This window comes from Myotis yumanensis, unplaced genomic scaffold, assembly GCF_028538775.1.
Source record: "Myotis yumanensis isolate MYYU_CA2020_CCGP unplaced genomic scaffold, mMyoYum1.0.hap1 SCAF_2, whole genome shotgun sequence".
NCBI lineage: Eukaryota > Metazoa > Chordata > Mammalia > Chiroptera > Vespertilionidae > Myotis > Myotis yumanensis.
This window is the reverse complement of record NW_027223753.1, coordinates 191,541,972-191,686,150: the sequence shown is the minus strand read 5'-3', so window position 1 is coordinate 191,686,150 and position 144,179 is coordinate 191,541,972. Positions and strand designations below refer to the sequence as shown.

Here is a 144,179-nt window from a genome sequence, read left to right as displayed (position 1 = left end):
GAAAAAAAAATGGAAATATAACATATCAGAAATTATAGGATGTAGCAAGAGCAATTCCAAGAGGAAACTTCATAGCATTATATGCCTACATAAAGAAAGGAAAATCTCAACTAAACAGCTTAACATTATACCTAAAGGAAATAGAAAAAGAAGAGCAACAAAAGCCCAAAGTTAGTAAAAGGAAGGAAATATACGAGAGGAAATAGAGGATAAAAAGACAATACAAAAGATCAATAAAACTAAGAGCTGATGTTTTAAGATAGAATTGATAAACTTCCACCTAGCTTCTCCAAAAATAAAAAAAAAAGGCTAAAAAAATATGTAAATGGAAGGAGAGATATTGCCAATGATACCACAGAATTACCAAGGGTCATAAGAGACTACTATGGACAGTTATACAATACTAAATTGAACAACCTAGAAGAAATGGATAAATACCTAGAAACATACAATCTCTTAAGACTGAATGAGGAAGATCCAGTAAATATGACCAGATTGATGACTAGTAAAGAGATTAAATTGGTAATAAGTAACCTCCCAACAAAAGTTCAGAAACAGATGGTTTCACTGATGAAATCTACCAGAAATTCAAGGAAAAATTCATCATTTTCAAAATCTTCCAAAAATTAGAAGAGAAGGAAACAGTGCCAGAAGAGGTCAGCATTATCCTCATAACAAAACTAAAGATACCACAAAAAACAAACAAACAAACAAACAACAACAACAAAAATATATATATAGTTCAACTAGAGGCCTGGTACATAAAATCATATACTTGGGGGGTCCCTCAGCCCGGCCTATGGCCTCTCGCAGTCCAGGAGCCCTCAGGGGATGTCTGACTGACAGGGAGCTGGCCTAAGCTGTCGGTCGGACATCCTTAGTGCTGCTGCGGAGGCGGGAGAGACTCCTGCCACCGCTGCTGCACTTGCCAGCCATGAGCCCAGCTCAGGACTTCTGGCTGAGTGGTGCTCCCTCTGTGGGAGTGCACTGACCATCAGGGGGCAGCTCCTGTGTTGAGCATCTTCCTCCTGGTGGTCAGTGCATGTCATAATGACCGGTCATTCTGCTGTTCGGTCAATTTGCATATTACCCTTTTATTACATAGGATTACCCTTATCAACATTAATGCTAAAAACCCCCCCAAAAAACACAACAAAATATAGCACACTGAATTCAACAATACATTAAAAGAATCATAGACCATGATCAAGAGGCATTTATAGATCAGGGATGAAAGCATAGTTCAACATCCACAAATCAATCAATGCAATATACTTCATTATCCAAACAAAGGACAAAAATCATCATCTCAGTAAATGCAGAACATGGAACATCCATTGTTGATGGTAAAACCTCTCAACAAAGTGAGTATAGAGGGAATATCACTCACATAGTAAAATCCATACCTGACAGTTCCACAGAGGACGACATTGTCAGTAGTGAAAAGGTTTTTCTCTAGTACCAAAAAGAAAAGGATACCCACTCTTTTCACTTTCATTCAACATCTATCTAAAAGTCTAAGCGACCGTTATGACCAGATGACCGGCCAGTAGCTATGATACACACTGACCACGAGCGGGCAGATGCTCAATGTAGGAGCTGCCCCCTGGTGGTCAGTGCGCTTCCACGGCCAACCTCTTGATCACCAGCCAGGCCGAGGGACCCCAAATTTTTGCACCGGGCCTCTAGTAAATATATAAATGGATTAAGAAATGTGACATATATACACAATGGGATATCATTTGGCCATAAAAGAGAAGAAAATCTTGCTGTTTGTAATAACATGGATGGATCTTAGGATATTATACTCTGTGAAATAAATCACACTGATAAAGACAAATACCATGTGATTTTACTTATATGTGGAATCTATAAACAGCCACAGTAGCAATAACAACAAAAAACACATAGCTAGAGAAAAAAGATTGGTGGTTGTCAAAGGCCAGGTTGAGGAAAATGGATAACGAGGGTCAAAAGGTACAAACTTCAAGTTATAAATTAAATGAGTCACTGAGATGTAATGTAGAGCCTGCTGACTAAAGTTAACAATACTGTATTGTATGTTTGTAACTTGCTAAGAGAGTAAATCTTTAAAGTTGTCATCACAAGAAAAAAACTGTCACTATATATCATGATGGATGTTTACTAAGCTTATTGTGGTGGTCATTTTGCAATATATCCACATATCAAATCATTATATTGTATACCTGAAAGTAATATAATATTATACATCTGCTATATTTCAATAAAAATTTTAAATAATTTCCGGTTTGAATTTTGAAGACCTATTTACAGAAATACAAAATATGTTTTAAAACTTATATAAAAATTATACATGAAGATCTTAAATAACTATTCTTTCAAAATATCGGATATCACTTATTTTTTAGAATGAAACAATATTTCTCTCTCCCTCTTTTCCCATATGGCCTTGAGCTAAGATGTTACAGTGTTCATTCTTTATAGCTGTGGTAATTAGGCATTATGAGGTGAAATTTTACTCAGCACGATTTGCTATCTAGAATATCTTTTGGGAAATCATTCATCCTATGCCGAGTCCAAAGGGCAGTTTGTTTCCATTTGCCTTATATCAGGTTAATGTGATGGAGAGTTAACATTTCTTTCTTTGGAGATTTTAATATATTTATTTGAAAACCAAGTTCTGTGAAAGAGCACACTAAATAGGATATATCTTCTCTTTGAGAATGCCAATGGGTACATTCAGAGACACTAATCTAGTTTGAAGATAACCAAAGTGTAAGTTTTAACATAAAGAACAATAAAAAAACCTCCTAATTCCATGTATATGAAATCTGTTTCCCCAAATACAAATACAAAGCATCTAAGCATCTTGAATATAACTAGTGCATAGAAAGGTGTATACATGTATGCACACTTATTTTTTGCAGGGCTCTCAAACTGATTATATTTCCAATATGGTTATAAATCTAACAATTTATTTATCCTGAGTATAATAGTCATATTTTTACTAATATTTACTGCAAACATTTCCATTTTTCTATGTAACAAAATAATCCTTTATCAGTTAACATGATTAATTCACTTTAGTACTCTATGAATTTTAAATAATAAAATCAAAGAAATTCTGGAAGCCTTGAGAATGGATTTTTAGTAAACAACATGGATGAATACATTGGCAAGGTTGACTTATGCCATTCAAATGCTTAGTGAGGTAGAACTGAAATGTCTTGCCTGTTCCACACACATACAAAAAGAGCCAGTTTACATTTAATAAATGAATTGTATTAGGTGAAAATCTTTAAATTTTATGAAGTAGAGGAGAATCAAATAATAGCAATATTGTTTTTTGAGTAATTTATAAACATTTACTACCTACTTTAATGTGAAAAATATACCTACAGCGATATAATTTCTTTTTCCTTCCCACTCAAACTTCTCTCCAACCTCCTACTTCCATTTCCTTTTTTTAAAAAATTGTTCAGTGAATGTACTACTTGTCAAAAATCAGTGGATTGACCATAGAGAAGAATGAAGTATTCATTTCTTTGCTTAGGTTATGTAACAGTGGAGAAGAATTCATCATTCATCTCCCTTGGGATCCTTTATGCATTCTGTGAGATATAGATTGAGGACAAAAATAAGAGTTTTCTTCTTCCCTTATATTTTCAATCCTCTATTCAAATAAGTTTCCTCACTCTTACTATAATTTCACAAAACTCCCAGATAGTCAATGAATATTTATTATATCACTAATTTAAGTAAGATGATAGCAAAGTTAAATGTACTCTATCTATGAAACCTTTCTATCCCTACTAATATTACTCCAAAATATCTTAAATATTTATTGTAGGAAAGTTTGACACACGAGTTCATAAGAATTAACCAATATATGAATGAAATATATATGTACATGTCTATATATATATATATATATATATATGTTTATATATACATATATAATAAAACAAACAAAGTCAAAATGGACTGGAATTAATTCGCTATCAAAATACTTACTACTTTATAGGAATACTTTACCCAAAATATGAAAATTTGTTACTGATAGGAATCATCAATTTTAGTTTTCTCTGCCGTGGCCCATCATCAGGTACCAAATAGCATTAATGAAAACAACAACAACAAAAAAACCCAAACCTGTTTTACTTGATACTATCTGATTTTGTCCAAATTGATGGTTTCAAATTAATGGCTCAGGATTTTGAAATATATATTTTTTTAAATCATGTACCAGAAATGGTAAGAAATACATCATTTCCCCCCCCCCCCCCCATTCCATTTTGTCAAGAACTAACTACTATTAAGGATCTAGAGTTGATACTATTTGCAAGCTAACAACTTAGTCTTTTTTAGAATTCTGGGATGAAGGCAGAGACACCATGATGGTCAGAAACAAGGGACGCTTACTCAAGGTAAAAGCAGTTGTCAAAGGAGCAGAAGTGAAGAGAGGAGGATGGAAGAAAAGTCATAAAATGAGGCAGTATTAAGTTGGTCACATTTTTAGTCCCTTAGGGTTCAATATTTCTAGGATCTTCTGAGAAGAATGAAAAATGCCTTTTAGAATTATCTCTGTGACTGAGTGACATCTCCAAGATGGCAGCGATGTCATTCCCAATTTCACTCTCCCTCAAAAGAATAACATCTATTCATAGAAAAGACATCACTGATAAAATGCTAGAACATGAGAATGAGGTGAAGTTTTCCCCTTACTCCACAGAGATGAAGACAGACCCCATTGGAAGGGTAAGATGAGCAGCAGCAGGGGAACACATTGTCCCTCCCCCACGCTGGCACTACATCAAATAGTCTCTCCTGAACCTACAGTTCCTCCAGAGGAAAAAGAGAGCCCAAGGTGCACATTCACCTCCTCAGCGGTGTGGGTCACTTCTCGGGAGTCCCCAGTCCAGTCCTGCCTTACAGGGGTTGTGGGGGAAACCCCAGGATCTGACCACTGTGAATCAGATTGTGAAGGAGAAGGAAAAACTCACAAAAAACCAGTGCTTAGACCTCCACAGTTTGAGTTCCTACCTGTAGTACCCGTATAGTAGTCCCCACCAGTGGCTTTGCTCATTTGGTTGATGGCAGTCTGACAGGGTATCCAACAGGTTTGCCTGATTTGGGACCTTAAAAGATGAGCCTTACCAGGCCTGGAGCCTGGTCAGGCCTCTCCACACACACCCTGTCCTGGCAGGGGAATTGAGTCATAGCCCCATCCAATGGTGAGTATAGCTCCCACCTCCACCAGCCAAGGGAGCCTAGCCTGAGCATCTGAATCTGAGAAGTGGCTTGGTGTGGCAGCACTTCAGCAGAGAGCATGGGTTATTGCGTGAATTCTACCAAACATTTAAAGAATTACCACTAACCCTCATCAAACTCTTCCAAAAAGTACAAGAGGAGAGAACACTCCCAAATTTATTTATGTTGCCATCATTATCCTGATATCAGTCAAAAGACCACTACCAGAAAACTACAGACTAATATCCCCAGTGAATGTAGATACCAACATTCTTAATATACCACTAAACTGAATTCAGCAGCACCTTAAAAGAATCATTTACCATGATTAACTGAGATTTAGCCCTATGTTGCCAGGATAGTTTAATATATGAAAATCAATGAATGTGATACATCAAAGAATGAAAGAAAAATTTATACAATCACCTATATGGACACACACACACAAAACCATTTGCCAAGATTCAGTATCCATTCATGATACAAGCTCTTAACAAATTGGGTATAGAAGGAATGCAGCTCAATATAATAAAGATCATATATGTTATGGTCACAGCTAACATCATATTCAATGGTGGAAGTTTGAAAGCATTTTACTAACATCAGGAACAAAACAAAGGTGTCTATACTATTCACTCCTATTCAACATACTACTAGAATTCTTAGCCAGAGCTAGTAAAAAATAAATAAATGAAGAGATAAGAATTGCAAAAGAAGTAAAATCATCTCTATTTGCACATAACATAATATTATACTTAGAAAAAATAGGGGGATAAGGACACATATGTAATACTTTAATCAATAAATAAATTTTAAAAAAGAAAATTCTAAAGACTCCAACAAAAATGATTAGATCTAATCACCATATTCTGTATAGCTGCAGGATACAAAATTAACATACAAAATTGTAGTGTTTCTATGTACTGACAACAAATATCTAAAAAAGAAAGAAAACAATACTGCTAATAATAGTATAAAAAACAAAATACTTAGAAATAAATTAAATCAAAGAGGTGAAAGATCTATACCAAGCATGTCAAACTCGCGGCTCATGGGCCGCATGCCCTTTTATTTGGCTCATGTTAGCCTTTGATCTACACTGAAACTACAAAAGCATTCATGAACGGAACCAAACAAAACACAAATAAATGGAAAGGTACCCCGGGTTCATGGATTAGAAATTTATATTGTTAAAATGTCCATACAACCTAAATCCATCCCCAGATTCAATGCAATCTCTCTCAAGATTCCAATGGCATGTTTTATGGCAGTAGAAAAAAATAATCCTAAACTTATATCCAACCACAAAGAACATTAAAATCCTGAGAAATATTACAGACAGAGGCATCACGGTTCTTGATGTCAACCTATATTATATAGTTACAGTAATCAAAACAGTACAGTAAAACAGACACAGACCAATGGAACAGAATCAGGTGCCCAGAAATAATCACATGCAAATATGGCCTACAAATATTTGACAAGAGAGCCAAAAACACTCAGTGGAGAAAAACAATATCTTCAATAAATGGTGCTGGGAAAATTGGATACTCACATGCAAATGAATGAAACCAGAACCCCATCTCATACTACTTCTCAAAATTAACTTAAAATGAATTAAAGAATTATATGTAAGACTGGAACCCACAAAAATCCTATAATAAAATAGGAAAAGAAGCTCTTGACATGGGTCTTGGCAATGATATTTTGTTCTGACTCCTAAAGCAAAGGCAACAAAATCTTAAACAGGATTGTTTCAAACTAAAATGCTTCTGTATAGTATAAGAAACAATCAGCAAAATAAAAAATATGGAAAGGGAAAATATTTGCAAACCACATTTGTAATAAGAAATTAGTATCCAAAACATTTAGAGAACTCATTCAAATCAACAGCATAATAATAATAATAGTAATAATAATCTGGTTAAAAATGGGCAAAGGATGTAAATATTTTTCTACAGAATATATGCAAATGGCCTCTAAGTATATAAAAATGTGCTCAACATCATTATGAAACTGTAAATCAAAACCACAATCAGTTATCTCCTCACACCTGTTAGAATGCCTATATTATCAAAAAGACAAGAAATAAGAAATGCTTTAGAGGATATGAAGAAAAAGAAGTCTGTGTACTTATAAATTAGTGCATTTATAAATTAATATAGTCACTCACTGTGCAAAAAAAGCATGGAGTTTCCTCAAAAATTAAAAATAGAGCTACCATATAAGCTAGCAATTCCATCTTTGTGTATATAGCTGAATGAAATTAAACACTATGTTGAAGAGCCCTCAAGTTCATTGCAGCATTATTTACAACATCCAAGACATGGAAACAACCAAAGTGTTAATAGATGAGTGGATAATGCAGTTGTGAGATATAGATAAAGATTATCTATCTATCTATCTATCTATCTATCTATCTATCTATCTATCATCTATCTACTTACCTACCTATCTACCTACTTGTCTAGCTACATCAAGCATGTCAAACTTGCAGTTCACGGGCCACATGCCTCATTTATTTGGCCTGTGTTAGCCTTTGAGTTTGACATGCTTGAATGGAATGTTATTTAGTCATAGAAAGGAAGAAAATCTTTCCATTTACAACATGAATGGACCTTGAGGTCATTATTCTAAGTGAAATAAGTCAGACAGAAAAAGACAAATACAGTATGATCTAACTTATAAGTGAACTCTAAGCATAAATGATAACCCCATACTCATAAAAAAGACATCAGAGTTGTGGTTACTACAGGCAGGGGTTAGATATTTGGGGAATTGGATAAAGGTGGCCAATGGAACAAACTTCCAGTGTTAAGTACTAGAAATGTAATGTACAACATGATGATTATAATTAACACTGCTGCATCGTATATTTGAACATAGTAAATAGATCCCAACTGCTCTTATCACAAGGGAAAATATTTTGTATCAATATGAGATGATAGATATTAACTGAACTTATTGTGGTAATCATTTCACAATATATTCAAGTCTAGTTATGATGCCATATACCTTAAATTTATACAGTGTTGCATCAATTATATCTTAATTAAATTGAAAGAAAATCTTTAAAAATATAATTATCTCTCTGAGAATGGTAAGAGAGAAGCATTTATTCACTAATTTTTCTCCTTCATTATTGGAGGGTTTCCTGAGTTAGTGTTAATGCCCCAGAACTTCCAGACAAGCTGGCCTGTAAGACAAGCTGCCTCCCACTGGCGTCCCATAAGGCAGCATTAGAGAAGCCCCAGGGACTGGAAGGGAAAGATGCATGGCTGTGCTCCAGAGGGATGCTGTCAGCATGCAGTGGCTCTTGCAGCCCTGGCTCTGGCTGCTGGTGTTACAGGTGTTCTGAGAGATATGCAGTGAGAGATACAAGGCAGTACACACGTGTAATCTAATACTAGTACATGCCATGCATCAATGTATATGTATATATGGATACATCGATGATATGCATATAGTGAAATTTAAGGAAAATATTCAGTATAGTGGAATTGGGTTTGTGGATGTATTAGTTTCCTAGGGCTGCCATAACAAAGTACTACAAACTAGGGGACAGTACTTGGCTTGTGGTGAAATACCTCCAGTCTTTGCCTCCACCTTCCCATGTTCTGTGTCTTTGTGTATTCACAAGGCCATTTTCCCTTTATGCCTCTCTCCTCTCCTTAGGAGGACACCTGTCATATTGGATCAGTGAGCATCCTACTCCAATGTGACCGCATCCTAACCAATTACATCTGTAATAACACTATTTCCAAATAAGGTCACATTCTAGGGTACTGGGGGTTAGGAATTTAACATATCTTTTGAGGGGTAATGCAATTCACCAGGTAAAAGCAGGCAAAGGAGGATTTCCATTTATTAATCTATTTTTCCTGAAGTATTTGTGTTTGCTAAGAATATTCTGGAAATCCTTGTACTTTGTCTTATCCTTATATCTGATATAAATTTCCTTTTTCACATGTTTATATATGCTATGAAATACAAATTCTCAACAGCCTAGTTCTCCTTTCTGCTAACAGTGGCTCTGACACAACCTGGCCAATAACAGAGATGTATTGACCTTTCTTTCCTCTTCCTCTTTTTTCTACTTTAAACAAAACAAAATGTCTGGGACTTCACAATATCTTTATGAGCATAAGAGAACAAGCAAGTTTATTTAAACAAACAAAAAACAAAAACAAAACAAATGTGTAGACAAAAGACCCCAATTAGTCACAGCAACCTTGAGAAAGAAGAACAAACTTGGAGGAATCACTCTAACGATATCAAACTATACTACTAGGTCATAGTAATCAAAACAGCTTTTGATGCTAAAGGCATAAAAATAAACATATAGATCAATGGAACAGAATAAAGAGTCCAGATACATGCAAAAGAAAGGAAGGAAGGAAGGAAGGAAGGAAGGAAGGAAGGAAGGAAGGAAGGAAGGAAGGAAGGAAGGGAGAAAGGGAGAGAGAGAGAAAGAGAGAAAGAGAGAAAGAGAGAGAGAAAGAGAGAAAGAGAGAAACCAGAGCTCCTTCTTATACCATACACAAAAATAAACTCAAAATGGGTTAAATACGTAAATGTTAGGCCTGAAATCATAGGACTCCTAGAAGAAAACATAAGCAGTAAAGTCTTGGACATTTTCTTCTAGCAATATTTTTTTCTGATAGATTTCCTTGGTCAAGGGAAACAAAAGAAAAATAAACAGATGGTTCTATGGGACTACAGCACATTGAAAGGCTTATGCACTGTAAAAAAAACCATCAACAAAATGGAGAGACAACCCACAGAATGGGAGAATATATTTTCCAATGATACATCTGAGAAGGGGTTAATATCAAAAAGTTATAAAGAACTCAACACCAAAACAAACAATCCAATTGAAAAATGAGCAGAGGACCTACAGATGGCCAATAGATATGAAAATATGCTCAACATCACCAATCATCATAGAAATACAAATCAAAATGACAAGGAGATACCACCTCACACTTGTTAGAATGGCTGTCATCAATAAATCAGCAAACAAGTGTTGACTAAGTTGTGGAGGAAAGGGAACCCTTGTGCACTGTTGGCAGGAATGCAGACTGGTGCGGCCACTGTGAAAAACAGTAAGGAATTACCTGAACAAAATTAGAAAATGACCCAGTGATTCCACTTCTGGGAATGTATCCAAAGAAACCCCAAATACCAATTCAAATGAATATATGCACTCCTATGTTCATTGCAGTGTTACTTATGATAGCAAAGATTTGGTAGCAACCAAAGTGCGCATCAGTCGATGAGTGAATAAAAAAGCTGTGGTACATTTACACAATTAAATAAGTACTCAGCAATAAAAAAGAGGGAAATCTTACCCTTTGCCAAGCATTGGATGGACTTGGATACCATTATGCTAAATGAAATAAGCCAGTCAGAAGTCAGAGAAAGACAAGTACAATATGATTTCTGTCATATGTGAAATCTAATGAGCAAAATAAACTAACAAACAAAATAGAAACAGACTCATAGATAGAGAACAGACTGAGAGAAGTCACAGGAGAGAGGATTTGCAGGGCTGGGTGGAAAAGCTGAAGGGATTAAGCAATAAAAAATAAAACAAAAGTGACAAAAAACTCATAGGTACAGACAACAGCATGGTGATTACCAGAGGGAAAGGGGAGTAGAGGGAGGTAGAAGAGAGTAAAGGGATAAACAATGGTGGAGACTTGACTTGGGGTGTGAACACAATACAATATACGGATGATATATTATATATTATAAAATTGTACACCTGAAACATATATAATTTTATTAACCAATGTAACCCCAATAAATAAAGAAAAAATAATACATTGGCTCTATCATAAGATTATTCTAGCAGCTGCTCAACTATAGAATTTCTTGTTACATGTGAAACAAATAAATCACTACTTTTTAAAAGTGACTCTTATTTGTATTTCTGTTACTTGGAGATAGACTCATGCCTAAATGATATATGTCTGCATGTGTTTCTGATGAATCAAATAATTTCCAAAGATATTATAGAGAAAGTTAGTGTCTCAAGTAGAGGATATCAGCAGAAAAGTATTTTTTTACTAAATGTTTTTGAAAGATATTTCAGGTAAGGAGCTATATTCCCTGATGGAGACTATAGTTTCCAGAAATCAGATGTCAATATCCAAAAAAAAACCCCAAAACAAACAAAAAAAAAACACTGTATAAAACAACAACCAAAAAACCCACAACAGGAAACAAAGCTCCACCCCACCACAAAGATTTTCGTTTTAATTATATTTTGCCTCTAAGCAGCCCCAGGAGGACAGTAATTGTATAAAATTCAATGAAAATCATCTAATAGATGTTGGATGCTAGAGGGTAGGCCTTATTTAAGTGAAAAAGTAAGTATTTTAAAGATGTGAAGTACAAGTTAATAGTCTTTGGTGCACATTACATTTTTCTGATGGAGTAAATATTAGAAAATTTTATCTGGAGTTAGCGTTTCTCAAATAAACAGTCTGTGTATATATAACTTTAAGTATTTATTTTCTCTTAATTACTTTGTACATTATTTTGATAGTTAAAGTATAATTAAGGGATTATATATCAACTTTTGAAGTTTCATTGCATTACTATGAATACTTTACCACAGTAAAAATGTGATTAGCATTAAGTGATTTTGTAAACTCTAAAATTTAGGTCCCCATTACTTATTAAATTAGATGTTATATTCTATTGATTCCAGCTTCAGAATATACTCATTCCATGCATCCCCTGGCATAGTTTAACTTTACAGAAAGTTAGCAATAGTGTCTATAAGGAAGTTTGTCTTTATGATCACTGCTGTCTCTTAATGGTGCTTTCCAGTGACCTTCCAAACCTTGACCAGGTCCCTGAAAGGTATCACAAATTCATCTGTATTTTTTTAAAAAGCGATAGAGATAGGCATTGCCCAAGTGATGGTTCTTTTTTTTTAAATTTTCTGTCTCATAGAAATAACTTCCTTTTCTTTATATAATTACATACATAATTTTGCAACAGAGCTACTTGGAAAAGAAAACAGAAAAGGCACATTTTTACTGTTTTAGGAAAATACACACAGCTATTCCCATTGTTATTATAAATAATCAAACAAAACAAATTTCTGACATAATATTTGAGATATGAAAGAACATAAATTAGATACACACTTCAAACAATTAGATAAATAGGGCTATCTTGTCTTATTAATATTTCTGTACTTTAGTCTAAAGAAAAGATCTATGGAAACAGAAGTAAATGTGCCATTGATAGCAAATTGGGAATCAAATAGTGGATATTCAAAGTTTATTTAATTCTCCTCTAAATTTTGAAATGACATTTCTAGCCTCAGTATTTTCCAAATTGTCTCTTTTCTCCCAATGATATATAGGGAACAAACATATTAGAATATAAAAATACTTAGATCACCAATTCTCTGTTTCCTTAACCTATTAATTAATTTAGTCATGCTGGAACAAATGCTTTAGTATAGATGATGTCATCAATTGTTATCTTTTTTTTAATTTTAGCATGTATACTGGTCTGTCTGGATATAGTTCACTATGATGAAGGATAAAGGGGATGAATTCTCCTTGATGAATGCTGAAGGGCATCACAATGCGTATATGATGTGGCATATGCCACCTGGCTGTGTGTCTTGGAGCATTTTGAGAAGGCTTATGTAGCCAAATCTATAAGCACACCTGCGGAGTACATGATCACATGGTAGTGAGTGACATTGAGATTCTCCCCTTAAGTCACACACACACACACACACACACACACACACACAGTTATTTCCATTGTTATTATAAATAATCCAAAACAAATTCCTTACATGACATTTTAGATATGGAAGAACATCCATTAACACATTTATACCAAAAAATTAGGTAAATCAATAAAAAGGGCTATCTTGGCCTTATTAAATTTCTGCACTGCAGTCTGAAGAATGACCAATGGAGACAGAAGTAAATATGCCATTACTTGATAACGTATTGGGGATTGAATAGTGGCTATACAAAGTTTATTTTAGCTCCTTCTAATTTGGAAATCTCATTATTTCTAGTCTCAATATTTGCCAAATTACCTCTTTTCTCCCAATGGTAAATTGGAGTAAAAATATTTACGAGAAAACCATATATAAATTTTCTTTTCCTGAAATGAGTGTTTTGTTTCTCTTTTTTCAATTCCAAAGATAAGGTGTAAGCCATAGGAAAGCATAATTATCAACAATTAATTTATTTTTCTACCTCCTATTTTGAACCAATATAAACAAATAAAACACATAGTTGATTTGAACAAGGTAATGGCAACAGGACAGATTCCAGATTACATGTGTGTTTTTTTCAGGACCCATATTGTGTGGTTGTCCTGACAAGGACTTGGTCCAGAGTTCTGCCATGGCTAGGCTGCCAGGAAAGTGGAGGAGCTGGCAAGCTTAAGAAGTAAGGGATTGCCCTAACTGGTTTGGCTCAGTGGATAGAGCATCAGCCTGCGGACTCAAGGGTCCCAGGTTCAATTCCAGTCAAGGGCATGTACCTTGGTTGTGGGCACATCCCCAGTAGCGAGTGTGCAGGAGGCAGCTGATCGATGTTTCTCTCTCATTGGTGTTTCTAACTCTCTATCCCTCTCCCTTCCTCTCTGTAAAAAATCAATAAAATATATTTTTTAAAAAATTAAAAAAAAAGAAGTAAGGGAGGTGACCCAGGCCTTTATATGGATACACAACGTAAAATAAAGCAAAGCTATTCTTTACTGCAAAAAAATTATAGTCAAATATTTAACCCTTTCACAATTTTAAAAGATGAATAACAGAACACAGTAAGATTTCTAAGTTTATTATCTATATAATTTATTATAAAAGATTTAAATTAAATGATTTTATGTATAAATTACATCTTATATAACCATTGCATATTCTTATATAGAGAAAAACCAACCACTTAAATTAAATATGTTGATTATTTTTGCCTCAAGTAAACATGCCCTATTTGGTTTACAATAAGGATATTCTTCCTTAGTATATTACATCTATTGATATAACCCAATATTTTTCTGGCCACGTTTAAAGATGACTTCATTGATCAATACTGAATTAATTTGTTAGTAAAGGGACTAAAAGACAAAACCATACATATCAACCTATTGTTTAAATTTATTAATTATTTGGTTATAATTGAAGTCCACACAAAAAAATTAGCTGTCTCTGGAAAGTTTCATATCATAACATAACATTGAGAATTTTTTTTTTAAATTAGAAAATATATTTGTGCTGGAATGACTAAAAATTGAGAACTCATATTTATTTTATATTTTTGCTCAATGCTAACTGCCACAGACACATACTTAGAAATATTTCATGATCATTAAAGCATTCAGTAGGTATGCTTAAAATTTTAAATTGCTATAGTTAAGTTCTGAGACCCAACTCAGGCAAACATGATTTTAAGATCAGGCTTTATTAGATATTATTTTTTCAGATATTGTATAACTTTCTTAAATTCTCTATGCTCCAGTGTCCTCATCCATAAAATGAGAAAATAATGGTAATTCACTAATTAGAGTTATGTTTGTTACAGGATACAGTGCATCTAAAGCACTGACTACTTGGCACAGAATGTCTAATAAATCTTATTTTATCATTTTTCGATGTTTATTTTCTATATCACCTTTTACTGTAGAATTAAAATGAGATACTGAAAATGTCACATGATGACTAACCAAAATATTATATTGGAATAAACTACTTTGGTATAGTTTCCTCTTAATATTATATTCAGTGGTTAAAATAATTTAATTGGAACCGGTCATAATTGATTGGCTTGCCAGAGTATGTACTTGTACAATTTGCTTATTGTAGCACCTGTATGTGCACATTCATAGAACATTCATCAGTGATCTACAGAGGAAATTAATTACAAATGACAAAAAAAAAATTCTAGAAGTGTTATGGATTTAGCTACAAAGAGTATAAAAAAATTTCTGTAGACATCAGAGTCACATTGCATTTTTTTTCAGAGTAACATTTAAAGCTTATTAAGGGTGATTTGGGGAAATTTAATATCTATTAAAAATACCTCTCTAAAATATTAGAAACTTGATGTATGCACATGTGCATAGAATACTATTTTCCAATTAAAAATAAGTCATGTGCACATCAATTAAGTTAAAGTTTTTCTAGAAACTTGACCCTATTGAAAAAAATAAGAAATGGTGGACCTTGAAAATGACTTCAGGTTTTCTCACTGAGCAGAATATATTCAAACACTGCTACAGTTAAATATTTTACCCTTTGTTCTCCCTGCGTGATCTACAATAATAATATCCTTCGTGTCGGTATTTACTGCTGTGTTGCTGACAATTACCTGAAAGAGAAGTTGGGATGATTACTGGGCTGGAAAAAGTTTAGCTAAATCAGAGAGCAGGTCTAATTAAGCAAGTTTATTCTAAATATATAAAAGGCTAAATTGATTTGTGCATGTGCAATACATATAAAGCTCTCCCTGGCGCCAATCGCACGCATGTGTTTCAATCTGTCATTTTTGATCGTGAATTTGGTTGACACTTCTATAATAGAGAAAGGGAAAATAGCAATATTAAAATGTTTCCTCTAATTAATTTCCTTTCAATGTGCACAAATTCGTGCATCGGGGCACCACTTACCAGTAAATCAACAAACAACAAGTGCAGGTGAGGATGTGAAGAAAAGGGAACCCTCATGCACTGTTGCTGGAAACACAGATTGATGCAGCCACTACGGAAAGCAGTATGAAGGTTTCTCAAAAAATTAAAAGTGGAACTGCCTTATGATCCAATGATTTCATCTCTAAGTATATATCAAAATAAACCCAAAACACTAATTTGAAAGAATATATTCACCCCTATGTTCACTGCAGCATTATTTATAATAGCTAAGCTATGGAAGCAACTTAAGTGCCCTGCCCATCAATAGACAAGTCAAAAAAGTGGTGGTACATATATACAATGGAATATGACTTGACCATTAAAAAGGAATAAAATTTTACCATTTATGACAGCATGGATGGATCTAGAGGGTATTATGCTAAGTGAAATATATCAATCAGAGAAAGACAAATATTATATTATTTCAATTATATGTATAATCTAAATAACAAAATAACAAAATAAATTGAAACATACTCATAGTTAATTACAGATAACAGACTGAAGGTTGCCAGAGGGGATGGGGGTTGGGGTTCGATGAAAAGGTGAAGAAATTAAGAAGTACAAATTGAGAGTTCCAAAATAGTTCCAAATTGATAGTTTTCACAGTAATGGTAGAAAATCTGTCTGAGCTTTAGGAAGATCGGGGTCTGAATATGAACATACATATCAGGTTCTAAAGTAGATTAATGAAAAGATAAATATATCTGTTAAAATGTAACAATTTTTTGAATTTTACAGATAAAGCTAAAATCTTTAAGTTCCTGGAGCATAATACTAATTTATATTATTGTTAATAATAAAAATAAAATATTACCTACACAGGAAAAAAGGACTAGAATTGAATTTCTCATTTGCAACCCTTGTAATTTGAAAAGGGTAGCATAATATTTGCTGAACACTGAGGAAAAAAATTATATAATGTATATCCTATATCTACTAACAATAGTCATGTCACAGGCAGATGTTTGATAATGTGCAATAATATAATATACTTCATCAGAGGGAGACAATGGAAAAGTATACATATACCAAGTAACATAAGATCCAAAATCAAACCCAAGCTTTAAGGACACTTGAAAGACCATGAAAATGCTAAACTATAAGAAACTTTCATCATAGGCAAGAGTTAAATATTTTAACTGGCCCAGCCAGGAATGGGAGCATTCTAAAGGCCTCATAGCAGGGGCAGGGAATAGAGGAGATTACAATTAAAGTGTTATCTTATGTCTAATCTTAGTAGGATGGGTGACACAGACCATCATGATGGGGAATCATATGCTGTAATGTGGCAATATTTATTTTATTTTTCTCATTTTCATTGAACTTATTGGGGTGACACTGGTTAACAAAAGTATATAGGTTTCAGGTGCACACTTCTACAACACATCATAGGTACACTGCACTGTGTGTTTACCACCCCAAGTCAGTCTCTGACTTCACCATTTCCCCCCTGTAACTTCCTCTACTTTCCTCCACTGCCACCTCCCCCTGGCAATCTCCATACTGTTGTCCCTGTCCATTAGTTTTTTTTCCCCTTTTTTTGTTCATTTTTCACTCAATCCCTCCTCTCCCCATCCCCATTCAGGTCCCTCACCCCAAACAGCCTGTGTTCTAAATATTTTGTCTCTATTTTACTTGTTAGTTCACTTCATTTTCTTTTCAGACAATGTAAATAACTCAGTATCTCATTATAAATGCAGGGATGGGGAATGTAATAGAATTATAGTTAGATTCTCTAAATATGTGGGAAAAGCATTAAATGAATAGCAACTTGATAAAAACATGCAAAAGAATAATGAAATATAAGAAGGTAAAGTTTAAAATAAGCAGCAAACATAAAACACAAAGGAAGAAGCATGACAAATCTATACAACCATTGCCGTATGTGTAGATATAATTATGACTCTTATGAAAGGACAGAGTTAAAAAGCATCTGTTTCAATGAGGTCTTAAGAAATAGACAAAACCAATAATAAAGGTTGAAAATGGATGTGTCAAATATGTACCGGGGGAGAAAAACAAACAGAAATGGCTTCATTAACATCAGACATGCACATGCTATAGTTTAAGGTTAGAGGTATGACACTGATGAAAAGTAAAGTGTTTTAAAATGAAACTTCAATAGGAGGGGAGTAGGCAAAGAATATGGCGATTCCCTTTGAAACTGTCAGCTGATGTTGAGAGTCCCAGAGGAGCCAATATGAATAGGGTGGAAACAGTCAAGATTATCTGCCAGTTGATATGATCAGTATGAAATCCCTGCATAAAATCACTGTAGGGATGATGCAAATGAAAAGCCAAGATACTGAGTCTGTGTGCCAAGAACATACAGAAAGCCCAGTAGACAGGATGAAAAGCTGTGCTGTCTTCAAACAGAGATGCGTACTCTTTTCACACATTAAGGAAGTCTATCTGGTTCTAAAAGGGAAGTATACAGAGTGAAGGATTATGGCATATACTTCACATGGTAAAACTTGAAATTGTATCACTCTGAAATGCTACCTGTTCTTAGTACAAAGCAGATTTTAAATCGCACCTTAGACTTCTTCCTTATCTCCGTGTGTATGTAGAGTGTACAGAGCTCCTCACTAAACAAACCAGGAGATAAAAGTCAACATAGATGACATGATGACTTGAATACACTTTAAGTGCTAGATGAGTAAAAAAGAAAAGATGATTTACAACAATAAACACTAAATCACATTGAGGAAGAGACACTTAAAAAAGAGGTTTGGTTGAATCTAGTGACATTAGCAGGACCTTGAACTCAGCTTGCCTCATGCACGCACTAAAACTATAGCTGCTTATGGAATAATTTCCTCTGCAAAAACTTCCAAAGCTAGCTCTGCAATTTCTACACACCGGGAAATTGCGGGGGGAAAATACAACACATCAAAGTGGGTAGGAGATACTGAGACAGAATCTCCATAAATCCCACTCCCGGCATAAAGACCCACAGTCCGAGGGGAACTCAAAATCTGGAGCATCTTCATAAGGACCAAAGGGTTGAAACCTACATCTGTCACCTTAACTTTTTAAGACTTGCACCTAAGTGACAAGCCCCCCAAACATCTCACTTTGAAAGCCAATGGGGCATCCTGCTAGTCTCTGACGGTGGCAGCAATCTCTGTAGTGCTGCCGGGAATGTGATAGTGATTTTGGTTTATGTTTTTCCTAGTTAGTGGCAGATCTAGTGGATTCTACTTGGCCTTTCCTACAATAATCCTCGCTTCAGAGGTCAGGAGAGCAATGTGGGGATTCTGCTAAGTGCTGGATATGTCTGTTCTAATTATGCATTCTAGAACTGGGGACATCACCACAGGGTGGGTTCCGGAATTCACTGGGCTCACTGTGAGACAGACCTGAGCTAAAAACTCCATTGATCACCTCACCTCTGTGAGTCCTACTCTGACTGGCAAGCTACAGTGATGTTTGAGGTCTTCTGGAATTCATGTCCATTCAGAGTCAGTATCCAGTATTTTCTGAAAGACTTGATTATTTCATTGTCTTTAATATAAAATTGTTGCTGATGAAAGTGGAGTTCTTTCAATATTGCAAGGAAAAACATTTCCAGGGACCCAAAAGAGAGGATGATTTATTTAGGAAACAAAATCAAAGGAATTCTCCAATGTCCCATCTCTGTCTGTCACCATGGAAAATCAGGGCCAGAAATAGAGTCACTTAGCTTGTGTTGCTGGCTGTAATCCATTGCTGTGCTGTGGTATCCAGGCTCCCGCCTGGAGCCTGCATTTGGAGTTTGTGTGACCATTGCCAGGCAGCTGCTAAGGCCACATGGCTATGGAGAGGGAATGTGCAAAAGAAGCATGGGGTGAGTGAGGAAGCAAGAGAGAAAGAGAGAGAGAGAGAGAGAGAGAGAGAGAGAGAGAGAGAGGGAGAGAGAGAGATTATTTCACCTGGAATTATGTGTTCTCAGGTTTGGGAGAAACCAGAGGCTTTTTCAAAATAACCAATCAGTTTCCCAAACTTTGGTGGGCGTGCGTTGGTGTCCACCTCCTAGCCAATGATCTTTTTCCCAGATTAGATTGACAGGCCTCTATGGTTGAACACCTTCCCCTCCGCCATTTTGAATTTATTGCTCATGTCCTTATCTCCTCCTGCTCCCCTCTCACACACACACAGTCTGGTACAGAAGGGGGTGAGGGAGGGGTGTTAATCCCCTTGGAGGGACAATGCTGCAATTTTCTAGGGTGTGAAGCTGTAGCCCTGGTGAAGCAAGCAGGCCTCTGCTTCCCAGCCAAATAGGCTCAACAATTTCTCATGCTTCCTTTGCTTCCTTTCTCATCAATAATTAGCTAATTGCAGTAACAAAATTACCCTGACAAAAGGCCATAAATCCCTTTGGGGGAGAATAGGAGAAAAATTAATATTACAAATTATTGTTTGTGCACTGGGTCCTTCCTCAAGGGCACTCAGCCTCCCCTTCATTAAAGAAGTTCTGGGTCATAAACTGGTTCAAGCCTGCGAATTGATCTAGAAGCTGTGACTCCATTTTTATAATTTAGGTTAGATTTTGCTCACTTGACTTAAAACCTTTATGCTTATGCAGATAAAGTGAGAATTTAGTAGGTTTTATATCTATTTCAGTTTAGGAACACCATGATCAACTCACTAACACCATAGGCCTGCACAAGTCATACTATTTTGATTGCTGCTTGACTCTCTTGTCCACTGCGGTAACCATGCCCACATTGCCTTTGGAGTGTGAGTGCTTCCATCTGGCCCCTGCCACCTCCAGATCCAATATACTCCCATTGCATTTATGTTTCTCAATGACTTGCTTCAGTTCCCATTGCAAGAACATCAATCAAGAAGCATTTCAAGGATGCTGGGGTTCCCGCACAAATTTATTTCTCAAAGTATTCATAAATAGTATGTCTTTGTAACCTCCCAGGGTGGGTAAGTCTTAAATGACAAAGACACTCTAACAATACAATATTCCTAAGCCTTTTTCTTTCTGTATAATTACCCTAGTCTTGGACACTTCCAGTTTGCTCATGGTGAGACATTTTTGGGTGCATGTTTTAGCCAACAAATCAAGCAAACATTTAGAGATCTTTCTAATTCTTAAGCTGCAATGTTAAGTTCAGAATTTCTGCTTTGAGAGTCATATTTATAAATTCAGTCTGATCCTTGTTAATTCCATGATTACCCCACTTAATTTGCCTCCATTCCCACACCTGTCCCCCAGATTTCTGTCTGTATGAATTAGAAAACTCAAATAATTCTTTTGGAGTGTAGCACATCTCACAGATCATACTTTTTACCTCACTCTTAGTGGCGTGCTGGGACTTGAGTCTAGCTAAAGGGCTAAAAGCAAAGTAGAGTGGCAGGGTAGGTCCTGAAGAGAATGAGCATTGTTTTGCATGGCAACTGCCTCAGGGGAGGCCATTCTAGTTTCCTCAGGCAATACACCATTTTTTAGGTGGAGGTAGAAAATGCAGTAGCACTGTGGAGAGGTCAGTATCTCTGGAGGCAGGAGGAATGTTGCTGCCACTGGGGATTGGGATGCCACTTCTACTTAAATTTGGAAGGTCATTTCTGAAGAATAATTCCACCTGGAGTGGGGAGGCTTCTTCACAGGCAAAGACTCATCAGAATTCAAGGGCTCCATGGTCCTGTCTTAATCAGAGTCTTTCCACACGTTCCCATTCCAACTTACAGAATCCCATTATTTCCTAATCCTAATCAATGTCCTCACGTTAACATTGGACACCATGCAAGACTAGGAGTTCTTTTGTATAGCCAGTGTCAGGATGGGGCTCCATGTTTGATTTTCAGCAATTGCAGCCCTATTGTTACAGGAGATAAGGCTCACCTTCTGCACACACATGAAAGCTCTTATGTCATTTATGCTAAGTTTGAGCTGAGAACTTGAATCCCTGAGCTCATACTTTTCTTTTACCAGTTTGTATAGGGGGTATTGGAGCTACCAACCAAAGTTGTTAGATTAATTAGTTTTCAAAAACTGTTCAAAGTAGCATATACATGGTCACCTAGCTCCTTGTTTCTTTTAAGTAGTTGGTTAGGAGCATCTAGTGCAGATAATTAGTATATCTCTACAAATAGTTCATAACATGGACTAACAGTTCTCTTTCTTTACTAGAAATAGAGTCATTAGGCAGGGGTGGGCAAACTTTTTGACTCGAGGGCCACAATGGGTTCTTAAACTGGACCAGTGGGCCAGAACAAAAGCATGGATGGAGTATTTGTGTGAACTAATATAAATTCAAAGTAAACATCATTACATAAAAGGGTACGGTCTTTTTATTTTTTAGTTTTATTCATTTCAAACGGGCCGGATCCGGCCCGAGGGCCGTAGTTTGCCCACAGCTGCATTAGGGTTTCTAAATCTAATGAGATTAGAGAGCCAAACATAGACACCTCAGAACCAATTCTGAGAATTTAGCCTTAAAATCGTTTCTCTCGATCTATTCTCAATACCAAACCTCTATTAATCAGAGTTCTCTGCTAAAAGAGAAGCAGTTTTATATACACACTCACATACATATACAGGAATTGGTTCCATGACTTCCCTCAAATACCAAAATTTGAAGATGCTCAAGTCTCTTACATACTAGTAAAATGGGATAATATGTACATGTAATCTATAGATATCCTCCCATATACTTTAAATCATCTCTAGATTACTTACAAAACCTAATACAATATAAATGTTATATACATAGTTGTTATACTATATTGTTTAGGAAATAAGAAAGTCTATACATTTTCAATATAAATGCAACCATTGTAAGTCTAACTACATGGAACACAACAACAACAACATGACATACTTAAAAATGTTTTTGATCATAGGTGATTTCATCCATGGATACAGAACCTACGGATATGGAACCCACAGATATGAATGGATGACTGTATATTTATAAATATAAATAGAGGGACTTATTATAAGAAACTGGCTCACATAATTATGCAGGCCGAGTAATGCCATGACCTGCAGTCTGCAAGTTGAAGACTGGAAAGTCACGGTGTTAAGTACAAGTACAAAGGTCTGAGAATCTGCCAAGTCAATAATGAAGATTCCGGGTTGTGAAGACCTTAGAATCAGGAATACCAAGGGAAGGAGAAGATGTCTCTTTTAATCAATCAGTCAAGAAGAGCTGAATTCTTTCCTCTGCCTTATTTTTTTTTCTCCCATTCAGACCTTCAAAGGATTGGAAGATGACTACTCACTTCTTGGGGGGAAATGCTTTACTGAGTCCACCAATTCAGATGCTAATTTCTTCCAGAAATACCCTCACAGACCCACCCAGAAATAAGTTTGCCAAAATATCTAGGCACCTAAGATCCATTCAAGTTGACACATAAAATTAACCATTATAGACACCAATCAAATCACTGAGGCACAACACCCACAAACTCATTGGAACACAATTACATCCCATAGGCCCCACCTCGAATATCATCAAATTGAAATTTAGGTCTTTAAAATCATGATTGGGGCGGGGGGGATTGACCCCAAACATTCAGTTAATAGTATGTGTCATCAGAAGGACATTAGGAAGTATATTTATATTGAATTCTGAGCAGAATAACTGGAAGAAAGTATCTGCCTTAGGGTAGTGATAATGATGATGAATATGTATAGATATATTCAGCAAAGGTAGGAGTTAGATTTTTATGATTCTTGGCAATTAATTGCTTTTGGGAGAAGATAGAATTAAATAAGACCCAAGTGTATGGTGCTGAAGGCATATTGCAAGGCATCATGAATAAAATATTACAGGTTATTAAATTCCTTCACTTTTGCCCATGCTTCTTTCCTAAAAGTTATGAGAGCCTGTGAGTGGGTTGTCTTTATGCTGAATGCTACAGCTCTACCACTTGTCTATTTTCTAAACTTTAATTCTGTTTTACATCTTTATATGTTAACATACTAAACAATATTTAAGATAATAAGCAACCAAAAAAGTCTCAATTTTCTTCCAGAAGAGACCATTTAGCAAGAAATAGCAGATCAAAGGAAAACATACAATGAGACAGAAAGTGTAATAGAAGTACCCATAGCTTTTTGAATTTAATTATTTTTCAATATCTCCCCCACAGAGAAAAAATGTAGACTTTGTTATCAGGGATCAACCATATTTTCAAAAGAAGTATTTTCAAGACAAAACAGGACACTAAAATGATTAAGAACCTACTTTTTGCAGAACCATATCATTTCAATCATATGTGGTATATCAAACTGAAACTCATAGACAGAATGGTAGTTACCAGAGAGAAGGGGGTATTAGAGGGTAAAGGGGATCAAATATATGGTGAGAGAAGATGATTTGACTTTAAGTTGTTGGCACAAAATGCAATATATGGATCATGTATCATAGAAATGTACACTTAAAACCTATATAATCTTATTCACCAATATAACCCCAATAAGTTAATAAAATAAAAATATATGTACTAAAAAGAATTTTAAAAACAATGTTGATAGAGTTTTCATTTATGTAAATAATCCAAATCCCGGGGAAGAAACATATTAAAATTCAAATGTAACTTTGCCTCTTTTTATTAAACACTTACCAGAGGGTAAGTCTCTCAGAAGTAATATGAAAAATACAATTTTAAGTTTTAATTCCCTCAGGTATCAAAATTTACCTACTAACTAAAAGAATTTCTGTTTCTACATCTAAAAGTTTAGAATATAGGCAATGAAATCATTAAGACAAAAAGCAATGACAAAGCCTCAGGAAAACTTTTCTAAGTATATAGCTGCAGGCTAATGCTAGTTAAACTAATTATAATAATCTTTAAGAAGTCAAGTTCTATGAAATAGAACTTCTTTCCTTTGAATATTATGAAACAATATCATCTTTGGCATAATTTGATATATTTAGGTTATATTAAGTTGCTTACTGTAAAATTTTATCAGTCATTATCATAGTTATCAATTTAAATACATCAATATTAAAAAAATTATTAAAATAACAGTAGGATTTTATCTTAAATTATTTAAAATATCAAAATATATTTGTTCCTTTTAAAGTCATGTTTTTTAATAACAGCATATGTACCTTTTTATATTTGACAACTTATATTTTTATTAGACTCAGTCTGCTAAATAAAATGAGTTACACAATATTTGAAAAAGTATTGTACAATTTAAGTCTTATAAATTTAATTTCATAAAAAAAAATAGGTGTATGCTTATATTGGCTAACCAAAAATGCTATGTTTCATCTGTAGTCTAAAATATTTTATAAAGTTATAGTTATAGCACTAAAATAATACATCACTTTTTTTACATATTTTATAGCAATTCTACATAAATAGAATTTTCACAACCACGTAAATTCTTAATCAAAAATATCCACAGACCAATTCAGAATTTAAAAAATAATTGTAAAAAATAAATCTAAGACAACACTTCTTTATTTATTGATTTGAGAGAGAAAGAGAGGGAGAAACAGACAGAAATATTAATTTGTTATTCCACCAATGCATTCATTGGTTGATTCTTGAATTGAGAATCCAAAGCTTAATTTTGGGGTATCATGTCAATTCACCAACCAACTGAGCTACCAGTCCAGGGTTAAAAAACACTTGTGACTCCACATTTATTTTTTCTTCCTTACATACAGAACTTCTGTTCACACCACAGCTCTTGCAGCTATAAAGTCACTTGATGTTAGCTAGGTACCATTTTATTACCTAAATTTTGTTTACATTAAAATGTTACAGTTTACCACTATTAAATCCATAAAATATTTATATAGTACAGCATATTGAGCCTTAGACACTTAAGCAATTAAACCACATAGAAATAGGACCAGATTCCCATTCTACATGTTCAGAATCTGGTGTTTGACTATATTCTCATTCAAAAAGCAGTTACTTTGGAGGACACTGAACGTGATGATCTGGAAGCACATTGTGAAGTTGCCTTTCTCATGTACCACCTCATTTTTCTCCAGTGTGGTCTCATAATTCTAGAATGGCAGGACTAGTTTATACAAAATGAAGACAGACAATAGACATTTACTCTGTGGTGCTATCTTACTCAAACTATGCATGCATTGTGAAATTGGACACAACCAGTCCTAAAAACTTGTCACCATCATCCTGGCTTTTCAGTTTGGGTGATCCATCAATCCTGAACCCCACTCTTATTTCTTTCACAATTATGTTAGGATCAAAGACAACCTGGACAACGACCAATGGCTATAGATACCTATGGAAATAATTTTAAGATATAATTCATAGAACTGCTGTCTTTTCATCCTTTGAAACCCATGCTCTTCTCTGTTCTCCTTGAGGCTTTAATGCAATTACAGGATTCTATTTATTTTCACAAAAATACAAGACTTTCCTTTGGAATAGCCAAAATCAGAAACATTCACACCACTGCATACTTGAAGTAAGAAAACAAACAGACGTGCCAGCATAAATTGAACCTTTTTGTTCAAAAAGTGCTCTGTTTGGGCCGACTGTGGGATTCTGCTGTTCTTCATCAGTGGTCGGCAAACTGCGGCTCAGCAAACCGCAGCTCGTGAGCCACAGGTGGCTCTTTGGCCCCTTGAGTGTGGCTCTTCCACAAAATACCGACTTCTGCACACAAAATACCGACTTCTGCACATGGGCCACGAAGTTTCAATCGCACTGTACGTGCGCACCCCCACGTGGTATTTTGTGGAAGAGCCACACTCAAGGGGCCAAAGAGCCGCATGTGGCTCGCGAGCCGCGGTTTGCCAACCACAGTTCTAAATCATACCACTTTAGAAACTTCTAAAGGTCTTCAATGTACTCTTTATAGGAATTTGGATCCAACACAACGTATATTCCAATGCAGTCACTGGATTTGGAAAAAAACACCACAAGTCCTGGACTAGGAATCTGGGCACAATAACTCAGGTCCTGATGGTCCAGGGTCTGAAGCATAGCCCACATTGTGAATGAAAAGTCTGCAGCCAGAAATCCGTGAAAGATGAGGAAGAAGAGTAAAATCAAATTCCAGCTTTTGGCGCGCACCCCAGGGGCTCTCTGGTGGTCCACAGGTAGATGAAGAGCTCCCATTAGGCCAGGCTCCGGTTGAAGGGCTCCTTGTGCTGTGTGTGTGGGAGTGGCCACCAGGGGGAGGCAGCGAGGACAGAGGTGCTTCCTGGGTTGGCTCAAGCAGTGCAGCCCGGGCACAATGGCAGAGGCTGGATGGCCAATCGCCAAGGACGTCTCCCTGCAGAGCTGCGCTCCAGCAACTCCAGATGTATCTTTTAAGGCGGATCTATATGCCAGGCGCTCCAATCAAATGACACCATACATTAGGTAGTGATTTATCATCTCAGAGTCGATGGAAATAAGTTCCAGATTAATTATTTTTCTTTAAGTAAAAAGTAGTTAATGGCTGAGCTGGGATTGAAACCATTTTCTGACTCCAAAGCAGGTGTTATTTACTAGTACTTGATAACAATACCATGTTGTTAGTTATGATTCTCCTTTTTTATTCATTCAACAAATTATCTTTTGAGCACCATTAAGACCAACCACTGTATTAAGCACTAGGAACACATCCGTAGAAAAACAGAAACTCTTGTCCTCTTAAGAATGACAATCTGTATTTGAGTTATGACAGTATGAAATCATGTGATTAGTAAGTATTAAAGAACATTCTTTGATAAAACTTTAACAACTTCCTGAACCACAGGCTTTAAAAAATCTATGTATAAATATCTAGAACCTATATCTGAGCTAATGCTATTACCACATTTACAATTCTATTTCGGTAATTTCCAAAATTCAGCTTTAAAATTATTTATACTTTTAATTAGCAATAATTTTAAATCCTAACCAATATATTCTAAAATGTTATTTTTTGTATAAAAATATTTGGTAAACAATATTGCTACTGCTATTATCTATTCACACTTATCGACAACCTTGAAATCTATAACTTCTTTACATAACCTTAAAGATAAAGCACAGAGTCAGAATGATGCCTACTGATGACAAAAGAAATATTTTATCTAAAGCAGTGGTTCTCAACCTTCCTAATGCCGCGACCCTTTAATATGCCGGGTACTCGTATGTGGGCATATCTGCATGTGGGCGGACCCGCCCTGAGACGGATAGAGGAGCATTGTCTCGGTTCCTAAGACCATCAAAAATATGTGTTTTCTGATGGTCTTAGGCGACCCCTGTGAAAGGGTCATTTAACCCCCAAAGGGGTCGAGACCCACAGGTTAAGGACCGCTGAAAGGGACTTAAAATAGTTGTAGAGACTGTTTTTTAAAGACAACATACATTATAAAAATAAAAAAAAAACACACACAAAAAAACAAACACTTCCAAAGCACTAGGAACCTAGATTAATGCCTAGTTTTCTCTCCATATTCTTAACACTAAGTAAAAATAAATACTGTTTCCCCTTCATACTGAAGAGGGTAATCAAATACACTTCAAAGAATTCTGGCATCTCCTTTGCTTTGTTCTCAGTGACACTGACAGCAGCTGCTATGTAAACCGGATAAATAACCTTGGACTTCAGACAGGAGGCTGGAAGAACACATCCCTTGGGTTGCTGCATTTGTTGGCTTCCTGACTGATTATCTGCTACACTGAAGAGACCTCTTTAATCATTGATGTTCCTGGGAGGGGTTTGTTCTTCAGCAGCATCACAAATGCAAATAGAACTGAAACTCAAAGACTTGCACATCCACTTCTGTGGATCTCAAAGCCCCGTAGAATATTAGATAGTTAATGAAATCTGTATTTTTTGGATCCTTGAGTAGCGTATTCTTTAAAGTTTGTGAAGATATGCCCAGAGACAATAATACCTAACTTTTGGGAATAGAGGCAATAGGCTCAAATTACTACATAAATAGAATGTTCACAACCACGTATATGCTAAAACTTTTAAAAGCTCATTTTAATTTTACAAGATGGGAACATTTTTGTAAAATAGGTAATACTTTCTGAAAGTCTAAAAAGAATATTAGCATACTATAAACTGTTTAATATGGATGTATGAATATTAATCACTATGTAAAATTAACTAGTTTATTAAACATATTGTTCTCCATATGCAAGTCATGAAGCAATTTTATTTCTTTCCTCAGTCTCTTTAAACTTACTCATTAGCCTGGTTTTGTGTGCTTCTGGGATAAATTCATGAGGAGGTCCTTGGGTATTTCCAAGCCTCAAAATCATTTTATTTAATGAGATGAAGTGATGAGTTAGTATAATAATCAAAACTCTGCACCTCAAATACATTAAAGCTTCTCTCCTTCCACTGAATGCTGCTTCCGGTCTGGAACGCCGGCACTTGATGGGAAGAAAATGTCAGCTTATTTTTTCCTTTGTCGATTCCTCCCTGGCTGCTTAGCACCATCTTCTGATCCCACGGCCCCTCATCAAGGGTTCAATCAGAAGAGAGGTGATTCGGGGTGAGGACTCCGAATTCTGTTTTGATCTGCTGTTGGCCCTTTTGCAAAATGACAGACATTTGGTGCTGACTTTTTTCTTGAAATGATTTATCTGTATTTCTCAGAGAATCCCTCCTCCTACCTTACCAAGTTCCACTGCCGCTACCTTGGTATCAGGGTCTGCAGCTGACCTTTATGTCACACCCAACCCTGATTCCGCTTAGGACCTGATAGGATACTTGTTTAGATTTTTCAATCATAGTCCACTTGGATGAGGTCTTTTCGGAACTTGACAAATCCTTTTGCAGCCCACATCTGTCCCAACGAGAGCATGTACCATTTGCTTTGCCACTTGTGTTCTGCCACTTCAAGCAAATAATGAGATTCTTTTCCCATTACATTTTTTAGATGGGCTGCAGACTCACTTCTGTGGCCTGTAAAACCTGACGTTAGGGAACTTTGCTTGTGGTTCTCATGAAACCCTTCTCATTTGCTTTAAGTTGAGGATGAGAATTACCATAGCAGCCCAACAATTTTTGCCGATGTAATTCTGCTCGTCTCTGCAATTTTCTACTCGCCCCTTACATATCCTCAAGTGGATGTTGGGCTCAGGGTTCAGAAGCATTTGTCAGCGCCTCTTCTGCAAGATCCTATACATCCTCTAGCTGTGAGCATACTCCCTTGGAATTTGAGTTCTTACTTGAACCTCTTCCAGTAGGGGCTATTTTGTTTTGATTTGTTGCTGACTTCCTCACGAGAGGGTCACAAACAGCAGCAGCACCACCACCAAGTTTGCTGTGTTGTGATCCAAACAAGGCTACTTTTATGCCATTTTCAGAGGAGGATACTAGTATAGGATGTTTGTGCACCCCCTCCCCCAAATTTATATGCTAAAGCCCTACCCCCCAAGATGACAACATTTGGAAGTGGGGCCTTTGGAAGTAGCTAAGGTTAGATTAGTTAGGGTAAGACCCTCTTAATGTCTTAATAAGAGGAAGATGCAGATCTTTCTCTCTCCCCTCCTGTGCACATACCAAAGGAGTGTCATGGGAGGAAAGAGCCAGAAAGAGGCCATCTGCTAGACAGAAAGAGCCCTCACCAGCCCCAGAGCATCTTGATCCTAGATTTTCCAACCTCCAGAACCCTGTGAAATACATTTCTATTGTTTCAGCCACCCAGTCTATGGACTTTTACAAGCAGCCCAAGTGGACTAAGAAAGATACAGGTTTAAAACTCAGAAACTTGTCATAATGTCACAGCTAAGCATTCAAGTCAGGATTCAAACTTGAAGCTGTATGAAGGCAGCCCCTTCCCTTATGTTTCATAATTATCTGCTTCTCCCATAATTGTATTCATCCCTTCACTAAATATTCCCAGTGTCTCTAAATTGGGCTGAGATTTATTCCCATTGCCTGCCACTAGCAGTATCCTGTTCATCCTTTTGGTTTGCATTTAAGTGCTCGCTGTTTCAGTCAGCCAATGTGCATAACAATTTGTGTATTTTATATACCTATATGTACATTTTATTTCTTTATTATTTTTTAAAAATATATTTGTATTTATTTCAGAGGGGAAAGGAGAGGGATAGGGAGATAGAAACATCAATGATGAGAGAGAATCATCCATGGGCTGCCTCCTGCATCCCCCCGCCCCCCGCCTGCCAGTTGGGGATCAGGCTAGCAACCTGGGCATGTGCCCTGACCTCTTGGTTCAAAGGTGGATGCTCAACCACTGAACAACACTGGCCAGGCTGTACATTTTATTTTTACCTATAGCATGTTAAAATAGTGCCAATTGCTCTAGTTTCTAAATTGCTAACACCTAGAGCCCTGACATTGTTGTGTATATATTCCTTTGAAAGTGAAACACATGTCTGGATCTTTTCTGTTAGCCACATGCATAGACTTGAAAATATCTACTTATTACCTACTTTGACTTTTCAGAGGTCTTCAAGAAATCATGATGTTTTAGAGCAATTTGTGTTGAATGATGTTTGATAAGCTATGTGAAGATTTACATTTTTGATAAAGCATGCAGGTAAGACAAAAGCCAGAAATATAGTGTACTATAATTCTATAAAACCTTATAGACTTTTTCACTGTTTTTTTTTTTTTCCATTTGAGAAGTCCTCTCTCTAAAGGAATAAAAGGACTGAAGTAGCACGATCCCATTGTTAGTATTATTGTTTAATAATGCTGTATAGAAAAATCCATTCAAACTCCACGGGTCCAATTAAATGACTGACATGCTTTCTTATTTGATTACAAACCATTTAAATCGCTGTTAAATGATTTTTTAAAATATAATTTATTGATATTTTACAGAGAGGAAGGGAGAGAGATAGAGAGTTAGAAACATCGATGAGAGAGAAACATCAATCAGCAGCCTCCTACACACCCCCTACTGGGGATGTACCTGCAACCAAGGTACATGCCCTTGACTGGAATCGAACCTGGGACCCTTCAGTCCACAGGCTGACGCTCTATCCACTGAGCCAAACCAGCTAGGGCTGTTAAATGATTTTAATATTCTATGTAGGGTCTGAAAAAGTCAAGTATATCAATATTTCTGTCCTTTAAAGATGATGTCTACTTGGCATTTATCGAAGTATATGAGAAAGAACAACAGAAATGTTAAAAAGGCTGATATTAGATTATCACAAAACTTATTCTAATTAAAATATTCCTCTGAAGATTTTAGAGAAGTGTTACACTTTAGAATATGTAATATATTTTAATTTTCTTTGATCATACTTATTTTTAACTGACTGAAAAGAAAATATATTTACTAGTCACCCAAGGTTACTAATCAGATCAATTTCATTTTGAAAACAAAACTGATATAGATTCTTACTCTATAAAAAGAGTTGAACTAAATCACTCAACTTCATTTTCATCTGAAAATTCTCCTTCTAGATATGATATTTTTAATTCTTTGTAAAAATAAAAGTCCTATAGTAATTTGATAAACATTTTTTTGAATGGAGAACTATACAAATATAGCTATATTTGGCACAGTAAGGCAAACAAGGTCTCAATTTTATAAACAAGCATATTCAAGAGAAACTAGAATTCAGATACACAAATCACAGTTGTTTTCATAATTCCTAAGAATTATCTGTTTTGTGTCCTACAGGCTAGACCAGTGGTTAGCAAACTGCAGCTCGCGATCCACATGCGACTCTTTGGCCCCTTGAGTGTGGCTCTTCCACAAAATACCACGGGCGGGCACACACGTACTGTGCGATTGAAACTTTGTGGCCCATGCACAGAAGTCGGTATTTTGTGGAAGAGCCACACTCAAGGGGCCAAAGAGCCGCATGTGGCTCCCGAGCCGCAGTTTGCCGACCACTGGTCAAAACTATACACATTTCAGCTACTAAAATTTAGGCAATTTAAATTGAGGGGTAATGTTGCCTGGACAAAATGCTCTTTGAAGAGTAAGCTGTCGCTAGCAATAATAAAAACAGCACAGCAGAAAACTGACCCAATGTATATATGATACCCTCCTGTGTGTTAAACCCTTAAAACAGTGTTTATCACCCTATCGGAAGTGAGGGACAGAGGAACCTGCTGTTGCTGTTCCATAGTATTTCTATCCATTAGGAAGTGTCATTGTTCAAGCCTCATTATTGCTCCTAATGATGCAATACAGTAAAGCTAAATTCGAGTCAGTATAAATATTTGAATGAGCTCCTACAGTGCATTGAACTTGGTGAGAAACATTTTGAGGGGGAAAAAAAAGAAACCAGAGAACAATCTTTCAACTATTTTAATTTCCATGGTGATAAATGGTTACATTCCTAGTGCAATATTTCCCTCAAACTGATACTCATATAAATAACACAAAAGCTATTGTGTAGGGCCATCTACTTTTCCTGATGCTTCTACAAATAGCAATTTCATGATATGGTTTGTGGGCAAGGCAACACTCAGCAAAGCTACTTTCTTAAAATCTACAAATCACTGGTCAGGTGAGCTTGTCAAGGAAAACAGTAGACTTTGCTGCTAACTATGTAAATTTACAGTATTTTAGTTTCTGTGATTAGAATTCTTTATTGTATACATTTTCCATCAGAGAACCAAAGATGTAGAGCACCATTTTTGTGTTTCCAAGGCCATAAGTAAATAAGACAATATCTTAAACTGTATGTTAAAAAAATACACAACACCTTCTGTTATCAACTTTTAAAGTACAACCAACCTAAATAAAATGGTACTATCTCCAAAGATAAATATGTAATACTAGAGGCCTGGTGCATGAAGTTCATGCACTGAGGCGGGGGGGTCCCTCATCCCGGCCTGTGCCCTCTTGCAGTCCAGGAGCCCTCAGGGGATGTCCAACTGATGGCTTAAGCCCACCAGCCATGAGCCCGTCTCAGGGCTTCTGGCTGAGCAGCACTCCCCCTGTGGGAGTGCACTGAACACCAGGTGCAGCTCCTGCATGGAGATCTGCCCCCTGGTGGTCAGTGGATGTCATAGTGACTGGTCATTCTGTTGTTCGGTCGTTTTGCATATTAGCCTTTTATTAATAGGATAAGGTTAAAATATTTACATTTTAAGTAGTGGGTAATAAGATTAAAAGAGAAAAAAATGAACCAGTTGAACAATTACATAAATAGGTGATGATAAAGTACAAAGTTGAAGGAATTTAGTAAGAGAAAACTGGAGCAATTGGATGATTTGTGTTGGGGGGAGGGGGCAGGGAGTGTTGCTATTTTGTTCAGTGAAGTCAGGCATTTTTAAGGAGGATGTGGTACAGACTATAATTCACCTAGGAAAATCTAGGAGAACTTTGGAGTAGAGCTAGGTGGAGGGTAGGGCAGAGAAAGGCTAATGTGGCTGGAGACTTGATCGTGTGTGACTGGCTCACCAAGGTCAGGGAACTTTCTGAAAACAAAGCCAGAATTCAGAAATTCTCTAATGATACACATTTCTCACACTCTGTCTGGATGACAGATTAGATATACTCTGGTGGGGCAGGATCTCATGTCTTCCATCAAATGTGCCATCAGAGGCTCCTTTTGAAGAGTCATTCATATGTGAGTTACATCTAATACCTTCATAAACTTAGCCCTGTCTTGATTTACTCATTTGTGAAAGGAAATAATATTACCCACCCTCTCAGAGGTTTAACTTCATTGTTCATTTATTTTCTTACTTTGAACCACATATTTATTAAATTGGATTAAGTGCAATGTTTGCTTTGTGATACACTCTCATGATTTTTCTACAAGATATCTTCCTTTATTTATGTATTCATTCATCTATATTCTGTAATAATAAAAGTGTAATATGCAAATTAGACTGGACAGCCAGACGACCTTCCGGACAAAGCCGGGGCTGCAAGGGCAAAGGCAAACCGCTGCGGCTGCAAGGGCCGAGCCCCTTGCACGAATTTTGTGCATTGGGCCTCTAGTTATATCATAAAGATCCATGAGACAACTGAAAACAAAATCTGAACAGTTGACATCTTACATCTATGAATACGTCCCCTCTGACCAAACCATTCCAAAGTAACCATTACCCTGAATCTTGTGTTCAACAATTCTCTGCTTTTTTAATATAACTTTATTACTTTTCTTATTTTAATTTTATTGTTTAACTTTTAGTAAAAACAAAACAAAACAAAAACTTTTAGCTTTATTAAAAGGATATCATATTCTATGTAATATTAGGGAGGATTTTCACTCAAATGAATATTGTGATTTCATCAATATTGTAGCATGTAGCTCTATTTATTTTCCCTCCTACTAAATACTTCATTGTAAAAAGACCACAATTTATTAATCCATTCTCCTGTCAATGTGCACTCATGTTCATACAAGGATTTTGCTATTATAAACATTTTCTATTACGTCCTCTTTAACCTGTGCAAGAGTCATCCTTGAGCATATATCTGGGGCATGGAATTGCTGGTTTCAAGACATGTAACTGTTCAACTTTCAAGCCAAATGTTTTTCTTAAGAGACTCAACCAATTTACACTGCCCTGAGCAATGTATAAGGAACCATTTTCTCTCCAATACTTAGTAGACAGCCTCTCCATTTGAAGTGGCACTTGGGGATTGATGATTGAGCAATTTTGTCCCTGGGAAATATTTAATGCAACAGTAAATGTTAATGTGACTTGATTAGTATGCAGAGGTTGATGCAGCTTGTTATAGATCAGTTACTGCTGCAAGAAACTTCCACCGTCACTGGCAAATGATATTAGTTTGAATCACATAAAATTGCTGTATTAGATTAAAACATACAATATTAGTAATTTCATATGATTCAAACCAAAAGTTCCTTAAGATATTTTGTTGTTGTTCCACTTTCCAATAATCCCCAATTACTGTATCAGTAATGACTGCTTTTGTCATCTTTTTCACCATTAATCTGTCACTGTTCCTCTTCATGCTTAAATAAATCACCAGTACAGAGTTATTTTTCAGATTAACTTTTAGTAAAAGGTGACTCATTCTATTTTAATTAGCAATGTAATTTCATTGTCTCTTCTTTCTATTCTTAATTTCTCAGGTTGTGATGTGTAAGTTTTAAAAAAAACATTTTAAAAGTTCATTATAAAAAAAAAAAAATGCCCTGACTGGTGTGGCTCAGTTGATTGGAGCATTGTCCCATGCACCTAAAGATCACAGGTTTGATTCCTGGTCAGGGCACATACCCAGGTTGCGGGTTCAATTGCCAGTTGGAGGCAACCAGTAAATGTTCACTTGCATAATGATGTTTCTTTCTCTTTCTCACTCTCCCTTCCTTTCTCTCTAAAATCAATAAAAGCATACTCTTAGGTGAGGATTACAAAAAAATTCTAATCAGCAATAGAATTTCAAAGAGAGAGTAGGCATATAATTAAGTAGGCATAACTATTCCAGTCATTAACACAGAATAAATGAAAATTTAGGGGTTGACTAAATTTCAGATTGATGTTATAGTCAAGTGTGACTAAATCCTGACTCTCAAAATTTGCATTTATGGTGGATATTTTCTTTGGATATAGAAAAATATAAGATACTATAAAGATTATTAATTTTGAAGTGTAATAAAAATTTATTCTGAGCATACAAGAAAAAAATATTGGATAAAAAGAAATGACTGAGTTTAAAAAATAGTGACCCAGCATGTTTTAAAGAAACTGAAACTATATTGCCTCTATATTGAATTTGACTTATGCTTCTTTTTAAATATAAGGTGTTCCCCACAAAATGTATACACATACTTTGAATAATTATAAAGGCAGTGTTTATTAAAATACATTTCATTTTCAAAATTGAGCTATCAGCTGTTAAAGTATATATACATTTTTTGGGTCACCCTGTATATAGAAATGATAGATGAATATGTGATATTGTGATGTCATACCTGTTGCCATGAACAAAATTTAAGAGGTGTTTTTGTTTATTGTTTTAAATATAGAGGTTTATTTTTAGTAGAACCTTAATATCTGAACATTTTGAATATTTGGTTATACCACCATGCTCTCCTTCACAATAGTGTGGTGAACTAACAGTGTGTCATTATACAGTATAGGCAGAGCTTTCAGTTTCTTTAACTATTGACTTGTGAACACATCCATCTAATTTCAGCAAAAAGTTGTCCCTTGTAGATATAAATCAATTTAACTTATGTATTCATACTAAAATTTTAAAGTGCTTTTCTCTGTGACCTACTGTTTTGTAATATATATATGTCATAGCCTTAGGCTCTTGATGGAATGATAGCATTAACAGAAAAATTATTGTCACTAAATGCAACCAGTGTCCTTATCAAATAGAAAATAATGTTCCCTGACATATACACTATAAAGTTCCATTTTTTTTTTTACCATGAAATGAGATCCTGACAAAATACAGCAAACCTGACAAAGTAAAATAAAAATGTAGAATTTCTTGAACATTTTGCTCAGTGAATAAATAATGTTCATAGTTCTTAATCCATTCATTCATTAAACACGTATTTATGGAACACCCATTATTTCTCAAGCATTGTCTGGTTTCAAACTTCAAAGCACTTAGAATCCAGGAAGTAAACATGTACGAAACTATAATGAAATGTGATGGGTGGTACAAACTAAGTTTTCTATTAAGAGTAAGTGTCCAGTAATGCTTCCTCAGATAAAGGTTTCCAAAGAAACAAAAACATTTCAACTGTTTCTTGAGAAATAAATATTTTTCTCAAGTCATAAAGTTTTTTCCAGGCAAAAGAAATTATGTTTATCCACTCATTCACTCTATAACTCACCATTTCAGTCATTAAATATATGTCAGATACAGAAGTAGAAAAAGGTTCATCCACATGGAGCTCATATGGCAAGGGCACTATTTGAGTAGACAGAAAATACCACTCTTAAAAAAATACAAGTTGTAATGTAATTTGAAAAAAAAGTACTCAATTACTGTTCACAAGAGTAATTCTCTATAACATCCTTTATCTTATTTATTAACTCATTTATTATTTGTGCTACCATCTCTTGTCCTTATACTATCTATACGTTCTATGAAACAAGAGCCTTTTCTGTCTTTGTATCTGGCTTGTATGATAAATGACTGACAGATTTATGGAGTGAATGTATAAATGTGTTAACTTTTGTTTTAAAAATAATTTGATGACTTTAGAAAGCATACATTTAACATTACAGTTAATGATGAAAACATCTTTCTAAGAGAAGTTAGTCTGAAACAACTAATCAAGAATGTCTACTCTCACCACCCATATCTAACGCGTGTTGTGCTAATGGCCCTAATTAGTAAAATGGCAAGCAAAAGAAAAACAGGCTTAATATCTATATATTTAAAAGCCTAAGCGACCAGATGACAGGCCAGTAGCTATGATGTGCGCTGACAACCAGGGGGCAGATGCTCAATGCAGGAGCTGCCCCCTGGTGGTCAGTGTGCTCCCACAGCAGAAGCGCCGCTCAGCTGACAGATGGACACCAGATGCTGGGCTCATGGCTGGTGAGCTCAGCTGTGGCAGTGCGAGCCTCTTCCGTGGAAACTCCCCCTGTGCCACCTAAGGGGGCGGCAGCAGGCACAGAGGGGCCGGGATGAGCAGGAGCGGTGCCCAGCCCGGGCTTGGGCTCCTCCCTGCTGCCTGCCACTTCACGCACTACTTCGTGCTGTGCGGGATTGATGCAGACAGCGGGCTAGAGCCCGACAAGCTGACGGGTAAGGCTGGGCTGCAGCGGTGTGGAGGTCCACTGATCGCCACAGGCCAGGCAGAGGGACCCCACCAGTTCATGAATCCGTGCACTGGGCCTCTAGTTAGAAATAAGGAAGGAAAAATCTACTTGGAGATGACTTGATTGTTAACATAGACTATCTTATGGAATCTGAGAAAAAGAAAAATACATAAACTGTTAAGTGAAGTTAGTAAGTGTAGGATTCAAGGCCAATACAATCATATGTATTTCTATAACTAGAAGCAAAAAAAAAAAAAAAAATAGGAACATAAAATGTAAAACACCATTTGCAACAGCATAAAACACTATAAAAAATAAAATGTGATTTTTAGAGCTCTAGAAAACATGGGACAAAGTAACTAAAGAAGACAAATAAATAGAATACAACATTATCATGAATTAGAAAAGTCAACATAAATAGAAAAAAACCACTAAATTTTAATTTTTAAATTAAGGTATGCTGTACTTCTATATCTAAAATCTTAAGTTAAATATAAAACTTCTTGGTGAAATTTTACAGTATCTTGAAATCTTTGAAAAGACTAAATTTTCTTTGATGGCACCTAAAAACATTTACCTTAAATAATACAACAAGCACAATCATAAACTTACACTCAAAAGGCTCTGTTTCAAAAACTAAAAAATCAAGTCACAGATTGGGGAGAAATTGCAACGTTTATGTCTGACAAAGGACTTATGTCTAGAGTATGTAAAGAACTTTCATAATTTTATAGTAAGAAGATAAACACTCCAACTGACAAAACAGGCAAACTATTTGAATGCAACTTTTATAAGAAGATATATGGTCAACAAGTACATGAGAGAGTGCTCGCTATCATTGCTGAGCAGCGAGGTGCAAATTGATATCATGATGATAATAGATCACTTCACACCCACCACAATGACAAAAATGACTGACTATACCAAATGTTGGCAAGGATGTAGAGACACTTGAATTTCATATATTATTAGAGGAAATAGAAAATGTTAGAACCACTTGGGTAAATTAGTTTCTTATTACATTAACCATGCACTCTTTACTCAAGAGAAATGAAGACTTACAAAAACACCTTGTAGGCATCCTTTGATAAAACTGAAAAACACTCAAATGTCCAAAAACCAGAAGAATGGATAACGGGTGGTATATTCATACAAAGGAATACTATCTAGCAATACAAAAAAATGAACTGATGATATGCAACAGCAAGGATGAATCACAAAAGCTACTTTGAGCAAAAGAAGGAAGACACAAACGAGTGTTTATATGATTCATTTTATGTAATATTCAAAACCAAGAAAAACTAATATACAAGTATAGAAATCAAAACTGAATGATTATGGGAGTGGAGACTTATTGAAAGGAAGCATGTGAAAATGTTATGGGATGATGTACATACTCCATGTAATCCCCTCCCCTTTTGTGTGGGCAGGATGGAGACTATGATGGAGGTACTGCCGTGATTAAGTTACATTACAGGACAAAAGTGGTGTTGCAGATTATGTATACGAAGGTCCCAATTAGTTGACTTGGAGTTTACCAAAAGTGAAATTACAGTGGTGGGTAGAACCTAGTTTGGGCATTCTTCAAAGGACTTGGACTTCTCAGAAAGAAGAGATTGGCAGTATGAGGCAGATTCTCCTGCTGGACTTGAAGTAAACTGCCATATTTTGAGAGGGCCAGCACCTGAGGGCAGGTTCTAGGAGATGAAATTGACTGCTGGCCCACCACAGGCAAGAAAACAAGGGACTTTGATCTTAAGAGGGATTGAATTCAGCCAATCACCTGAGTGCTTGGAAGAGGGCCCCAAGTTCCAGATGAAAACACAGCCCAGTAGTCACCATGATTTCAGCCTCATGAGATGCTGAACTATACAATGTTTGGGCTTTGATTTGCTGAAAACTATAAGATAATAAGTGAGTGTTGTTCTTAATCCTCTAAATTTGTGGCAATTTGTTGCCTGTGAAGTGCAATCATTTTTCATAATTCAGAAAAACTTTAATTGAATGATATTTAGTTAATGAACTTTAAACAAATGAGATCAGTTCATTTGTAATTGCTAATTCACAACCTCTAAAAAACTTTTAAAAATTCTATGACCACTTTAACAAAATGGAATTATAAAATATTTTGTTTTTAAATACACTTTGTTGTTTGACATTCTTGTTTATACTACGTTTATTTTTTATGTGTTGCATACAATGGATGCTCATTCAGAGGTTTCTAAACTGTTCAGGATTTTGTTAGCTAGTAGCACATGCAGTGATAATGACTTGAAAATAAATGCTCTATATTAAGCTACTCGCTCAAAATGTGTTTGTTGTGGATCTAATGATGTCAGAAGGGCAGTCGTGTTAATAATAGCTCTGCAAATTGAGCAGTTAATGACACACTGGAAAACTCTACTTCTTTTCAAGATACTTTCCCCAAAGCTTGAATTCCCTTGTCTGGATCTCAATTTGTTATATATGTTTTTCAAGTTGTTATATTAATTAGAATTATTGTACTTAAAAATGTGTCTGCATGCTCTTTTCATGTGATTCTGAAGAGTTCTATATATTTTCAGATTGAGATAATCATATGAAAAAAGCCTGATTTTATAAGAAAAAAAAATGCAATGGAACCCACACTGTATTTGCTGACGTCCATAAAAACAAAACAAACACACACACACACACACACACACACACACACACACACAAATATCCTGTAAGTCTACTTTTAAAAGTGTTGTTTGCATACTAAAAATACTAAGGCCAGTCCTGCTTGGCTCAGTGATTGAGTGGTGACCTATGAACTAGGAGGTCACAGTTCGATTCCTGATCAGGGCACATGTTCGATCCCCAGTAGGGGGCGTGCAGGACGCAGCCGGTCAATGATTCTCTCTCATCATTGATGTTTCTATCTCTTCCTCTCCCTTCCTCTCTGAAATAAATAAAAAAATATTTTAAAAAGATAAAAATACTGGGTATGTTCATACATTTTCTTAAGTACCAAGTATAGTTTTACTGTGGAGTCAAACAAAGCTTTCAGTTAACGTGTGATATATAGAAAATAAAGCCAGGTATTCTGCTGATGTGCAAATAAGGCCCTAAAACTTTACTGTTCAGGGAATAAATCTTATCATTTCTCTGCTAATACACTGCTGTGATATTGCAGAACCTGCAACTCAAACTGTGCTAGGAATTTCTCTTCAAAAGAACTATATTGTGGCCACAAGGCGGAAGAGGATTTACATTATTGTCTTATTGTGATTATCAAAAATTCTATTCTCTTTAATTTGAGATTCAATCCATTTCAATTTGAGAGTTTCACACAAAGTCAAGTAGAATTGAAATTAATTGATAAAACTCGTTTCTTCTATTAAAGTTCTTGGCATAATTGCCCACACTTTAGTCTGAACTCATATAAGCCTGTATTTATTATTAACTTTAAATTGCATGGTAATTTGGTTAATAGCATGAGGGCAGGACAAATTAAGATACTTTCACTGCAGGTTTCCAGCCTGTGTCCTACAGCGTGTGACTCAATTCATTATTCTTTTTGATTAAAGACAATATATCAAGCTACTGACCCATAGATTTTTAACTAAAGTCTTAGCTAAAACCATGCCTCCTGATGTTTGAAATGAATATTTTATTAGATATCTTAACCAGCATAGTTTATTAATTAATGACAAATATTTGGAAAGGCTTAGCATATTTATAAATTTTGCAGAATGTTGTCATGCTGGGAGAATAGCAACTTTGAGGACTTGTAATGAGCTACATATTTCTATATCTGTTCTGAGAGAAAAAAAACACCATTATCACTTTGTGGGCTGTTTTTGAGATGTAAAGATACTTATTTTATGACTTTTTCCTTTGTATTGAATTTATTGGGGTGACACTGGTTAATGAAATCATACAGGTTTCAGGTGCACAGTTCTACAAGACTTCTGTATACTGTATTGTGTGTTCACCATTTATTCCACATATAGCCTCCTCTACCTTCCCCAACCCCTCTACCCCCAGGCAATAAGCACACTGTTGTCCATATCCATGAGTTTTTTCTCTTTTTTTCTTTTTTGTTTAATTCCTCCACCCCACCTTAACCTTAACAGTTGTCAACCCACTCTTGATCTTTACGTATGTGTATACCTATATTTCGCCTGTCAATTCATTTTGTTCATTAGAGTCCACATATTAGTGAAATCACCTGGTACTTGTCTTTCTCTGACTGGCTTATTTCACTTAGCATAATGCTCCCCAAGTCCATCCATGCTGTGGCAAAGAGTAGGATTTCCTTCTTTTCTTTAATGGCTGAATAGTATTATGTGTAAATTATTTATTTTTAAAAATATTTATTGTTGAAAGTATTACATTTGCCCCCTTTCTTACCCCACTGATCCCTTCTAGTCCTCTTTCTCCCCTCCAACCTCCATCCACAATTTTCTTTTAATCTATTCATCTACTGATGGACACTTGGGCTGCTTCCAGATCTTGGCTATTGTACCTAACACTGCAGTAAACATAAGGGTGCGTGTATTCCTTCAAATTATTTTTTCTGATTTCTTCAGATAAATTCCCAGAAGTGGAATCACTGCATCATAATGTAGTTCTATTTTTTATAACATATTTTTTATTGATTTCAGAGAGCGAGAGAGAAATAGAAACATCAGTGATGAGAATCATTGATTGGCTGCCTCTTGCATGCCCCCCTTGGGGATCAAGCTCACAACCCGTGCATGTGCCCTTGACAGAAATCGAGCCTGGGAACCTTCAGTCCCCAGACTAGTGCTCTATCCACTGAGTTAAACCAGCTAGGGCATCTATTTTTTAATTTTTAAAGTAACCCATATGCTTTCCACAGTGGCTGCACTAATCCACATTTCCACTAAATTCAAGAGGAGGGAAGACTCCCAAGCTCATTTCACGAGGCCATTATTATCCTAATTCCAAAGCCAGATAAAGACACTACAAAGAAAAACAAAACAAACTATATATATATATATATATATATATATATATATATATATATAGTATATATGCCACTATTCCCTATGAACTTAGATAAATCTTTAAATATTAGCAAACCAGATCCAGTAATACATTACAAAGATCATATGCCATAGTCAAGCAGGATTTATTTTGAGGTTTCAAGATTGGTACAATATCCACAAATCAATATATGTGATATACCACATAAACAAAATGAAGGATAAAAACCACATGATCACATCAGTCCCTGCAGTAAAAGCATTTGATAAAATCTAGCACCCATTTATGATAAAAACTCTTATCAACATGGGTATAGAGGGAGCATGCCTCAATGTAGTAAAGGCCACCTATGACACACTCACAGCCAACATTACTCAATAGGCAAAAACTATAAGGTTTTCCCTTAAGATTGGGAACAAGACAGTATCACTGCTTTCATCACTCTTCTTCAACATAGTACTGAAAGTCCTAGCCACAGGAATCAGACAAGAAATAAAAGGCAATCAAATTGGAAAGGAAAAATTAAACTGTCATTTTTTTCAGGTGACATAATATTGTATATAAAAAAAACCTAAAGATTCCACCAAAACATTACTAGAACGGATAATTGAATCCAGTATAGGAGCAGGATTCAATATAAGTATCCAGAAATCAGTTGCATTTTTATACATCAATGATGAACTACCAGGAAGGGAAACTAAGAAAACAATTTCATTCACAATTGTTTCAAAAAGAATAAAATACCTGGGAATAAACATAGTATTGTGATTCTTAAGTAATTTTTATATTTTGGGGATCTTGAAGAATTAGCCATAGGATTCATTTGAAAAAGCTGCTCTGACATAATCTATAACTTACTCTGTAGTTTTCTTAGTGTCAGGTCTTGAGCTTAATCCTAACCATACCCAAGACTATAACAGAAAAAAATTCTAAATCAGACAGGATTGTTATATTGCATGCCCCTTTCCAAGGTTGCTACAATGTAAGTTATTCAAGAATTGGATTTTTAGTTATTAAAACCTGGTGCCACTGGCAAGGAAACCAGTGCTTGCCGATACTTCTGGTCAAGGATGGTTTAACTGATTTCCCAATTCTCTCTGAAAAATGCTATTAAAGTAGGGGATTAAATCAGTTGATTATTTTCATTCCTATACAAATGCAAGTAAGGCAGTTGGTATACTGGATCAATTTAGTATCAGGGGACTTAGGATAAAATCCTAATCCCCCGCTTACTATGACAAAGAGTGGATCAACTAGACCACTGCACAGCAAGAAAGTGTGAAGTGCAGAGATGCCCTTCCAGAGATGTTGAGAGTCAGGAGTGGAGGAAAGCAAACTGTCCTAGGAAATGCTATCAGCGGTTCTTAACCTGTGGGTCGCGACCCCTTTGGCGGTTGAGAACCACTGTAGGGTATTCTACTTAAAATGATCATAACTCCAACTTTGTAATATCTTAAAATCTCTGATTTGTTTCAGTGGGAATTATGATGAGGAATCGAAAGCAATTAGCAACTGATACCAAGTGAGGACCTGAATAGTGTTAGGATGACACATACATTTTCTTTAGCACCACCTGAGAGTTGACACTAGGCTTATGTGGCATTTATAGGAAACTTTTTATTTATTTTATTTTATTAGTATGTGTCATTTTTAAAGAAAGGCATTTGGGGAAATGCATCATCTCTCTCTTCCCAGAATGAGTTTATTCATTCACAATTAGCCACTATTGTTTATAAATTATGGGCTAAAGGAACTACACCGATGGTTAAAAATTATCCATATGTTACTAGAGTCATATCAATAACTTCAAAATCATTATAACTACAAATGGTGGCCACAGAGTAGATATTTGACTTGGCTGCTTATGACACCCACCTGTTTTAATATCTTGCCCATTTTAGCAAATGGAATATTATAAAAGTGATTGTGAAGCTTTTGTTATATCAGTCACTGAAACCTCAAATAACCATCTTTACAGTGGCCAATTAATATTTCCCATTTCAATGGTAGAAATATGCACTACTGAAATAGAGCAAGTTGCTATAAACCAATGGTGTTATGTCATATTTTAACTGTGCATTTTAGAATTCAAATTGCATATTTAATATTTTTTGTCCTACATTGGATTTATGTTGGAATTTACGAAATCAAATACTTTCATAAAAATTATAAAACATAATCCTGGTAAATTTACTGTGAATATCCTTTAATATTTTTAAATTTATTTTTACTTACCTTTAAAATTTTTTAATCTTTATCCAAGGGATATTTTTTCCCATTGCTTTTTAGAGAGAGGGAGAGAGGGGGACAGAGAGAGAGAAACATTGATGTGAGAGAGAAACATTGACTGGTTGCTTCCCACAGGAGCCCTGGCCAGGGTGGGGATCAACCTGCAACCCAGGTACATACCTTGACCAGGAATCAAACCAATGACCTCTTCTTTGCTGGGGCTGAAGCTCTAACCACTGAGCACAAAGGTCAGAGCAATCACTTTTAAAAGATAGAATTCATTTTGCTGTTTTATTTCCACGTCTGTTAACCTGGGATCTGCACAGAAAGATTAACTAGTTAGTGTGCGAGAGGCCACAGAGCTCATAAATGGCAGAATTCACGACACACCCTTGAATTATTGAAACTTGCTCTAGAACCCATGGTCATAACAGTTACATACATACTGCTCTGCTTTGGCTGATACAAACTGAAATAATACTCATCTCACTCATTTGGATCTTATAGTTTAATAATGAAGAAAGACAATTAAACAATTCATTATGTTGCATCTCCAATAGTAATCATCTTCTGTCCAAGACACAACCCAGAGGAAAGTTTAGTTTTTGTCATACACTTACACTAGGATATTCAATTGAGTTGCATATTGGAGTTTGATATATATAACTTAAACTAGGAATGGTGCCAAGAAGTATAGTGAACCAAGGAATCTAAAGGTATAAATACAAGGTAGTAGATGTGTAACGCGTCTGCACTGATACACATGATAAAGAGAGCTATAAAAATTTAATCCCAGTATTTGGTCACTCAAGGTCTTTTCAATCTCTCCATAGCATTTTAATGTCCTCTTCTGCCTTATTCAGCCCTCACTCAAATTCTGATAGTCATTCTCAGTTTCTCCCTTCCATCAATTGTCGCTCATGTGTGTATCTTTGACTTGTGGTTATTTTCAATTATCAGTTTCATTCTCAGAATATTCAGAAGTTTCTTTAATCTTTTGCAAGCCATCTTTAGACTCTTCAGTCTTCCTCCAGATATCCTCTGCATTTCCATTCAATGGCAGCCCTGCTGTAATAAAGTTTAGACACTTTCAATTCTGGGAAGCCTTGGACATATTTTAAGGTGATGTTTTGGACCCCCAGCAGGAGTTAGAAATGTAGAAATTAAAAGTTCCGTCACATTCCCGTGCTTTAAATCTGGTTAAGATATTTCTCCAGGCAAATGATTTTCAATTAGGCTTGCATACCTGAGCCATATAAGGTCTTTTTAAAATTCAGACATAGAGGACTCAGCCCAACGTTTCTAGGGAAGGGACACAAACAACAGTAAGTGATAAAACTCTCCAGCTGATGACAGTGTGCACTCCAGTGTGAAAACCACGGACCTGAATATTTTCTTGTTAATTGACCAGATTATATTTGGTGTATCTTTTCCTACTGCATAAACCATTGGTTCAGGCATTTAGGCTCTTTCCCTGCCCTCTAATTTAGCCCCTAGAAGAATGCCTGACAGCATGAAGCAAAGAAGTGCTTTAAAGAAACAAAGAAATAGATGCTACTTCAGTTTTTCCAGGCATCTGTCATTTAGTGACTTTATCATGGTTGAAATTCGCTTCCTCAGATTTGCAAGTTTTAGGAAATTGATTTTATCAAGTATCACAGAGATATCTATGCTCACATGTTAAATAGGTTTATAACGATCATTAAAGCCAAATGACATTCAAGTAAATTAGCAGAGTTCCAGACCATCCCGGCTCGCTGAACATGATACAGAGCATCATTTTTCTGGTTCTGAACTACCTGCAAAGCCGTGATAATTCGGAAGATTCTGTAATAAGTACGGAATCACCACATAAATACTTCGATAGTTTTATGATGGTGCTATATTTATCTATTTTCTCTTTTTGATTTTGTATATGTAAGTCTTTATGCGGTTATACTACAGAATTTTTTTGAACTGGTGAAAATTCTTAAGTTCATTATAACTTTTATACCATTTGCCTTACAAATACCATAGTTTACAAAACCAATCACTGTATTACTTCAAAAAAAAGGAGTGCTTGAGTGCAACTCTCTTCATAGATTGCAATGCACTAGCTGTGCACCAAGTTTGGTGTGGGGAGGGCAGCTTTCCCATGTGAAGCCCGCCAGGCCCTAAAGCAGGGGTGGGCAAACTTTTTGACTCGAGGGCCACAGTGGGTTCTTAAACTGGACCGGAGGGCCGGAACAAAAGCATGGATGGAGTGTTTGTGTGAACTAATATAAATTCAAAGTAAACATCATTACATAAAAGAGTAGGGTCTTTTTTTTTTTTTTTAGTTTTATTCATTTCAAATGGGCTGGATCCGGCCCGCGGGCCGTAGTTTGCCCACGGCTGCTAAAGCCTTTAGATCAGTAGTTCTCAACCTTCCTCATGCCATGACCCTTTAATACAGTTCCTCATTTGTGGTGACCCCCAACCATAAAATTATTTTTATAGCTACTTCATAACTATAATTTTGCTACTGTTATGAATCATAATGTAAATATATGATATGCAGGATGCATTTTCATTGCTACAAATTGAACATAATTAAAGCATGGTGATTAATCACAAAAACAATATGTAATTATATATGTGTTTTCCGACCCCTATGAAAGGGTCGTTCGACCCCCAAAGGGGTCGCGACCCACAGGTTGAGAACCGCTGCTCCAGATGAAGAATCCTGCATTGTTGTAGTCCTGTTGGCAGAAGTCACATTGCTGTGAACTGGGAGGTAAATTTGCATGAAGGGGAGAAAGGTGAGAAGGCAGAGACTAAAAGGAGGACACCCTAAAGCGCTGCCCAGAGGGGTGGAAGCTTAGCTCTTGTTGGGCTCTGCTAACACCAGGGAAGCATAGAAGAGGGACAGTTCTTTGGAGGAAAAATAATATTTGAATCCAATTTTAAAGAAAGGGAGCAATGACATAGGCCCAGGGGTGGATTCAGTTGAATTGGTAAACATTGCTATCTTCATGAACTAATTTAAGGAATGTAGAGGAAGGAAGGAAGAAAGGACATTCATTTTGGAAGGAACCCAAGCACCTTGACATTTTAAAGGAATGTAATGTGGCCACTGAAACCACCTTTGTCACCACAATGGATGAAGCGCTTCAAATTTAAAAGGTACAACAATTCTCCTATTATGTAACATTTCCACCAAGAACTTTAGATGACTTGAAAGGAGTTATTTTTATGTTTCAATATGTGTACCTGTTTATTTTTCACCTACTTTCTTTTTATCTAGCCTATTATTGTTTTTGTGAAAAGAAATGAATCTTGTTAAGACAAATCTACAGGCAGTTTAAACCTCTAATGCATTTCCAGATTCACACTGGAAACAGCAAAACTTTCTTGCAAAAGCCAAACTTTGAATATTTTGTAGAATCTGTCAGGTATCAGACTTCATGCAGTTCACCTGCCAGGGGGATTTTATTCAATTTGGGGGGAAAATAATAATAGTGGGCACTGAACAGAAGGAAGAAGTGCGCCTGTCTCCCCTAACAAAACTTTTATCATCTCTGCTTCCCTCAGGAGCAAGAGAGATAGTGATGAACTTTTGAGAATATTTATGGCGCACTTCCTGCTGTTACCCTGAGTCAGTGCTGAAAGCGGGGTGTGCCACCTCCAATGCCTATGGCGGTGCGCAGGTAATGTGAATGTTTGAAATAGGCCAATTTGAACAATCTTCTTCACTTGCGGGGGAAAAGGCACTTTTTATCTTTTCTTGGAACATGGAGCCCTCTGGGTGAAATTTTACTTTTCCCACTTGTGAAATAGATTGAGAGTACATGCAGTGGTTAGCTTTCCTCTTAACTCTACTGTGAGAAGAATGAAAGTGACGGAGTCCGCTGACAGCCCCCTGCCACTTGACCTGCGCGCTGCTATGACAACAGGGAGTGATGGGCAATGTAGGAGAGTGGCCTGCTGGTTCCTTATCCAAAAGCGCAATGGCCTGCTGGCTCCGGGAAAGCGCTGGCATGCTGACAGGGCCAGGTTTCAAAAGTGGCAAGAGAATCTAGAAACCTGTATCTTTACCCAGAAGAGAACTTTTTATTTTATTTATTTATTTATTTTTGGCGGGGGTGGGGGCGGGGCAGAAGCTAAGACTTTTGTTTTTAATGTATCTTTTATATCCCCATCCTCCGGTAAAGAGTGGGGATATAAAAGATACATCAACCAGATATAACTCTTGATCCAACATTGCTGAACCTCTGTTTTTAGAGATTTAAATGTCTTCAATAAAATCAAGTACTTTTAAAAGCAAATAATATGCCCGCACGCAAAGGAATGAAGTTCGAATGTTACCTTACATGATATACAAGAATTCACTCACAATGGATTAAAGACCTAAATATAAGACCTATATTGCTGGAAGAAAACTTAGGGAAAAGATTCATGACATTAGATTTGGCAGTGAGTTCTTAGTTATGACAACAAAAACATAGGCAACAAAATAAAAAAAAATAGGCAAATGGGAATTCAGTGTAACAAAGGAAAAACAGCAAAAAGGCTATCTATGGAATGGGAAAAATCATTACATATCATCTTTGATGAGGTCTTAATATCTAGAACATATTAACAACTTCTATAACAATAAAAGACTAATAACCCTCTTTAAAAATAGTCAAAGGACTTAAATAGATATTTTCCAAATAAGATACACAAATGACTAATAAGCATATGAGAAAATGTTCAACATCCCCAATCACTAGGGAAACCCAAATCAAAGCCATAATTAGATACTACCTCATATACATCAGGATGGTGACTATCAAAATAGTAGAAAATAAAGTGGTGGCAAGAATGTGGAGTAGTTGACACCCTTGAACACTTTTTGGAATGTAAAATGATGCAGCTGTTATGAAAAACAGTTTATGGGTTCCTCAGAAAATTAAAAATAGAATCATCATATGATCCAGCAATCCCACTTTTTATATACATCCATACATCCAAAATAACTCAAAGCAATATTACAAAGATATTTTACAAAGACCCATATTTACAATATTACAAAGCAATATTATGAAGACCCATAACACCCATATTCATCACGTGGGGTTTTTTTTTTCCACAATAGCCAAGAGGTGGAAGCAAGCCAAATTTCTATTAATAAATGAATGGATAAAGAAAACATTGTATATAATACAACAGAATATTGTGCAGCCTTAAAAAGAAGGACTTCTGTCACATGCTACAACATGAATAAATTTCAAGAAAATTTAAGAAAAATAAGTCAGTCATCAGAGGACAAATACTGTCTACCACTTATTTAATGTATCTAATGTAGTCAAAATCACAGTAACAGAAAAATAGAAAGGTGATTATCAAGGGCTAGTGAAGAGGGAGAATTAGTGGTTAGTGGATTTGTGTTGTAAGATGAAAAATGCTTTCTTTTTATTAAGAATTTAGCAAAATTTATTTAATCAACCCCATATTGACAGACTGTTAGGGTATTTTAAACCTTTTAATTTTTACAAACAATAGTGTAACTAAAATTTTCAGTTGATTTCATCATTGCATATTTTTCCCCAAAATTATTTCCTTAGGATAAATTTGCCAAAGGGAATGCCTGGGTGAAATATGTACCTCCAGTTAAGGATTTTGATATATTATTACCAAGCCACCTTCCAGAAAAGTTGTACCAATTTATAACCCTACTAAGCAGTATTTAAGTAATACAATAATGATCAAATATTTACTCTTTGGTGACGGCGTTCTTGTTCCAGCATTAAGAAGGGTTCAGCAATCTGGAAAAGGGGCTATGTGTAACTTAAGTAAAAGTCCAGAGAAGAAATATAATTTTGAAAGGCATTTGGGGGTCAGAGGAGCCTACCTAAAGAAGCTAAGATCTCCTTGTCTCAGGACCCCATGCTTTTTATTAACACAAATTTTCCTGAGGCAAGGCAGAGATATACACTTCAAAGGGTCAGGGTTTCAAATACACAGTCCATTGTCAGAATGGGGAGAATTAGCCTATGGCTATTCAGGTGTTTGGCCAGTAGGAGGCAATACCATGTAGATTAAGATGCCCTGAGCTGTCTGGCAGCAAGCAATCATCACTTTTCAGGTTTGGGGAAATGCCATCAGCCATTCCCAACAGGTGACAACATATGTGACTCAGCCCTTGTTGAGTCCCCCAGTTCCATCAGCCTTTTGATGAAACTCTTGCAATTATGACATGCTGGAACTGGCTTCCGGCACTTTGGAAACTCAGCTTTTCATAAAATACTTCTTGAGAATGTGGTTGTTATAAACATGTTTAATGTCAACCACTCCCTTCCGGGTATGTCATTATCCAGCACCAAATATGGGATTCTGGGGCATTAAAACCAATGATGCCATGACGTACAAGTCAAAAGCTCTAAGGCTAACAGATAGTCTTCAATTGAAAAATCAGGGGGCTCTTGCTAGCTAACTAGTTTATTTGAAAAAATTTTCAAGATCTGTTGTGCAACAATGTGAGGGTATTTAACCCTACTGAACTTTACACTTACAGTAATTAAGATGGTAAATTTAATATGTGTTTTTACCACAATAAAAAATTTACCATATTTCAGAGCTGTCTCATCTGCACAATCATTACAATTTGGAAAACATTGTAAGGCTTCATTTAATAAACCCCTGGCCTTTCTTTGACTATTGAATGTACAATATATTTATAAAGAAATTATTTTAAACTATGAAGAAAGATGGACATAAGGATCAGGCACAAAGAATTTACCATAGAGGATTTTACCAATGCTTTATTACTGAACCCATTTTAATGGTATAAGAATTTATCTAAATACATAACCCAGTGATGCCTCATAAATTTGTTTAGTAAGTAGCCGCTTCTAAAGGGAATACTGTCCATGATACCTCTGTAGAAGCTTGCCAATAGCATTAACAGAAAATAAGAAGTATGCTTTCTGTAATACCTAAGATCAGTACTGACTTACCAAGTTCTGCTCTGAGTTTTGACACTCAAAATGTGCCAACAGGTTCAGATATTGAAAAGTGCTGGTTTTACAAAGTTAAGTGGAATCTGAGACATTTACTCTTCCAAGTATAGAAAAGGGAAATATAAGGTTAAGCATTTGGGGCACTTTCATGAACGCTATTGGAATAAAGTGTGTTTTATACACATACAACACACACACACACACACACACACAAACTCACAATCCAGCACTGGCTTTTCTATCTCTATTTCTGATTTCCAGTTGTAATATCACTTATTCATTAAAAAATCTCAAGCCCTTTCCCTCTTGGGGAATGCTACTTCTCTATCTCTGCTTGTTTAATTATCTTCTTTTAGAAAGATTTTCTTAGAAATGGCAAATGATCTTTTCATGAAATCTGTATAATCCCAACATGTTGAAAAATATCTAAACTCAAAGGAATGTCTAGAGAACATATTATTGCTCCTGGTGTTGATCCTGCAAAATCAGGGGAAAGTTGCACTCTTCCCTGACCACAAGCAATGGACAATCACAGTTTGGAATCAGAATATTTGTAATAAACTATTTCAAAATTCCCATCTTGATACTGCTTATGGCCCTCCTTAAAATGTGGGAGACAGTATTTGCTGTAAAAGTCAGTTAAGCTAGTCCTACTTGGAAGTACAGTTGACCCTTAAATAACACAGGTTTGAACGGTTCAGTTCCACTTAAACGCAGATTCTTTCAATAAATAATCTAAATGTATTTTCTCTTCCTTATAATTTTCTTTACATTCTCTTTCAGCTAGCTAACTTTATTGTAATCTTATAGTATATAACACATATAGCATACAAAATATGTGTTAGTCAACTGTTTGTTAGTGGTAAGGCTCCAGGTTTTGGGGGAGTTTATTTAATGTCCATCATATTCACATGTAATAGAATCATGTGGTCTTATATTTAGCATCTTTATTTTTAAAAATTTTATTACATCAATAATAATTAGAAACAGGAACCAAAATACTTAATAAGCCATGCCTCATTACAATTTTTGAATAACCATGATTATTTTTTTATATTGACAAAGAATCAGCTCAATTGTTTAGTGTTTTCTTTTATTTATTTCCTTAATTTCAGTCTGCATTGATTGTAGTCCTTTAAAAATAATATATTCTTTATAAACTCTGTTTATGAATGAAAGAATCAATGTAAAACAGCCAATTTTTCAAGCAAATAAAATATAAATATTCAGCTAAGAAAAATAGATATTTGATGCAAAACATAATGATAAGGCTGTACAAAAACCCAATCATTGCAACTGCATAAAAATAATGAGGTTATTTTTCATTCCTCACTTTTCACTGGTATAGAAGCTACAAATCAAAACAGAAAGACCTGAGGAATAGTCATAGGTCATTACCCATACCTGGAAAAATATTTTTGCATCTCTAAAATCTGAGTAGAAATAGGTTAGGAAATATTTGGAAAGATCACACAATGATTACTTGGATGTGTATTTTAAAACATACTGTGCCAAACAAATTGTGGTTAAAACTACATATTGTTTTATGTTCCTAACCAAATATTTTTTCTCATTTACTAAGATCTCAGTTACTTTACATTAATAGCACATTTCTATAAGGACAGTTTTACAAATTTTCTTCACAAGTAATTAGTGAGGGCTACTAAACAGATAAGAATCAAAGGTTTTTAAGGTAGATTTCTTTCTAATTTCATCCTAATTATTTATTCTGCACGTATATTAGTTTAAATGAATGTTCTCTACTAAGGGTCATGAAAGGCTATAAAATACATCCTTTTTATCCCTGGTTTCAGGGTAATTGCTAATGACTATTTCTCTAATATGCATCATAAAATTCATATATTCAGAGCTCCAATTTTAAATTCTAAGTTTCCAAAGGAAAAATAATTTTTTAAAAATGTTACCCCATTCTTCTTTAGATTGTAAAAAAAAAATAGGTAAGTTCTAGCTTGGAGTTACTTTCGTATCTACCTCTGGAGATTTAAGAAAAAAGGAAGAAATAAAATAAAAAGAGAAATCTACCTAAGAATTCCTAATGTCAATCACTTCATCACATGGATTTGAGGCCTAAATCCATTCTACCTGTGCGGTAATTTAAAAAAAAGAATAAATGAAAAGGCTCATTAGTGATAAGGTACATCATTGCCCATCATATGATGTCGTGCAAAGGCAATTCACTACTGTGGTCATTTTTTCTCAAACACATTATCCCAGACTGACCATGAGGAAAACATCCAAGTACAACTGAGAAACATTACATAATATCTGACCAGTAATCTTAAAAATAGCCCAAATCCTCCAAACCAAAACAAGATGGAGAAACTGCCACACATCAGAGGAGGCGAAGGAGACATGGCAAGTAAATGCAATATGATATCTTGAGTGGGATAGGAAAAGAAAAAAAGGATATTAATAATCACACTAGTAACATCTAAATAAAATCTGGAATATAATAATGTACCAATGGCGGCTTCTTAGTTGGAACTAATTTACCATTCTAACATACAAAAGGTTAACAAATGAGGATAATAACTGAAGTATATGGGGACTCTCTGCTATATTTGCATCTTTTCTGTGTTTCTAAACTATCCTAAAATACTTTATTTAAGAATGAAAGAAAAGCCCAGGTTTACAATGAAGTTGAAAATAACCTTGAGTTTTTAGTACCACCAATATATGGTAGAAGCAAAATCAAGTTCTCTCTTGAGGAACATATTCCCAAACAAGGTTTTAAAAATGTCCACAGATCCCTGGCCATGTGGCTCAGTTGGTTAGAGCATCTTCTCAGATACCAAAAGGTTATGGGTTTGATTCCAGGTCAGAGCACATACCTAGGTTCTAGGTTGCAGGTTTGATCCCAGTCAGGACAAGAATAGGTGGCAAACAATCAATGTATTTCTTTCTCTCTCAACATATCCTTGGGTGAAGATTTTTAAAAAACGTCCACAGAAAGAGTTTGAAAGAAAACAGATTCATTCAAAAACAAAAACAAACAAAAAGGAATGCCAAACACTGAAGATAACAAACAGATTTAAATCAGTCTTCAAAAACCTGGAACAACTATTGGATTTATCCAACACAGTATAATCAGTTGAACCATAACATTACCTACTTCATATCCTTTAACATAACTTAACATATTTGCTTTTGTCTTTGTGATTTATAGGTTTCTCCTAGGAATGGAGCTCAGAGCCCCTAACCACCCTTATTTGGGTGTTAAGTACAGGTTCCTATAATTGGGTGCCTTCCGTAAAATAGTGATAAATCAAGCCCTGGTATGGTAGCTTTGTTGGTGAAAGCATTATCCTGATACACCAAGGTTGTGGGTTTGGTCTCCAGTCATGGCACATACAAGAAGCAACTAATGAATACATATGATGTGGTAAAAAGAACAATTCACCACTGTGGTAAAAAATTCTCTCTATCCATTTCCCTCTTCCTAAAATCAATACATTAAAATGAAATAGTGATAAACAGAGAAATCAAACCCATTTTTTTTTACCATGTGTCACAGTCCTTCTACTGGTTTACTGCTCTTCCCAGCTCTCTCCTTTCTAGGAATGTTTTAAGATTGTACTTCCCTGACTCCATGCAGTTAGTGCTAGTTGATTGTGAAGTTTTGGAGATTTTTACTTTATTTGCAAGATAAGTTAGTGACTACAGTTTTATATTTATACCTGACAGAAAATCTGAGGCCTCTAGGTCAGAGACAGAGTTTATTACCAATGAAAAAGCGGCAACAGCCAAAAATAACATCATAGCAGCTACCTCCATGTCCCAATCCATACCGGGAATCATGGTGAGAGCTAGATAGTATTTGCACATGTTTTGGAATGCAAGATGGGAGTGGAATGCTGAGTTCAGGAGACTTTGATGTTAAAGAGCAGGGGTGGGGAGCCATTCTTCTGCCAAGGGCCTTTTGGATATTTACTAGTATAAAATCACTCCAGGGCCATACAGAATTATCAACTTAAAAATTGGCTTGCTATATTAGCTCAAACATTTAATTAACTCACCCCTAATGCCTTGGCAGGGCCAGACCAAATGATTTTGCAGGCCAGATGTTCCCCACCTCTAGTATGGAGGGTGCTGGTACCACACCTACCTCTGGAGAGAGAGAGAGATTTTATCTTAATTCTGAAAGATAAACTATTCTTCTCTACAAATGGAAAGAAAATGTCTATTTTTACTACCCCAGAACATCTCTAAAGTTTACTGGGATGTTTTTATACTGACATCCTTAACTTAACTGTAAATCCCTTAGCTCACATAAGGAAATGTGAGCTGTTGTCTCTCAACCGTTAGCCATGGTCTTATGACCGGCTTTGCTTAATGAATGCTGAATGAGAGTGATGGAATCTTTTAAGAATCAGTAAGTGATTCACTGTGTTCCTTTCTCTTTCCTTAGTGACCAGCAAAAATCTAGATGACAGATGTTATAGCAGACAGCTTTCCAAAATTGCTATGACATGAAATAAAACCTGTGGTAAGCCATACACGCATAAACACACACACACACACACACACACACACACACACACACAACACATTGTTATTGAAGCTACTAAGTTTAGGAGGTCATTTGTTTGTTGTGCAATATAATTTACTAGTAACCTGTTCTAACTGATACACCATGGAAATTAGGTGTCATGTTTTCTGTGTTCTGGCTCCACTCATTTTTTTACTTTCTGATGCCTCTCTTTGTAAAAGACAGACAATAATACCATTCTCCAAAATATTTGGTAGTTCTGCATTCTTTTCCTTTACTGTCTTTATCTTACCTATCGCTATCTTCAAGAGATAAAATCCTGCTCATCTCCCAAGACAAAGATTGTCACCTTCTAAACAAAGTCTTCTATAATTCCTCTGAATAAAATGATAATTTTCAAGCCCACCAATATTTAGTCATTATGTGTGTGTGTGTTTCAAGTGTTGCTTTGTTTCATAGTCATATATGCTTATCTCTTACACACAAAACTTGAGCTTTTAGAGATCAGGATCCACATGAAAGAACTCAGTACCAGGCTTTGCACTAATAGGAATTAATAAATGCTTACTGAATTGCACGAATTTCAGTTTTAATATATTTACTGGAGGCCCGGTGCATAAAAATTTGTGCACTCGGGGTGTCCCTCAGCCCAACCGATGACCTCTTACAGTGTGGGAGCCCTCAGAGGATGTCCACCTGCAGGCTTAGGCCCTCTCCCTGGAGGATCGGGCCCAAGCAGGCAGTCAGACATCCCTATGGCAGCCTGGCAGCCCTCAGGGGATGTCCACTTACCAGCAGGGAGCAGACCTAAGCTGCAGTCGAACATCCGTAGTGCTGCTGAGGAGGCGGGAGAGGCTCCCGCCACCACTGCTGTGCTGGCAGCCATCAGCCTGGCTGTGGCTGAGCAGAGCTCCCCCTGTGGGAGTGCACAGACCACCAGGGGACAGCTCCTGCACTGAGCATCTGTCCCCTGGTGGTCAGTGTGTGTCATAGTGACCAGTCATTCCCAGTTGTTCTGCTGTTAGGGTCAGTTTGCATATTACCCTTTTATTATATAGGATAGAGGCCTGGTGCATGGGTGGGGGCCATCTGGTTTTCCCTGAAGGGTGTCCTGGATCAAGGTGGGGGTCCCGCTGGGGTGCCTGGCCAGCCTGGGTGAGGGGCTGATGGCTGTTTGAAGGCTGGTCAAGCCCCCTGCAGTGTGGACCCACACCCCATGGAGGTTTGGCCAGCCTGGGGAGGGGCTGATGGAGGTTTTCAGGCTGGCCACACCCTCTTTAGGGTAGGGGTCCCCACTGGGGTGCCTGGCCAGTCTGGGTGAGGGGTTGAGAGCCATTTTCAGGCTGGCCAAGCCCCCGGCAACATAAGCTCCCAGCCTCTCCTTTTTTTCTTTTACTTTTTATTCTGTGATTTATTTATCTTCTATAAATGAAACTTTGTAGCCTTAAGTGGAGCTCAGAGCCAGCCATGGTTGGCAGAAAGCTTGGCTTCCTCCATCACCAGGGGCAACCCAAGCCTCCTGCTTGCTCCAGCTCCGTGGCCACAGCCAGCTGAAAGCAGGTATCTGGTGTTTATTTACCTTCTATAATTGAAACTTTGTTGCCTTGAGTGGAGCTCAGAGCCGGCCACGGCAGGCAGAAAGCTTGGCTTCCTCCATCACTGGGGCAACCAAGCCTCCTGCTTGCTCCAGCTCTGTGGCTGCCGGCCGCCATCTTGGTTGGGTTAATTTGCATATAGTCGCTCTGATTGGCTGGTGGCCATGGCTTAAGGCATAGTGAAGGTACAATCAATTTTCATGTTTGTCTTTTATTAGTGTAGATAAGTATGTAGGAAATATGCAAAGCATTTTCTTATAAATTATATTCTTTGTTTTATATAGTTTGAATTTATTCAACCCATTTACATTACCATAAATTGTAGAAATGTAAGTTATGGCAAATCTCTATCTCTATCTCTATCTCTATCTCTATCTTTATCTCTATGTCTATATCATCTATATCTATATATAACTCTCTCTCTCTCTCTCTATATATATATATATGTATATATATGTATATATATATATATATATATATATATATCATGAACCCAATATTATCAATGTTCCTGCCTGTACGCAAGAAAAAAAAATCAAGCTCAAATGCTTAAGGAGGCTAAGTATGTAAGCATTTGGGGAGGGGTGCAAGATTGAGGCAAACTAGAAATTATATGCTTCCGGTAAAAGAGGCAGTGACTAATGAGTCCTAATAACGACACAATGAAGGAATGCAGGGATAGTGATATGAGATCTTTCAAATTATCAATTAATGCTGAACATCAATTTATGCAAAATATATTTAATTTAAAAATCAGAGCAAAACAATGAATATTGCCTGGTTTTAACTTCAGGGAAGTAGTTTATGTATAATTTTATTAAAATATTTACATATTTTATTTAAATAAGGTAATTAGCATTGCCACATAACAAGTAATTATCAAAAAACAATTCATTGTTTCTACAATTAAATTAGAATCATCACTATAAATGCAATCTTTTGAAAATTATCTAATGAAGCTTTTGTCTTTAATCAATGTATTCAAAATCACAAATTTAGTTTTTAAATTATGTAATTTTCAATAACAAATAGGTGGGAAGATTCAATCACTTTTATCTATATTATATAATTGTTTTTGTTTTATTCTTTGACAACTCAGATGCTTTGAAGATTATAAGCTCCCTATTTAAAATTCCTAATAATTGTATCCTATTTGCATTTTCCTCTTAAGAACTTTGTAAATAGAAATATGTTTTCAAGAGCTCCCAGTTTCCTCTATCCCATCTAGCTTCTATTACTCAACAGAAGAGAATAGTTCCAACTCCATTGGCTTTTCCAAAGTCTTAATTTGTTCTGGATTTTTAAAATGGGTAGACATTTGAGGAACATGTCAGCTCTAATTATGGAAAATGAAATCACGTGAATTTAACATTAGTCCACTTAGCAGAGGAGAGAATTTGTACCTTTCTTTTTTTAAACAATAATTTTCTTACCTTACTCTCAAATTCTGAGAAAATCACATTAAACTCAGGATACCATCCTATCATGACAATAAATTATTTTTATCCAAATTTTGTTTGCAATCCATACCATACCCTAAGGAATTTATTTTTTTTAAATCACCTGAGGATATGTTTCATTGATTTAGAATGAGGGGAAGAGGGAGAGAGGGAGAGAAAAAAGAGAAAGAAAGGGAAAGAGAGGGAGAGTGAAAGAGGGACAGAGAGGGATCAAGGGAGGGAGGGAGGGAAGGATGAAGGAAGGGAGGAAGGGAGAGAGAGAGACATTGATTGGTTGCCTCCCCTTTACATCCCAACCTGGACGAAACCTGCAACCTAGGTATGTGCTCTGACCAGGAATCGAACCTGCAACCTTTAGATGTATGGGATGACATTCCAACCCACTGAGCAACACTGGCCAGGGCAGGGAAATATTTTTTAGTTGTCTTAGTAAAGATTCCAAAATGTAAAATATTAATAATTTTGACCAAAAATTTCTACTATTCTTTAGCTGAGAACTTGTATTTCAACACTGCTTTTCCAAAGCTGCATTCCTAGAAGGTTCGTCATGCCCTGGTCAGTCGTCTTTCCTCCTAGAACAGGAGCACTTTCAGGATCCCTTTTTCCCTATGGGTCCAGATCTCGCTCCAGCACAGGACCTAGGACACTATAACTTTAATGTTTAATGAATAGATGTTTGATCACATTTAATTTATTAAAATTTAAGATATTAAAACAAATCTAATCTAATCTTAACCAATAAAATTCAATCTTAGAGTCAGACTAAAACTGTTCATATAGGGAAGATTCTCTATTTTTATTTTTGTAATTTAGCATTGCTATTATCATCGCTCTTTACTGTTTGGGAGTCTGAGAAATATTTACAGCTTTTGGAGAAGAACTGACTTTAATTACTTTATTTTATTATGCTAAAGGTATTTTTATCTGATTAGCTTACAAAGTATTCAGAGAGCTCTGCCAATCGATCTTGTCGATTCTTTGTACTAATGGTCCAATTCTATACCCTCAATAATTACAAATTCTTCCCTGTATTTGAATCCCTATTTCCATTGCACTGGCTCAGGTTATTATTAAATTAATAAAATAACCTTTTATATGGCCTCCTCTCTTACTTTGGCTCTTTTCTATTCCATCTATCTAGGGCAGCAAACAGTAGTTTCTATAACATTAATATGAAGACTTCAATCTCTTATCCTCATGCTAAAAGACTTTGATTAAAAAATAATGAGTGCTGTTCATTAAAATGTTTTAAAACTTTATACATACCACAATAAAGTTTTAAAAATATTTTAATTATATTATAATTTGCTTACTTATAAGGAACTTGAGATTGAAAAGATCCACTGACCAAAATATTTAATATATTTTTTATTATTGATTTCAGAGAGGAAAGGAGAGGGAGAGAGAGAGGATAGAAACATCAATAATTGAAAGAATCATTGATCTACTGCACACCCACACTAGGGATCAAGCCTGCAACCTGGGTATATGTCCAAACCAGGAATCCAATCATGACCTCCTGGTTCATAGGTCTACACTCAACAACTGAGCCATGCTGGCCAGGCTGATGACAATATTGTTCTATTGTTTTTCTGTGAACAATTTGGAAAGCCAGAGGCACTTGGAGTCAACATGCTAACAAAATCCACAATGTACTCTAAAGTGTCTACTGAATTTGTAACAGAGTATAGATAAACTGAAATTAAATACAGTGTGATAGTACTATGCATTTGCACTATAAATTCCAAGCATTTTAAACATAAGTTTTCTAAAATTGAACCTGGTTTTGCCCTGTTACTTATGATAACTCTTTTCAAATGGCAAATAAAATATGCTTAGCTGCCATGATCAGGTTAATTTCAATAGCTTATTGGAATACTTTTCAAATGTATGGAAGTGTTAAAATACTTCAGGGGCACCAATACTACCAAATAATTATTCCTCTGAAAATAATCACATATGAAATGTGTTCAAATTCCAGATGGTTATAACAAATAATTGGATACTAAGCTAAAAAAAGAACAGTTTATTGGCCTTTTAAAAAAGAATAACATCTATATTCTACCCCTAAGGTAATTTCATTTTAGAACATTTATTATGATATAATCACCCATCTTGTATTTTAGAAACCTTTTCTTCTCTCTTGTGTCTTATAATTCCATAGCTGCATTTCTTCAATAGCTTGTAATAATTGTATTGTGTTCACGGCCCAGATTATATTAGTTATTAATCTCCTGGTTTTTGAAGTGTATCGACAAAAAAGGAAAACAAAACCCTTAAAAAAATCTTTAAAATGAAACTGGTAACTATATTTTAGATGGCTGTCTTAAATTTGCCAAAAGATAAGACGTATTCTGTTATGGGGTTTGTAATTTATCAATAATTTTCCACCATTTTAAAAAGAAGAGAACGGAAATTGCCACTGTTACTTAGTATAATTTACCTCTATGACAAACTCTCTTTTGTAATTAGTGATCACTGCCTCTTGTTATTGAAAAAAAGGTGTCATAGTTTATGGAATACATTTAATGGATAAATTTTTTAATGTCATCATTGAGTTTTTAGAGCTTCATAGATGAGAAAAATATTTTCATACAGCCTCTGTTATGAATAATAATTCAAGAAATTTCATGAACCTAGTAATCTGCAGGGAAATTTAATTCACTGCAATAAAGAGGGGGAAAGTCATTAAAAGAATAACTTGGAAGCCATTTACTTAACCTCTCTTTGTACTTTTTTGGGGGTGATGGGTATGGCATATGTCTTATTTAATAAGATGACAGGCTACTGTTAGAAACATTGAGCTAAATTAATATTTTCTAACAATAATTCATAATATATATTGTAATTCTAAAAATTGTGTAATGTTTTTATAGACTAGCAAAATCTTCTGTTTAAGACAGAAGAAAGTCTAATCATTGGAAGAATGATTTAAGGCAGATCAGAAGGGCCTGAACATTTTTATTCAAAAAATCAAGAGATGGGTTTATGTAGAAAACCTTGACTAACATAATGCAGATGCTATCCTTTGAAGGGTAGAGGCATGTGCCTTTTACAAGAGAAATTGGGGAGAGGGGCTAGAGACATTTTTAAAAGATAGACATATTTCATTCACTTTTTATTTTTTTTAAGTTTTATTTTATCTTCATCTGCATGCACCTAGAAGGCTAAGCATTTAGCAGAACAGGCACCCAGAGTTTTGAACTAGCTAGTTTGCATGCTCACAACTAATATCATCCAGAATAGTATGCAGCCCAAATCCCATAGAAAATGTCCCAGAGACTTCCGTAGGCTACTTTATTAACTCATTTAATGAAGGACTTATAAATTTCCAGGCTGCAGTGTTTGTTGTTATTCCATTTATTTATTTCTAGCTAACAAATGGCCCAAGTTTAAGTGGCTTGAAGCAAAAATAAAAATAAAATAAAAAATATCATATCTTATAGTTTATTGGGTTGAATGGGCTCAGGTGAATGATTCTCAATTGCAGTCTTCAAAAATGTTCCAATCAAAGGAAGTGGCCAAGAAATCTAGTGGCAGTTGTTTCTGGTTGTTGGCTGGGAACTGAAGTGGAGTTGCAGACTAGAGCTCCTATACGTGACCTTGTCACAGGGCTTGGGCTTCTCCTCTCATGGTGGCTGGCTTTTGAGTGACAGCATCCCAAGAGTGAGTGTCCCATGGGACAAGCAGCAGCAGATGCTTGCTATCAGGCCAATGACGGACTCTATCAGACTGTCATTATTCCTGACTTATTCTAATGATCAAAGCAGTCCAAATTTACATCATACTCTTGTCATGATAAAGAAATAAAGAAATGAACTCCTTTAATGGGAAAATGGCAGGGTCACATTGAAGCAGAGCATATGGAATATCAGCTATTATAGTTGTTCCCCTTGCAAAATGCAATCCGTCACAATTGTCATAGAAATAAAAAAATTAATTAATGATAATGATAATTAATAATCATAATAATTGGGGATAGTTCTATGTGCCCTGGTAAATACAGGGTGGGGCAAAGTAGATTTACAGTTGTGAGTATGCAACACACAGAATTTATCCTTGTATTATTATTTATTGATTACTGAATTATTTTCCATATGGACAATTGCAAACCTACTTTTGCTCTGTCCTGTATTAGGCCACATAAACTTTTGCCAAGCACTCTTTCTTTTATCCCAAATAGATAGTTCAACCTGTGTCACTTTTTTATGTCTGGATTTGTGTTTTGTGGAGCTGATATGATGTAGAACTACATTAACCAGTCTTGAGTAAGCAGCTTGACTAGAAATTAGGACAGTATTGCCCTCTCCACAGAACCTAACACACTTATAAAAGTACTCCAAGTCACAAGATGGATTCAGAGTCTGCTATTGAGAAGAGTAAAGCATATAAATTCCTATTAAGAACATGCTGATAAAACTTGTGTGAGTAGGTTAATCCAACTTTACATTCTTTTGGGACATTAGTAACTGTTTTTCCTTCAATATAAGGCAAGTAACCTGTGCCAAAATGGTATAGTTCCCTAATTTTAGAATCAGGCAGCAATATCCCTAATCCTCAATAGCAGTAAATTACCTTATTCCTTAAACATCAAATTGCTCATCATTTTTTAAAAATGAGTTATTTTAATTTCTCAATCTCTTCCTTTCTTTGTTCTTTTGAGGATATAAGTTTTGATTGAACCTGATTATATTTCCCTATACAAAAGAAGCGATTCATGCATAATAGTGAATGTGGATGCATATGAGTGGTATCTATATGTGTGTTTGTGTGTATGTGTGAAGATCATGTCAGGCCAGAATATTGTATAAGTGACATAACACAAAAGTATCTCCCGAAGTAATGAATTCAGATTTATCAGGGGATTAAGAGCACAAACCAGCCCACAAACAGAAAGTGGGAGCACCTATGAATAGAAACAATACAATATTGGTAATTCCAACAATGTGAATTAGAAGATAATAAAAAGACAATGTTTTCAATTATGGAAATTTTTTTTTCTTTTTATATGCCATATTTTTTTCATGGCTTTGAAAAGATATGTACTTAATAAATGAATGATGGGTAGATTAGAAATATGCAAACACAGGACTATGTCAATCAACCTAGTATGAACCTGTGGTTCTTTGGGTTTATTTTCATGCTCTTTTACCAAAAAAGAACTGCATTTTTCCTCTCAAGGAATATCACTCTTTAATAAATCTGTGACAGATAAACTTGAATGCGCACACATAATAAAATGTGTCTCATTATACTTGGCCATCTTTCTTTTACCTTTCCCCAATTCCCGATGATAAGATATATCAAACCAACTTTATGACACTAGAGGCCCAATGCATGAAACTTGCGCAAGAGTAGGCCTTCCTTCCTCTGGCTGGTGGTACCGGCTTCCCTCCAGCACCCAGGACCCAGGCTTCCCTCCGGCCTGCAGGCACCCGGGACCAGGGCTTCCCTTGCAGCCCCAGCTTGGTCCGGAAGCTCCTCTGGGAGGATGTCCAAAAGGATGTCTGGTCTAATTAGCATATTATGCTTCTATTATTATAGATGAGACATATCAATGCTTCTTTGGGACCTACCAATATTGTGTGGTGTCCCAAGTAGATCCTGGGAAAGGATCTGGGGTGTTTATCTAAGGCGTCCCTTGAGATAAACTTTAACCGTGCATGTGCTGGGACATTCAAGTAGTTGCTAGCTAAGAGGCTGCTCTACGCAAGCAGGACCAAGGGCAAGCCTAGGACCGAAAAGACCAGAAATTTTAATTTCAGTTTTAAGCGTACAAAAAATAATTCAAATAACTGCTGGAGGAATTACACCACATGAAACATATGCAGTTGCAAATCACACAGCACTTTATTACTCACAAAAGTTCCTGATGCTGTGGGTACAGGCTTAATGGGATCCCGGTGGTGCTGTCCTCTGGGGTCCGGCAGCTGGGCTGGTCCCGTCCAGATGCAGGGGGCCGGCGTTCCTCACCCAAGAGCTCCGTTGCATCTTGATCAGGTACTAGCTGTTCTTCTGTCATCTGGCAGAGAGAAGAGCACGGAGCGAGTCCCTTGCCAGACTGGCAAAAGGACCTGCCTTTGTGGCGGTCTCAACAGGCGAGCGCTGTTGGCTGGTCAGGACCCATTTTTAAAGCCTGTTTCGTACCCGCAGCAGTTCAGGTGGCTATCAATGAGTTAAGTCAATGCACACATGTTAATCTTAAACAGGGCGAGGGCAATATGTGGTTATTTAGGGAGAGTACATCACTCACACATATGGTTATCTTAGCAAGTCACTCTGAGTCAGTAATTGAAGTTCAAATCCTCATCTACGGGGTACACATGCTTCAGGGCAGTGGGGAATGTGTCCTTAATATCACACTTTAAGTTTCAGGAAAGTTAATTCAAACATTTTAAAACCTTTTTAACATTTTTCGACATTTTTAAACTTTTTAAAACATTTCTATGTTTTACTACAACATGTGGTTTCTACTTGGAGGTGCTCCCATCTTCTGTTTGCAGGCTAGTTTGTGCTCTTAATCCTCTGATAAAGCCGAACTCCCTTTATGTTTAAGCCTCAGGTTGTCTCCAAGATGTCTCCTAAATTTATTTGATACAGCGTCAAGAATTAATTTCCTTTCAATACAAATTTTTTCTTTATATTATCATGATAGTTACAAATTTCTATCTTTTTCAATTTATTATTGCAATGTCAGTTAAGCAAATGTATGTGAAAATAGTTTGCAAAATTTAGAGGACTATAAAAATGCAAGTTATTGTTATTAATATTCCTTTGCACAGGAACACACATGAAAATGAGATCACTATTACTTTGGCAGAAATTGATGTTTCCCACTCCTTTATTTTATTCTTTCATTTTCTTGTCCCCTAAAGGTTCAGTTTTCCCTGAAACACTTAATATAATTCTGATAATATTATTTCCTTATTTAAAGCCACCCAATGGATTTTTATGTTTTTAATAAGGGTTGACTTAATTAACATGGCCTACAGGGCTCTGAGGGACATTGTTCCACCTTGATCTGTCTCCTGCCAGTGTTTGAGCTCTTCTCCGACTGCCTTCTTTTCGCTGTTCACACAGTAGCCTAACTGCCAGCCTTTTCTAGCTTCAAAAGAGAAGTCAATTCCCTGGCACTTAAAGATTTCAGTAAGTCTATTTTTTTGCCAGAAATTATCCTTTCTTCCCCTAGGTTTTAGTTTAATTACTTTCTAATCAACCTTTAGACACTGAAATTAAAAATTGGCCTTTGATGTTACTTGGCCCAAAACAATTCAACAGCGGTTTTTAAAGTGTAGTCCCTCCACCAGCAGCATTGGCATCACGTGGGACCTTACTAGAAATGCACATTATCAGGTCTGACTCCCAAATCACTGAACCAGAAACTGTGGGGATGAGGCCGAGCAGTCTGTCTTAACCAGCCCGATGATTCTGATGCTGGCTCAAGCTGGAGAGACACACCTTTACAATGTCTTCCCATAGTATTAAAAAGAAAATTAAATTATTTATCACATGATATGTCATATTCCCTTTGGAAATTGTTTTAAAAATGGGGCTTCTCCATCTCAGAAAAAATTCAATAAGGTTTATGAAGTATGCATTTTTACCTAACAACCTTGGTTGTTCTCTACTGGTAATCTCTTTTATCCAGCCCTAAAAGATGGTGTCCCTGCTGACATCTCAGCCTGTGCCTCATGACAACCCCTTTTCCTTTAAATTCAAGCTCAGGATCTCTGTCTTCCCTTTGTCCAGAATGGTCTTAACATAAATATTAACATGGCTTTCTCCTTTACGTTATCAGGATCTCAACTCAAAAGTCACCTTCACAAAATGCCTTTCCTGACCACCATGTAAAAAATATAGGAGCCCTAGATTTTAAAAAAAAAAAAAAACAGAGAAAAATATAGCAGCCCTATCAATTTTCTATGCCAATATTTCATTTAATTTCTCATTGCATTTATTATTGTAGACATACTTTTTATTTATCTGTATACTTTCCTTGGCACCTCTCAGAATGAAGAAAGAGAGTACTACAATTTTTGTAATATTAGGCTGAAAATATGTCAAGTAGTGGGAAATAGCTAGGGATAAGGTAACCAGGTTATTCAGGACACAGAAAAGTACTAATTAAAATGTAATCTTCGGGGGAAGGTCAATGGGGGGGAAAAGGAGACATATGTACTACTATTTGTAATACTTTAAACAATAAAATTAAATTAAAAAAATGAAAAATAAACTAACCCACAGAAAGCTCTTAATAAAATGTAATCTTGACCCCACATAGACCCTCCTGTATCAGACTTCACCAGTGGTCGGCAAACTCATTAGTCAACAGAGCCAAACATCAACAGTACGATTGAAATTTCTTTTGAGAGCCAAATTTTTTAAAACTGAAACTATATAGGTAGGTACATTGTTATTAATTTAATTAGGGTACTCCTAGGACTTAGGAAGAGCCACACTCAAGGGGCCAAAGAGCCGCATGTGGCTCGTGAGCTGCAGTTCGCCGACCACGGTAAGGGTTAGGCCCTGGAGAATCTCACAGATGAGATGAATCTAGCAAGTTCACCAAAGGATTCATATGCACAATAATGTTTTCAAACCACTGATCTAAGGAATTGCATTGCATAGCATGTTCAAAGTAATGGGAAACCATTTAAAGATGTCAAATATTTTGTTTTAGGTGAGTTTCCATAGAGGACATGTAAAGAATGTAATTGAATAAAACCAAAATGAAGACTGGAAGAAAGGTTATGACTGCTGTAGTTGTACAGATAAAAAGCTATCATTATGTTTTGACTAAGTACTAACAGTAGATATGAAAGAAGAAAATGGCTTTGAAAACATGTGGAAGACAAAAAATCTATAAAATATGATAACAGACATATGGAGTTATTAGGTAAAAGATAGCTTTCAGATGATTGCCAGGTGCTTGGAATGAGGGACTGAATACATGATGAAAACTATAAGAATTTGGTCCAATACCAAGCAAACTAAAATTATTTTCATGAGAAATTTCTTTAAATACCTTCCTGTTGTCAAAAACAATCAACAAAATCAAATAAACACTGATGTGAAGTGTGATATTTTACCTATGCATAACTATTTCATTCTATGTTAATTTAAGTAATAGATTCAATTTTTCTTTTCTGTTTTTTGGAAAATACAAAGGTCAAGTTGGCTACTGGATATTGACTGGGCACAGTCCCTGAGAGCTTGTGATACTGGCTCATATGACCAAGCAGTGGTATAATCTGTAATGCTTTCCAACTGATGATGGCAGCATCAGACCTTAAAGTAGAACAGAGTATGATTATTACCTAAGCTCAATCACCATTACACTGGAGGCTGGCACAGTTAAGTGCAGTTCAGAATTTGTGAAATGACCATTTTAACAGTGTATACTCACATAACACTTTTCTTCTTTTCCTTCCATCATATATTTGAGTAAGAACATTCTTTTTTTTTTTTTTTAAATACCATAGGGTGTAATGACACACTAGGTAATGACATATAAATTTTATTTAATTACTTTCTAGATTTCAAACAAAGTTTAGACCAAAAACATTCATTGATAAAAATATTCCCAAAGTATGCAATTAGAATTCTTCATTAGAAATAATACTGAAATAACATATGTGAATATAAACTATTTTATGTCAATAGTTTTGTAAATCATTTGGCTTTATGTAAGAATTGTGGCCCTGTTACCTTAGTTGAAGGCATGGTATTTTATAGCCTTGTGCAATCACATTCCACTTACTGTCTAGATTTAATAGTATTACCATTTCAGCAATGAATTATTGTTTAAATATTGCTGTAATAGCTATTGTGGATCATGTCTAAGGTGTTGTAGAAATTGACAGGATGCCATTTTAGTTTGCTGGTGGTTTAGACCTAATACTGAGTTATACCAAGTAAGTACACTGTCATTAATCATACCTTACTACCATCTGTGATGGGCATTTATATTCAACAATTTTTTGGAGACACTGGCATATATGTTTTGACCATTAACTTAAACACAATGTGCAAGTTTGGTTCAACCAGCTCTGAGAAAAGTTTGGTTATTGACAAACTATTTAAAAATCAGGATAACTTTCATAACCATCTATACATTATAAAATACTGATATCAATCTCAATATTAAGGTTTGAAACAGTGCTAATTCTTACATACTTAATATAGATCCAAACATATGAATGAATACATATATTAATATATGTACACATATCTTATATGTACATATTTTACCTTTAATTATTAAAATAAACAAATACATTAAATTTAAACAATGTGTTAAATCAACCAAATACTTTTCTCATACATTCATGTCTAAGATAATATTTTTCTATTATTTATATACTAGAGCCCCAGTGCATGAAATTTGTGCACTGGGGGAGGGGATTAACAAATACATTAAATTTAAACAATGTGTTAAATCAACCAAATACTTTTTTCATACATTCATGTCTAAGATAATATTTTTCTATTATTTATATACTAGAGCCCCAGTGCATGAAATTTGTGCACTCCTGGATGGATTGCCCAGAGAGGTAGGCCAGAGCCGGGGGAACCACCTCCGCGCAGCACACACAGCATCAAGTCCCCACCCGCCCATGCACGCCTCATCATGCACACAGCCCCACCCCCCCCCTTGCGTACCTGCTGGGCACACAGCCTCCTGGTGTTGGATTGTTACAGTGTGAGGGCATCATGGCGTGATGACCACATATGCTTTTATAAGTATAGATGAATGATTATTTTAGCCTTACAAGATACTCCTTTATTATTTTAAAAGATGATGTATCAACAAGACAAGGATGTCCGCTCACACCACAATTATTCAACCACTGTCCTGTGAAGCATATACCTATCTCTGTTCTTTTCCCTGGCACAGCAGTACAACCTTTTCCCAGTCAGAATAGTACAATGTATTTATCAATAACAGTAGTTAACTGAAGAATCAATGGCTTCCTTTTGTCAGTTATGTATTCAGTTAACCTATAAATCTAGAGTTCAGAACCAAGCATATGTGAAGTACTAAGAAATGATTGCACATAATCTTCCAGAACCTCTTGATATCTATGCAACATTCACACATTCACATCCTTTTCATGATGAAATCTTCAGTATACACTTGAATTTATCTTTAGAAAGTTCTGCAATCATGTTATTTTTTGTTAAATTATGAAATGCAGTATTCATTTCTTAAGCACTGGATTCTTCAAAAAAAAAATTGCCCCGCTTCCACATAGCAAGGAAATGCATGCAGCTTGGCAAATATGCAATTTATTTATATTGAACCATCTGCTTGCTGGGCAGTTTGAAGCTTTTTTCGCTGCTAACAAGTTTATCTAAAGATCTTTTTTTAAAACAAGCTAGTCTTGAAAGCATTGCCAATTAGTTTTAACTTCACAAAATGAATGACAACCTGATGAATGCCATCACAGAACACATCATTACTTGAAAATTTGGCAGTTATAAAGAAATTCACAAAGGCAGTAATTAAAATTAGCAGAAAAAGGCAAGCTGCTTCAACTTGGTGCTTTCAACAAAAACATATCCTTATATGTTAATGATGGCTTTCAGTGATATTTTCAACAACTTTTCTACATATAGGGTAAATCTTGTCCTTTCACTTCACAACTCTAATCTTCAGCAATAAATGAACATGAAATGCAGTGTTGGCATTTTAGGAAGGAATAACAAAGTTATCTTGATATTGTAATTATTCCCATCTCGTTTATTCTAAAATGTTACATTAATCATGGCAGTGGCATGACATCATTGTCAACTAACATATTTCAGAAAATTTGAAGAACAATGTGGAAACACAAGCATCATGTGTGAATCATATAGAACAAATGACAAGTTCAAGTCATATGTGAAACTCAATGTATGAACATTAATATTTTTCTCAGTATAGGGTATGTATGAATAGGGAAGTGAAGAGTAGCCTTGAGCAGAGAGATACAGGTGTCAAAGATACTATCAATGTTACAACTGTATTGTTTAAATCTATTTTATTTTTAAAAATGTTTCCTTGTTTGGATAGATCATAATTTATTTTTTAATATATTTTAATGATTTCAGAGAGGAAGGGAGAGGGAGAGAGAGATATAAATGTCAATGATGAGAGAGAATCTTTGATCAGGTGACTCCTACATGCCCCACTAGGGATCGAGCCTGCAACCCGGGCATGTGCCCTGACCAGGAATTGAACCATGACCTCCTGGTTTCTAGGTCTGTGCTCAACCACTGAGACATGCTGACTGGGCTAGATCTATTTTAAAGTAACAGCTTTGCTTCATTTAAAATGTGCTACAACACCAAAATATTAAGTGCATAATTTCAATTCGATTGAATAAAATACATTATTTTTCTTGTAACTAATAAAATGTCCCTAAATAGAATGTTCAATTTCAAGCACTTGTGAATTAGATGGTATTTTCATTTAGATATTATTAGCTAATTTGAGAGGTACATGATATATGAAGTAACCATTTCCCATTGGCAGATGCTTGTGAAATAAGTTCTAAAATTGCATCTAAGTTTTGAATATAATGTAACAGATTGTTTGTTGGGGGGTGGAGGAAAGTGAAATTTTCTTTCCATAACAACCAATGGAATACAGTTAAAGCAAAATCTAAGGGAAAATGCATTTATTGAGGAAAAGAGCAAACAAAGCAATCAATGTATTAACTTTGAATAGGAAATCCTGAAAACTAGTGAAAATAGGAGACCTGTGCCTGACCAGTGTAGCCCAGTCATTGAGCATCAACCTAGGAACCAGGAGGTCACTGTTTGAATCTTGGTCAAGGCACATGCCCGAGTTGAGGGCTTGATCCCCTGTAGAGGGTGTGCAGGAGGCAACCGATCAATGATTCTCTCTCATCATTGATGTTTCCATCTCTCTCTCCCTCTCCCTTCCTCTCTGAAATCAATAAAATATATTTTCAAAATATGAGATATTTATCTGCTTGTTTCAAATGGTTATCTGGGTATTTGAAAAAAAGAATATTTTGAAATATCAACACTAATAAAAGAGAAACATGCAAATTGGTGTCACTCCACTATGCCCACCAGCCAATTGGATGAGTATGCAAATTAACCCCAAAAAAGATGGTGGTTAATTTGCATATGCAGGAATGGAGTAAAGACTGAAGGCTCTGGTCGGACTGAAGACTGAAGACTGAAGAAGACTGAAGACTGAAGAGGCTTTTCTTCTCCACTGCAGCCGGAGCAAGCTGCCGAAGCCAAGGTCTGGATCCTGGGTGCCAGAGGAAAACCAATGCCAGCAGCCAGGGAAAGGGAAGGCCTATTGCACGAATCTCTTCGTTCAATGGGCCTCTAGTGTATTATATAATTTATTTCTATATGTAGTTCAGTGATGGCGAACCTATGACACGTGAACTCATTTTTTTGGTTGATTTTTCTTTGTTATATGGCATTTAAATATATAAAATAAATACCAAAAATATAAGTCTTTGTTTTACTATGGTTGCAAATATAAAAAAATGTCTTTATGTGACACGGCACCAGAGTTAATTTAGTGTTTTTCAAAATGCTGACACGCCGAGCTCAAAAGGTTTGCCATCACTGATGTAATTCATTCTATTTCTGGACTCTCCATACTATTTATGTTCCATCATCAAACTAATTAGAAAGCCTTTATATTAGGTTGTATTAGCTAGTCTGACTATTTATTTCCTTGCCTGTTTTCCCTTTTAGTGCATCCCTAGCTATTCTTCAATGTTTATTTCTCCATATGAACTTTGGTATGTACTTGACTACATTCATTTAAAAAAAAAATCTTTGTTATATTTATTGGAATTTAATTAAATATAACAAATCTCTGTTTTTGGATCCCAAGTTCCATTTACTCTCTTATGCATCATAATGTTTATCTAAGAGCCATAGCCCTCAAATTTTATATGGACATTAGGAATGACATTGCTTTTCATGGAAAAAGATACTCCATGTACTATACAGTCAAATGAAGATTGTATATTCAAGGATAATCAGGAATAGATTGACAAAATTATCATTATATTCATTAAAGAATTCTTTTAAAAACTAAACAGTAAGCCAAAACCAGTTTGGCTCAGTGGATAGAGCGTCGGCCTGCATACTGAAAGGTCCCAGGTTCGATTCCGGTCAAGGGTATGTACCTGGGTTGCAGGCACGTCCCCAGTAGGAGATGTGCAGGAGGTAGCTGATCGATGTTTCTCTCTCATCGATGTTTCTAACTCTCTATCTCTCTCCCTTCCTCTCTGTAAAAAATCAATAAAATATATTTAAAAAAACAAAGAAACAAACAAACAAAAAAACTAAACAGTAAGATGCCTCAATTTATTTATTAGGATTCTAGGATGTTGACAAGCCAGCAATAGGCTAAAATCTTATGTTTTTGAAAAGATTATTTATTATCTACTCTTTTAAAAACTCTAGGGGTAATTTCTGAAATAGTATTTATTAATGTAAATGTGTTTTCTTAAGGTGTAGCCCAACTTGCCAAGTTAAACTATTCTTTCAAATCCTCACTTCTAAGTGTTAGTATACATTTTAGCTATAGATATTCTCACCAAAATAATATGATTGAATAAATTATAATTTGTATTCTTAAGAAGTGTTTGTATCTGAAAACAGTTATCCATTTGATAGTAACTATTCTAAATGAGGAAACACACATGAATTGACACTGTAGAATGTATTTTAACATCATTTTAAATTGGCAAAAAAATCTCTTTAAATATTAAAGAATAAATCATTATGCTTAAGAAAATTACTCTATCCATGAGAGTTTAGAACAGGACTCACCTAACAAAAAACAGTAATTGTATATAGCAAACAAAACCAGATATACAGCAAAACAACACAATGCATGATTAGTCTTTTAATAATATGTTCATATTTGATTCCATTACCCAAACATAAAGTGTTAGCCTAAGTTGTTTTCTACATTTAAAGGGCATCAAATATTTCAATTATTAATTTGAAGCTCAAATGATACTTATACTGTTTGTATAATTTAATTTGTGAATTATAATTTCCTAATTCAAGTGAGAAATCATTTTCTATATGAAGAACATATTACTGAAAATATAGTTAAATTCTACATTTCCTACAGTCAGATGCTAAATAAACTTTTTCAAATTGATGGTTAGCAGCATCTGTTATTGAATAAGCAAAAAAAAAAAAATGGATGCAACTATATATACAGGGTGTGGCAAAAGTAGGTTTACAGTTATATGTGAAACAGAGTTTATTATATTATTACTAGAGGCCCAGTGCATGAAATTCGTGCATGGGGGGGGGGGGCTCCCTCAGTCCAGCCTGCACCCTCTCCAATCTGGGATCCCTCAGGGGGATGTCCCTGCAGGATCGGGCCTAAACCAGCAGTCAGACATCCCTCTGACAATCCGGGACCACTGGCTCCTAACAGCTCACTTGCCTGCCTGCCTGCCTGATTGCCCCTAACTGCCCTCCCCTGTGGCCTGATCTCCCTAACTGCCTCTGCCTTGGCCCCCGCCACGGTGGCTTCATCTGGAAGGAAGGCAGGATGACCGGGAGATGTCCAGTCAACCCAGTCTAGTTAGCATATTACCCTTTTATTAGTATAGATTTAATAATTATTGTATTCTTCATACAAACAACTGTAAAACTACTTTTGCCACACCCTATATTTTATACAAATAAGGCAAACTCTACATCTAGTGTCAAATTTTTCTTTGTTTTTCACAGCTGTAAGCCTACTCTCTATCTATGAGTCTGTCTCTATTTTGCATGTTAGTTCATTAGATTCCACATGAGTGAAATCATATGGTGCTTGACTTTCTCTGACTGGCTTATTTCACTTAGCTTAATGTTCTCCAGATCCATCCATTTGTTTTCATACAAAGGCTTCATTCTTGAAAAAAAGAGGTCCATGAAATGTAATTTTTTAGCAAGGGACATGATCTAAGATTAAAGAAATAAAAGCTATAATTGTCTAACAGGCAGAGGAAATTATTATTGGAAAAACAGTTCGCAACTTCCATTAAAAATAACTTAAAATGCTCTTACTTACTGTGCCTGCCTTCCAGGCACATACTTCCTACTTCTTGTGTATACTGAGTGTTGATTCCACTGATCTCCACTGATCTAGCTTCTTCAATACGAATTGAATAAGAGAGGTTACATCCTTTTTTTGGTCATGGCTTAAATATCATCATTTCCAATATGCATAGTCTGAATACCCTTTTTAGAATTGAAACTAACATCACATATATACATGCATAAACCTTAAGTTGGGAATATTCTATATCTTTGGATTTAAATGTATATCTGGGCTACTTACCTAATAGGAAATTCTTTTTTTTTTAAATATATTTTATTGATTTTTTACAGAGAGGAAGGGAGAGAGATAGAGAGTTAGAAACATCGATGAGAGAGAAACATCGATCAGCTGCCTCCTGCACATCTCCCACTGGGGATGTGCCCGCAACCCAGGTACATGCCCTTGACCGGAATCAAACCTGGGACCTTTCAGTCCGCAGGCCGACGCTCTATCCACTGAGCCAAACCGGTTTCGGCCCTAATAGGAAATTCTTAACAAATTAAGCATGGCACTATTTTAAATGGAGATACATAAGCTATTTAACATAATTTTAAAAAGGAAATAAGAAAATCTATCTCCTGCCACTTTTTCCTTAAAATTTCAGTCACACTGGTAGGATTTTTATCACACTCATATGCCACATTCTTCAAGCCCCTGGGACTTTGCTGTAGCTGCTCCTCTGGCTGACATATTTTTCCTTCACAGTTCTGCCTACTTTCCATCACTTATCTCTCAGTTCAAATGTCACCTTTACTGGAAGACCTTGATGAGCACTCTAGCTAGCTAATGTGTACCACTCATACCCCACTGGGCACTTCCAGGATCAGTTATATATTTTACTTGCTTTGTAAATTATGTAACTATCTAATTAGATATTAAAATGTATTTATTTACATTATTTGTTTATTTTCTGTCTGCTCAACAGTTCCCCTTGCCCCAAATAAAAAGGACAGTTCCACAATAGTTAAAAGGTTATTTTCCCTCTGGCTTTTTCACCACAATATTCCTAGTTCCCATCACAATACCTGGAATAGTTGGTATTCAAAACATTATTCCTGATTCAATAAATTATTCTGAGCAGTCCATTAATTCTGGTCTCAGAAATAGCAACTTGCCAACATACTTTAGGCATATTTTGTAGATGTGGTCCATGTTAATATCTCCACTTGAGAATAACAAACTTGTTTATTTTTGCTTTAGAAAACATGTTAAATTGGATGCCTTAAATAATACAGAAGCTGTCCCAATTATTTAAGTATGTTGATGTTTTAGTTTGTTTGTAAAAAGTATGAAAGTAATTACTAATTAATTGCCAATAAAAATAAACATGTTAACATAAAAGTTTATTATGTTACTGTCTTTAGCAATGTGATAAATTAGTTATGGTATAGAATTTCATAGTAGAGAGGATAAGGCAAGGACATTCAAGTCAAATCAATTTATGAGTTACCAAAGGAGATTATTATATTGTTAGTCTGATACCAACAATTATTTTCTGCCCTATTATAACATTTTAAGAAAAAAAGATATAATATGTATATATAAGCATAAATATGTAATGTATATATGTATATATAGTATATATAGGGTGGGGCAAAAGTAGATTTATAATTGTTCATATGGAAAATAATACAATAATAATACAAGAATAAACAGTTTTTCATACTCACAACTGTAAATCTACTTTTGCCCAGTCCTGTATATGTATAAAGTATGTATATATGTGTACACACATATTCTCCAGGTAAATATCTTTTTTTATTATTCATCTAAAGTTTTTCTCAGCCAGGGAACATTTGGCAATGTCTAGAGACCTTTTTGGTTGTCATAACTGAAGAATGCATCTGACATCTTATGAATAGAGGGCAGAGATGCTGCTAAGCTTGCCGCAACGCAAGCACTGGACAGTCTCCCATAACAGGATTATTTGACCCATGTAGTCAATAGGGCTACTATGGACTGGATATTTGGTCCCCCTCAAAATTCATATGTTGAGCCATTCCACCTCTTCCTTCAAATGATGGTATTGGGAGGTGAAGCCTTTGGGAGAGGTTTAGGATTCAATGAGGTTATGAGAGCAGACCCTCATGATTAGGATTAGTGCCAGTGCCCGTAGAAGAGACAGGAGACAGCTTGCTGCTCTCTGCTCTCCACCATTTGAAGATGCAATAAAAAGTTCATCGTCTGAACCCAGATCAGGGGTCTCACCAGATGTCAACCATGCAGGCCCCCTGATCTTGGACTTCCAGTCTCTAGAACTGTGCGAAGTTCTATTTTGTTTATAAGCCACACAGTCAATGGTACTTGGTTGGAGCAGACAGAGGAGACTAAGACAGGAGATAACCTTGAGAAATTCTTACTAAGAGAAACTATTTTAAGTATTTTGATATTTCACTTCATTTGCTAGTATTAAAATATACCAATTTTCCAACAGAGGGAATAAATTTCAAGCTATTTGGCAGTTAGTTTTAATTGGAAATATTCAGCATGACCAAAGTATTCTTATAATCATGGAATTCATAGTGGCAAGCAAATAATTTTCTTATCTTCAGTTACATACAACTAAGTTCATAGCCTTCCTTTGGATCACTTTGCAATGCTCTATTCAAACCATATTTTTATTTTATTTTTATTCTAAGAAAAGAGTAGTAAACTGTCACTATTTGCAGATGACATGATATTACATACAGAAAACACTAAAGACTTGACCAAAAACCATTAAACAAATTCAGTTAAATTTGCAGGACACAAAACTAATATTTAAAAATTGGTTATATTTCTAAACAGTCATAACAAACTATCAGAAGGAGAAATGATGAAAACAATGCCATTTACAATGGCAATTAAAATAAACACCCAAATATTAATTTAACCAAAGAAGTGAAAAACATGTACACTGAGAACTATAAAACATTAATGAAAGAAATGAAAGACAATACAAATAATTTAAAACATATTCTGTACTATGGATTAGAAGACATAATATTGTTAAAATATCCATAGTACCCAGAGCAATCCATAGGTTCAATGCAGTTTCTATAAAAATTCCAAAAACATTTTTCACAGAAATAAAGCAAATAATCCTGAAATTTGTATGGAACTACTATAAGAGACCCCAAATAATCAAAGCAATCTTGAGAAAGAACAAAGCTGGAGTCATCAATGCTTCCTTATTTTAAACTATATTATAAAACTATAATCATCAAAACATTTTGGTAATGGTGTATTTGGTAACAGAATGATATTCCCAGTACCCACCTGGCACCTTGCATATTACAATATTATTGACTATATACTGTATTTTACAACCCCGTGACTATTTTGTAACTACCCATTTGTGGCTCTTAATACCTTCACCTTTTTCACCTAGCCCCCCAATTCCCTTCTCCTCTGGCAACCATTAGTGTGTTCTCTGTATCTATTAATCTGTTTCTATTTTGTTTGTTCATGTATTATGCTCTTTAGAGTCCACCAAGAAGTGAAATTATATGCTATTGTAGTGTAAGGTACCAAGAGAGGCAGACTTAGGATATAATAGCCATTGAGCTACCAAGACTATTGAACGCTAGCCTAAGCAGGTCTGGAATGCTATGTTTAGGACCCTGGCTGAGAAAACTTCGTATAGAAAACTCTGTATGGATCCTTTCTAAGATTCTAACTCTGAACCCTCAGAGTCTTTAGAGCAGGGGTCCTCAAACTATGGCCCGCGGGCCACATGCAGCCCCTCAAAAACATTTATCCGGCCCGCCGGGTGTTTTTGCCGCCGCTGCCTGCCCTGCTTAGCAGCCAACTCGTCCCGGGCCCGCAGTGCGCGTGTGTGGAATGTCTGAGGGACAGTGAACTGGCCCCCTGTTTAAAAAGTTTGAGGACCTCTCCTTTAGAGGAAGCTTAGCCTTTCCTATTAAGCATTAGCAATTCCCCAATTTGGGAATGCCATGCTAAGGCCTCTTCTCTGCAAGGCAAGAGGTGTCACACAAGCACTGTCCCTACCCTCGCTTCTGGCAGCCAGATTGATAAGTACATTTAAATTCCAGAGTAACCTAGATGGATATATAGCCATTTTGATGACCCATGAGGTCATCATCAAATTGAGCGGCTCTAGCAACAATTCCTTGTAGGATAAAATGATACATCTAGAGCCAGAATTGAGCCAGAAAAGGACCAGAAGGCATAAGTAAATTGCATGAGCATGTAGCCTAGATTTCCATGTCACTCACTATATTTGCATTCCTCTCTCACCTTGTATTTATGGGTATATCTAGGGGATGCAAAAAATTCAACCTTGGTGTATGGATAGATTGGCTCCATATACGAAACAAATAAAAAATAAATGGAGGCTACACTGCGGCCACATTCAGTGGTAGCTTTGAATGACAGCGAGTGAAAATCTTCCCAATAGACGGAGCTTCTATTATTACAACTGTTCCTCTACTTTATGGGAAAGGAGATGTGGCCAGAGATGAGAATACCTGTGGAATTACAGGCAGTGGTGAATGGCCTGAAAGTTGAAGGACTGAGATATCAGATGAAAGGAGGTCTAGGGGCTAGGCATGTGAATGGACAATTGTAAATGGGCATCAAATGTGGAAATTTTCATGTCTGGTATGAATGCCTACCAAAGAGCACTCACCTTGGAAGAGCAATGAACAATTAAGTAGACAATATCACTCAGTTGATTGATATTAAATAGCCTTTATCATTGGTTATACCACATCTGGCATGGGATGTAGGTACAGAAATATAATTATTGAGTTAGAGATGGAGACCATACACAAGCCCAACATCATGGACTTTCATAATCTATCTTCTGCCTCCTCAGAATGTTCAATCTCTCAGAAAAAAAGACCAATTTTGAAGTTCCCATAAGGCACTTTTTCTCATTCATTTGGTGGCAAATTGATTCTATTAGGTTCTTCCACCCTGGAAGGGGTAACAAGTCATTCTTACAGGGATTGACATTTATTCTGGGTTTAGGTTTGGTTGTTTTGTTTTAGCTGCAGAACCCCAGCCCACTCTCTAGGGACTTAAATGACTGATGCGCAGGCATAAAATTTCACACAATATAACATCTAGCCAGGAACATATTCACACTGAAGGAGGTATAAGACAATCCAACTGGCACGTACACTCCATAGAAAATAATTAGTGCAGTTATTTCTTGAAGAAGGAAGCCCAATAAAATTCACATTACCATTACACACATCTTAAGCTTTCCCAATGGGCCCATGAAAATTCAGAATTACAGTGGAAGTGGCCTCTACATAATAATTGTAGCAGAGTTTTAAGTGCTAGATAGAAGGCTAAAAATAGAATCCAATTGTGTAATCATGTTTTCTAAAAACAGATCATGACTTAAACTTTATTAAATATTATATTAAAAATTTAGATGGATGAGCAGAATTAAACATATTGAACGGTATATAAGCAAAATAAATATGACTTGTCAATGGAGTCATTAAATATATTTTCCGTTAGAAAAAAAAGGTAACCAAAAATATAAACTATCAGATTAATAAACATTTTCACTCTCGATTCTCACAGATAATACTGGTCCACAAAATTGAGTGCCACAGGAAATAGGAAGATAGACAAATGTGGACATACAATGAAGTAGGAACTTTAGAGAAATTATGTTTACCCAAAATATATAGCATAATGTGTTGAAATGCTACATGAAGTTTCACCACTCACTTTTTGTTTCAGAGCAGTGCTTTCTATATGTATACTATATGCATACTATATTTAAGTTTAGTGTTTTTAGAGATGGATTCTAGGTAAAGGTACTGCTTCCAGAAATAGTTAAAGCCAATCACATGCATGTATACAGGGTGTCCCCCAAAATGTATAAACACTTTAACAGGCCCAGCTGGCATGTCTCAGTGGTTGAACATCAACCTATAAACCAGGAGGTCAAGGTTAGATTCCTAGTTAGGGCACATGACCAGGTTGTGGGCTCGATCTCCAATGTGGGGCATGCAGGAGGAGCCGATCAATGATTCTCTCTCATCGTTGATGTTTCTATCTCTCTCTCCCTCTCCCATCCTCTCTGAAATCAATATACATATATTAAAACACACACACTTTAACAGCTGATAGCTCAATTTTGAAAGTGAAATGTATTTTAACAAACACTGCCTTTATAATTATTCAAAGTATGTGTATACATTTTTTAGGACACTCTATATATTGTTGAGAAAAGTACATAATCCTGTCAACAAAATGCCTCTTCCTACCAATGCAGGAGTGGACAATTTTATATTTGAATAAGTATTAACAGATTACATGCAGGTAAAGTAAAACAAGAATGGTTACAAAATAGATCCAGAGATGGAGAAGCATGGAACAGACTGTAGAATCTCAGAGGGAAGGCGAGGGTAGGTGGGTGGGGAGACCTCAATCAAAGAACTTGTATGCATATATGCATAACTCATAGACACAGAAAATAGTGTTGTGAAGGCCTTGGGAGGTAAGGGTAAGCTAGAAGGGGTCAATGGGGAAAAATGGGGAAACAGGTAATACTTTCAACAATAAAGATTTTTTTAAAAGAATGGTTACAGAATCTGGACAGAATTTAATGCAATTCATACAGAAAAGCAAAAACAATAAAAGAAAAGAATAAAAATTTCTCTCATTTCTTTGAGAAGCAAAACACACCTTTTGATTGCTTCTCATACCCCTCTTGGGGGCCTTGTACATTGATCTTAAAGATTTATGTTTACAGTTCTAAGAATCAGAAGGCCATGGGTATTGTGTTGTAAAATTCAAGAAGACATCCTAAGAGAAAAGAGTGAGGGAAAAAGTTCTTCCCTCTTTTATACACACACATAGACACACATTTTTAGTAAGGCCGTGTAAAATATAGGTATAAAAATATTAAAATATTTATGCTTTTTTCACTCCCATATGTCTTTTTATTGTGAGTCAATGCTCTCAAGTTCTCATTTGATATCCTATGAATATAAAAATAAAAATGTTATTAATATGAACCGAGGGCATGGGTTTCCTCACCAGCTATGTAGTTCTGTTTCTTTAATAGATATCTCCCCTGAACGAAAGAATTGACTGAGAATTCTGTTTAATGAAGTTGGCTCATTTAATAGATTAATTCATATTTGAAATAAAAACCACTCTTCAATGCCACAGGAAGGGTGCCTTTTTTTCTGATGAACCTTTCCCACAGAGGCCAGTCCCTTCCCAGGAAGATCATATATTTGTGATTGCAACCTGAGGACCAACACCGGTGTCGCCAGTGTTCTTATTTTCCTGAAAATGTGGAACAGGCGAACGATCTAGTTCTGCTATTCGTATTCAGCCCTTTGTTTCATCATCTGCATTTCTGTCACCCAGCACATTCTGCTTTCCATACCAAACATAACTCTCACAGCCTCTCGCCACCTGCATCATCAGTCGGTGGCACTTCTGTCTTCTAAAATTAAAACAAACAGATAACATGGGTCTCCTACTCTTTCTCCTTTATCTGTTCTTCATAGGGTTATACATTTACCAGTTCTCACTGTCATATTTTCTGTCATTTCCTTGAGATTTTATTAGAGGGGAAAATAGGGGCTGGTAGTTGTCATCTTAAATCAGAATCCTAAACTATAATTCCGATGTGTGTGCCTCCTGGTGCTTTAGTCCCTCTGTCTGGAGTACTTTTTCTTCCCTGTCATTTCCCTAACATACCTGAGAAAAGCCTTAGGTAAATTTGAAGACACAGTGAATTCTCCCTCCAGAGTGACACCTGAAACCCATTCCCATATTTGAGGAATACATCAGTGTATAGTGCTTAGGGCGAAGCAGTACCCCGCTTTCTACTTCCAAAGCCAAATATCTCAGATGCTAGACCTCTTTGTCCCTTTGACAAGTGTCACATATTTGATGTATTACCTTGGGCTTTGAATTCAGATAGTGGTACGTGGAAGCATCATATCAGCTACAGAAAATATATATCTAATAAGTTCATGTTCTGTGTATTTAACACTAGTTTATTTTTTTAAAATAGAGTATATTGAGTTTTACAGAGAGGAAGGGAGAGGGACAGAGTTAGAAACATTGATGAGAGAGAAACATTGATCAGCTGCCTCCTGCACACCCCCTACTGGGGATGTGCCTGCAACCAAGGTACATGCCCTTGACCGGAATCGAACCTGGGACCCTTCAGTCCCAAGGCCACGCTCTATCCACTGAGCCAAACCGGTTAGGGCACTAGTTAATTTCTGATATATTCAACCAAGGTTGAACAAAAACACTGGTACAGGGCTTCCAGCAAGGGATCCTCAGGAAGTCCCTACTTTGAGATTGGGTATTCTGCTTCCTTCAGACTGAATGCAGTACAAATTAGTGTTAGTATTAGAACCTGACAGTCTAAGACTTGCACTAATGAAAGAATTCATTAAATCAATATAGAGGATCTATTAGAAGGAGGCGCTCATTGAAGCCTGTGGGGTTTTCCTTGGCTACTCTGTACATAAAGAAAAGGACAGGAGAATTTTAGTAACTGCACCATTACTAGTCTTGTGGACACAAGGAAAAATATTGCGTGAAAAAAAATATATTAATGACTCCAAGCTGAAGTGTGATTTAAAAATTCAGACAATGAATCTAAAGATATATTTGAAACACCTTACCTAGTTTATTCCATTACAGTTTCCTGTCTGGACTTATAAGAGGCCTTAATAAATGTATAAAAGGCCTTAGTACATGATAACACTTTGTCTAAATAAATCTATACCTCTTTCATAAGTATAAAACAATAAGTTATATCTGAACCTGATGTCATAGTTTAGTTGTTTTTTAAATAAAACTTCATGGCTGCTTATCACAGCAAAACTGTGTGTGCAATGCGAGGCTCTTCTTAGAATCCCAGGCGTCAGGGCACAGTGGAAGGAAGCAAGCCACTGAGAGAAGGAGGGTTACCCCTAGGGAGCCAAAATGTCCCCAAGAGCCGCTACACAGCCACACTGCAGGGGACCAGAGCCTCCAGCCAGGAGGCTTCCAAGAGAGGTGACACCAGGGGATGGCCTCGGGGCACCATGTTCCACCACTTGAAGGAGAAGGGGCTCTGGAGCACTTTGGTGCCACAGATCATCTCCCAGGAACAAACGTGGTCAATGGAGGAGTCATGATGTAGGTGTCTTTTGCAGCCTCCTCGTGTTCTTCCTAGCTTCTGACACTCTTCTTCAAGTTTTGAAGCTAGTCCATTCTAAATGTATGAAGCTCTTAGACATTTGTTCAGTTGAATCGCATGGAAATTAAACAGCTCTGCGTAAAATGCAAATTTTCTGACAAATTGAGTGTCAACAAATGAAGGATGATTCAGCCTGTCCCATGAATTTACCTTACTAACTGCTTGGCTCTTTAAATTTTAATTCCTCTCTTCTGAAGGATTTGGCAATTTTCATCTGCCTCCATTTTCATTACATTGAGTTTGATAGGCACCCCGTTGAACCCAATTTGGTGCTTAAAGTTAACAGAGCTTCTTCTACTTGCCGGATGCTTTACTTGTGATATCTTAAACCAGTTCTTCTCATGTGCATATAAATTATGAGTTGATGCTAAATTTTAAATGTCCACTTGACTGGGCTGTAGGGTGCCCTGATATGTGGTCAGGCATTCTTTTGGGTATGTCTGTGAGGGTATTTCTGGATGAGATTAACATTTGAATTGGGACACTGAGTAAAGCTGATTGAACTCCTGAATATTCTGCATGCACCTCATCCAACCTGTTGAACACATGTATAGAACAAAATGCTGAGTAAGGGAGAGTTTACTCTCTCTGCCTGATTGTCTTAGAGCTGACACATCTGCCTTCTCCTCTTGCCTTTACCCTGGGAGTTGGACTGGAACTATACCATGTGCTTGCGCAGGTCTTCACCTTGCTCACTGCAGATCTTGGGACTTTTTAGCCTCCAAAACCACATGAGCCAATTCCTTCTAATAAATCATATTCACATTATATAATAAATTATATATACATACATATATACATATATATTATTGGTCTGTTTCTCTTGAGAACCCAGACTAATACAAATGAGGATCTGTTACAATGCACGTTCTGATTTATTAATGTTGAGGGTGGAGAGATGGCAGCTCTAACTATGCATTTGCTACAAACCCCAGATGATGCCAATACTTGAGGAACAAGTAGCTGGGATTTCAAGCTTTTGCCTTTTTCATAACAGATTATGGAATTGTAGTGATGCCTCCATTAGTATAACGTATACATTTTCTGTGAACAGTAAACTTTAGTTTTAAAAACAAATTGAGATAACCTGTATTCCATGATTTTGCAGTTTGTTTCAAAAAAGGTAAATCTGTAAACCCAAAAATTACTTTACAATTTTATTCAGGAAATTCTTTTGTTGTTGTTGTGTATTTTTTTTTTTTTTTGTTAATCCTCATCTGAGGATATTTTTCCATTGATTTTTTTTAGAGAGAGTGGCAGGGAAGGGGAGAGATAGAGAGACAGAAACATGTGAGAGAGACATGTCAATTGGTTGCTTCCCACATGTGCCCCAGCCAGGGCCTGGGACAAGCCTTTAACCTAGGTACGAGCCACAACTGGGATAGAATCCGAGACCCTTCAGTCTGTAGGTCAATACTCTATCCACTGAGCAAAACTGGCTAGGACATGCTTCAGGAAATTATTAAAACCCAACAGGAATAAGACAGAAGCCTCACAAACTTTGCTCTGTCCCCATCACTTCTCTGCCTTAAAAGATATACCTTAATCCACATGAGCCAAGACTCCCCAGAGCCCTAGATATGTTCCACTCTGACTTCTCCCTACTGAGATAGTTCAAAGACTCTGTCAAGGTAGTCTTTCCCCTTACTGCCATGAGGTCAAATAAACCAAGGTTTGTTAACAAGCTGTCTGGTGATAATTCATAGAGTTGTGTTTGTTGTTGTTGTTGTTTTTAATCTAGCTTAATCTTTTTGAAAACATATTGAGAGGTAATTAAACACAACACCTATTGTTCCAACAGTGTAGATAACTTGATTTAATGATAATAAGAAAAACAATGATTATCTCTGCACAAATGTAGATAATAGCAACTAAATTAGGACAAATACCTGACCTACAGTGGATGTTAGATGCTATTTTTTTAAAGGTGCTTTAGAAAATAAATGATGTTAAGCCCAGCTGGCATGGCTCAGTGGTTGAACATCGACCTGTGAACGAGGAGGTCACGGTTCAATTCCCAGTAAAGGCACATGCCTGGATTGCAGGCTTGATCCCAAGTGTGGGGCATGCAGGAGGCAGCCAATCAGTTATTCTCTCTCATCATTGATGTTTCTATCCTTCTCCCTTCCTCTCTGAAATCAATAAAAATATAAATGTTAAAAAAAAGAAAATCGGTGATGTTAAAGTATACATTTAGAATCTCTGAAATGTTGTTCTCCATAATATATTACTAGATGTCATGTGCACATATATGCTTTGCATAGTAAGGAATGGAAACCTGAGACGAGAATCCCAAAGGCTCAGAGCAGAACTGGCTATATAATTGGTAGGGGCAGTGCAGAACTAATCTATGTTCAAAAATTAAAATTTCAAGATACATTAAACCAATCATGGGACCCTTTTAAATTTGGGTCACATGCCCAGGAAAATGGCTCTGGGTCACCACATCTGACACATTAAAACCAGAGTCTCCATTGCTGTAGGGTAGCCTTGTGGCTAAGAGCATGGATGGGGGCCAATCTACCTCTTTCAAATCTCAGCTTCACCGTTGACATTTTCATGGCATTGAGCAAGTTAAGTAACTACTGTGGGCCCAATATCCCCATGTATAAGTGATAAATGGGGATAATAATAATACCTATGAAATAGTGATGTTGAGAGAATTAAATCAGTTTAAAATATACAAAACGCTAAAAGGAGATAAACTGATGGGCCTGGGAGAATTATTTCTCCTCTTCATTCGGTCATTTAGCAAAAGTCTAGTTAAACAGAATCTCTGACTAATGGCATCAATATTACTATTTCAACTCTGGCACAGGAAGATTTATTCCTGTGCCAGAAGTGTTCAGTCCATTATTACATAGTTGGATGTATGGTCTATTTTTCATGGTGCATATTATAAGAAATCTGGGAACTGCAGATAGGGGGGATTCAAATTATATAATTACAGATATTGTTGAAATAATATTGTCTTTGTGCTAGAGTTTCTGGTTTCACAATGGTAGTGTAAACAACTGCAAGTGGTTCACATTATTAATCAGGTGGCACTGGTAGGCTATGCTAAACCAAATGAGAATGCCAGCAAATCCAAGTATTATGCTGAGAAATATATCCAAAGAATTTTGGTAGGAAAAAAATATTGGGGTGAATTTAATATAGCTCATCCACTCCATAAAGACACTCCATGGGAGGGCCCAGAAGACATTCTCTTACCAAGAGGGGTGTCTTCATCTTTGAAAGGAGATTTCATGCAGTTTTATATAGCCTGGTAGGATTCTCTGTAGTGGAAATGAATTCAATCCAACAGCATTCAAAAGAATGAGAGGACCCCAAGGGGGTAGAGATCAAATAGTGGAGTGTAACTCCTCAGCCAAGTGGGCGTGGTTGCCACAATAGATTTCAGAGCTGGCATCTTCACCACAATAGCCTGCCTTGAAGGGTCTTTGTAGAGTCTAATTGTTCATGACCCTAAGGACTGAAATAGTGGGCAGGCTCCCAAAGGTCATCTTTATATTAGCTACAAATTATTATTTTTTGATTGTGGAACTGAAAAATATGTGTGTGTGTATGTAGGATCCTAACTTATTTTCAGGAATGTGTGAATTCAGAATCTTAGAACTCATTGACTGAAAGGGAGATTAGATAACTACATGAGACTCTCCTCTAAGAAGTTGTGCTGTATGAACTTTGGTACTTCCCCTTAGCCCTTCTCAGTGAAAATGGGGGACATTCTTCAAGGTAACTATGCATACGGAGAGAGGAATGCTAAGATATTTAAAGGAATTTTAAACACAGGCTCTCAAGTATCACTTTAGATATTGTCACATCTTTATGTGATACAGCTGTATTATCTTACACATCATCAGAAATACAAACTAGGTGCCATTGCTCCACGTACTTTTCAACTTATTATTATGATTATGATGAATATTATAATTAATATGGTGAAAAACATGGAAACACTTTAGAAAACATGGCTTTGATTTACATTTCATCTTAAGAAATAGAATATTTTTTTATTCATTCATCTTTCCTTTTTATGTCTTGTCTAATCTTTTTGATTGGGTAGTTTGTCTTTTTAAATTTATATTTAGAAAAGTTTGATAGATTCTAGCTATTAATTTATTTTCAGCTATATTTGTACTAATTATTTTCTATAATTTAGAGATTGTTTTAATAGACTCTTTTCTAGAACAGCTTCAGGTTCACAGCAACATTGAACAAAAATTGAAGACAATTCCCATATACCCCTTGCCCCCCATACACAGCCTCTGTCACTATAAACATCCCTCACCAGGGTTGTACATTTGTTACATGTGATGAATCTACATTGGCACATCGTTATCACCCTAAGTCCATAGTTTGCACTGAAGGTTCACTTTTGGTGCTGCACTTACTATGGGTTTTGACAAATGTGTACTGTGTATCTATCCATCATCCTATATAATAAAAGCCTAATATGCAAATTGACTGAATGGCAGAACAACGGGTTGGTGGGGGCAGGGCCAGCAAGCAGGCAGTGCCAAGCCAGCCAAGGCGAGTGCCAGCAGGCAGAGGGAGGGGACAGCAATTGGGAGGGGTGGCAGCAACCAGCAGTGGTGGCAGTGGGGCGATGGAGGGCGGGGCTGGCCTCTCCCTGGCAGCACTGGCCCCTAATTGGCCTGGCGGTCACCTCCCACAAACAGAGGCCAGACTGCAGCTTAGACCTGCTCCCCAACTAAGTCATCAGTCAGACATCCCCCAAGGGCTCCTGGACTGCAAGAGGGTGCAGGCTGGGCTGAGCGACCCCCTCCCCCTGGAGTGCACAAATTTTCCAGCACCAGACCTCTAGTTATAGTATAACAGAATAGTTTCACTGCCCTAAAAAGCTCCTTGTGACCTGCCTCTTCATCCTCCTTTCTCTCCTTGCCCAAGTGTAGTTTATTTTTCTTGTAGAAGAGAGGCAAACAATAGAAAATACATGTAAAGGAGTAAATTGCTACTTGATGTTTTCCTTGGAATAAAATAGAGTGGGGTGAGTGGATTAGGAATCTGAGGGCAAGAGGGCAGATTGTATTTTGAAACTGCAGAGACTTGAGGGAGAAGAGGGAGTTAGTCCTGTGGGCATCTGAGGAGGAGCATTTTCTGCAAAGGGCCTAGCAGTGAGAGACCTAAAGCGAGCACACCTGCCTCTATGCAGGAATGACAAGGACACCAGTAGGACTGAGACAAGATTGGGGCTGAACAGGAGACCAGATTACTCAGGTCCCTTTGTCCAGCCATTCCATAAGCTTTGCCAAGGATGTGGGTGTCTTCTGGGAGAAATAGCAAGCCATTGGAGAGATTTGAGCAGAAGGATGATATGATTAGACTTATGATTTAAAAGATCATGCTGTATGTATTGTTGAGGATAGACAGCAATGCATTAAGTGTAAAAGTTACAAGATCCCTTAAGAGACTAACTGCAATCCCAGCGAGAGATCTCAGCACACTCGGATTGGGACACAGTGAAGTCAGTGAAATGTGGTTAGATTCTGCATATATTCTGAAATGAAAGACAACAGAAGCTCCTAAAGATTAGATGTGGAGAGAGAGAAAGAGAGAGAATGCTGAGTTCAGCATGACTATTTTTCTGAATTTAGCTTGGAAAGACTGATGCAAAGAACCTGGGAGTCTCTCTCTCTCTCTCTCTCTCTCTCTCTCTCTCTCTCTCTCTTTACCTCACTGGAGGATATTTTTCTATTGAATTTTTAGAGAAAGTAGAAGAGAAAGGGAAAGACAGAGAGAAATATTGATGTGAGAGAAACATATCAATTGGTTGCCCTCATGCACTATCACTGACCAGGGTCCAATATCTGACCAGGGCCCGGACCCTGGAGGAGCCTGCAACCAAGATACATGCCCTTGACGAGAATCAAACCCCGGTCTCTTTGGTCCTCAGGCCAACGATCTATTCACTGAGCCAATCTGGCCAGGGCAGAACCTGGTACTCTTTAATGTCCACTTCATCATTAGGAACACTCAGTGCCCAGTAGCACCTGTACCAGCAGGACTAGCACTAGTGATGGCAGCATCCAGGTCCAGTAGAGAAATGCTAACAGTGGAGCTCAGTCACCAGTAAGAGTCAGCACAACCTGACTCTTATCTATACTAATAAAAGGGTAATATGAAAGTGGTTGGGACCCCCTCACGTGTAACGACCAATCAGCAGGCTGCATGTGCATCAGGCATGGGTGGGCAGGACTTGCAGCATCGGGTACTTGCGTCATGCCATCACAATCCATCACCAGGAGGCCTGGGGAATGGCAGAGGCCACCGCGCGGCCTGGCCCAGGGGCAGCCCAGCGAGGCCTGGCAGAGGCCTCTATGCACCTCCGCATGCCTGCACCATGGATCTGGAGGCCTCTGCATGCCCTGGCCCAGAGGTGGGGCCCAGCGGAGGCCTCCATGTGGCCCAGATGTGGGCCCTGGCAGAGGCCTCCACACGGTGAGGCCTGGGTGTCCCTCAGCTCCGTGTGGCAAGGACTGGGGATCCCGCAGCTTCGCACAGCGCATAGGCGGGACCCCTGGCTCCGGTCTACCTCTTTGGGGCAAACCATTGAGGTGCCCTGGATGGGTGGGCACGGCCTACCTCTTTGGGGCGATGGATCACAGGGCTCCTGCACTGTGACAAGGCACAGGCCAGGCTGGGAGACTCCACCCCTGAGTGCATGGATTTTGTGCACTGGGCCACTAATCTATATATATATAAGCCCATAGCTATGATGTGCACTGACCACCAGTGGAAAGATGCTCAATGCAGGAGTTGCTGAGCTGCAGTGACTTGGCAGCTGCAATTCTCATGTGACACACCTGGAACCAGAGAGGAAGGAGCCTCATTCCAGGGTGGATCACCCGAGAACCGCCCTCTCACAATCCGGGACCCTTTGGGGGATTTTGGATAGCCGGTTTCAGCCCGATCCCCATAGACCAGGCCAAGGGACCCCACTGGTTCATGAATCTGTGCACCAGGCCTCTAGTTTCAGTATGATTTGTTTGTGTCTCAGGATATCTTGCTACTTTTTGTTTCTGCCCATGTCTTAACCACTATTAGATTTATAATATGTTATTTTTTTTAGTTATTGACGTTATTATGGATGTTCCCCTTCTCCTCCACCCCTTATCCACCTCCACCCAGCCCCCATCCCACCTCTGGCCTTCACCACACTATTGTCTGTAAGTGAAATTCATTGTCACTAGGTTAACTAGAATTGGTTTCTGTTATTCTAAAAAAAGAAAGTTGAGTTATAGAAAGATTCTTCTGAGTCTCTAAGCACAAAGACAAGAAGTAGATCTCATTCTGCTTGTGTGCAGTACCCAGTAACATAGTCAGGATTCAAATATACACGTTGTTAAATAAAGGAATATTAGTAAATTATTAGTAAAGATGTAAATCAATGGATGCAGTGAATTCATTCATTAAAAATATTTGGTGTGGCATTATCTTCTGATATGCCTAGGAATTTTATACCATAGAGCTCCTTATATATTGAAAACTATGTATTAGTTCAAGATAGGGTGTATATGGAAGGCAAAAGGGCAGTACATCCAATTAAAAGTAAGGGGGAAAAAGCAATCTGCTTTGAAGAGTAGGTGATTACCTGAAACCTGTATTCTGCATGTATTCTTGATATTCATACCTCATCTATTAGAGGAACAGTCTTACATGTGGTTTGCTCTCTGAAAGATCTCACTTTATGGTTGTGTTGTTCTGATTTGTATGCCACAAAGTTAAAAACCCAATTTTATAAATGTTTCCTGCTTTGTTTTATACATAGACACAAATGGTGTAATTTTAATGTGCTTTGATAACTGTTGAATGCTGAACATGACATATGAAATGATGGGAACTTAAGCTAATACTGTGATATTTATATGAATCTGGGTGGGAACTGGGCTGTATTTAAAGTTGGTTATAACAGTAGGTGACAGGGGCATAACAGTTTTCTTTCTCTTGTTGTCTATGTACTTCCCTAGGAATTTTTTCCTAAATATACACTGTTCCTTGCATTGTTTGTAGATATAATTCTCTTATTATATTGAAGTAAGAAATTGGGGAAGGTAAGCATTCTATTGTCTTTTGATTAAATTTCAGTATTTTAGTGGGCTTATTTCCCTTATCTGTGACCTTGAAAAGTGATTTGTTTTGTTTTTAACTTTTTACTCTCTAACTTATATGAGATTGTGAGACTAATAGGTACCTATGCTAGGCAATTAACACACACCTATGTAGGATAAAGCTCTGGTAAAGTTTTTTCACTGTAGGGTTCCCACTAGGTATATTTCAAAATGGTTATTACCTAGCAAAATTTTTATTAAGATAATATAGAACTATAAAAAATGCATATAAGCCCTTCAAAAAACAATGAACATGATATGATACTTTGATTTGTGGTCTGAAAATTATTTAAATGTATTTTCTATATGGTACATATGAATAGTCTTATCTTTCCATAATTATAAACTTATTCCATATTTCCCTAACAATAAAATTAATATAAAACATTAAAATAGCAAGATATTAAGATATTACAAATTACAGAAGAGAATACTGTTTTCTTAATTAATTGATCATGATTTTATAAACATGAGACACTACTCCATTGGAAGTTCATTTAAAACCACATAAAACACAATCATATATCCTATTTAATTCTGTTGATTAGCATTTACTTTTTAGAGTTTATTTGATTTTCATTGGGCTGACAAAGAATTTTAAAACCCATTTAAATACCCAATGGACTGAAAGCAGTTGAGAATCACAAATAAGAGGAGGAAATGATGCACTAAAATTTAATAAACTAAGCATGACAGTAACTAAAAAACATAAAAGAATAATACATTCAGCTACATCAAAAATAATATATATGAGGCAGCAATAAACACATATATAAAAGGGATACTATTTTCAAGTCATGAAATACAATGTTAATATAGCTTATATAGAGTGAGCATTTACAGATAAACAAGAACAAAGATAGATAAACACCCAAAAGAGTAAGTGGGTAAGAAGCTTACACAGCGTTTTATAAATGAAGCAATTATGGTAAATGTAAAAATGCCACTGTCTCTTGTTTAGGCAATGAGAGAAATTAAAACTGAATAAAGTAATATAATGTAATGTGGTTTTTTTCCTTTTAGATTAGAAGTCTTACCAAAGTTTAAATATTAAGTCTGCAATAGCATGTTGCAACATAAATATTTTTATGCACATATGGATGAGTCATTATAAACTTACTAGAGGCCTGGTGCACAAAATTTGTGCATGGGGGGTGTGTCCCTCAGCCCAGACTGCACCCTCTCCAATCTGGGACCCCTCAAGGGATGTCCAACTGCCTGTTTCGGCCTGATCCCAGTGGCCTAAATGGGCAATTGGACATCCCTTTCACAATCCAGGGTTGCTGGCTACCAACCGCTCACCTGCCTGCCTGCCTGATTGCCCCTAACCACTTCTGCCTGCCAGCCTAATCACCCCCTAACCACTCCCCTGACAGCCTGATTGATGCCTAACCCCTAACTGCCCTCCCCTCCTGGCCTGGTCACCCCTAACTGCCCTCCCCTGCTGGCCATCTTGTGTCCACATGGGGGTGGCCATCTTGTGTGTTGGAGTGATGGTCAATTTGCGTATTACCTCTTTATTAGATTGGATGGAGGACAGTGTTGCTATAAATTTGAACATTTAAAATATGCACATTGCTTGACCTACATGTCATACTGCTAGCAATCATCCTACATAGTTAATAAAATAATTGCACACAAAGGCATGTCAATATTTTATTACTACAGAATTTAGTATAGTAACAAAACATAATAAAACAAAATGAAATATTCTAAGTGTTTATTAATAAGGGCATACTGAAATAAAATAAAACATCCATCTGCACTAGCTCACTAAATTTTTATGAAAACTGAAACTAGGTATTTAAAAAAAACCCAACCTATTAACTAATGTATCTATTTTGAAAATGGTATATCAATTGGATCAGCAGCAAAGGTGGTGCCTGATTTCCAGAAGCACAGCAGCGGTACAGCCTGGGGAGCTCGGGCTCCCACTACCTGGTGCTCTTTCCAGGGAAGTCAGAGACACAAGTTAGCAGTGGAAATTCAGTCCTCCCCCAAGTGGTCCTGAAGCTATGATGTAAAATCTCCTTTGTTCCTTTCTGTGTTCCAAGCCCAGCTGTCCAGTTTTCCTGTTAGTATAAGTGACCCAGTACATAAACTGCATTTGCACTGATTGCCAGAGGGAAAGGGGGTGGGGGAGGTGGAAGAGGGCAAATGGGGAGATAAATTGTGGAGGAAAGAGACTTGACTTTGGGTGGTGAGCGCAGGATGCAGATGACGTGTTATAGAGGTGTACAATTGAAACCCATGCCATCCAAATAAATTCAGTTTACAAAATATAATTTTTTTTAAAAAAATCTGCTTCAACCAATGTCTGTTTGCAAGCCAGAACTGTGACAGACAGAGAACACATGCAATGAAGTGGAAGAGGAATTTGTTCCACAAGGAAGATATTCAGACTTTCCATATCGCAATCTAGATAAGGCTCCAGCACACCCTTGCTTATAATTGCAAAGATGTCCTTTGTGATACTTGCAGAATTTAGCATAGAAATGGTGCCAAATATTAGCTCTACGTTCAGAAAGGTTCTCAACCATATGGGTTCCCTACAGAGAACACAGCTATGGCATAGTAAGACAGTTGTCAACTTTCTGAGTGTTGATACTATTGCATATTGGATAAGGCAGTTCATAGAACTGTCAGTTTATGCAGAAACTCCAAACCAATGCAGTGGTGTGCCTTTATACAAAGCAAAAGTCACCTTATGATACTGGATGTGACGCAATTAAACAATAATGCTTTCGGCCTCAGCTACTTAGGGGGCCTAGTGATATTCCACAGGCAGCATTAAGGTGCCTACATTTCTCATCATTGAGAAATGTATGTCTGTTTTAAAACTCAAAAGGGGAGCTCCACTGAACCAAGAGATTTAAAAATTCTCTTCCTGCAGTCATAGTATCTGGAAAAAAAATATTGCTCTGATAAAAAAAAATATAGGCACCCAAGAAAACCATCCTTTGTAAACACAGTGTGCATTGGTTTGAGAGTGAGAGCAAGAGCTAGAGACAGCAACTGAGCATAACAAAAGCATAAGTGACGTTAAAAATGATAGAACAAATCAAGTTCTACCAGTAAAAACCTACAGACTCTCTTTTTACAGGTTTTTCTCTGAGCAAGTATTCTCAGGTAACAAAATAAAACAATTTAATGAGAAGAATTTAGAAAGAGTAAATAATTAGATACTCAAACATAAATGTGAGAGATATAATAATAGTATTTACTATGTGCTGGACATACTTATAGCTGTTTTAAATTAAATGTGTTAGCTTATTTAATTTTCCCCCAAATCCTCAGAGCCATACAATTATTCTCTTTAATTTTCAGATATAGGAACTGAGGCATAATGATTCTGAGTCGCTTTCAAGGATGCACAGGTGGTAAAGGGGGCAGCTAGGGTTCTAATACGTGCTCTAATTCTAGTGCACACGTGACCCTGTGTAAGACCATATGAAGGCATGGAAAAATCTGTAAAATATTAAGGTACAGGATGAAGACACAGATAGAAAACATTCTTTTTATATATAATGAGGCATCAGATAAGTCATATATATACTAGAGGCCCGGTGCACAAAAATTTGTGTACTGGGGGGGGGGGGTCCCCCAGCCCAGCCTGTGCCCTCTCGCAGTCTGGGAACCCTCGGGAGATAACGACCTGCTGGCTTAGGCCTGCTTCCGAGTGGCAGAGGGCAGGCCCAATTCCCAAGTGCAGCCCCTGGTCTGGCTCAGAGCAGGGCCGATTGGGGAGTTGGGGCACCGCCCCGTCATGCACAGAGCAGGGCGGATCGGGAGGTTGCAATGCCACCCTCAGTCACGCTCAGGGTAGGGCTGATTGGGGGGTTAGGGCACCGCCCCCTGTCACATTCAAGGCAGGGTCGATGGGAAGGTTGCGGCGCCACCCCCTGTCACGCACAGAGCAGGGCCAATCAGGGGGTTGAGGAGCTCCCCGCTGTCACTCACAGAGTAGGGCCGATAGGGGAGTTGGGGCACCACCCCCTGTCACACACAGAGCAGGGCGGATCAGGGGGTTGGGGTGCTGCACCCTGTCACACTCAGGGCAGGGCCAATGGGGAGGTTATGGCTCTACCCTGTCACACACAGAACAAGGCCCGTGGAGGGGGGTTGGGGCACCACCTTCTATCACCCACAGAGCAGGGCTGATCAGGGGGTTGGGGCGCTGCCACTGTCACACTCGGGGCAGGGCCGATGGGGAGGTTATGGCTCTACCCTGTCACACACAGAGTAGGGCCCATGGGGGAGGGGGGGTTGGGGTGCCGCACCCTGTCACACACAGAGCTGCGGGGCAATCAGGGGATTAGGGAGCTCCCCCCTATCAGGCACAGAGCAGGGCAGATAGGGAGGTTGTGGCCCCGCCCCCTGTAACACACAGAGCTGCAGGGCGATCAGGGGGTTTGGGCGCTGCCCCCTGTCACGCTGATCCTGGTGCCGGGAGCCTCGCTGCTCTGATGATCCCGGTGCCGGGAGGCATATTACCCTTTTACTATATAGGATAGAGGCCTGGTGCATGGGTAGGGGCTGGCTGGTTTGCCCTGAAGGGTGTCCTGGATCAGGGTGGGGGTCCCCACTGGGGTGCCTGGCCAGTCTGGGTGAGGGGCTGAGGGCTGTTTTCCCGAAGCGAGTGACTGAAGCTCCCAACCGCTCCTTGTTTTCTTTTTTTTTTTTTTTTTATTCTGGACCAGCTTTAGCTCTGAGGCCTTGCTGCTAAAAACATTGATACAATGTTGCTAAAGCCCGCCTGACTGAAAGCCGGTTTTTGGGGTCTTGTTTATCTTCTATGTTTGCAACATAGTACATAGATGCTTAGAGTTGTAGCTCAGAGGCCGGCAGCGCAGGCGGGGAACGTTGGAGTCCTCCTTCACTGCAGCAAGCAAGCCTCATGTTCACTTCCAGCTGCCTGGCTGCCAGCCACCATCTTGGCTGACAGTTAATTTGCATATACTCACTGATTAGCCAATGAAAAGGATAGTGGTCGTACGCTAATTACCATGTTTCTCTTTTATTAGTGTAGATATATATCTATATATATATATAGATATATATATATATTCACATACATACCAAAATTCCATGAGAAACAGCATCAATAGCCTTAAAGTGAACTACGAATACATCATAGAATGTGTTTTTTAGTTTATAACACAGGTATTTGGTAGAAACAGTCAGCTCTGGGATTTTCTATTGAACATGGTTTTGCACAGGAAAGAAAAAACAAACAAACACATCACTATTAAAGTACACTAAAAATAAGATTATACAAACACACACAGTAATTCAAGAAATGCTAACTTGCAATTAGGTTTATAAGAACATGACAAATGAAGTCGTTCTGTGGGAACATTTTCTTCATTTATTCAGTTAGTATTGTTGGAGCTACAACTGTGCCCATGCACTTGGGATTGCCAGTGAAGAATTTACAAAAAAATCAAGAACTAGATACTCTAACACAAATGTGAGACCTAATAATAGTGAATACTTACTATGTACCAGGCGTGCTTATAACTGTTTCAAAGGTATTTAATTTTATAAAAATCCTATGAGATGTACAATTACTATCTTTAAAATCCTGCAGTTCTAGACTTGTAGTTTAATAAGAGACAATAGAATATCAATAATTCATATATAGTGTATCACAGGTAATTTTCAAATGGATGAGGTAAAAAAAATATAGTTAATGGTAAAGGAAATTGGATATGAGGGTTGAATTTTTTTACAGGAATATTTGAGCAAATCTTAAAGAAGATAATAGAGTGGGCCATAAAAAAAATATCTGGCAAAATATTGTGGCATTGATGGCAGCACAAATACCCTAAGGCAGGTGAGAATTTTGCATGTTCAAGGAACAGCAAGAAGGCCCGCACAGCAAGTGATAAGATGAAAGGGGCTAGAAATACGCTGAGAGAAATAACGGAGGCTGAATTATCTAGGTCCTTGTAGGCTATTTTATGACTTAAACTTTCACTCTTACGTGTACGAGTGCCATTGCAGGGTTTTGATTAGAAGAGGAATATGATCTGAGTAAGATTTTTAAAGAATCATTCTGGTAGTTGTTGACTAAGTAATGTGTGTATGTGGGGGCGGGGGGTGGTGGTGGAGGAGACAATGAGAGAAGCAGACATTGCAATTAGGAATCTATTATACTAATTTAGGAAAGAGATCATCATGGCTGTAATCAAGGTGATTGTAGTGGAAATATACCCAATAAAAAAGGGGTTTAAGAAAGGCAAATAATGTAGAATGAAACAAAATAATGTGGTATCCTGAAAACCAAGGGAAGAAAGGCATAAAGGAAGAGAGAATAATCAACTGCTGGTAGCTCAAATAAAAGGAGATCCAGAACTGATTATTGGAACCAATAATGTGGAAAATGTTGGCTTTTGAAACAATGCAATTTGTGTGGAGTGCTGGGCAGGAAAACCAGAGGGGAAAAGATTTAAGAGAGCATGGGAAAAGCGTAATTGGAGAAAGCAAATACAGATAATTTTTTTTCAGGAGTATTATTGCAACATCAAGTTGTAGCTTATTAGGATATGTGATCAAGAGATTTTTGTGCCAAAACCGGTTTGGCTCAGTGGATAGAGCGTCGGCTTGCGGACTGAAAGGTCCCAGGTTTGATTCCGGTCAAGGGCATGTACCTGGGTTGCGGGCACATCCCCAGTAGGAGATGTGCAGGAGGCAGCTGATCGATGTTCCTCTCTCATCGATGTTTCTAACTCTCTATCTCTCTCCCTTCCTCTCTGTAGAAAATCAATAAAATATATTAAAAAAAAAGAGAGATTTTTGTTTTGTTTTGTTTTTACCTTTTTTAATGAAAGAAATTAAGAAAGTTTTGAAAGATAATGAGAATGATCCAGTAAAATGGAAAATTTAACATAGGGGAAAAAAAATGGAAAAAATTGTTAGAGGCACTATCTTAAAGTAAGTGAGATAGAGTGTATTGAGTGCCACAGAGAGATTGGAATCATCTAGAATCATGGAGAGTTCCTTCTTGATAAGAGGTAGGAAGGGTGAATATGTAGCTCGGACTCTGAAAGATGGGGAGATAAGGTGTTTCAAATCTGAAAGGTGGGGAGATAAAGTGTTAGAAGTTCTCTTCTGTTTGCTTTAAATACATAATGGAGTAAGAAATAATGCCACTAACTGTAAGTATATGTATGCTTCTGCATATGTGGGTGATAGTGTGGTTGTTCATGTGTATATTGGTGTTTGGGAGAAGAATAGAGGAAATATGTCATTTTAATATTACATTTTATTAATTAAAGTTTATATGTAGCCTGATAATATCCTCAAAACTAGCAAGTAGTAGTAGCTTTCTTTCCTAGCATTATAAGAACATATGGAAGCCTATTCCATAAAATTTTAATCAGAGAATAAGAAAATTGTTGGGGAACTTGAAAAATTACCTTTAAATCCTTGACCTTAAGAAAGTCTGTTCAAACCATCCTGAGAGAAAAATTGCTATTTTGTTCATATTTAGTTATATTCAAACTGAATCCACAATGTTTACTCTTAAGGTTCATTTACATATTAATAATTTCTACTAGTTTTATGGCATATTTTTATGTTGTAATAAAAATTTGACATGTTATTCCTGTTTCCATTAGAATTTTAAGTATTAGACACATATGCAGATAAAAAACTCAGAAATCAATAACTTCTGAGCACTTTATGATAGAGAATATTATCACTTAGGGTAAGCAAACATTACAGAAATGAAAATTATGAAATTCTCAATGATTTAGATTTGCCAAAATAAAACCAACTATTCTTGGAAATTACATAGCTATAAAAATGTTTTCAGAAATGGAAGAAGAAAACATTTGATCTACCATGATTGAGCTTATGTGATATCAATATAAAATATAGAAGTATTAGACATTCCGAGTCTTCTTCATTCATTAATACATTTTCATGTATATGTAAGATGCATTTTAGAAAAGTTCTTTTATTTTAATTTATCTATACCTAAAATTAAGTTTACTTAATTGAACAAATACTTCAACACTTTATATACTTGAAATATCCAATTATATTAATCCTTCCCAATTCTTGATTTTGTGCTAAACAATTTGCGTGTGGGTGCCTGTGTGTGTACGTGTGTGTATAATTACTTTAGACTAGCAATCTGGTACACTTAAACATTGAAATCTTGATAATGTTAAATGTAGACGGACATTTGCAGTAATTTGTGCTAACGATAATAATAAAAAATAAATTTTAGAAAACTATTCCTGTCATCCATTCATTCAATCAATTAAGAAATTAAGAAATTTTTATTGACTTCCTATAGCATACCAGGTCCAGTGATGGTACTAGGAATATTAAAAAGAATAAGCGCAATCAATCTATAACCTCAGAGGAAGTTCATTTTAGCAGACAGTTTCTATACCAATAGCCCTAGGCTAAACCAATTATCCAAATGCTTTCTTTGGCTGACAGACTGTCAAAATCAGTGAATTATATTGTGCAGGCCATGCACTCACAAATATTTTATTGACATCCCCACTCTCTGTTTTTATACTTAGCCTGGCCCAGACATCTATGAAACCTGCTTAACATTTGCACTATGTGCTTTCAAATCCTGGTATTATACATGAATACAAGATCATGGCCATAAACTGGATTTGAAGGTCACTTTACAGTTGCAGGTGGTATTTGTTTCTAAATATTAGGGTTTTGGTATACCCAAAATAATTAATTTACTCTCTAGATTTTAAGCCATTTGAAAAATGGGCACAAGAATACAGGTATAAAAAGATCAAAGTAAATCAATGTTAGAAAATATGACTTTGTGTTCAACATGGGCTTAGAGTTTTCTTCTCCTGAATTAAAATTACTGCTTTTTAAGAGATATGTCTGTTGAGAATATGTTGAGAATGTGAATGAGGAAAATTATATAATACAAGAGTCTTACACAATTAAATACCCAAAGTAGTATACTGCATAAATTATTTGAAATTCTTTCTGTCCAAGATATTTGTCTATACTTCTTCACTTGCTTAATTATTATATCATTTATTTATAGCAAATATGGATTCAAAGATATCAATTTTGTGCCTTGGCTTATAATTCAATACTACTTTATTTTATTTCTCAAGTCCCAATTTTGGCTATTGGGAGCTCTTTCAGTTGGCTCTGTGTCACTTTGACACAAGTTCCATCAATGTAATTTGTTTTTCATAGCACTTTCTTACTTCCTAGCTCTATAAGATGCTCCGGGCTCATGTTTTCTGTTTCCCAGAATAAGACATTGTCCCAAACATTGTAGTTCTTTTCATCGGCATATGGAATTAGAAATCAATACCTGTATTTGAGAGCTTGGTGTGTTCATTGATACTGGACTATGATTGCTTCTAGGACCTCTCAGCTAATAGATGAGTAGAATATATTCTACCCATGTATATCTACGTATCTGTGAAAACTTCTATATGTAAACATCTATATCTGTATTAAGCTAAACATGACCTCATGCTATGTTTCCAACTCCAATCCATTACTGTATGAAACATTCTAGCCTATTCCCAATATTTATACATAATGTCCCACTCCAGTAGTAAAAAATCTGATTCCTACTATCAACCATCCATTTACTTAATTATTGAATTCTATCATACATGGATAGTGTTATTAGAATCTTAAACCATGCCATTTTAGGAAACAGCTTCATCAAGTATAGTAGTTTTGTATAATATTTATGTACAGTTTGTTTTTTTTTTACCTTTGCTCTTTCAGACTACTCATTTGTAAAACTACTTAGATAAGCACATTCTTCTCTCATCACCTTCAGTGTGGTTGTTTTATATATTTAAAGATGATTTTGTCATATTTTACATTCCAGTATGGGATTATTTGACATGCTAAATTATATTTTTAAATTTGGATTTATTAGGGTTTCTCTGTGATTGAAAGTTCTATGGATTTTGACAAATGCATGTGCAATATATTCACTATCCTATATAATCAATGCCTAATATGCAAATCGACTGAACGGTGGAACAACTGGTGGAATGACCTGTCACACTGACCACCAGGGGGCAGACGCTCAACACAGGAGCTTCCCCCAGCCCACAGGCCCCAGGCCAGCCAAGGCAGGTGCCAGCGCGGGGGGGGGGGGGGTGAGGGAGGGGGGTCCTATTGGTTCTGATCACTGGCCAGGCCTAGGTGCCCTACCCAATCACGAATTTTGTGCATAGGACCTCTAGTCATAGTATAACATAATATAGTTTCACTGCCCTAAAAACTCCCCGTTGTCAAGTTTTTGATCCCTCACCCTTAAAACCCTGGCAATCTGTAATATTTTCACTGTATAAGTTTTGCTTTTTTCAGGATGTCATGTAATTGGAATCATACAATATGTATGTAACCTTTCAAACTGGTTTTATTTACTTAGCAATATGCATTTATACATCCATCTTTTATTCACACCCTGAATGCTCACTTTTTATAGTCGATGAATAATATTTTATTGTATGTTTATACCGGAGTTAATTTTTTTATTCATCTATTAAGAACATCTCATTTTGTTTTGCAACAGGAAGTGCAATAGTCAATTTTTATGGTAAGACCCTGTTTGACTCTATAAGACACTTCCAAACTCTTTTCCAAAGTTTTTGTGCTCTTTTGCATGGTCACAATGAATAAGTGTTTCTGTTGCTCCACATTTTTCCCCAGTAATTGGTGTTGTTGGAGTTTTGGGATTTTGCCCATCTTATTAGTATATGTTAGTGGTATTTCATTAACGTTTAATTGGGAATTCTCTAGTGACAAATGCTGTTGAGAATATTTTCATATGCCATTTGCCATGTGTAGATATTATTTGATAAAATATCTGTTCTGATTTTATGTCCATTTCTAATCAGTTTATATTCTTAAAAATATTTTATGTAGGTTTTAAATGAAGTGCAGTATTGTATTTCAAATTTTACTTTAAATTTCTCCGTACTTAAGTAAGAGGTTTTTCAGTCCATTTTTAAAATTTTTTAAGCTAGATGTAAAGCAACTTCTAATTTTAATTTTTTTGTTATTTCTACAACAAAGGTGGTTATATTATTATATGTTTACCATGCAAATAAACCCAGAGAAAATTGAATTAAAAAAAAGGGTAAGTAAAAGAGAATCATAATAATCCATAAAAAGACATTTAAATAGATGCAATGAATTCCTTTTATATCATTTAATTAACTTAGAACTCTATAAATGCTAAAATTATAACTGCACTCATATGAATGTATTAACCTTCAGGCATTTATACAGGTGCCTAATTTTTACACAGCAAGATATAAATATCAATTTAGGTGTCAATTAATTGATTTAAATATCTTACATTTGAGTAGCTATTTTAAATCTGACACTTAATAAACACCTATCAAAATTAGGTGAAGTTTTGATCTGCATTTTCTCATCTATTTTGAGTCAAATTTTATTTGCCATTTATTCAACTTCTAATATGTGTCAGGTGCCATGTGTTGTTCTCATTCCTCCTTAAAAAACATTTCTCTAATTTTTCACTCCTATCAATTATGATCAATTCTGTTGCCAGATGTTTATTTGTTTCTCAAGATAAACTTGAATGAGGTAGTTCCAGAAATAATGTAAATAGTTAACATTTTTTCTAGTATCTTTGAACTTTATTTCTCACAATCAATGTCTACTTTATTCCAATTAAGCTTAACTTTATTCCATCACCTCTGTATAACTCAGTGTTAAATTAAATTATACTACTGTTGCATCATTTTCTTTTATAACAGTGATTTGAGAATGATTCATTCTTGATTCTCTTAGTGAAAAATTAGCCACTAATATTCTATGGATAGGTATATCAACTATATATATATAAGTCAGGAAGCTTTTCAACTTGGTTCAATATTTGTTAATTATTTCATTATTGTATTTATGTGCTTTAGATAAGATCTTCTGATTAAATTAAAACAAATATGATTAAAAATTAAAGTGCTAACATTTACCAAGTGTTTTTGAATCTCAAAATGATATTAACAAAACATTATTGCTCAGATTAACACAAAATAAATTTGGATTACTTATTTAAACAATATATTTTTTACATAAATGGAAATATAATGGCAATAATTCATCACTTAACCTTTCTCTTTCCAAGAATCCCTCACAGTTGTGTAGTCATGCACCACCTTAATTGATATTTATCCAGCTCTCTTGCTCATTATTTCAATGCAGTTCATGAGAGGCAAAGGTTAAGTTGTACAAACTGACTTAAGTGTAAGTTGTATTTTATAATACACCATGAAGATATCTCACAGACTATTCAAGAAAATCCGTTTCAATTATAAATTATTTTATTTTGAATGCTTTTGACACACATGTTTAAATAAAATATACAGAAGACACCTATTTAAAAGCTCTGGTTTGGGCTCTGCTCATACTTTACATTGTATCAATTAATTTTTTTTCCCTCTCTCAAGAGTCAGAGTTGCCAACTGTAAACACACAACCACAAGAGTGCATCTCTGAAATGTAGTCACATTCTTTCACAAACACAACTGTATGCTCATTCCCCTGGGGTAAGTTAAATGTGGTTTTGAATACTAAAGTCATTCTCTACTCTCCCACTTGAAATGAAAGATCTCTGGAAGGCAGGGGTGAGGAATGGGTGGGAGAGATTAACCAGGGAATTTATATGCATAGCCCACAAACACAGGCAATAGTGTGGTGAAGGTTGGGAGGGGCCGGTGTGGGGTGGAGAGGCTCAATGGGAAATAAAAAGGGGGACATCTGTAATACTTTCAACAATAAAGATAAATCGAATAAAAGACAATAATGATCTTTTGTTGTTAATCCTCACCTGAGGATATTTTTCAATTGATCCTTTAGAGAGTGGAAGGGAGGGAGAGAGACGGAGAAACATCAATTGTGCCCTACCCATGATTAGAATTGAACCCAGGACCCTTCAGTCCCCAGGCCAACATTCTATCTGCTCTATCCACTGAGCCAGGGTGAAAGTAAAGATCATTTTAAATTCTTCTTTCCAAACATTGATGGAGCTATTTTTATTATGACCCAGTTTAATATTGGATTATACAATAGATGGATCATTTAGGACTAGAATAAAGATATATTTCTGATACAAAGCATTTACTGAAACAATACCACACATTTAATCATATTTAGAGCAGATAAGAGGGGGATTGTTTAAAAAATATTCATATCTTATATATACTGGACAGTTTCTCCCCACTCCCACAAACACCAAATCATGTCATTTTGCCCAACTTTCCTATATTTTTAAATTTTATTTTATTGATTTTTTTACAGAGAGGAAGGGAGAAGGATAGAGAGATAGAAACATCGATAAGAGAGAAAAATCAATCAGCTGCCTTCTACATACTCCCTACTGCGGATGTGCCCGCAACCAAGGTACATGCCCTTGACTAGAATTGAACCTGGAACCCTTCAGTCTGCAGGCCAACACTTTATCCACTGAACCAAACCGGTCAGGGCAGTTTCCTGTATTTTTTAAGCCGATCATTTTATCTACTCTTTTTTTTTAAATTAAATCTTTATTGTTCAAATGATTACATTGGTTCCTCTTTTTTCCTCCCATAATTCCCCTCCACCCAGTTCCCACCCCACCCTCTGCCCTCATTCCCCACCACTGTCCTCATCCATAGGTGCATGATTATTGTCCAGTCTCTTCCCGCACCCCCCACACCCCTTTCCCCGCCAAGAATAGTCAGTCCATTCCCTTTCTATGTCCCTGATTCTATTATAATCACCAGTTCATTCTGTTCATCAGATTATTTATTCACTTGATTCTTAGATTCATTTGTTGATAGATGCATATTTGTTGTTCATATTTTGTATCTTTACCATTTTCTTCTTCCTCTTCTTAAAGGATACCTTTCAGCATTTCATATAATACTGGTTTGGTGGTGATGAACTCCTTTAGCTTTTCCTTATCTGTGAAGCTCTTTATCTGACCTTCAATTCTGAATGATAGCTTTGCTGGATAAAGTAATCTTGGTTGTAGGTTCTTGGCATTCATCACTTTGAATATTTCTTGCCACTCCCTTCTGACCTGCAAAGTTTCTGTTGAGAAATCAGCTGACAGTGGTATGGGTACTCCCTTGTAGGTAACTGATTTTCTTTCTCTTGCTGCTTTTAGGATTCTCTCTTTGTCTTTTGCTCTCGACATTTTAATTATGATGTGTCTTGGTGTGGTCCTCTTTGGATTCCTTTTGTTTGGGGTTCTCTGCGCTTCCTGGACTTATAAGTCTATTTCTTTCACCAGGTAGGGGAAGTTTTCTGTCATTATTTCTTCAAATAGGTTTTCAATATCTTGCTCTCTCTCTTCTTCTGGCACCCCTATAATTCAGATGTTGGTACGCTTGAATCTGTCCCAGAGGCTCCTTACACTATCTTCATATTTTTGGATTCTTTTTTCATTTTGCTTTTCCAGTTGGGTGTTTTTTGCTTCTTCGTATTTCAAATCTTTGACTTGATTCTTGCGATCCTCTGGTCTGCTGTTAGGAGTCTGTATAATATTCTTTATTTCAGTCAGTGTATGCTTAATTTCTAGTTGGTCCTTTATCACAACGAGGGTCTCACTAGATTTCTTGAGGATCTCACTACATTTATCAGCGGTTTCTAGAAAATTCTTGAAAAACCTTAAAAGTGTGGTTTTGAACTCTATATCCAGTGGTTTGCTTTCCTCCATTTCTGTCATTTGTGTCCTGTTTCTTTGTCTCGGCATTTTTTATGCTTCACTGTGTCAATAGAGTGGCTTTCTGTGCTAAGGATCCTAGAGGGCCCAGTGGCTCAGCCTCCCCAATTACCTGAGGTAGACACTCTTGGTGCACCCCCTTGTGGGCTTTGTGCACAGTCTTGTTGTAGTTAAGCCTTGATTGTTGTAGGTAACACTGGGAGGATTTGACCTCCAGGCCAATTGGCTGTGAGAATCAGCTGTGTCTACGGTGAGAGAACTTCTATGCTGAAGACACCCTTCTGGGGCAAGATTTGCTTCAGTGAGGCTTTGGTGCTCACTGAGTCTGCCCCCTGGGTGTGTTCCTTATGGATCTGAGGAGTTGTAATTGGATGGTCCCACTCTGACCACTGGGTACACTGGCTCTTGGATCTAAGGAGGTGCTAATCTAGCATCTGCCTGAGGCTACCCAGCAGAAGCCAGCTGTAAAGCAATGCAAGTTGTCCTGGGGCCTTGGGGCAGCTGCAGTTTGTTAAGTAATTTTCAGATTACAAAGGGCAGGGCCTTTCATATGCAAAAACCTCCGTGCAGGGCTTGGGTGGGGTGGAGTCCCAGGGGATCAACAGGGCGGGTGGAGCGAGCAGTATGGCTGCTCTCAGTCTTGCCTTCAGAGGGCCTGGCAATCGCTGCGAGTGCCTCCGAGAGAAAGCTGCCCTCGAGTTCCAACCGATGCCAGACAGTCCCGTTTCTCCCCTATGAGTTTGGGTCCCCAGAGACTCACCTGGAACTGGAGCTCAGAGCCTAAGACTCCCTCCCGATTGAAAAAGACAATTGTGTCCCCAGCCTCCAGCTTTCTCCACATGCACCTCCACACCTTTGTATTTTACTTCAGCACCGCACCTCCTCTGAGTCTCGGTATGCTTTTCTCTTTCCTTCTAGTTGTAGAGTTTCCACTTAGCCAGCCTTCCTGTGGTTCTCAATGATGTCCGTTATGTCTTTTAGTTGTATTTTTGAAGTGGTTGTGTGATGCAGCAATCTCCAGTGTTTACCTATGCCGCCATCTTGGTTTCTCCCTTATCTACTCTTTTTGAGAGAGAATTTGAAGACTCTCACATTGATACAAATAATAGATTCTCTTATAAAGTAAAATTAAACCTATAGGAAAAAACATGATTTTATATCCAAAGCAAACAGAAATAAAGTTGTTTTAGCTTTATTTATTTTTTTTTATATTACTGATGCGGAATTTTTGGACTGGAACCCAGATTCTTTGTCCACCAGAGTGGAAGAATGACTCCATGAACAGAGGGTAGTATCACAAAGGTGGAGATTTATTGAAGAACAAGTACAAACTCCCAGGTGGGGAGAGGGAAAGAGTCCCATAGAATGGACTCCCATGTGGGGAGGGGGAAAGGGTCCCACTGACTTCCTGTTTCCACTGTTTATAAAGGCTGCAGTTCCTGTTTCCTGATATCCCCTCTGACTAGTCAATATTCCTGTTCGAATTGGTTACTATAGTGACTCCTGCTGCCCTCCTCCCTCATTGTCCTCCTATTCCTTCTGGACTTTCTTTCTTCTTTATTTTGTAAATATAGTATAGACCTTTTTTGGCTACTCCCAGTTCCCTTGTCTTATGGAAATATATCTATTGCTGCTCCCTTGTCTTATGGAAATGTAATTGCACCTGGCTTCCTTGTGTTATAGAAATGTACCTTCTCCCAATCTATAGCCCTATGTTTTATACAGAGACCCCAATTCTAAAAATCCTCTAAACCTGCCTATAGTCCCCTAAAATTCCTGTTTCATTACCACATTTTGCAAAATAATATATACACTATATATAAACATTAGACATTTATAGTCTCCTATACATTTTTTTAATTTAATAAACAATATTAAAGAATAAAAAAATAGGAAAATCATTGTAACAAGTGTGATAGAGAAATGATTACTGTCTTTAATACACGAGTGTTCAAAAATATATAACCAATCATTTCCTTCCCATTAGAAAAATAAACAAGTGTAATGACAAGATTTTATGTGGGAGGAGAAATACAGATAGTGAGTAAACATAGTAAAATATGCTTATACTCATTAGGAAACAATCAAGAATAGATATTTTATAAGATATTCATAAATCAAATTAACGTAATTTTGTTTATTACTAATACTTATGGTTAGCAGGATTGTTAAGAGATAGAAATTTTCATTGTATGGTGGAAAGCCTTCTGACAGTAAATATATTTGTGTTTTTTTATTCAGAAGTTCTCTAGTAATTTATCCTAATGATGCTAAGAAATATTAATACATTAAAAATGTCCATCACATTTTTCAATGGCACAATATTGGGAGCATCACACATGCTCCCAATACTAGGAGTTTTGCTTAATAACTATGGTGCAATTATATGATGCCTATCACATTGCCATTAAAAGTAAATATTTAAAAAGTATTTAAGAGTATAAAAATGATAGTATAATAGTAATAAGGCAGAACATAGAACCGTAAACACAATATTACCTTAATTTTTATGTTGGTTACATTAAAATAAAATGTAAAAAAGGGAAGTCACCAAAACTTAATATTGGTTACCTCTTTGGTAGATGTGCATGTTTTTGGTAGATGTGCATGTTTTTGGTAGATGTGCATGTTTTTAATATACATATTTATTTGTCATATTTTCAACAATGACATAATATATTAGTTAACATTTAAATATATCATATTATTGAAAGAGAATGAACTTGAACTATTTTAACGACTTTATTAGACTAGTTAAAATTGATAACATAGTTCTACATTTTCAATATCAAATTTTCAATATATGACTTAGCATTAAAATTTTGTTTCAAAGTATAAACCTATGTAGAGAATAAGTTACTTTTTATTTTACTTATTTTCATTTTTTTCATCTTTACCCAAATGACAGATATGTCATTTTATTTGTAAACTAGAGGCCCAATGCACGAAATTCATGCACAAAGGGCTGTACCTCAGCCTAGCCTATACCCTCTCCAATCTGGGACCCCTCAGGGGATGTCTGACTGCTGGTTTAGGCCCAATCCTGCAGTCGGACATCCCTCTCACAATCCGGGACTGCTGGCTCCTAACCACTTGCCTGTCTGCCTGGCTGATTGCCCCCTAACCACTCCCCTGACAGACTGATTGATGCCTAACTGCTCCCCTGCCAGCCTGATCACCCCCAACTGCCCTCCTCTCTGGCGTGGTCACCCACAACTGCCCTCCCCTGCTGCGACCCACCTCATCCTCCGAGACCCGCCTCCTCGGTACAAGGTGGCAGAGATGCCAGGACCGGCCTCCTCTGTGCCACATGGAGCTGCGGGACTCCCAGGCCTCACTGCGTGGAGCGGCTGCCAGGCTCTGCCTCTGCTATGCGCATGACCATCTTGTGACAGCCATCTTGTGATGGCCATCTTGTAATGATGTGAGGGGCGTGACGGCCACCTCAGCTATTATTAGTATAGATATTTTATTATGTATCAATAGAGAATAATTTACTTCTGAAAATTATAAAATATTGTGTATATACATAGATTTCACAACATTAATGAAATCAATTTCCACTTTCCTAGACTGATAAAAATGCTTTAGTAGATTTTAGCTATTTGTTTCTCTGAAATGCTATATGTAAATAACATAGATATGTATATATATTATATGCCTCAAAAACTTCATTCATACAATTAATAATTGCATGCCTTGCCCTGGCCAGGTGGCTCAGTTGGTGGAGCATGGTCCCCTACACCAAAAAGGCTGAGGTTTCAATTCCAGGTTGGGGTACATGCCCACGTTGTTGGGTTCAATCCCCAATAGGGTCACATAGGAAGACAGCCCATGGATGTTTCTTTCTCACATTGATGTTTCTCTCTCCTTTTTCCCCTCTCTCTAAATGTCAATGACCATATTCTCTGGTAAGGATTAAAAAATAATAATTGCATACTTTGATGTTGTGAAAAAGGAGCCTTTTGTTAGAGTCATCCTACAGAAGTGTGGAGATATATACAAATACATATATACACAGTTTGGGATTAATTGCCTACATTTTATATAACAGCTGTTTCAAATGCAAAATTTTCATTTCAAAATTACTTTTAGAAATGAGAATATATGACATAACTCAGCTATATGGTTTTTTGCAAGTCACCATTGGACGATTGATGGCATTTGCTTTATTATTTTATCAACAATCCCAGCTGTTCAGCTTTATCAGTTAGGTTATCAGCTTGAACCATGTTGGCATTTGAACTTGAAATCTAATGACTAAACTATCATGAAGTAGTGGTTTGCCATCAATAAGACTGAGCCCTACATTATCAAGCTTGTGATTCTTAAAATACTATGGTTGTGAGTGTGTTTCTCAAGACAAATGATTTATTTATTCTTATTTGTGTTCAAGCTATCTAGCAACATCTACACTAATAAAAGAGAAACATGGTAATTGGCGTACGACCGCTACCCTTCCCATTGGCTAATCAGCGTATCCTTATGCAAATTAACTGTCAGCCAAGATGGCGGCCGGCAGCCAGGCAGCTGGAAGCGAACATGAGGTTTGCTTGCTCCAGTGACTGCAGACTCCAACGTTCCCCGCCTGACTTGCTGGCCTCTGAGCTGGCAGTTTGAAACATTCTAACAAATATAGGCCGGGATCTCAGAGCTGGAGTTATACATTGTTTCGATTATAGAACCGAAACAAACCAGATACCTGCTCTCAGAGCTAGAGCCAGAGCTAAAGCTGGCCCAGAATAAAATCAAAAAGAGGAGCGGTTGGGAGCTTCAATCAACAACCGCCAGCCTGAAAGCAGCCCTCAGCCCCTCACCCAGACTGGCCAGGCACCCCAGTGGGGACCCCCACCCTGATCCAGGACACACTTCAGGGCAAACCAGCCGGCCCCCAGGCCTCTATCCTATATAGTAAAAGGGTAAAATGCCTCCTGGCACTGGGATCAGCGGAGCACGAGGCTCCTGGCACCGGATCAGCGTGACAGGAGGCAGCGCCCAAACCCCCTGATCGCCCTGTGGCTTTGTGTGTGACAGGGTGCGGCACCCCAACCCCCCCCCCCCCCACGGGCCCTGCTCTGTGTGTGACAGGGTAGAGCCATAACCTCCCCATCGGCCCTGCCCTGAGTGTGACAGTGGCTGCGCCCCAACCCCCTGATCGGCCCTGCTCTGTGGGTGATAGAGGGCGGTGCCCTAACTCCCCTATCGGCCCTACTCTGTGTGTGACAGGGGGGAGCTCCCCAACCCCCTGATGGGCCCTGTTCTGTGCGTGACAGGGGGGAGCTCCTCAACCCCCTGATCGGCCCTGCTCTGTGCATGACAGGGGGGAGCTCCCCAATCCCCTGATGGTCCCTGTTCTGTGCATGACAGAGGGGAGCTCCCCAACCCCCTGATGGGCCCTGCTCTGTGTGTGACAGGGGGCAGCGCCCCAACCCCCTGATTGGCCCTGCTCTGTGCGTGACAGGGGGTGGCGCTGCAACCTCCCCATCGACCCTGGTTTGAGTGTGACAGGGGGCGGTGCCCCAACCCCCCAATCAGCCATACCCTGAGCATGATTGAGGGTGGCATCGCAACCTCCCGATCCGCCCTGCTCTGTGCATGACAGGGGGCGGCACCCCAACTCCCCAATCAGCCCTGCTCTGAGCCCGACCAGGAGCTGCACCTAGGGATTGGGCCTGCCCTCTGCCACCCGGGAGCAGGCCTAAGCCAGCAGGTCGTTATCTCCCAAGGGGTCCCAGACTGCGAGAGGGCTGAGGCCCGGCTGAGGGCCCCCACCTCCCCCGAGTGCACAAATTTTTGTGCACTGGGCCTCTAGTCATAAAATAAAGGGCAATGAAGTCAAGTTTAATTTAAAAATAACAGATATGTTAAAAGAGAAATGCAGTGCTTTCTTTAGCATTAAGGTTGGAGGTTACTCTTACACATTGAAAGGTTTCTTTGCAGAGCACTTATGTGCCTCGCAAATTGTGTTTGCTCTGCCTCATTTTCCTGCCACATTTCTATGCGAAGTAAATGAATTGGTAGTAATGACTGAAATCCATATCTGATGAAAATGTTTTCATGCAAAATAGTTTGAGTGAATTATAGCTTATAGTACTTCTTTTACTTGATATAAACAAAGTGCTTTTCCAAGAGGTGTATAAGGAACTCAGATTATAACACATTCAGGGACTTGTTAATAGTGTTTCAACGCAAAGCAGGCTGATCTTTGCGCTAGCCTTCACTTTTCTCTTTCCATGTCTCACTGCGTGAATTCTTGCCTGATGGACAGCATGCATGTGCAACCAGGCTGTGGAAGCTCAAGACAAGTTAAAGCCATTCAACTTTTCTGAATGTCTGGATGACTATCCTCAAGGACATTTTGTGTTCAGTAGAGAATTACACTGAGAAGACTGGTAGAGCACATATTTGTTTGATTGTCAGACCTGTATATGGGATCCTTCATATATAATACGGTGTTGTGTTCTGCCACTGAGTTCAATAAAATCAACAGAGAGTTCCTAGCTAGACTAAGCATTTTATTGCTCTACCCCACCACTCCTGCAAAGTGATTTTGTAAAATTCTTTTATCAGGCTTTGCAGGAGAAAATGCTAAGACAGGTGGCCAGGAAGCACATTGCAATGCCATGAAAAACTTGATTATAGTAAACACTGTCCTGAACGAATAACTATTGTTCCTCCAAGAACATATATAATCTTATGGTCGCTATAAAATGTGTAAATGAGTAAAATACATTTTTATAGGAGTTTTTAACAAACCTCAAGACAAAATTATGGTGCATGAAAGTATGGAGGTAAAGGTCATGAATGTATTCAGTTTATTATTAACTAATTTCTGTACTTACTCTACTTTTTCTGTTTCTTTCCTATCTTATGAAATATAAATACAGACTATACATTTATGTACGGTTATATTAAACATTCTTTCTGGAATCATGTGTATAGTGAACAAATATATTCAGAATGTGAAATTTACCAAAATTACATGAGGGTGTGTGTGTGTGCGTGTGTGTGTTTTTAAAATTAATAAACTTTATTTTTAGGGCAGTTTTAAGCTCACAGAAAAATTGAGCTGAAAGTACAGAATTCCTGTATACACCCTGTCCATTTCCCCATATCCCAGTGTGCACCCCCACCTCATACAGCACACAACACACAGTCGTCTCTGCTATGGACATCCTGCTATGGACATATATGTATGTAGAACCTACAGTGGCACATTTGTTACATTCAAGGAACCTATATTGACCCTTCATCACCCAAAGTCCATAGTTAACATTGGAGTTCACTCTTGGTGTTGTACATTCTATGAGTTTTGTTAAATGTCCGACACCCTCCAGTATAGTATCATACAGAAGCGTTTCACTGCTCTGAAATCCTCTGTGCTCTGCTTGTTCATTCCTCTCTCCTAACCTCTGGTGATCACTTACTTTTTTGTATCAACAACAAAGTTTTGCCTTTTCCAGAATGCCATAGCCTTGGAGTCATATGGTGTGTATTCTTTTCAAATCTGTTTATTTCATTTAGTAGCATGAATATATGTCCTCCATATATTTTTGTGGATTGAGAGCTTATTTCTTTTTAACACTAAATAACATTGCAAATGTGGATGTACCACAATTTATTTATCTGCTCACCTAGCGAAGGGCATCTTGGTTGCTTCCAACTTTGAGCAATTGTAAATAAAGCTGCTATAAATATCCATATGCAGGCTTTGGTGTGCGCATAAATTTCCAGCTCCTTTGAGTAAATACCAAGGAGCTTGGTTACTGGATCAGATAGCAAGGGGATGTTCATAGTTTTGTGAGACACTGCCAAACTGTCTTCCAAAGTAGCTGTAGCATTTCGCATCCCCACTAACAGTGCCTGAGAGTCTCTGTTGCACCAATTTGTTCTAAATTGAGCCCATCATTCATTACCACCCCCTACCACCATAAAGCTTCTCCTGCCAATTACTCGTTACATCACAGAAAGACACTGTTTCCACTTGCTCAAGCCAGAAAGCCATGGATCTCCTTGAATTTCACCTTCTCTTCAAGGGCCTCATTTTCAATGTCATGGACTATGGAGAAGTCAAACTCTGAAAAAATGTATTAAATCTATATTCTTCTCTCCAATATGATTATTTTCCTCTGAATCAAGTAGTATTCTCCCAACTTGCCCTCTTGACTCCAACCTCATCTCCCCTCCATATATTATCCACACTGCAAAGTACAACTTCTAAAAGACAAATTACACTATTCATTGTAAAATAAAATCCAATAACTTTGCATAACCAGTAAGTGTCGTTATATCCTCCCACATTGCCTCACTTTCAAAATATTGAAATTCTCTTCTAAATGGTATCCCTTTTTCTATGAAGTCATCTGGCATTTGCCAGAAAAAAATCCTAATAAAACCCACAATATTGAGCTATATTGTAGTTGCCTGTCCTAAAGTTCATACTCCTGGTTTTCAAAGCTTCCACAGCCTGACAAAGTACTTTCATCATCCCCTTTTCTTGCTACTACATTATAAGTGATACTTTGTGTTTCTTCTACTCATCTATTCAGTATCCTCCAAATTCTTACATGTATAGTTCCTCTCTCCTTCACCTCTCTGAGACTCTTACTTGCCCAAAATGTGTTCCACATTGTACCTCTGCTTCTATGCACAGCCATGAAGCTTGAAAACTATTCCCTAGCCTGGCTATTCCAACAATGTTCTGCCATCCAGGTCATATAGGTTTTATTTTTCCCCTCAGCGTTTGAAAAATTAAATGAAAAATAACTATCTCAATTATTGTCTCTTAGTTGGGTGCAAAGACCTTTGCATTCATATTGGCAGAGGGCAAGCATTTGGTGATGGCAAGCATATGTCACCTAGATATGGCTGTAAGACATTACAACAGACCTTTGGAACACCATACACCTACCTATTTTCTGTAAAGTTTTCTAAATCTTCTTCAGTCGCAGCCATCTCCACACTCTTTCTTTAAATCTATGAAATACATACCTTTACTACAGACTGCCAATATCCTACATTTTTCATATCAATTATAATGGATTTTAGCACGTTAAGCGCCAAGCGTGTTTTGTCTTCCTTTCCATTATCCAATTTCACCGACATGCTGGTGGCCAGAGACTGACGTGGTCCGGACGGAAAGTATAGTGTCAGTCACTGGTGACTGACATGGCGCTTAACATGTTAAAATAACTTGTATTTGCCCTACAGGAGTGGCTCAGTGGTTGAGCATTGACCCATGCACCAAGAGGTCACTGGTTTGATTTCTGGTCAGAGCCCATGTCCGAGTTACTGGCCCGATCCCCAGTAGGGGGCGTGCAGAAGGCAGCCAATGGATGCTTCTCTGTCATCGATGTTTCTATCTCCCTCTCCCTCTCCCTTCCTCTCTCTGGAATCAATAAAAAAAAAATATTTAAAATAAAAAACTTGTATTTTTCACTTAATTATCTCTCTGAAAAGTAACAAGTTGAAATAAACATGTCTCACAGGAGTCCAGCAGATTATAACTCAACAATTACTTTTCACAGGAGGTATTTCTCTGAAATCACATGGTTTATTTAACATTTCATTCAAATTTTGCATGCTATTGTATAGCAAGATAGTATTGTTATTTACCAGATAAAGATATAAATCACTTACTATTAACTAAAGCAAGCAAACAAATTTATCCTTAGCCTATGTGTTTTTTATTGATAGTTGATGTGGTTTAATTTATCTGCTTTATAAAATATGAGTGTATTTATTGGTCTTTCTTGTATGAAAACATCAAAACTTATGATCAGCGTAGTACAGGGTTATAAAACTCATTTAAAATAAATTTCTAAATATATTCTGTGCTTTTAAGAGTAAGTTATACTTAGTATTGATTTACTATACTTGTAATAACTTTACTGAATACTTTTTTTTGTGGTTTGGACAATATATTGTTTGACATCTATATATATAAAAGGCTAATATGCAAGGTGTCCCCTCGGGAGTTCAACCAGTTCGATTGCTAGCTATGATGTTCCCTGACGACCAGGTGGCAGCACAGAATGAAGGAAGGCCCTGGCTGGCAGCCAGCAGCCAGCAGGTGGGGAAGGAAGGCCCTGGCCAGCAGCCAGATGACTCTGATGGGCCCTGATCACTGGCCAGGCCTAGGGACCCTACCCATGCATGGATTTCATCTACCTGGCCTCTAGTATATCAATAATTTCAAGTTTAATATTAATCCTTAGATTGAATTATTCATTTATATCAGTCTTTGATATTGCAAACTTCTTATTTTTAATCACTAGAACGTGTTTCCACTAATGCATAATTCAAACATTGTTTTTATAAGTTTATATATTTTGAATGATGATGTTTTGAAAAGTTTACCAAGTCAACCAATCACAGAAGCAAAATAATATTTCTTAATTATCTTTCCCCCATCTGCTGGGATGTGGAACTTAATATTAATTTAAAAGTTAAAATTATTTGTAGCAAATATATTTGATATATGTAATAATATTACTTCAAAAAAAAAAACTTGTTTTTTTTAAAGTTAGCTGTTTAAAAGCCCCTAAGGGCTGATGACGTAATCTTAAAGCATCATATTTTTTATGTAAACAACATTAGCTGATCAGATAAGTAACATTACATCTATCATCTGTTCTCCTTGAAGAAACTCATTGAACAGGAGCATGAGGGTGCCATTAGTAATGCTGATAATAACAATAACAAAAAAACAATAGAAAAAGAAAGAAAACAAAAAATTCTCCCTATAAAAACCCTATGAATTTCCCCCCCAGCTCTTTCAAGATTCTTATATCTCATGTAAGAACCTGATATCTGGAACTATATTTTTAAATTTTTTTTTTATTGCCATTATTATGGAATTCTTCTATATAAGGCAAATTTTCATAGGTTATGTTTTCCCTGTAAGCTATTTTATAGAGTTGGGAAAAATATATTATCATTCATAAAATGTATTACTTAATGATAAATTAATCAACCAATATGTTCTGGCTTGATACAATGATTAAGATGAAGCACAATTTATTTTTTCCAAATGTTGTTTCAGCTTACTGAGGTTTTTGAATGATGCATACATTTATATTTCGACTTGTTGAGAGCATTTGAACTAGCTGCTTGCCCATTCCTGCAGGTGACACTGTATGGAAATGATCTAGGTTAATATCATTTAGTTATTTCAGCCTTTGCTTTTCCCAATTATTTGTCTGTGACCATTGAATAGCTATTCTAGGTCAGCTTTTGAAGCAAAGGTGCCCTTGACCCTTTCTTCTTTTTTAAATTGCTCTCAAACTGAAAGATGTATTTGTGAAGTACAGCCCTTCTGAGATCCCACCTAGGAAAGAATAATATTTTATCCAATTGCTTGATTCTGTCTTCCTGTTAGGTCTGCACCATGTCTTACAAATTATGCCCTGCCTGAGCCTCCTCACATCCACAAGATAGTTGTACTAAATCTAGTGCTAACAGTTCATGGACAGCTTTTTACTCAAACATGATAAAACTTAAAGGAAAAAAAAAAGCTTAACTTCTTTTTACTTTGAACAATCACACAACAGTTAATTATATAGAACATTTCTAAATGCTAAGTTGCATATTAGATTCTCAATGACACTACCACACTGAGCATAGGGTAATAGGTAATTGGCTCAAAGTCAATATTTGTTGAATGAGAGAATAAATAGATTAATGCATTTCTTAATTCAGCACGAAGTACTTAATGTCCCAAGGTCACCAATGGTAGGTTAGTGATGTGCTGTGTGCTTTATGCTTATCTTTAAATGTTAGTTAAATTTGCCAGCCTTTGTTTTTTGGAAAACAGATGGAACCATAGATAAAGTATTATCTGGGATTGAAACTCATATATGCCTGCAGGTGATCAAGAAATAGCTGGATATCATATTTTGAAAGATTTGCAATATGTCATCTCTATAGATATTTATTTTAACTAGTGTGTAGGGCATATAATCTCTATGCCTGAGCTGACTACTTATGAGTTTTTCTTAGTCTATTATTTGAGGAACATATTTTATTATTATTAAACTAGAGGCCCGGTGAATGAAATTCGTGCACTGGAGATGGGTGGGGGGTCCCTTAGCCCAGCATGTGCCCTCTTGCAGTCCGGGATCCCTCCCTTGTTACTGCCCACCTGCTTGCTGCTTCCTACCACTTGGCTTGCTGCTCTTTAGTGCTGCCAGGAAGGCCTTGGGTCTGCTGGGTGCCGGGCCTGTGGGTTTGTGTCTCTGATACCCCCAGCAGCCCCAGCACCAAGGTGGCGGGCCTTGGGGCTGCTGGGTACAGGACCCCCGTTGCGTGTTTGTGTCTTCTATCAGGCCCCCAGCAGCCCCAGCAGCCCCAGCACCACCTAAATAACTTAAGGGAAACTTGTTTTAGTCTTCTTTTAAAAGCAATCTAGTTTAAAAATGAGTTGCAATTAAGACAGAACAAAGAACATGGTACCTAAGAGTGAGATAGACTGACAGAGGAGAGGCTGGGCACTGGTCAGGGGCTTACATGCCAACTGTTCTCCACCTGGGAAATGATGTAAAATCGGTTTCTTTAGTTTTCTGCTTAATCGTCTTCTCCAGCACTGAGGTCAGAGGAGCTGCCTTCCAGCCCATAGGCTGCTTCTCAGAGTCGAAAATTTCGCCATAGGTCTCTGCCTAGGACAGGACCTCTGCACCCCCAGGGTGCATAAACACACAGGGCTTCCATCAGGCTCCGCTGATCCCTGGGCTGGGAGGCCTCTCGGCTCCGCTGATCCAGGCAGCCGGGAGGCCTCTCAGCTCCGCTGATCCAGGCGACCAGGAGGCATCTCGGCTCCGCTGATCCCGGATCCCGGAGGCCTCTCGGCTCCGCTGATCCCGGGGCTGGGAGGCCTCTCGGTTCCACTGATCCAGGTGGCCAGGAGGCCTCTCGGCTCTGCTGATGCCGGGGCCGGGAGGCCTCTCGGCTCCACTGATCCTGGGGCCGGGAGGCCTCTCCATTCCGCTGATCCCCGGGCAGTGAGGCCTCTCTGCTCTGTGGCTTCAGGGCTGTTTGGCTTTGCTCTACCGCTTGAAGCCTGAGTATGCAGATTAACCGCCATCTTTTAGCTTCTATAATTGAAACATTGTATCTTTCGGAGCTGTTGCTTCAGGAGCTCAGAGCCCCGCAGCTGCAGGCGGAAACCTTGGTTTCCTCTATTGCTGGGGCAACCAAGCATCCTGTTCTCAGCTGCCTGGCTGCTGGCCGCCATCTTGGCTGACAGTTAATTTGCATATACTCACTGATTAGCCAATGAAAAGGGTAGCGGTCATAAGCTAATTACCATGTTTCTCTTTTATTAGTGTAGATTATAATTGCTCTCTATTTCAAATTGTTAAACTCCATTGCTAGATTTTTTTCTAAGAAAAGAAGCCATTGGTGTAAATCACAATAACTCTAAAGCATTATTTAAAATAAGAATTTTAAAATTAAAAAAAATGAATCTGGATGTATATTTTTATTTTGACAGGTGAGCATGATTAGGTACCCATAGATTATTCAAAAGCTCACCAATAGAGATAAAGATCGTTCTGGCCAATACATATTAAGTGAGAATTACTCGGCTGATTTGCAGGATACACTTTAAAAGGAAATTGGAACATGCAGCTTGTCCTTTGCCCTGTCTTTCCCTTATCCTTCCTACAAGGTTGTAATGATATTGGAGGTGGAATAGCCATTTGTAGCTACCAGGTGTTAATAACCCTTATGGTAATGAAGACAGGGCCTGAGAGGAAGCAGCATGGGTATTTCATGACTCTACCAGGACTATTTGCTTCTGGAATTCTTTTAGGTAAGAAAAATGAAAACTCCCATTTATTTAAACTAATTTTTAGTTAGGTTTTCTATTACTTGCAGTAAAAAATGCAATCCCTAACAATTGAAGATGTTAACATTTTTACAGGAACATATGATCTTACAAATACATTTAAAAAATTATTAGATTCATACAAATTTCTTGACCTGAAAGCTTTACTATGAATACAAATTTAAACAATATATTTTAAAGGTTAACACTACATTTAAAATTAGTAATATGAAACACTACATTTGAAAATGAGTATTATCTAAAAAAGTAGCCTCTTTTAGATAATAACCTAAGCTCAAAATGGAATCAGTTGTTATAGTGTTTCTCTAGCGACTTAGAATTTTTTGATATAATTTTTTCCTACCAAAAATAAAAATCAGTTTTTATTATTAAAATTATTTCAGCTTCCCATTATTTTTCTTTATTTTAACTTTCTCTAACATTTTTATAGTTACAATATTGTAAGTCATTTATTTTTTTATCTTTCATGTTGTAAATACACTTTAAAAAAAAAAGTACAGAGAAGAGAGTAATTAGGCTACTAAAATAAAGGCCATTGTGTTTAAGTTGTGATTTGGTTGTGTGTACAAGGATACAAAACTTTTACGTTTTTAATTTTCTTTGGCCAATGAATATCTTATAAAATTATTGTGAATTTATTTAGAAAGCTTTCACATATTAATTCAAGATTCAGACCATTGAATGTTTGGAATTTTACAACTCCTTTCTTTTATAGGTAACTAGTGGCCCAGTGCACGGATTCATGCACATTGAAAGGAAATGAATTGGAAGAAGTATTTTAATATTGCTATTCACCCTTTCTCTGTAATAGAAGTGTCAGATGAAAGAAAATTAGTAAAATACATATGAAAATAATATATAAATTGATTAATAAATAAACAATAACAACTTGATCGAACAGCAAAGACATGATATAAAAACAACAAAAACCATATTAAAACAACAAAAACATGATATAAAAACATTGATAAAAACAATGATTGATAAATTCATTAAACTTATTCTAATATCTCCCTTTATACCACTTTAAGAGTTAAAACACATGCCGAAACCGGTTTGGCTCAGTGGATGGAGCGTCGGCCTGCGGACTGAAAGGTCCCAGGTTCGATTCCGGTCAAGGGCATGTACCTGGGTTGCGGGCACATCCCCAGTAGGAGATGTGCAGGAGGCGGCTGATCGATGTTTCTCTCTCATCGATGTTTCTAACTCTCTGTCTCTCTCCCTTCCTCTCTGTAAAAAATCAATAAAAAATATATTTAAAAAAAAAAAAAAAAAAAAAAAAAAAACACTTTCATAGTGCTTGACTAATTTCCCTTGTGATGAAGTATTTACAACTTTAATGTCACACGCTCTTCAAACTTGAGAGAAAGCAACATATAACTGATCATATCCGAAAATGGGTTTAGGTAGGAATATTCCTACTCTGTCTAGACTTTGTCATTGTGATTTATTAATAGTCATCACAAATGCTTGCATCACAGGAAACTGTCTTCGAATTAATTTAAATGGGAGGCCAGTGTCAGATGGGGACAAATTAATTATTGGAATCAGAAACACCTCTCCTTCCTCAGATCCTGGTAATACTTGAGCTTCAATTATGTTAGGTCACAATCTTTTGATAATAAATCTAGTGCCATTACAAAGACCCCATTTACTATTAAGATTTCTCAGTAGCATGATGATTGCACCTGCTTTCAATTTTAATTTATGACACAGCATTCCCAAAGGAGTAATACTATTAAGAAATTTGATGGGAAAATTTTCCTTTTTGGCAACATCCATTGAATTGATGGAGTCATCACTCAAATATGTGTGAAAATCTCCATCTAGTATATCCAAAATTTTTTCATTTAACTTATGAATATGCTCATTTTTTGGACAAATAATTGCATATTTAGATATATTTTTAATATTATCTATAGATATAATATTTCCAAAGGTAGCTTCAATAATAGATACTTTACAAATCATTTTAGCTTCAGAGGTACATTGTGCCAATAGCTGGTCTTCAGATACATTCTGTCAACAATGATGCCGGCTTCTTTTGGCTTTAGAGGTACGTTCAGCCAATAATTGGTCTTCAGACATATTCTGTCCATGACACTCTTTCTTTTAGCTTCAGAATGTCAACAAAAACAACCAAATTCAGGATTGACAATAACAGGTCAAAACACAGGCATGTGATTGGGGCCATGCATGCGTGGGTCGACGTTTATTTTTAAATTTCCAGTGCATGTCATATGTACCAGCTGGTTGGTTGGTCGAATGGTTGAACGGATGTATATGGTTAGTCACTTAGCCTAACTATTAGATTCTCAAATTAATATTTTGTTAATATTGAAAGTTTCTTAAGTGACCAATTAATTCTCAGTTATCATTGGTGAAATTGTGCCATTTTTAAAGATAAGGACAAGAATTAGAGCCATCGTTTGAATAACATAAGAAGCAGTAGTCTGACACAAAATGTACACAATTTACCATGCTACAGACGTATGAAGGTCTGAAAATTGTTCATTGACTATGGTGTTTGTGTACTTTATTTCTCAGGCCCCTGCCCTATTGACTGACTCTCTTTGTCACAGACCTGACAAATTTTCAATCCCTGGCAGGCAGAAATTTTAGAGGAGATCACTTCAAGACAAGACTCATTATGACAAAACCAGATGAGATTGCTTTTGATATTAGAACCAAAAAACCAAAAAACCAAAATTGTCAAGACAATACTCTGTTGAAACTTAAATGTGTCAGTTTTCACAACCAGTTTTAGAGATGATGTCATTGACCCTATGTCTATCCGCTTCCCTAGGCCTTTCATTTAAACGACTCACAACAAAATGTGGAAGAACAGACAGTCATGTTTTTACTGACGCTGTCCAAGATAAGAGTTTTCATTTCTAACCAGAAAAATAAAAATAATTTCTAAATGTGCTGCTCATTTCTAAAAAAAAATATTTGGGAGTTTGCAAAAAGAATTCAGAGTCAGCCACAATACTACATCTATTTCATTATAACTACTGGAGGAGCCTCTGACCAAGGGGCTAAGGGGCCCTTGACAAGGGTACTGTTTTCAGATTGGGTGGTTTAAATACAGCAATGAGGATATATTGGCTGCATCTCCCTGTGACTTCCAGGGTTGTCAGCTGTTTGCTTCCTCCAGAAAACCACATAGGTAACTGATTACACAGGCAAAATTATGTTTATTAAACTAATTTTAGTGAGCGAGAACACCATTTTGTTGGTTGTAATTGTTTTTGGAAGATATTGGGTTGTTCATCAAAGATGTTTACACATCTTTGGGTCTGCACTCAAGTAGCTTAAAAGCTTTCAAGGTAAGAATGGAATAGAGTTAGGCCAAGTCAATGACATAATAGTGTAAAATTGAAGGGCATGATGAAATGAAAATTGTGAAGTAAATCTTGATGAGTACATTACTATTTCATTAATAATTTATTTGCTCAGCTTAGCTTTCTATTCTTTTGATAGGAAAGAGTTTGTCCAGATACACAAATTGGTTTGCTGACAATAAAGTTATGTATTGGTTTACAGCCTTAGCTTTCTGGGAAAAAATTTCCTGAGACAAATAGTTGTCATGTTGATATAGATGGTTTATATCAAACCACTTTTTATAAAACAAAATAAATGAACACACCAAAAATAATTTGAAAAATAACCCTAGAGTGTGAAAAGGTATTTGCAACAACTAAAACAAATAAATGATTACTACCAGGTATATATAAATAACTGCTAAAATCAGAACAAGAAATATAGACAAAATATATTTTGTAAAAGAAACCTTATCAGTCCCTAAAATGTGAGAATATATTCAGCTTTTCTAGAATCTGAAAAAATTAAAACAATGAAGTATCAATTAATGACTATAAAATTATCATAAATTCAAATTTTATAAGTTTCATAAAATAAAATATTAAAAACTGATAATAAAAATATACAGAAGCATTAAATCCCATAACCAATTGTGCAACTAAAAATTGGCTTTATCACTTACGAGAGCAGAGAAATAATATGAACACATCTATTTTAAAACAATACTACTTTAAGTAGATATACTGAAAACACTCTTGAGTGTATGCATAAGGACACATATTCAAGATAAATCAGTGACAATTATTTTATGGTGAAAAATTTAAATACACTAAATGATCATAGAATAATAAACAATACAATGTGAAATATTCTGAAATTTGAATATCTTACAGCACTTACAAATCATAAACTTGATCTCTGTATGTCTATATAGATGACTAATGTGTGAAACATAACTGTTAGAAGGATATTAGAATATTTTGCGGTTTATGTAAATATTTAAAATGCCAAATAATAACAATTTTGGACGTGTATCATATATTGTAATGAAACATAAAACACTAGAGGCCTGGTGCATGAATCCGTGTGCCAGTGGGGTCCCTCGGTCTGGCCTGCGGGATCGGGCCAAAACTGGCTCTCTGACATCCCCCGAGGGGTCCCAGATTGTGAGAGGGCTCAGGCCAGGCCAAGGAACCCCACCGGTGCACTATAAGGGCTGTGGAGGGATGCGAGAGGTTGGCAAGCTGGGGAGGAACCACAGGAGGGCTTCAGGACATGTCTGGCCTATCTCGCTCTGTCCTGATCAGCCAGACTCCAGAAGCAAGCTCACCTACCAGCTGGAGTGTCTGCCCCCTGGTGGTCAGTGCATGTCATAGCAAGTGGTTGAGCAGCCTTACCATATCATTAGCATATTATGCTTTGACTGGTTGAACAGACAACCAGACAACTGGATACTTAATATATTAGGCTTTTATTATATAGGAAGATTATACAGGTTGACAAAGCCTATAAGCCTAAACTTCAGGGTCAAAGTTTCCTTGGAGGAATGAAGGGAATACATTTCAAATGAAAATCTAACGCATTTTAAGAGATCTAAAAATATTGCTTAAGACTAACACTTGTTAAATCTGGATATAAGGACATGGCTGCTATTGCATTTTTCTCTTCGATTCTTTGTTTACTTTAAATATTTTATTATGTGAAATAAGGGTCATTGATGTGAGATAAAAAAAAGAAAAGGAAATTATCTTTGTATATATGGAAAGATGTATGTCCAAAGATGCTTATTGCTTGTTGCTACTTTGTAAGAAAGAACTATTTTAAACAAAAAATTATCATTAAGAAAAGCAAAATATATTGCTATATGTTATATATATAGATAGTCAAAAAATCTGCAACTATTATTAAGAACTATGTGGGGAGAGCATTATGCTAAGCGAAATAAGTCAGTCAGAGAAAGATAAATATCATATGATATCACTCATTTATGGATTATAATGAACAACGTAAACTGATGAACAAAAACAGATCCAGACACAGAGAACCATCGATCAGATGCTCAAACCTCAGAGGGAAGGTAGGGGAGAGAAGGGGTAAGGGGGAGAGATCAACCAAAGGGCTTGTATGCATGCATATAGGCATAGCCAATGGATACAGACACCAGGGGGGTGAAGACATGAACGGGAGTGGGGTGAGGGGGCAATGGGGGGATAAGGACACATATGTAATACCTTAATCAATAAAGAAAAATAAAGAAAATTGAAAAAAGAATTCTGAGATTATGCAATGTGTCATCCTATTTAGGTAAATTTAATATCTTTTTAAAAATAGTTATTGAAATATTGTTTAACGAGAATCTAATATGAGAATGAGTGTATATGTTTTTAAGCATTTGGAAGTAATACAAAAAGCTGTTTATGTGCTTTTAGAAAATAGGTGGGATTCTGGATGTAGAAAAATAGTTATGTATTATTCTTGTAATAATAATGAATAAAAAAGTTTTTCAAAAACAGAAATAAATACAGTAAAATTGGAGTATACATTTACAAGGGAAGCATAAGTAGAGGTTTTGGGCATTTTTCTAATTTTCACTTACAAAGGCATTTTCAAAGAGGAGAAGGCTTTCAGTTACTCTACCATTAATTAATAATCCATTAGAGAATTTATTCTGAATTTGTATAGAGAAAAAGACATAGAAACATAAGTAAGAATTTTTATAGGACACGTTGCCATGTCAAAATGATGTGCATGCGTTTACAGATACGTTGAATCCAGAGTAAAGAAGCCAAATTATTGCTAGATACCTAATGTAGTCATTTTCATACAAAACTATTTGTTAGTTTAATATAATTTGCCACATTTTAAAATAAAGTAACTATTTACTTCTTACTATTTTTCACTTGTACTTACTGCTGTAACATTTTTATTATGGAATTTATTATATTTTTTTTAACCAGGACCTTCAGAGAAGTGTGTTGAGTAATTAGCTCATGATAGTTTCAGATGCTGGGCTGATTCTCAGGTCTTAGTCTTCTCCCCTGAGGGACATTTGATCATAAAATTTAAAGGCAGCTTTGGTTCTGATTTTATAAGGAATATTATATTCAGTTCAACCTTCACAATCTAGATAGGAAAAAGATGAAAGGATTAGCTGAAATTGAACACCATGCCTACAGTCCAGGAAGAAATAAAAAAGTTAAACTTTCAGTCATAAATTATACATGAGAAGATATATGCTAATAGCATAATCTTAAGTCACCAGAATTTCTGCATTATCTGAAAGTAGAGGTAGTTGGTGAGTTGAATAATAATAATGGCTTTAAAAAAACAGTGAAGCCCGGCCAGTGTGGTCCAGTGGTTGAGTGTTGACCTATGAAGGAGGTCATGGTTCCTTTCTTTTTTTCCTTTCTTTCTAATATTTGTATTGATTTCAGAGAGGTAGGGAGAGGAAGAGAGAGATAGAAACATCAATGATGAGAGAGAACCATTGATTGGCCACCTCCGGCACACCTTCCACCTGGGTTCGAGCCCACAACCCAGGCATGTGCCCTTGACTGGAATCGAACCCTGGCCCTTCAGTCCACAAACTGACGCTCTATCCACTAAGCCAAACTGGCTAGGGTGCATGGTTTCTTTCTTTACCAAGGGAGATGCCTTGGTTTTGGGCTTGATCCCCAGTGGAGGGTGTGCAGGAGGCATCCGATTAATGATACTTTCATCATTGATGTTTCTATCTCTCTTTTCCTCTCCTTTCCTCTCTGAAATCAATAAAGATATAATTAAAAAAACAAAGAAGACCGTGAAAACCTAGGTAGAAAAAGTATTTTCTTAATTTTACAGTTCTTTATCATATAAAATAATTGCAAATTATCAATAGAAATGATAATGATAATTTCCAGGGTTTTAAATTGCATTTAAATTATTTTTGTACACAACATTCTTTGTAACAACTTTTATAATTGTTGCAAAAGTATTTGTATATATCTATGTATAAAAATCATTATAAGAAACATTTACTAATTACTTCTATTTTTTTAAAGAAATTATTCTTGGTATCACTTTACTGTCCTTTGACTAATTTTTAAAATATATTTGTTTATTTAAGTTCAAAGATTGCCAAATTCACTCTCACTCACTGTTATAGAGCATTTAAAATACAGATTTATAAAGTATATGATGGTGATTGGAGTTTTATAAGAAGTTGACAAATAAAGGCGTGGTATAGTAAGTATATCATGCAGTATTTGCAAAACATCTTTTCAATTTACCAAAAAAACGATATACTAGTATTGTCACATTTTTAAGGAAGACTTTTTGTCTTGGATCTTTGGGCTTTAAGTACAATGCTGCTGGTATCAGATCCATTTACCATTGATCAATGGCTTCATGCCTTATTGTATTTATTGTCAAAGTTGTTTTATTTGAGAAAGGGTGAAAGAGCATTGTCTACATACCACCACTCACTTCTCTAGTAGGTGTACCTATGTCCAGAATTATGGCTATGTGATGCCAACAGTTTATGCTTAAACATGAAAATATACTTTACTTCATTCATTACTAGCAAATCTACTATTTTTTAAAATATACCCTTCACTTTCAAAATGTTTTGGAATTTATGAGTAGACACAACTTGATCATGGGATAGAGTATATGACAAGAGAATGACAGTGCTTCAAGAATTATACTTCTATTTTTTAATATTTGAATGTACATGAAGCCGGAATCATAAAAAGTCAAGCGTCTAGAATCCAAATAAATAATGTCAAAGTCAATTTTGCCATGAACAACAAATGGACTTTGATTGATTTGATGCCATGCTCTTCAGTTTTTAGAAATGTTCATCATTGTGACAGGATAATTTAGTAAAATAAGCTGGGTTCTGTTCATTGGCACGAGGTATTTTTTTCTTATCAATTCCAAGAGGATAAAGATGCAAATGTGTTCTTTTGCCTCAGGGACTATCATATTTTACATCTGAAGGAAGAAATGGAGGAAATTTTTTTCTAATCCTCAAGTCCCTCCAGATTTCTCTTATCAAAACCTATCACTATTCATTTATTCAACAAAATTAAATGAGGGCTTAATAATTTTCAAACGAACTTATAACAGCAGAAAACAAAATGAGACATATGAAAAATAGAAGTTCAGCTTGTAAGTTACTATGAAAAATTAAGAGAAAACTTTCACATATAATATATATCTCTCTTATTTCATATTAAAATATTGGTGGCAATGAGTATAGTAACTGTTAATATGTTGTTTTACTGTGTGTCATGCCTTGGGCTACATAGCTTATATATATGATCTATACAATGCTCAAAATTATACTCTGATCATCTAATTGTGCAGCTGAGATAAAAGTGAAACTTTCAGAAGTGAAGTAATTAAAAAATAAATGCTAAAACCAAAAATTCAAAATCTGCTTATCTCAGAGTCAAAACTAATCATTGAGCTATTATACATATACATAAACATATTCAGATAGATCCAAGAAAAAAATTCCAGGTTGGTACAACAATACAGAGCTCTCTCTAATTTTAATAAGCTTTCAGGATTGTAAAAAAGAATAGGATATCCATGGCGGGGGGACCATGGAGGGAAAAAGGGATATTAGAACTTTAACTCAGAGGTGCAGTAGTGACTTTAGGTGAGGTTGGTTTTTAGATATTTCCTCCAGACTGAAAGGTCCATGTGAGATGGGATTTATAATCCACCATCTTTCATTGCTCCTAGGATTTATTGAGAATCAAGTTTAATACAATCAAGGAGTCTAGAGCACAGATACCTCACAAAGTCTATGTTTGACCTAAATAGCCAAGTTTTTCCCCAACTAAGAGGGGCCACCTGGCATTAAGGAAGACTGACTATTTGGAAACCCATAACATAGATGCTCACCTTCTATGTACACAATAGCATGAGACTCCTGAAAATATCACCTCCCCTTGATAGTGGGGGACAGACATTCAATTTCTTATTGGAATCATTTAAATTTTACTCCAGCTTAGTGGAATGATTTAAATTTTATTTCAAAAAGTAAAAAATAAAGTGGAATTTTTACATCTGAATGATGGGGTAAAAATCATACTTTCTAATATGGAGGCTTTATTACCAAATGATGAGTTATAATTCTTGCATTGAAAAACACCTAAATTATATTCCAAGTACATGAAGACAATTAATTTTGAGACACTGGTCATGACCTTGGTGGAGAATTTATATGTAGAACTTTTATAACTTTTAGTTACTGGCAGAATATCAATGAAATATGAAAAGAGAAATGTTTAACTTTTACTTCATAATGCTTTACCAGACATAAAGGACCATAGACTGATGATCAGAACCAATGTAGAAGAATGAGAAAATGGTACATGTGGTCTTTTACAGTTATCTGATGATATATCATTTTGGTAGATTGTCAAGAAAAAAAGAGAAGAGGAAGATACATTTTAAGTTTTCCATATGAGCTAAATTTAGAAACAAAGAAACAAACAAAAAACCACTTTCTTACAGGAAATATAGGGGCATATACAGGGACATAATGCCTAATGTTGCCAATGTTCTGGAAGAAAAAGTCACTTTTTTTTTCTCCATGGAAATACCACCCAAAACAGGTCTCACATGCAGGGACACGTTGGGAAGATCACCAGGATAATAAAGGAAATAACAGAATACCAGAACTGCTAGTGTATTACAGGGATACAATTCCTTTACTTAAGAGTGTGGGTGAATTTCCCGCCAAAATATAAGATGGCTCTGTCTTTTGGTTTTGTTCCATCCACCAAAAGGGTGGATTACAAACAAATATTTGGTAATACGCAATTACAATCGGCCCGAGTTTACACGTTTCCCGGAGCGCAAATCTATATGAACCTAGTTAAAGACGGCTCCCGCGGAGTATGCGCAATTCACGCGAGCCGACTTAACTCGTTTCCCCGCACTCCAAGTGTTAAATGATAGACACTTCAGTCTTCCTTGTGACATTCTGTTTTGATTCTGGAATATTGGGAAATTTCCAGAAAGTATTGTGTTTTCTGTTGTCAGGGTGGGAGTATGTGTGGGTAGGGAGGGATGACAATTTGATGGGATGTTTTTAGAAGTGGAGTTTTAAATTTGTAATCTAGATACAAGTACTCAAAATATAAAAATATTCAGTAAAGTGACTGAATATGAAAACACTTTAAAATAAATTGTTTTGAAGCATGGTAAATCTGTAATATCCTCAGGTTAATTTCCTAAAGTTTTACCTAAGCAGGAGAAATGTGATTATGTTTAACCGTTTGAGTCCCAAGCAGCGCGATCGCGCTGCTTGGTATTTCTTGACATAAAATAAAACAAGCGCTATCACGCTGTTTGGGACTTTTCGTACTCATTTAGAGAAAGTGCGGTTGCTCTGTTTTGGGATTCTTCGACAGTGTTTTTTCAATACCCACTGGGACTCAAACGAATCTTATGTTTTCTCGACATGAAATCTCAGCAGCGCAATCGCGCTGCTTGGGACTCAAACGGTTAATATATAAAGACTTACGGAGGGAACTGGACCTGGAAGGTTTAGATCCAGGAATATTAATCCCATATAGAATGTGCGTGTCTTCGGATACTATTGGGCACAATAATTCTCTTTAAGCTCTATTTTATTGAAAGGTTGTCCTCTGCTTTTACCACTTGCTGGAAATGGTGAAGAAAGAAACAATAGCACCTCTCTAAGTAAGGAAACCCATGGCAATTTCAGAGGCACCAGAAGACAGTGCATAAGAAGACTTGTCTCCAAAGTTAGAGTGTAAAGACATTTCTAACCCATCAGAAGCCAATTGCTTAGATGAGTGGATTCTGGTACCTTAACAAATAGTTAAGACTCAAAGGTTTGAGGCAAAATAAAAAAATGATTTTGATGAGGAGCTGTGACCCATAACTATGTGAGCATCTCAAAGTCAGCAACTTGAAGTTTAGGGAAGTGTGTATACTTCTCCTTACTGTAGGGAAAATAAACTTTTTAGTAACCCACATCTAGCAGGAGAGCCCACTTTTAGGAAAGGGGTAAATGTAGCTGGTGGTGGTGTCAGGGAGATACATTATTTTTAAGGAAGGTGACAGGAGGATAAAAAGGGTAAAGGGAGTCCAAATGTGAGGTGACAGGAGAGGACTAGATTTTGGATGGCGAGAACACAATAGAGTGTACAGATGTTGTTTTATAAAGTTGTGAGACTGTTGAATCTCAGAGGAAAGGCAGGGTAGGTGGGTGGGTGGGAAGAGATCAAACAAAGAACTTGTATGCATGTATGCATAACCCATGAATACAGACAATAAGGTGGTGAAGGCCTGGGGCAGAGGTTGGGTTGGGCTAGATGGGGTCAATGGGGGAACATGGGGAACATATGTAATACTTTCAACAATAAAGAGTTAATAAAATAAAAAAACAATAAAGTTGTATTCCGGAATTTAATAAAGTCAAGGAAAATTTAATTTAAGACTTAGGAGGGCTGAAGCTTGTTGACATGTTATTTAAAATAGTTTCAAAACAACTCAGAGGATATTTGTAAAGGGTTGGATAACGAATGCTAGAGCTCAGAGAAGAAAAACAATGTTGAAATAGAATCTTGTGAAGCATCCGCATAAGTGATATCACTCAGGGAGGATGAGAGAGACAGTAGCTGAGAGCAGCATCTGCAGTGTTCTGAGACAGGTCAACTCTGTGTTCTCACTCACAGGAATGGATTTTCAGCAGCTGTGGGCCATCTTTCCCCAGTTCTGCAGAATCTCCCACGGCACTTCTCTTGCAGGATTTTTTCCATGCTCCAGTCTCTATTTGGTGCATATTGTTATTTCCAAAAGTTTAGGTTTATTTGTTTGCTTTCCCATGGACGTTAGGCTTCCAAGGATAACCTGACCAGAAATCCCAGGTACTGGAATATCTGCTAATCAGGCCCCACCGTTACTTTTTATTTTATTGCATTTATTGGAATTTGACCTTAATGGAAATACAGAAGTGATCAGAATTCATAATCTGTCCTTGTGTATTGATCATCATAATGATTAATTAGAAAGTGAATGCTCCTCAAATTGCCACATGCATAGGGTCTGACACTGACACGATGCGGATACAAAGGGGAGAGCCCAGGGAGAGCCTGATCAATTTTCCCCTAGAAACCATATTATATCCATTCTTGGTCCACCTAGATGCTAAGGCACCTAGGGCCAGCTGCACAAACATTTCAAGGAGAAATGAGCCTTTGAACAACTTAATCAGAATCACTTAGAATTATACCTGGGGTATATATCCACACCACACACGTGGGCATTTTCCTATTGAGTTATTTTCTACTTTTGTCCCCTAAAATTTGAGTAACAAGTTAAGGGGGAGTCCTTGCATTTTTAAATGTGTCCATCAGGGATGTTTCATTACATAACTCTTCATCTTTGTTAGTCAGCCCCTAGATTAAGGGAATTTTGGGTTATAGATCTAGATCCCCACCCCCATTTGATTTTTTTTTCCTGTGGAACCCAGAACTCCACTACAAATTATATACTGGACAGAACATTCTTAGTAGAACTAGTAAACTTGCAAATTGAAATGTAACAATGACCCTGTTCCTATGTTTTAGAAGGATTTATTGTAGATCAAGAAAGTCAATATTTAAATTTTGTGTTAATAATTAGCAAAATGTGGCATACCTTGTCCTATATTTTATGATAAAATTTAAATCCTACAATGCTTTTTAAATAAATTTTGCATTTACTTGTGGACTATATCATTCTCCAGACTTTCTCTTGCATTAAGAATATTTTGCAGTCTTTTCAGCTGCTGTAAAACATATCCTAGATCACAAATTGTGTAATTCAGCAGGATTCTCAATAAAGGAAGAATGCCATCTACTTGGATCTGGAGTTCAGCCTGTTCCATCGGTATGATAATACCCTTACAGCTTCTCAGTCTGTAATACGTCCTCCTGCTGGTCCTCATTATTACCACTTTCAGCGATGCCTTTTCAGGCCTGTTGTCATACAGTGTGCAGCATCTCAGTGCTGGAAGGAGCATCATTATCTGCTCTGTCAATAAAAGCATAAGCATCTGACCCCAGAACCTTTCTAAGCTCATTCCCTGTGAGGGATTTTGAGAGGGGAAAAAAAGTGTGTGTAACTGGATCTATGAAAACATTTTTTTTCTCTCAAACTATATTCCTCTCTCTCTCCCCCACAAACTTATTATATAATGATACAGATATAAGTAAGTAAGTAAACAAATAAATAAATAAATATATGTGGAATGATGCAATTTGAATAAAAAATATTTTTATGTCATCATTCTTCAAAAAAAGTAAAAATAATTGAGATCACCATTTTGCAAAAAGGCACATTTTCCTGATTTTTATTATTTTTTATTATTTTTATGGACAGCATACAATTTAATAGAAAATAAAATAAGCCTATCTTTAGAGACATAAACAATCTTAAGTTTGCTTTCTGTTGTAAAATTGTAAGTAAAAAATAAAAGGAGAGGTATCTCAATCATATTTACCAAAATAGAAAAAAATATTATGTCTTTAAAAGATATAAAGTTTGTAATGGCTTTTTAGCAGCATCTGTGTAAAGAAGACAAATTGTGATTGTCTGTAATTAAATTTATAGATGTAGGAGTAACTGAAAATTGAATAAGTAGACAACTTGCTGACATTTCCAATGGCGATAAAAATAATTCTTTATGAAACTCTAGCACTCAACTCAAAGAAACACTATTTTGGACCAGAGAATAGAATGTGAACTGAAAATCATAATGCTTTGTAAAAAAAAAAGCTTGTGAAATCTAAGGTTTAGAGACTATTATTAATTATATCAGAGTTTTATTTTTATGATATTAATGTATATAAACTAGAGGCCTGGTGCACAAAATTCATGCACAGGTGCGGTCCCTAGGCCTGGCTGGCAATTGAAGCCTGAGCATCTGGCATGGAAGGCAGGTCCCAGCTGACCTCTTGGCCCTGAGCAGCACCTGGACCCCCAGGCCCCTGCGCGCCTCCCTCTGCCTGAATAACGGTGCCCGAGTCCCCAAGCGGAGATGCAGTGAGCATGGCCAGACATCGCAGGCCGGGGCACAGTGTAGGGCTCTGGGCCATCCAGTAGCACTGCATGGAAACCGGGTGAACAGTGAGTTCTTTATGGTCTGGCATAACAGACTGGCTCCTGTGCAAACCCACGGGGAGTCCAGGTGGCTGCAGCCTGGCTCACCCGGAAGAGGCCATGTGGATGAGGGGCAAGCTCCTTCCAGGTGCCTGGCATGCAAGCTCTGGTGTCCCAGCGGAGGGTAGCAGGGGGAGTGAGAGTGAGCTCGGTGGACATCCTGCATTCTCACCGCACCTCCATCCCTGCCACCCCTGCCCCCAGGTAACCGGCAAGAGGTTGCAGCACGTCACCAATGTAATATTTAAATAAGTCCATTTTGACTTGAAAAATATTTAATACATGTCAGCACTACCTATGAATACATATTTGAAAGAGTGAGAGACATTTGCATGGGTCAGAGGAAAATAAATATCTAATAAAAAGGAACGAATTGTTCAAAATATCTTATTTCACATATATCTATACAAATAAAAGGGTAATATGCTAATTAGACTGGACATCTTCCAGACATCCTTCCAGATGTCTTTCTGGACAAAGCCATGGTGGCAGGGGCTGAGGCAGAGGCAACTAGGGGAGATCAGGCAGGCAGGCAGAATGGTTAGGGACAATCAGGCAGGCAGGCAGGTGAGTAGTTAAGAGCCAGCAGTCCTGGATTGTGAGAGGGTGCAGGCCAAGCTGAGGGACCCCTCCTCCCACATGCACGAATTTCATGCACCAGGCCTCTAGTGTTTTTATATACATCTAGATATAAATGTATGTTTTAAATGTGTTGCATATCTGTCTTTTAGAGTAATGACTATGTGGCAGAAAACTTCTCATCTATGAAAGACAGCTCTGTTTTCTATTTAGGTCATAGTGCTCATTAATATTCTTCATAATCAAGTTATAATTAAAAAATTTTAGTAAATCTTGCATTGCATTGCTTTATAAATACACTTATCATATTATCTAGAAATCCATTGTCAGCTAAAAATGTTCATTTGTTTATTGCAACAATGCAACTTTATAACATATATTAAAATATAATTTGTATAGTGTTATATTACATTAATACCAATGTCAAGAATGAAGTTGACTCATTAATAAGAGTACATTTTGATACTGATTAAGAATTCTCTATTCTTTTATTACACTTAAATACTTGTTAAATTTTTCTGGGTAAACAGGAGGTATGTGGATAATTAAAATTTTCATATATATATGTATATATATATACATATAAAGATTATTTTATAGCAAAAGTTAGAATAGTTTTCTTTATTTTATTTTCCTGAAATAAACTTGGTCTAGACTAATTTATCCAATATCGAAATTATGCTAACTGAAAAATTTTCACCATATAAGAGGAAATCATATATAATATTCCAATTAAGGTCAAAATGTCCCCATGTTGTTTTTTTTAATATATTTTTATTGATTTCAGAGAGAAAGGGAGAAGGAGAGAGAGATAGGAATATCAATGATCAGAATCATTGATTGACTGCCTCCTGCATGCCCCACACTGGGGATAGAACCCACAACCCAGGCATATAGCCTAACTAGGAATCAAATTGTGACCTTCTGGTTCATAGGTCAATGCTCAACCACTGAGCCATGCCAGCTGGGCCTGTATCCATATTTTTAGCTAAATTCTCAGACTTATTATTATTTTAAAAATATTTATTGTTTAAAGTATTACATATGCCCCCTTATCCCCCAATGACCTCTCCCAGCCTACCCCGACCCCCACCCCAGGCCTTCACCACCCTATTGTTATGCATATATGCATACAAGTTCATTGGTTGATCTCTTCCCACCCTCCCCTGCCTTTCCTCTGAAGTTTGACAATCTGTTTGATGTTTCTGTGTCTCTGGATCTATTTTTGTTCATCCGTTTATGTTGTTTATTAGATATCACATATGAGTGAGATTATGATACTTATCTTTCTCTGACTGCTTTATTTCACTTAACATAATGCTCTCCAGGTCCATCCATGCTGTTTCAAACGGTAAGAGTTCTTTCATTTTTATAGCTGCATAGTATTCCATTGTGTAGATGTACCACAGTTTTTAATCCACTCATCTGCTGATGGACACCTGGTTTTTTATCCAAACACTATATTACAAAAGTTAAAAATAAAGTGATGTGCCCTGGCCGGTTTGGCTCAGTGGATGGAGGATCGACCTGCAGACTGAAGGGTCCCAGGTTCGATTCTGGTCAAGGGCACATGTTCGGGTTGCAGACTTGATCCCCAGGAGGCAGCCAATCAATGATTCTTTCTCATCATTGATGTTTCTATCTCTCTCTCCCTCTTCCTTCCTCTCTGAAATTAATAAAAATATATTTTTAAAAAATTAAGTGATGTAATAAGAGATAAATACATAGATAAATCATATCTGCAATAATGAGTACTCACTCTCATACCTGCAATGTATCCTATATAATAAAAGGCTAATATGCAAATAGAATGGTAGAACAACCAAGCAACTGGTCACTATGATGTGCGCTGACCACCAGGGGGGCACGCTTGGAACATGGCGGGCATTGGCCGCAGCTGGATAGTGGAGCAGGTGAGCGGGGGTGCCAGACCAAGGTGGGGTGTCAGTCGCTGTCATTGGGGTGAGCCTCTGGTGGTTACTGAAAATTCTTTGCTCTCGAATGCCACGGTCCCGCCCAGCACTCCACCTGCTGCCAGCACCGGCCTTGCTCTCACCTACTGCTGGCACCAGAGCTGCTGCTCCCACCCACTGCCAGCACCCGGTGCTGGCCCTGATCACTTGGTGCCATCAGTGGGTGTTAGCAGTGGCTGCTGGCCACAATCGCCCTTCAGAACTTCTCCACCTCCCCCTGTTCCTGCGGGGCAGTTGGGGCAGCAGCCACCACTCACACCTGCTGCTGGTGCCGGCCCCAAATGCTCTGCACTGTCAGTGGTTGCGAACAAAGCCCACACTCTCAGTGCATGGGAGCGGCAGCGGCAGTGGGAGTGGGGCTGCAGGCAGACAGGGGTCTGGGGGCCACATCGGGAGGGGCCAGGCGGGGGCGCAGAGGATGGGCCAAGACCTGCCCCTATGGCCACTGCAGCCTTGCAGCCCACAGTTTCTTTCAAGGTTCATGTATTCATGCACTGGGCCCTTATATACTTACAATATTTATGTGATTTAATGAGATTGTTGTTTGTCAACACAGGTACCAAACTTCCCAGAGTACTTGTGCAGGGAACCTGTCTTAGTCCTAGGCAGTAGGCCCTTGGGCTGTCTCATCTTTCCCTAGGCAATGATCCATACAGCCTCGCTCATTCTGACTCACTTATTAATTTCATTTCACATAATGAAATTCGTTTACTTTTACTTCAATGTGATTTATTTTTTGACATTAAAAAATCAAAGTCCAAGAAAATAGTATTTATAACAACATGGATCCTTTTTAATTTTTGTTAAGTTCCAAGAAGAGCATAGGAAAACATAGAAATAATTGGATAAAACCCTGACATATTAATTTTCTAAGCCATTTTAAGTGACTACGTGATGCAAAGATGCAAAAATAATTTCATTCTAAGGATGACACAAGATGTGTGGAATTTTAATGAGTGTTTCATTTTGGAAGCTGTATTAATGAACCTTTCTTTTTGGAAAGTGTTTCATGTTATTGGGGAGATTTAAATAAATTAATTTAAGACAAAATAAATATTTACCAAACATTTTGGACATAAAATGAAGTTGATTTAAAACTACTTTTATCTTTTCCAAATTAAATCTATTGTGTCATTTTTCCCAAAAATGTAAAACTTGAGCATGAGCTAAGCAACTATTTTAGCCTCACATATTTTGCACTGAGAATTTTGTTATATATTTGATAAGGTGGAACTCACATATTATTACTATACTAGAGGCCCGATGCATGAAATTTGTGCAAGGGGCTCGACCCTCACAGCCATGGTGGCTACCTCTGCCCTCGCAGCCCCATCTTTGTCCGGAAGGACATTGGAAGGTTGTTCAGCTGTCTGGTCTAATTGGCATATTACACTTTTTTTTTTTATTATAGATGATCAATAAATATAAAAACACCAGACTACACAAATGATTGTAGTATCATATTCTCTAAAGCATTTTTGGGATGATATACACTTATTTCACCAATTCCAACATTGTAATGATATAAAATATTTTTTTAATTTACACTTGCACTATAAGATAGATTATACATTTTGAACATATAGCAGCTTTAAAAACAATCAATAATTAGATGCTTTAAAAAGCAAACTACTTCTAAAGGATAATGTTTTCTATCATAAAGATATTTACATTCCTTTAAAATTTATTTCAAAGACTTGCTAAAACTTTTAGATCAATTTTATTTTATTTTTGTAAAATATATTTTTGTCAATTTCAGAGAGGAAGGCAGAGGGAGGGAGAGAGAGAGAGATGGAAACATCAATAAAGGGAGATAATCATCCATTGGATGCCTCCTGCATCATGCCCCACACTGGGGATCAAGTCTGCAACCTGGGCATGTGCCCTGACTGGAAATCGAAGCATGACTTCCTGGTTCAGAGGTCAATGCTCAACCACTCAGCCAGGAAGGCTGGACTGGACCAATTTTAGAGGCGATCTTAAATGAGCCGCTACCCTCACATAGTAAGCACTTAATTAGCATGTTGGATTTAAAAATCTAGTCACTTTCATTTCTATTCATGCTTTGAGTTTTCTTTATTGTTCTGACAATGAATTTTGTTTCTTTTCAGTATAAATGATCAATAGTAATAGCAGATTGTCAATAAAAGATAAAAGGAATGGAATGTGAAATGCTATCACTGCAGTCTACAAGACAGATATGCTGCTTGTGCAAGAACTGACAATAGATACTCTGCTGAATGTCAATGAATATTGGAACTGCATGAAAGATTCTATCTCACCCTGGGCAGTTCAAGTAATGGTTTCTTGGTTATAAAGAAATAACCAGCCGAAATATTGTTTAGTACTAATAAAACTTTCCTCACATCTCCTTGAGATATGCTAGTGAAAATGATTGAAAATTTAACGCATTTCCATAAGTTTAGAAAGACTTTTCACTATCAACAAATTACTTGTCTTTCCCAGTAGCAGGTATTAAAGCTGAATTTGTTTTGTATACCAGTTAGGTGCCCCTTCTCAAGGAGTTTTTAAATTATTAGATGCCCCAAACCTTAAAGCATATTCTTTCTTTTAAAAGTATTGTCAGTCAACAAGAGGTTGAAAATCACTGAAGTGAAATATTTAAGGTACACATGTTTTTATTTCAAATGAGAATGTTTTTATAAATAGCAATGCCTATCCTTGGTAGCACTTTCCCACCAGGTCTGATGTAACATTTATCATATTTTATTCACACTACTTTACCAACCCCTTCACAGCTGGCTGCTGGCAGAGCTGGATTAAGAGTCTGGTTTCCTTTTGCTCCTTGTGTGTCTCATTGACTATAAAAATAATATAAAATATGCCTAGTGTGCAAGGGAGACTGAAAGGTATAACATGTGTGTCATTAGCACAATACTTGGCATTCTGTAGCCTCTCAATGAACATTTATTGACATTTATTGCTATTTTCTCAGGACCTGGGAGTGAGTAGAAGGTACATAAATATACTCCTCTTTAATGGAAGTGGTGCACCAACACAGCAATATGCAGAGACAAAAGGTTGAGGAGGGCCAATGCAAGGACACAAATAGAAAGTAAACTTTTGCCCATCTGGTGTGGCTCCGTGGTTGAGTGTCAACCTATAAACCAGGAGATCAAGGTTTGATTCCCACGCAGGGCACATGGTTTGCAGGCTCTATCCTCAGTGGGGGGCATACAGGAGGCAGCCAATCAATGATCCTCTTCATCATTGATGTTTCTCTGTCTCTCTCCCTCTCTCTTCCTCTCTGAAATCAATAAAAATATTTATAAAAAAATAAAGTAAACTTTTGTTATTAACCTTTAAGTGCACTTTTAAATTCATGAACTATAGTAAACTGTGTTAAAAGCAGTATTATCATTATTAAAACCATGATTATATTTGATTTCAAATATAATTATTCAACTGAGAAAAGGATAAATCTATAACCCCGATGTACTAAAAATACAATGATTTGTGATTTTAATTCTAGAAAAAACTTGTTCTTTTTATTTTATCAACTTTATTTGCTTTAAAAATAAACTATATATTTTGCTAACAGAATTAAACTAACTTGGCATAAAAAAATAATGAAATTATTAAAATAACAAAGACCAGAAGGATCTCATGTGGAATGAAGATAAATGAATCACAGATCATTTGGTTAACTCCTTTCCCCCAAGTAATTTCACATGTGAGAAATTAGAAATAAGCTTTAAGATAATATGATATACCTTAATATATATAATAAATATTTTAATAACAGTGTACCATATCAATAAGTGTAAAATTCTTCAACGAAATAGATAATTTCTCCTATAATTAAACAAGTTATTGCTATAATGTGAAAATTTTTGTCAGCCTCCAAATCCATATTAGGAGGTGGAGGCTTTGGGAGGTGATTAGGTTATGAGGTCAGAGCCCTCTGGAATGGGATTGCAGGTCTACCAGAGTTCCCTACCCATGGTCGGCAAACTGCGGTTCGAGAGCCACATGCGGCTCTTTGGCCCCTTGAGTGTGACTCTTCCTAAGCCTTAGGAGTACCCTAATTAAGTTAATAACAATGTACCTACCTACTTAGTTTCAGTTTAAAAAATTTGGCTCTCAAAAGAAATTTCAATCGTTGTACTGTTGCTATTTGGCTCTGTTGACTAATGAGTTTGCCGACCACTGCAGGTGAGGACACAGTAAGAAGTCAGCGGTCTCCAATCTGGAAAATAATTCTCACCAGAACCCAATTTGCTAGCACACTGATCTTGGACATCTAGCCTCCAGAACCATAAGAAATAAATGTTTGTTCTTTATAAGGCAGCCGGATTTTGTTATTTTGTTATAGCAGCCACAAAAGACAAAGACAGTTATTAAATCTTTGGTATTTAATTGCTAATTTATCCATTTAAAAAAAATCATACTGGGCATCTTCCAATTATAAATACTTTTGAATAGCATTATAATGGAATGGAAACACAACATTACTAAACCCATGGAACGCAGCAAAAGCAATTTTAAATAAACAATCTAAACTTATATTTAGAGGAACTAGGAAAAAACACTCAAAGTTGGTAGGAAGAAGAAAATAATAAAAGTCAGAATATCAATAAATGAAATAGAAACTAAAAAATTAGAAAAGATGAATAAAACTAAGAACTAACTCCTTGAAAAGATAAGAAAAAGTGGTAAAACTTCAGCCAACTCATCAAGAACAAAAGAGAGAGGGTTCAAATAAATAAAATCAGAAATGACCAAGAGGAGAAGTCATGAGACATCATAGAAATACAAAGGATCATAAAAAGAATAATATAAGTAATTAAATGTCAACAAATTGGACAGACTGGAAGAGATGAACAAATTTCTATAAACATAGAATTTTCCAAGATTGAATCAGAAGAAAACAGAAACATTTTACCTTTCATTTCTTTCACTTTTT

At 36.8% G+C, this 144,179-nt stretch overlaps 1 pseudogene; it reads right to left on the bottom strand.

Annotated features, from left to right (window-relative positions):
- Positions 1–25,962: 25,962 nt before the first annotated feature.
- LOC139002683 (sodium/potassium-transporting ATPase subunit beta-3-like) lies at positions 25,963–117,463 on the bottom strand (annotated as a pseudogene).
- Positions 117,464–144,179: the final 26,716 nt, after the last annotated feature.